This window comes from Chanodichthys erythropterus, chromosome 19 (assembly GCF_024489055.1).
Source record: "Chanodichthys erythropterus isolate Z2021 chromosome 19, ASM2448905v1, whole genome shotgun sequence".
In the NCBI taxonomy this organism is placed as follows: domain Eukaryota; kingdom Metazoa; phylum Chordata; class Actinopteri; order Cypriniformes; family Xenocyprididae; genus Chanodichthys; species Chanodichthys erythropterus.
Genome location: NC_090239.1, coordinates 8,883,778 through 9,026,456, shown reverse-complemented (window position 1 = coordinate 9,026,456; position 142,679 = coordinate 8,883,778). Strand labels below are relative to the sequence as shown.

The 142,679-nt window shown below is 37.1% G+C and overlaps 4 protein-coding genes across 17 annotated transcripts; 2 read left to right on the top strand and 2 right to left on the bottom strand.

The window, feature by feature from the left end:
• Positions 1 to 17,023: 17,023 nt before the first annotated feature.
• sec24c (SEC24 homolog C, COPII coat complex component) lies at positions 17,024 to 40,349 on the bottom strand. 4 transcript variants are annotated; one of them, XM_067368679.1, is made up of 25 exons: positions 40,193 to 40,349; positions 36,624 to 36,814; positions 36,288 to 36,374; positions 35,434 to 35,551; positions 32,709 to 32,878; positions 31,859 to 32,608; positions 31,503 to 31,645; positions 28,598 to 28,709; positions 28,323 to 28,450; positions 28,091 to 28,229; positions 27,883 to 27,998; positions 27,676 to 27,800; positions 27,362 to 27,553; positions 26,648 to 26,741; positions 26,266 to 26,382; positions 25,935 to 26,105; positions 25,721 to 25,817; positions 24,857 to 25,002; positions 24,570 to 24,708; positions 24,002 to 24,120; positions 22,990 to 23,040; positions 21,258 to 21,437; positions 20,986 to 21,177; positions 20,682 to 20,771; positions 17,024 to 19,094 (listed from the first exon to the last, which is right to left on the bottom strand). In XM_067368679.1, the coding sequence occupies exons 1-25, from the start codon at positions 40,195 to 40,197 to the stop codon at positions 18,954 to 18,956; spliced, it is 3,813 nt and encodes a 1,270-aa protein (XP_067224780.1). In that variant the 5' UTR covers positions 40,198 to 40,349; the 3' UTR covers positions 17,024 to 18,953. The 4 variants fall into 4 exon arrangements, with proteins under 4 accessions (XP_067224780.1, XP_067224782.1, XP_067224783.1 ...); XM_067368681.1 differs by lacking the exon at positions 22,990 to 23,040 and having other exon boundaries at positions 17,026 to 19,094; XM_067368682.1 differs by lacking the exon at positions 36,288 to 36,374 and having other exon boundaries at positions 17,026 to 19,094.
• Positions 40,350 to 40,721: 372 nt separating this feature from the next.
• chmp6b (charged multivesicular body protein 6b) lies at positions 40,722 to 43,976 on the top strand. Its single transcript, XM_067368726.1, has 8 exons — positions 40,722 to 40,940; positions 41,270 to 41,379; positions 41,487 to 41,574; positions 41,688 to 41,774; positions 41,865 to 41,930; positions 42,661 to 42,741; positions 42,829 to 42,898; positions 42,993 to 43,976. Exons 1-8 carry the CDS (start codon positions 40,878 to 40,880, stop codon positions 43,046 to 43,048), a joined length of 621 nt encoding a protein of 206 aa, XP_067224827.1. The 5' UTR covers positions 40,722 to 40,877; the 3' UTR covers positions 43,049 to 43,976.
• A 6,342-nt stretch (positions 43,977 to 50,318) lies between these two features.
• On the top strand, positions 50,319 to 105,336 carry baiap2b (BAR/IMD domain containing adaptor protein 2b). Of its 5 annotated transcripts, none has more exons than XM_067368715.1 (14): positions 50,319 to 50,558; positions 65,023 to 65,098; positions 69,169 to 69,255; positions 81,170 to 81,231; positions 81,774 to 81,845; positions 83,295 to 83,432; positions 89,569 to 89,721; positions 93,391 to 93,621; positions 93,997 to 94,192; positions 95,369 to 95,570; positions 95,716 to 95,784; positions 96,305 to 96,467; positions 97,335 to 97,372; positions 105,210 to 105,336. In XM_067368715.1, the coding sequence occupies exons 1-14, from the start codon at positions 50,487 to 50,489 to the stop codon at positions 105,334 to 105,336; spliced, it is 1,686 nt and encodes a 561-aa protein (XP_067224816.1). In that variant the 5' UTR covers positions 50,319 to 50,486. The 5 variants fall into 5 exon arrangements, with proteins under 5 accessions (XP_067224816.1, XP_067224813.1, XP_067224812.1 ...); XM_067368712.1 differs by lacking the exon at positions 105,210 to 105,336 and adding an exon at positions 99,020 to 101,315 and having other exon boundaries at positions 95,372 to 95,570; XM_067368711.1 differs by lacking the exon at positions 105,210 to 105,336 and adding an exon at positions 99,020 to 101,271.
• Positions 105,337 to 110,127: 4,791 nt separating this feature from the next.
• aatkb (apoptosis-associated tyrosine kinase b) lies at positions 110,128 to 141,902 on the bottom strand. 7 transcript variants are annotated; one of them, XM_067368672.1, is made up of 13 exons: positions 141,776 to 141,902; positions 132,214 to 132,355; positions 122,326 to 122,405; positions 121,465 to 121,583; positions 120,833 to 120,920; positions 119,868 to 120,001; positions 119,187 to 119,271; positions 118,930 to 119,051; positions 118,315 to 118,464; positions 113,621 to 117,119; positions 113,391 to 113,535; positions 113,087 to 113,296; positions 110,128 to 111,909 (listed from the first exon to the last, which is right to left on the bottom strand). In XM_067368672.1, exons 1-13 carry the CDS (start codon positions 141,818 to 141,820, stop codon positions 111,839 to 111,841), a joined length of 4,890 nt encoding a protein of 1,629 aa, XP_067224773.1. In that variant the 5' UTR covers positions 141,821 to 141,902; the 3' UTR covers positions 110,128 to 111,838. The 7 variants fall into 7 exon arrangements, with proteins under 7 accessions (XP_067224773.1, XP_067224776.1, XP_067224774.1 ...); XM_067368675.1 differs by lacking the exon at positions 141,776 to 141,902 and adding an exon at positions 135,051 to 135,286; XM_067368673.1 differs by lacking the exon at positions 141,776 to 141,902 and adding an exon at positions 133,127 to 133,207.
• Between the last annotated feature and the right edge of the window lie 777 nt (positions 141,903 to 142,679).

Here is a 142,679-nt window from a genome sequence, read left to right as displayed (position 1 = left end):
GTTCAATCAAATTAACTTTTATGAGTATTTAGAACTTTCTTTTTCAATTCAAATGTATGAATACAAAATTGAAACCTGCCAGTTCTGCTTTTTAAACTTTGAATTTCTTAACTTAAAAAAAAAAAAATGATGTAACCTTAAAGGTGCCCTAGAACTTTTTAAAAAAAAAGATGTAATATAAGTCTAAGGTGTCCCCTGAATGTGTCTGTGAAGTTTCAGCTCAAAATACCCCATATATTTTTTTTATACATTTTTTTTTATCTGCCTATGAGCCTAAATGAGCCGATTCAGGGCTACTGGCCCTTTAATTCCCGTGCTCCACGCCCCCGGAGCTCGCGCTTGCCTTGAACAGTGCATAAACAAAGTATACACTGCTAATATAACCCTCAAATGGATCTTTACAAAGTGTTTGTCATGTATGCGTCGGATTATGTGAGTATTGTATACTGTTATATTGTTTACATTGATTCTGTATGAATTTGAGGCTGTGATCCGTGGCTAACGGCTAATGCTACACTGTTGGAGAGATTTATAAAGAATGAAGTTGTGTTTATGAATTATACAGACTGCAAGTGTTTAAAAAATGAAAATAGCGACGGCTCTTGTCTCCGTGAATACAGTAAGAAACGATGGTAACATTAACCACATTTAACAGTACATTAGCAACATGCTAACAAAACATTTAGAAAGACAGTTTACAAATATCACTAAAAATATCATGTTATCATGAATCATGTCAGTTATTATTGCTCCGTCTACCATTTTTCGCTATTCTTGCTTGCTTACCTAGTCTGATGATTCAGCTGTGACGTTTTGCCCTTGTCTAATGCCTTTCATAGTGTTGGGAACATGGGCTGGCATATGCAAATATTGGGGGCGTACACCCCGACTGTTACGTAACAGTCAGTGTTATGTTGAGATTCGCCTGTTCCTTGGAGGTCTTTTAAACAAATGAGATTTATATAAGAAGGAGGAAACAATGGAGTTTGAGACTCACTGTATGTCATTTCCATGTACTGAACTCCATGTTATTTGACTATTTCAAGATAAATTCAATTTTTCATTCGAGGGCACCTTTAAAAGTTTCAATAAAAAAAATTTGGTTACACTTTAATTTACAGTGCCGTAGTTACATTGTAATTACTCAAATAAGTACTGAGTACTAATAATTAACATGTACTTACTATAGAGGTACAGTTAGGGTTAGGGTTTGGTTTAGGGTTGGTTACTTGTAATTATGCATAATTTCCTGTTATTACTATAATAATTACATGTAGTAATGTGCAGCACTGTAAAATAAAGTGTTACCAAATCTTTTGAATGGTACTATATTTGCATGATCGGACATTAAATTATACAGATTTCAGAAAGACTGCATTGTCAAACAGTAGCCTACAATGTATAAACAGATATTTAGCTATTCATTAACATTATTTTTCCTACCCGAGCAGCCAGGTGACATCAGCTGAATAGGAAAGTTATTTTAGAGGTCGATCAAATTACCTTTGTTATCTGCAATAACATAGAATGATGAATCGTTCAAAAATACAGAGTGGGAATATGTATTAGGAAAGTAAAGTCAATCATTTTGATTTGTGTTGACTTTAAGTGCTCTTTAAAGTCAACGTTACTCATCTTCCTGTTAGGAGGCATTTGAAGCAACCTGTGTGTGTACTGTATGTAGGCTACAGTATATGTTTGTGCAAATGAATGGAAATTTGAAAGGCTAACAGCATGTTTTTTTAAGTAGATTGAAGCAGCCCGTGCAAATGAGTGGAACAGTCATGTTGGCAGATGTTTTGACTGTACATATGAATAATGCATGAAGACATAAACAGTGATGTACACTTAACTGTAGCCCAGGCATCCTCATTACTCATTGTGTGCGTGTTTGTGATTTTTGCATGAGTGCAGACAGAGAGAGGTCACAGGCGGCACAAAGAAAGTCGTTTGTGTTATCTGTTGTGTGTGTGAGCTGCGTGGGTCGCTGCATTGCTCTGAGAGGGGCTGCAGTACTGATGGTACATGACAGTTCAAATTTCTTCCTTACACCCACAGAGAAACCAAAGAGACGTTCCCCTTCTCTCTGCACATCTATTGCAAATTATAATATATGATACATGAACAAATACACAATATTAGCTACACAAATGAGTTTCATCATTTTTTTTTCTTTCATTGTTCAGTCAAACTTGAAAACGAATCATATCAGTTAGTCAGGCTGAATAATCTTGTGAAACATCTAGATTTGATAGATCGATTATTCAGCCAGCACAACTTTTGAAAACTTTTAATTTAAACCAGGAAATAAAATGAACATTTTAGAATTAAAAAAAAAAAGTATGCCATCAATATAGTATCTAAATTTAGTATTTATCTGTCTTTTTGTCCGCACTGTACATATAGGCTACACCAAATGAAACTCACTAACTGGGCGAAGGCTGCAGCACACAATGTGTTCTCTCACATCAGCTCTTCCACGCTGTAATCCTGCGGTCTAATCAGACTCTGAAGTGCTCTGGAGATCAGACGCAGTCAGCACATCTTCTCTCCGCTGCTTCACTGAGGAATTTAGAGGAAAATCCAGTGGGTTGAACAACTGAGCATCCTGTTAATACCCATATCTACCTTTAAATCAGAACTCTACTAACAGGAGAAATTAAACAGGTCACATCATAATCCTTTTTTTTTTCTTTCTTTTTTTCACCTGGAAGCCATTAACAACAGTCATAAACGTTTTCCACCCTCTTTCTGGCTCTCAGAATTAAACAGGCTGTTTTAAATTACTGTACATTTAAAGGGTTACTTCACCCAAAAATAAAAATAATGTCATTAATTACTCCCCCTCATGTCGTTCCAAAAATTTCATGAAAAAAAAATCTTAATTTGTGTTCCGAAGATGAATGAAGGTTGTTTTTGTTTTTTTTGGGTGAACTAACCCTTTAAAGTCAAGCTGAGGTGACATTCACAACACATTTTACATCTGTAATGTGGTGTGTCTTAACGTGACTGAATTTATAGTGTGATCTGGATGGACCTTTGTTATGTTCATTAGGAACTGCTTGGATCAAACATTTTATTTTTGTTCATTAATTTATTTTCAGTGTGCACTGATGATCATAATTAGAACATGAATGTGTCTATTTTACACACCAAGCCGAAGGTCGGCCGTCGGGCAGTTTTTGTTCGTCGACTAACTAAGTTTTCTCAGTGTGTTCCGCACCGTCAGCTGAAGTTGGTCCGCGTTGGCTTTTTTTCGGCCGATTCGAAATGTTGAATCGGTGTCGGAGCTCGTCGGTCCGTCGGGCTATCTGATCATTCTGCTGTTTCGGAAAGGCACTTCATCTCACGCAGGCGCAGAACTGACGTGCTACTTGGCCGTCGGCTGTCTAGCGTTGGTTTAGTGTGTCAGGCCAACTTTGGAACCAGACGCTGCCGACGTGAGCCAACCCCGTCAAGTCTGCTTTCGTCACCACTTGTTCATTAGCATCGGCTTGGTGTGTTCCGTGCTTAAAGGTGCTATAGAAGATGTTTTGTTTTATACATTTTTGCAATATTACTTGAAACTGTCTTTACTAACTGATAAAAGACTATTTTTTAGGCGTACTGAAAGGAATAATATTAATATACATCATCTGTGCACGAGGTAGGGCCTTAAAAACATCAGCCAATCGTTTGTGTGATCATCGCATAAACGATTGGCCCTCTGGCTTGTCAATCACTGCCATTACGTTCCTTGTGAGAGACGTGCGCGCTCCAGTAACTTTCCACACTCCACAGGCGCCGCATGCAATGTTTTTGTCAGGAGTAACAACTGCAGATTATGATTTACCTGCGGTGAAGCCGACAAAATTAATTCACTAACACGCCCCACGAATGCCGGTGGTAAACACTCGTGTTCTAATACTCGTGTATGAGTTTTGGGAGGCGTTCCCTCGAAATGAGCTGTGAAAGAGGGGGGGTTGTTCTTACGCATGCGCTCATTTCAAAAACTCAGTAACGGTCTTTGGTTTCTCAGTCGTCGAAAACATCCTCTGTAGCACCTTTAAAGGTGCCATCGAATTGAAAATTGAATTTACCTCGGCATAGTTGAATAACAAGAGTTCAGTACATGGAAATGACATACAGTGAGTCTCAAACACCATGGTTCCTTCTTCTTATGTAAATCTCATTTGTTTAAAAGACCTACGAAGAACAGGCGAATCTCAACATAACACCGACTGTTACGTAACAGTCGGGATCATTAATATGTATGACCCCAATATTTGCATATGCCAGCTCATGTTCAAGGCATTACACAAGGGCAGCCAGTATAAACGTCTGGATGTGCACAGCTGAATCATCAGACTAAGTAAGCAAGCAAGAACAATAGCGAAAAATGGCAGATGGAGCGATAATAACTGACATGATCCATGATATCATGATATTGTTAGTGATATTTGTAAATTGTCTTTCTAAATGTTTCGTTAACATGTTGCTAATGTACTGTTAAATGTGGTTAAAGTTACCATCGTTTCTTACTGTATTCACGGAGACAAGAGCCGTCGTTATTTTCATTATTAAACACTTGCAGTCTGTATAATGCATAAACACAACTTCATTCTTATAAATCTGTCCAACAGTGTGTAATGTTAGCTTTAGCCACGGAGCACAATCAAACTCATTCAGAATCAAATGTAAACATCCAAATAAATACTATGCACAGGAATCGATGCATGCATGCAGCATGAATGACGAACACTTTGTAAAGATCCATTTTGAGGGTTATATTAGCTGTGTGAACTTTGTTTATGCAACGATAGAGTCGAGAGCTCGGGGGTGGGGGAGCGTGAGATTTAAAGGGGCCGCACACTGAATTGGTGCATATATAATTATGGCTCAAAATAGGCAGTTAAAATCTATGGGGTATTTTGAGCTAAAACTTCACAGACACGTTCAGGGGACACCTTAGACTTATATTACATCTTGTTAAAACTGGTTCTAGGGCACCTTTAAGAAAGAAAATATGGTCAGTTTGGATTTTCATGTTGACTTTGAAGACATTTGTGGATCAGCTCTGACTTACAGTTATATATAGCCTACCCATCCAAATATCTGTGTATCGTCTTTGGTTATTCTGAATTATTAAGTAATTATTATTAATTATGAATCTACTTCACCCATATCATTTTAAGACTTTCTGATTATTTTATGAGTTTTTCTTTACCAAATTGTTTCCGGGTCAAATAAAGGTTGCTGGGTCAATGTCTTAATGTGTTCATCCATCTAGCTTCAAATAGAGAGATTTCTTAATCAAGATTTCAGAGTCACTTTTGCAGAATGATTTCAAATCTTTCTGGACTGAGGAAGAATTTTTGGATTCTAATAGTTTTATAAAAGAGTATGTGTGCATAATGCATACCATTCAAAAGTTTGGGGTCAGAGGTTTTTTGTGGTTGTTGTTTTGTTTGTTTTTTGATAGACATTACAAAAAATACTGTTTTTCTCTCTTTATTCATCAAAGAATCCTGAAAAATGATCTGTTTCCACAATTTTTTTCAATATTGATAATACAAATATGTTTCTTGAGCACAAAATCAGCATATTAGAATGATTTCTGAAGGATCATGTGACACTGAAGAGTCCCAGTGAATAGCGGACTTAATTTAGCTATGGTTATACCACAAAAAACAACAGAACAAAACAACCCAAGGAACAGAGAAACAGGAAAGTCACCTTGACTAACGGTGTGAAGTCGACTCCTCGTCAACTCTGATATGACAGACTGTGAAACAGACAGACTATTAGAGAGTCAGAATAGACTGACAGAAAGACACATTATACCGATCAACACATGGAACAAAACCACATTTTTTTAATGTTTGCACCCCTGGTGAGAGGGAGATACAGACACAACATGAAGCTATCCTACAGCTCTCATCTATGCCGTACATCACCAGATGTCAATAGATGAATGACTCAGGTGGAGCTTGTGTTTGTTCTGGGGGAAGGTGGTTGGTGATCTCAGGAATAACCATCTGGATCAATGACAACACACATGATACTATCATAGGAGGCATGGAATATTAAAACAGTGATTCACAACCTTTCTGTCCCCTAAACCCCATCATAAGGGTTAAATAATCCCTTCACTGACTTTAAACCTGCTTCTTCTAACTCATATTATACTTGACACCATTTAGCCTTATTATTATTATTATTAACCAAAAATTTATTCATTTTTACAATGATTCAATGCTGTGGGCGAAAAACTTACTCACCAAGAAGGTTTCTCCATCTTGAGCTTGTTTGTCTTTCACAACTTATTCCAACTTCATTAACTTGGATATTGGTTTCTGTTTTGAATGACATATGATGTGAGAAGAATATGAAAATGCATTACATTCTTGTGAAGAAAGAAGCGAGTAAGATGAATAAAGAGCACATCAGTGTCATTAATAATACCATAATGTTTAAAATTAAAATCTATACGACTTTTTTGTATTATTGAAAGAAGTCTCTTATACGTATCAAGGCTGGTGAGCCATTTATTTAATCAAAAAATACAGTAAAACAGTAATATTGTGAAATATTATTATTTAAAACCACTGTTTTCTATGAATATATTTAAAATGTAATTCATTCCTATGATGGCTAAGCCGAATTTTCATCATCATCGCTCTAGTCTTCAGTGTCACATGATCCTTCAGAAATCATTCTAATATGCTGATTTTGTGCTCAAGAAAGATTTTTTAATTTGTCGATGTTGAAAACAGCTGCTTAATATTTTTGTGAAAACCGTAATACATGTTTTTCAGGATTCTTTTATGAATAGATAAGATAAAAGGACAGCATTTATCTGAAATAGAAATATTTTTTTAACATATATTTACTGTCACTTTTAATTACTTGGATGTGTTCTAGGTAAATCAAATGATTAATTTCTTTCAAAAAAATAAAAAAATAAAAAACCGCTGACTGTAGACTTTTGAAAGGCAGTGTATGTATATGTGTGTGTCATTCACACAAATTGACACAATGAATTTACACATTATTGGCCTTATAACACTTGCTTTCACAACTCCACAGTTTTACAAACCCCATTTCAAACAGTTTTATTGATCTGTTGTGTTTTTTTTATTTAATTTTGCCCTAGACATATTTTGTTTGACTTTAAAAAACTTATATTTCCTTTATTGAAACCAATTTTGTTAAGTGTCCTCTTTATGTTGTGACTCTGAGCCGGGTCATAACATAAATTGGGGGCTCGTCCGGGATTTGGACTCAGGACCTCTCTCAATTTTACAAAAGATTTTTGAAGACCTGAATGTGTTAGCTACAAAAAATAATAAGATTGATCACAACTATTTTTTTTAGCTACTTAAAGTTAGATGTTACTGTCTAAATTTCCATAATACATTGTAAAAACCAGTGATCCCTATACAGTGACATTGTATTTTTTTTTAACAGCAAGGATGCATGAAATATACTAGAAGGATAATGGTCCAGAAGATTTTTATATATTGTTCTGTCATATTGCACAAGTAACGTCTTTTTATATCAAAGAGTCCAGTCAGGTTACGCAGTAAAGCGTGAAACTGTGAGGCATGACTGTTTGGTGCCCTCGATGGGGTGCCTCTGAGAGCAAAGCGAGCATCCGGAGTGGCAGCGCGAACGGGCTGATGACAATGTGGGTCAAGCCCGAGCACGTCTGCTCTAGGGTAGAGACGTCCCTTTATTAGCTGACTCCGGATTAGTTCCCTGTTTTCACTTCCACTTTGTGGCTTATTGCACTCACTGCATCAGGACTGATCTGAGGTCAGGCGGAGACAGCACTGGGAGGTGCACTCCAGGGTTCTCCTTGGCAAGTCCTCAGCGGGGGCTGAATGCAGTGATAGACGAGCCAAGGGATCGAGGGAGTGCAGAGGAGTACAGCATCCCTTCCTTGCTTTTTTCTCTTCTCTCTATCTCTGTTAGCAAAAACTCCTGCTATCTATACCGCGCTTCTTTGACCTCAATGGATTAGAATGCACACACCTACAATGCCTCAGCAGCAAACTGCATGTCTGTATTGTTTTTGCTGTTTCACTTCGTTCCCAAGTTGAAATAAGCAGGTAAACTGCCATTAACAAAATTAAATACAATTGCTGTTTTCAAACAGGTTTCCAGACCACACCTCCCACATGTCATTGGTCAACAAACAGATAGTCCCACCCTGAAATAGCAACAGTGAGCTAATGGCTGTGTCAATGACTTCACACAATACAGACAGCAAGTAGGTATCAAACATGCTTTCAAGATGCCTAAACATCATAAATCTACAGTATAGGCCCATATATATATTGTATAGGTTACTTACAAATTGTATTTGGTTACTGATTCCAAAATAAATGACAGAAGTTGTTACACATAATTAGACATAATGGGCCATGTAATAGGCTATACGGATAACGTCTTGCACTGGCATTCCAAAGAAATTAATATGAGAATTAATTCAAGAAAAAGTGAAGGTATTCTAAAGATTAAAATACAGAAGTACCAGTGCATACCGGCCCACTTTGAGCACTGATTCTTTGTTATCAACAACAGGAAGTGCATTAAATATTCCATTACATCAGGGTTTCCCAGACTGGGGTTTGTGATGGAACTGCAGGGGGTTCGTTAGCTTAATGAAAAGCTGTTAAGTAATTAAATCATAAAAATGTAAAATTAAAATAAATAATTTTAAAATAAAAACAATTATATAAAATAGGCTAAAAACTTACTAAAAAAGATGTTATTATATGTTATTATATTATATATTATGTCATGCATGTCATGTGACCATTAACCAATATCAGAGAACCATGAATTTTTATAATTTATTAATGTTATTATTATTGACTTAATTTTATTTCTGACCTAACTTATTAATCTCACAGTGTACGTCAAGAAAATATATTAGGTCAAAGAGGTTCAGCTGACAAAAAAAAAAAAATTGGGGAATCCCTGCATTGCATGTAAATATAAAATTACATGAATTTGTACATTTTAATGTGTTTGTAAGACAGAAATACATGATTAAATGACTCAATGAGTGATAATTCAATTAATAATTGTGTTTTATCAGAGGTTGATTAGATATGCAATGTTACGATGTTGAGAAAACACTTCTTAAAAGTGAAATGATCTGTAAATGTGTATGTAAATGTAGGCTTTTTAGAAAGGAAATTTTAAAAGAAGTAGTAGGGAATTATGATTATTTTTTCTGCCATTGTGAAAATAACATGTAATTAATTAAAAAGTAACTGTAGTCTGATTATGAGTATTTAAAACATAATATAATCTAATAACAAGTACTTAATTTTTGGAATCTGATTATGTAATCCAGATTACATATAATCAGTTACTTCAATTAGGTGGCTTTTATTTAATTATATGGTGTTGGACAGTGGGGGCCTTCGAATATAAAAAAATTCCAAAACACTGCAATAGAGCATTCAAAGTTTTCATTCTCTGATTTGAAATTAAAATAGATGTGGAACTATAAATTTTGGCTTACTTTGGAGTTTGGATTCAGGGCTGTGAAAAGCAACGGCTCACACACATTCATGCGCACAAATGCATGCATATGCACAGCTGTGACCCATATAGCTGACAGGTGATGATGCTCGGGTAGGCAGGTGGTCATCCTGGTGGGTGGGGAAAACTGTCCTGACAGACAGACACACGGACACATGCAGATGGCTCAAGAACTCTGCCTTCATTCTGTCTCCTTAAGAAGAATCTTAAAGTTCATCTGCAGGTCTTAATCAGGACACACAGACCTGATGCTTCCGTGTGATTGCTCAGATATTTGAATGTGTTATGACAGAAACGGGCTACATGAGGACAGAACAGGAGATTGTGTGTTACTATCCTCAGCACACACTGACACCAGCAGCAACACCTGCTGGACAAAGTGTGGAAATTATTCCTTACAGGCAGAAAATGTTTGTTTTATTTTTAAGGCATAGACTATATATATTCATACACTGTCTCTGCTTTTATGGCCAGTCTTTGAAATTTGTTTTGTAGCATTTTTGTTATTTTCTCCTAGGGATAAACGGCCTACATTGTTGTATTAAAAACATTTTAAAATAAATTTAAATATAAAAGCATTATTATTATTATTATTATTATTATTATTATTATTTTGCATTTTGTCCTTTTTATACAAAAAAAAAAAAAAAAAGACTTGCACGTGTGTTAATTCAACTTTTTAAACACATTTAAAATTAAAATGTTTTAGATTTTATCTAGGCATAGATTCTCAATCTTAAAATACAAAATTCAATAATATAATATAATATAATAAATATAATATAATATAATAAATGTATTAATTATATTATATTAAATGTATTATATTATATTATATTATATTTTATATTAATTATATTATATTATATTATATTATATTATATTATATTATATTATATTATATTATATTATATTATATTATATTATATTATTTTATTTTATTTTATTTTATTTTATTTTATTTTATTTATACAAACCCGATTCCAAAAAAGTTGGGACACTGTGAAAATTGTGAATAAAAAAGGAATGCAATAATTTACAAATCTCATAAACTTATATTTTATTCACAATTGAATATAGATAACATATCAAATGTCTAAAGTGAGACATTTTGAAATGTCATGCCAAATATTGGCTCATTTTGGATTTCATGAGAGCTACACATTCCAAAAAAGTTGGGACAGGTAGCAATAAGAGGCCGGAAAAGTTAAATGTACATATAAGGAACAGCTGGAGGACCAATTTGCAACTTATTAGGTCAATTGGCAACATGATTGGGTATAAAAAGATCCTCTCAGAGTGACAGTGTCTCTCAGAAGTCAAGATGGGAAGAGGATCACCAATTCCCCCAATGCTGCGGCGAAAAATAGTGGAGCAATATCAGAAAGGAGTTTCTCAGAGAAAAAATGCAAAGAGTTTGAAGTTATCATCATCTACAGTGCATAATATCATCCAAAGATTCACAGAATCTGGAACAATCTCTGTGCGTAAGAGTCAAGGCCGGAAAACCATACTGGATGCCCATGATCTTCAGGCCCTTAGACGGCACTGCATCACATACAGGAATGCTACTGTAATGGAAATCACAACATGGGCTCAGGAATACTTCCAGAAAACATTGTCGGTGAACACAATCCACCGTGCCATTCGCTGTTGCCGGCTAAAACTCTATAGGTCAAAAAAGAAGCCATATCTAAACATGATCCAGAAGCGCTCATTTAAAATGGACTGTGGCAAAGTGGAAAGCTGTTCTGTGGTCAGACGAATCAAAATTTGAAGTTCTTTTTGGAAAACTGGGACGCCATGTCATCCGGACTAAAGAGGACAAGGACAACCCAAGTTGTTATGAGCGCTCAGTTCAGAAGCCTGCATCTCTGATGGTATGGGGTTGCATGAGTGCGTGTGGCATGGGCAGCTTACACATCTGGAAAGGCACCATCAATGCTGAAAGGTATATCCAAGTTCTAGAACAACATATGCTCCCATCCAGACGTCGTCTCTTTTTTCAACATGACAATGCCAGACCACATACTGCATCAATTACAACATCATGGCTGCGTAGAAGAAGGATCCGGGTACTGAAATGGCCAGCCTGCAGTCCAGATCTTTCACCCATAGAAAACATTTGGCGCATCATAAAGAGGAAGATGTTGAGCAACTAGAAGCCTGTATTAGACAAGAATGGGACAACATTCCTTTTCCTAAACTTGAGCAACTTGTCTCCTCAGTCCCCAAACGTTTGCAGACTGTTATAAAAAGAAGAAGGGATGCCACACAGTGGTAAACATGGCCTTGTCCCAACTTTTTTGAGATGTGTGGATGCCATGAAATTTAACATCAACTTATTTTTCCCTTTAAATGATACATTTTCTCAGTTTAAACATTTGATATGTCATCTATGTTGTATTCTGAATAAAATATTGAAATTTGAAAATTCCACATCATTGCATTCTGTTTTTATTCACAATTTGTAGAGTGTCCCAATTTTTTGGGAATTGGGTTTGTATAATGTGTATATATATATATATATATATATATATATATATATATATATAAATTTATTTCTTAAAAAGCTGTCATTGTTATTGAATTTTATTTTAAAAATGTAAGTTCCACCAAAGAATGGCATTAAACAATACATAATTGTGTTCTGTTGTTAAAAAAAAAAAAGATATATAATTTTAATATTTAGGGTTGTAAATAGGCTTCATATTGAAAACAGATGAAGAAATGTTGAGTGACTTGGTTGCAGATAGCTGAGATAATACACCCCTCACACAGTCCTTTCAGCAGGCTGGCTAAACAGCAGTCCCACGGGAGAGGGGCTAATCACTTCTGCCTCGGACTCAGAGAGGCAGGGTTCAAAGCAGAACGTGAGGAGTGAGTGTGTGTGAGAGGGAGAGAGGAAGGTGGCAGGGGCCTTGTTAATGCTAAACGTCTGATGTGGGTTGCAATTGATCTCACTGCAGGTGTCAAAGGCCTGATTTGCTGCACACAAACAGGGAAGTCTCCATGAGCCACAGTCTCCACGGGTTCACTCTCCATGATGTCACAGAGCCAGCAGAAGTCTAATTGGACAGCACTGGTAAGCTCCAACTTTCAAAATATTTATTGCATAACACTGCATATATTTTGTGATTTTTCAGGACAGATTTTAGTGACATCTGTTTAGCAATAGGGATATTTTTTAAGTGGTATTCCAAGAAAATGTAATAACATAAATAACAATGTAAGCCTCTTATTTTATCTTATTTAAGTCTTATTTAGTGAACTTCAATATAATAAACATTAGGTCATTTTCATAATCAGTATGATGGTTATAAAGCCTTGTTCTGCCTTCTCTAATAATACTTCTGTCTCACTGGGAAAGGCAGATTTTGATTTATTAAACCGGAAGTTCAAGAAAGTTTTTTAATGAACAAAACCGACAGCAGAGAGACTGACGTTTCCACTTCATATCACTTGATGAAATCACTTGATGAGTGCAGATTTCTGTCCTGTGTTGATGTATTTAATGAAATACTTTAATTAATATATAATTTGAATGATGACACAAGCTAGCTATACAATGATTGTATCTTTATCAAGCTGACAACATCATCAGCTTCTCTTTCCACAACAAACACAGTACCAGCAGCCAAAGTATAAATAATGTTAAAAAGTCAAAGAGTCAAACTGCACTAAAGCAATACTGACCACCATGATGGTGACTGAAATTAAGTCAATCTGGACTGTGTTTCTCAAAAGCATCCTAAGTCTAAGTTGATTTTAGAGACCATTGGTAGCAATTGTTCTATAATCAACTTAGGCTTACAATGCTTTTGGGAAACGCAGCCCTGTTTAGTCAAAAGTGAAGCTGGTAATGCGCAACTGCATGTACTAAACCATTCAACAACAACAACAACAAAAAATCAATCATAATCTTTCATGTCTTTACATAAATAGCATACATTTGTAAGTATTTCAGCCCAACCACAGGCTCTACTCTTCAGCACAATGGTAACCCCATTACTCACCATCTTTGAAAATTGACTATCTTTGAAATATCTTAAAAGAACAAAGGAATAAAACTGACCGTCTTTGAAATCTCATAACAAAACAAAAGTGACTGTCGAGATCTCATAACCGAACAAATCTAACAACAACAACAACAACAACAAACATAGTGTCATTGAAATCTCGCAACGGAAAAAAAAACAAGTGACATTAAAATATCATTAGGAAACAAAACCAAGTTGCAATAAAATCTCATAAAGAACAAAACATACCATATTGAGATCTCCTAAATGAACAAAACTGACTGACAATGAAAACCGACTGTCAATGAAATTTCGAAAAGGAACAAAACTGACCATCATTGAGATCTCGTGACCGAACAAAAACCAGCCGTCACTGAAATCTCATTACCAAATAAAACAGACCGTCATTGAAATCTCGTAAGGGAACAAAACTGGCCATCATTGAAATCTCATAACAAAACAAAACCGACTGTCTTTAAAATCTCATAACTGACACTGAAAAAAACCCATCATTGAGGTCTGGTAACGAAACAAAACCGACTGTCTTTGAAATCTCGTAAATGAACAAAGCAACAAAACCGACAATTTTTGAAATCTCATAAAACAAAACCAACTGTCTTTGAAATCTCATAACAAAACTAAACCGACTGACACTGAAAACCGACCATCATTGAAATCTAATAACAAAACAAAACTGACTGTCTTTGAAATCTTGTAAAAGAACAAAGGAACAAATCTAACCATTTTTGAAATCTCATAACAAAACAAAACCGACTGATACTGAAAACTGACCGTCATTGAGATCTCGTAACCATACAAAAAAACCAACCACCAACCAACGACTGTCTTTGAAATCTTGTAAGGAACAATGGAACAAAACCTACAGTCATTGAGATCTCGTAAAGAAATAAAAACAACCATCATTGAACTCTCGTAACGAAGCAAAACTGACCATCTTTGAAATCTTGTAATGAAATAAAAAACAACCATCATCAAGATCTCATGATAGAACAAAATGGACCATCATTAAAACCTCATAAAGGATCAAAATCGATCGTCACTAAAAAAATGTAACGGAACAAAACCAATCAGAAGATTTAAAAAAAAACCAAAAAACATAGAAATTATTTTGAGATGACACACAAAGACATCAAGAATCAGCACATGACTCTCAACAATGGTGACAATCAAAAGTTTAATGCCGCAATGCATGCTGGGAACAATAGTATAAAACCCAGCATGCATCTCTACATGAATAAATTATGCAGCTGAAATGTCTTATTAATATCTTTAATTCTAACTATTTGCTTTTATTTTTGTTGTGGTTTTGTTGTCTTTTAGTAGCTTTTTGTTATGTCCAGAGTTGATCTGATTGTCTCGATATTTTGTTGTCACCATTGTTGAGATTCATATGCTGATTTTTCATATCTGTGTTTGTCACTGTAGTTTTTTTTTTTTTTAAATCTTCTGACTGATTTCTGCAATACAGTGTGTTCTCATATTGCAGTAAAACAGGGTTTGTAGTTCAAATTTGTTAATGGGACAACACAATTATTACATTCAAATGACATCAGTGATTCAGGCTATTTCACAATGATTATAAAACCATCAACAGCTAAAAATCCTTGTCTGATTCCATTTCATCTTTCGTTGCTACTGCAAATGAGTTTGACAGACACACTGTCACAGCAGCTAGAAAAGATGAACATATAAGAGTTAAGAGCCCAACACATGGAAACACCAATCCCCATTATGGTGACTTCAAATGAAACAAACATGAGCATTAAACTTCTGTTAATTTTTAATAAGAACGTCTGTAGATGAATGACTATCTATCAGAATAGTCAATCTGGGATGCGTTTCCCAAAGCGTACTATGGTCGTAAGATCCGTCATTACCAATAAAGTTCAATGGGACTTACAACCATAGTTAACTAACGATGCTTAAACGTTCGGGAAACGCACCCCGGTTAGTAATATGTGAAGCTGTAATGCTGTTTGTGGAGTTGTTTAATCCTCTGCTGAGATCTTGAGAGATTTAATGTCTTTTATCTTCATTTGATTTCATTTAAGGCTGTGGCTGAAGTCAGTTGTAGTCTCTTTTTTTTCTTTTCTATTCTTTCCTTCAGTGATTCTGCTTGTTAATAGGCTTGTTAATGCTAAGATGATTCTATAAATAACATATAAAGATTTTGTGGCTCAGATAAGGTCCAGTTCTAGTTTATTTCTTTGCTCTTGGCTGACATGTAGCATGGCCTGCTTGTGGCTCAGATCTGGCAAACAGGAGCGGTCCACCCAAGTACCTTCATTCCATGCCACGTGGCCCAGATCATCATACCACGCATGGCAGATGTAGGCCGGATCTGAGCCGGCACAAAGTTGCTATCTGGGTGAGCAGATATCTCTTCTAATTTTAATTAAAGTCCATGAGAAAGAGTGAGTGAACGAGAGAGACACTATTTGTTAATAGACTGCAGCTGCTGGTGGACAGATTACTGTTTATTAAAAAGCAATAAAGGCTCACATCCAATAAACTATGACAATATGTTTAAGTATTATCAAATGTCAAACCAAAGTACAATTAAAATTTCTAGATAGAAGCAAACAAAGATTAACAAAATAATGTACACTACCGTTCAAAAATGTGAAAGAAGTCTCTAATGCTCACCAAAGCTGCATTTATTTGATCAAAAACAGTAATATTGTGAAATACTAACATTTTAAATGTAAATTATTCCAGGGAGTGACAGCAAAGCTGTTAGTATCACATGATCCTTCAGAAATCATTCTAATGAGCAGATTTGGTGCTCAAGAAACATTTATTATTATGATCAATTTTGAAAACAGTTGTGCTCCTTAATATTCTTGTGAAAACTGTGATAGATTTTTCTCATGATTCTTTGGCTCAAAAATAACAGCATTTATTTAAAGCAGAAATCCTTTGTAACATTATAAATGTCTTTAGTAACACTTTTGATCGATTTTAGTGCCTGCTTGCTTAATAAAATAATACATTTCTTTCTCTTGACCTCAAACTTTTGTCTGTAGGTGGCGGTTGACTGTAAAAGTTGCCGCTACGATGCTAAAAACACTCTGAACAAGAACTGTGATGAAGTTAATAAACACACCTTTAATGCAACCACCACATCATTTCCTCTTAAGTCTGGCTCATTCCGTTACATAATGGCGCTTAGTTTTTTTTTTTCTTCTGATGCTCTGAACATGGCATGTGCTTTGAGCCAAGATTAAGATCAGAGGTCACGACACACAAGATCAACCTCATTCGAAACAAACATATAAAAATTAGGCCAGGATGTTAAACTCTTACTTGAAATTTCAATGTTAATTTCTGCAACATTTGGCCATCTAATTGTAATCCAAATCCTGTTAAGAGACTGAATTAATTTTGTAAGGGCAGGAGTCAATCAATTAATTTATAGTTATTTATTTGCAGTCAGGAGGCATAGATGCAACAAGACAGACATAGAGGAGTCTATGGCCAACATAAACACTTATGGGTTAGAGACAAACACAAAAACCAAATTTAAAAAAAAAAAAAAGGGGGGGAAGGGGGGTGAACAAAGGCTGATCCCTCCGTTCCAAAGAGAACCTCACTAGGATAACACCTCCAATAAACACACACACACACACACCTCTATATAAAAGAGCTCTGTAATATTGGATAGAGATAAAGATATATTTCAGAAAGTCTTTGAAAGGACTAAGATTACTAAGACTAAGATAAGGGCTTGTATAAGATTTCAGTGCACTGACAAGAAAATAATCATTCAAAAGAGTCATTCTTCAGCTCACCCAAACATCATATGCAGTTCACTTAAAGATTCAACAAAGCACACTAGCTTGACATCATTTTTAAAATGTGATTTTTTAATTCTGTACATGTAATAAATGTGATGACAAGGTATTCAGTGTTGATTGCTTTTAAGGTCACAATTCTGCATGTGCTTGACGTCGTTCGCTTGGAAAAAGCGGTTAGAAATGGTCAGTTTCTAATGAGTCCCGCACTCCACTCTCAGCACAGGCTTCCATTGCACAGATTAATATCCTAGAGCAGAGACTCCACCTGTTCAAAACCATAAACCTTCACACAGATTTAGAACATAATATTAAATCATAACTGATACATGATGATCAAGCACATGTAATATACAGGTTACTAACAGACCATACAGTAAAGAAAAAAAAAAAATAAAAAAAAAAGATTTTAAAAGGAAACTCAATGACTGCCAGAATGCTTCCATAATATATGCCCAATTACTGAACCATCTGAAGGGCCTTGAAAACTCCCATCCCCCCCACCGAGAGGCTCATCTGAAATTCAACTCCCTGTCCGGGCATCCGTAGGGATCCATATTCCTCATCAGGATGCAGAAATGACACTAACGTATCAGTTTTAGGCGTATCTGCTTCTTATGGAGGATGAGGGTGATGGCAAGGAGAAAATAAGCATACAGATAATATTCGCTCAGGCTCTTGAACAGCTTTCCCTCTTTCTTTTAAAGATAAGTTGATGCATAGACTTTTGTTACAATTGTTTTATCAGAGTAAAAGACATTTTGAATGATTAACAGCATACTTCACACTCCCACAGAGTATTAGGTTTATCGCACACATTAAAAAGGTGAAAATTACAAAAATTAGACAAGATAAACAGAATAACGGATGAAAAATGAAAGACAGGATCAGTAAGGCCAAGGTTGAGAGAGATAAATGAAAAGGGAAACAGAACTTACGCAGAAAAAAATAATTGGGTAGACATGAATCTAACTTGTTCTAAAACATCTTTTAATTCATATTGGAATAAGATGAGGGATTTCATTTCACTGTATTCCGAGTATTTCTAAATTAATTTCTTGATTAATGCGGTTATTCTCCTGTCCCTCTGTACCTAGAGGCCATTAATCAGTGCTAGTGTTTCTCACAGAACACCCAGTACAATCAACATCGAAGTTCACAGTCAAACACACTCTAAAACCAGGTAGCTGTTCTGAAGATGTTCGTTTAACAAAGCAGTTTAATCTCTAACTGAGGCATCACAACCTGATCCCAGATCAGCTGGAGATGTAACAACAGCATATCTCCTTCCCTATCACACACGCGCACACAGAGTCTTATGAGCCTGCCATCAAAAGAGGAGGAGGAGAAGGTCGGGTCAAAACTCCCACCACTAAAAACCAAAAGAACACCGTAATCTGACCAAGCAACATTTCCTTTACAAGGTGGCTTCTTCCTCAAGAGTCAGGGTGGATGAGATTATACTTGAGGAAGAGAAGATGATGGGCAAAGGGGTTTTATTATGTTAAATAAAAAGTTAAAGCGCTTCTGAGTACAGAGCCAAGGGAGGAGGAAGAGGAGGAGGGTGGACCCGATGCTTCTAGCTCAGGAGCTGACGAATCTCCTTGTGCATGTGACACAGGAAGTCCACGTAAGAGGCCCCACCATTGTTGCTCTTATCCTCCACCAGGAAGTGCTTGAAGATCAGCTCCAGCTTATCTTCCTGTTTCACCACCATGAGCTGAAAGACAACAAATATCCTGTAAGTAATGTTATGGAGGAAAGAACATAGTAGCAGTTCCTACTACAAAGTAGCAAAATTACAAACAAATTATAATATAAAGTAAAACAAAACCAATTAGAAAAAATAAATAAATGTCAAAACAACAACAACAACAATTACTATTCTCCAGAACCCACCCATTAAAATAAATGGTAACACTTAAGTTTAGGGTCCAATTCTCACTATTAACTAGTTGCTTATTATCATGCAAATTACTAGTATATTGGCTGTTTATTAGTACTTATAAAACACATATTAATGCCTTATTCTGCATGACCATATTATCCCTCATTCTTACCCAATACATAAACTTAACTACCTTACTAACTATTAATAAGCAGTAATTAGGAGTTCATCGAGGCAAAAGTCGTAGTTAATAGTTAGTTAATAGCAGTGTTGGGGGTAACGCATTACTAGTTACTTGAAAAAAGTAATCTGATTATGTAACTCAAGTTACTTGTAAAGTAACATTACTTTTAAATTTACAAAAAGTTAATTTTTCCCCATTTATTGTCTAACAGCTTTCCTGACCCCATGTTGAATGAAATTGTAAGTGCAGAGGCATTTTGTGTAAACATGGCGGTTACTGTAGTTTTAGACTAAATGTGGGCATTTACTCATCTCAATTGCACAAAAACAGATTCAGTATTCATTAAAATTAATAAAACAGTGAAATCTCAGAATATTGTGCAAACTTGCAATAATTAAATATATTAAACAAATACGCTTTATGTATTTAATCTCACTTTATTAACCAATGTCTTTGCTGTTGACCTTTGATGATCAAATTCAACCATACTAATAAGCAAAAATGACTTTAGATAAACATCACATTTGTGATTAGCCTGAAGATTATTCATTCACTTTTGGTATGAAAGGGCCTTTACATTTGCCAAAAAACAGAACTTTTTTGCTGTTATTAAAAAAACAAGCAAGCAAGCCCAGCCAAGGTGAGGAAAAAGTAATGTAACGCATTTCTTTCCATAAAAAGTAACTAAGTAATGCAATTATTTACTTTGTTTAGGTAGTAAAGTAATATTGTAATGCATTACTTTTAAAAGTAGCTTTCCTCAACATTGGTTATTCCCTGTGGCTATGTGGTCCAGAAAGAGTCAGATTAATGTCATGGACAGTGTGAATGCAAGCTAGGTTCTTTTTCCATGCTTAGTTCCTTTTTTTTTGGTCCAAATATGGTTCTCAAGGTCTCAAGTGTAAAAACACCCTATAATCATGAGTGACCCTTGCACCCCCAGTAGTGAAGAATAATCACAGATGAACATTAATCTAGACTGAAAACTACTCCCTTTTCCCCCTTAGTCAAGGTCATGCATAATTCCTGGATTATCTTGCCTTCATATTCCTCATGATCATCTCATTTTGCTAATAATTATATTGTACTGAAGTAAAAAATAAAACAAAAAACAACAACAACAACAAAAAAAAAAAAAAAACACAAAGCTTTCAGAGAAGTAAAAAATCTTTTCAGCTGTCCGAATCACAAAAATCTGCAAAAGCATAAAATATCAAGCCCTGTGACGTATTTACCTTCATGTATCGTGAGCGCTGTGCCCTGACGGACTCGATAATCTCCCTCAGTCTCTTTGAAAAAGGATTATCCAAAGCCGGCAGAGAGGTCTAAACCAGCAAAACACACAAAAATTGCCAATGTTCACATAATCTCATAAAATTTAGCATGCAAAAATAGTTCAAGTATCTTGGGTAAAGATTCATGTGTGCTTATAAGGTGGAGCTATAAAACTGCTTCTGAATGAGGTAAAAACCAATTGATTTATGGACAATATGCATGAATTTTATTTTATTTTAAAAATAGCATTATAAAGGGTCATACCATGCTGGGGTCTATCTGGCTGAAGGCAGGTGTGCCAAAGATGTTCTGAAGCAGCTCCTGCTGGGCATTGACCCCCACCCAAAGGAAAATGTTCAGTCCATTCTCTAACAGGTACACTCCTCCCCTAGACAGTCTCTCCTCCGAGTCTCTCACTGCCACAGGCAGAGACATGCTCTCAACATCCAGCTGTTGCTGTAGAGAAACCGGGAATGTAACTATCACAGCTCAATTACAATATCAAATGGGGTGATATTATGGTGTTTGTCTCTCACCAGCGGAAGCAACCGAGGGTAGAAAAACACATGGCTCTCAGCCACATCCATAGCGCTGACCAGCTGTCTCAGGTAGGCACGGTCATCCAGGGAGACGTCCGCCCCGGGCTGCAGAATGTCACTCTTCAACACACAGTTCAGATACACGGGCAGCAGCTTCATACATTCTGGTAAAATCAACTGCACACAGACAAATAGATAAGAAAATATCAATACAATGTAGGATAACAGAATTACTGATATATGGGCTGTCAATAGGTTAACATTTTTAATCGCATACTTATCTTGAAATGAAGCATACATCATTTATCTTGTTTAAAAGATTTATTTTGTCATCATTTGCTATATCCAGAAAAGTAACCTATCAGATAGAAAGGTGATTCTCACAAAACTATTTTCTGCAAGCTTTTTTTTCCAAAGGTAAATTTAGATGTCTTTCCAAAAAGGACACTAAATTATATAAGGAGTCCATATAATTCATAGATTTATGCATACCAAAGCACCCAGGGAAAAAAAAAACAGAAAAATAAACTGTACAGTATGTATACAGTGCAACAACAGAGCTTCTTTACATTTTAGACAAGTCAAGTTGTGATACCAAACAGGACCACATGGAGATGTCCAAAAAACAAACAAACCAAACAAAAAAAAAACTAAACCAACCACCTTGACCTGACTGCATATAACTACTAGTACACGGATACATTCAGAATTACTAAACAAAGCAACATACACATGACAGATAAAAACATGTGTAAAAACAATGTACTGAATGCACTGAAATGTGTATAAATACAATGTGTGATCAGTGCATCGAGAGAGCACATACACGGTTTGTTTGTGCATCAATATAATGGACTTGTGCATGCTTACATTTACGACTTTTGTACGTCGCCGCAATCGTCTTTACCTTGATTACAATCCGCATCCATCAAAACTTTACTAGCGAGACACTGGTTTGCTTTATGTAGCTGAGAAACAAAGTTTGCGTATGATCTGGCCATACAGCGGTGGGATGTTTTGACAATCTGTTCAGTCTATATTTCACGCAGCACAGTGCGTGAGGGCTCGAGTTCCTCAGAATGAATAATTCACTGAAAACTGGCCTTGAGTCACCGTTATCGCTGCCATTTTTGATATAATAAGCCTGCTTTTCTTTACTGTTTTAGACTGATTGTTTAAACATTTGGAAAATTATGATTTATAAATTATTTGATCACTTTTGCATGCCATTGCTATCAGAGCCCTTCCCCTAAAAGGAGCCTCAAACATTAGCAAAACAACACGTAAAGAGGGTCGCACAGTAAAAGAATTGCCGTGCAGCACAACAACTTTAAAATTCCAGCACATTGTTTTCTATGATTGTACGAACACTGGCGGCGCCCAACTATGACTCCGGATGTTCAAAATCATTCCATTTTCCATTAAAATACAACGATTTAGGACGAGTATATGTGCGTACGGACTTCACTCTAGGAGCTTGTGTATTTATCAGTAACAGGTATGTTTTTATGGCTTAAATAAATATGCTTCATAGAGAAATAATATAATCGCACTTTCTCTCACTTTCTCGATGTTTTTACAAATACCTTAATTCAAACTCACTGACACCACTTTGTTCATTCTTGAAGTTAACGTTTGCCTATATTTTGATCAGATTCTGTTTTAAACTCCCGCCTTGAAGTTGAGAACGCGAGTACAGAAAGACGCCACCAGTGTGCGATAAACCTGCCTGTGAGATGTCCGCAGCACTGCGCTTCCCGTCTGCTGTGCTGCCAGAGCCCTAGGAGACAATTAAGAGGCTACTTTTTCCAACCTGTTCTCATAAATGCCGCATGTCCAAGACATTTGGACAAAAAGCACCCTAGTGTCTTTATAATTACATGCAGGTAATTACAAGAGAAGTTTTATTTCTACCTTATTTTATTTAAATGGTATCAGAAATAGATTTAAGAATAAATGTATTTAAATCTAAGCTGTGTCTTAATCTGGTAATATTGCTGATATGATAATCTGGTATAGTTCTGATATTTTTGTTTTGTTATTTATTTTATTTATTTTGTTTTGGTGCTCAAGAAACATTTCTTATTAATATCATTGTCATTATCGACAGTTCTGCTTCTTTAATATTTTTTTTTTCAGGATTCTTTCATGAATAGAAAGATCAAAAGAACAACATTTATTTGAAAAAATCTTTACTGTCACTTTTTGATCAATTTAATGCATCCTTGGCGAATAAAAATAAATAAATAAATAAATAAAAATAAATAAATAATAATAATAATATCTTACTGACCCCAAAGTAGCAGTGTACAATACTATTCAAAGGTTTGGGGTCTATTTAACGACGCATCCTGGAAAAACGTATATGGTTAAAAAAGGTATTAAGCAGCACAGCTCTTTTTTAACATTGATAATAATAATATAGGTTTCTTGAGCAGCAAATCAGCATATAAGAATGATTTCTGAAGGCTCATGTGACACTGAAGACTGGAGTAATGGTGTTGAAAATTGCTTTGCCATCACAGCAATAAATTACATTTTTAAATAAATTCAAATAGAAAACTTGTTTTCAATTGTAATAATATTTCACAAAATTACTGTTTTACTGTACTTCTGATCCAATACATGCAGCCTCTGTGAACATAAGAGACTTCTTTCAAAAACAAAAAATCTTAACAACCCCAAACTTTTGAATGGTTCATTTTTCATTGTAGCACTTGTGGGTGGGTTTCTATAGTTACCTGCCCTGCTGACGATGGACTGGCACAATTCTTGCGGTAACAGGCTAAGATCTGTGCACACTGATTCACCAGGCTATCACGTACATTCTTGGTAGGACTGCTGAGTACACTCCGATATGCTGCAAACACATATAACAATATATTCTTAAAACTCAAATCAGATGGTCTCAGAACACAATAAAAAAGGGATCTTTAAGACTTAAGAAAATGACATATTATGATTAACGCAAAATGCGTAGGTGTTGAGAACCTGCTGAACAGGTAGGTGTTTATGGTTATGACAATTAAACATGACAATTTATTAATGACTTGACTTTGCAGCCTAGTTTTATTAAAGGAGGTAGGTAGACTGGGAAGGGAGCTTTCCCGCTTTAAAATAAATAAATAAATAAATAAATAAATAAATAAATAAATAAATAAATAAAATGAAAATCAAATAGAACAAAATAAAATAAAATCTTAAATTTGTATAGCAGTGGTAATAAATACATCATATAATACTAAAGCAGGAAGCAGTGAGGTGGTGTTGATCCAACTGGCGTGAGAGGATGTTTGTGGTTTCACTCACCATATTTGGCGAAGAAGTTGATGATTGTGTCAGTCTCACAGTTCCTGTACAGGTCTGCCAGCTGAGAGCAGCAGTTCACTGCCATGTTATGGATCCGAAGCCGTCGCTGACCATTGCAGGTGGTGTACAGAACAGCACACTGAAGGGAGAGTGGAGTAAGAAAAAAAAAGAAGAGAAAGATACAGACAAAATGGTCAGTACAGTTGAGGTGATCAAATGTTGAGCTGACTGAATTCAGTGTAGCTGACACTTCACATATGTGTGCAAGACTAGACACACACACACACCTGCATTAGAGCTCCAGTTTCCTCACTGAGCTTGTCGTCATGTCTGAACTCCACGGTAACGGTCTTGTCACAGTCTAGTCCTGCCAGCTCTACATCTGTGGTGTTACTCATGTAGAAGGAACCAAAGAAGTCGGTCGCCCGGATACCTGCCACAGCACCGCACACAAGTTCAACTCTACTTTTATGCCAGTGCTTTCAATCAATGGTATAATGAATAAACAGGAAGTGGACAAAGGTCACATGGCTTTATATCTTGTGTAATATCAAAAAAGGAACCACAGAACAGTGATACAAACCAAATCATAAAATTATACATTTAAATTTGGTATTTTTTGGGGGGCTATTTTAAATAAATCTGTCACAGTTTGAATGTGGCCCTTTTGGCTTCAGAATCTGAGCACCTCTGTCATAATGAGAGATGACTTACACTACCGTTCAAAAGTTTGAAGTGCTGAGATGGTAATAAGAAATGTTTCTTGAGCACCAAATCAGCATATTAGAATGTTTTCTGAATGATTGTGTGACATTAATGCTGCTGAAAATTCAGCTCTGACATCACATGAACAAATTACAAGTTAAAATATATTAAAATAGAAAATTATTTTAAATTATATTTCAAAACATACTGTTTTTACTGTATTTCTGATCAAATAAATGCTACATTGTAAGTGTTAGAAACTTTTTTTTTTTTTAATCACACTGACCCCAATGTGTGCGCATGCATATATATATATATATATTATATATTATATATACACACACACACACACACATACATTGTGGTAGGTAAATGGCAGGATGAAGAAAGCCAAACCAAAAAACCCAATAACATTCAAAATCTGGCGTACAGAGCCGTATATTCACCTGTGCTGGTGCGGACCCTCATCACAGCATCAAAGCCCACCTGCTTCTGCACATCTCTCCTCAGGTCATTGAGGAAACGCTCCTGGTCAGTCGAAGCCTGAAACAAACCACAGTGTGTATAATCATAATGCATGTTGTTATTGGTTAAGGGAATTTTTCTGATCTGCTCATGTATGGTAAAGATGACTGAATGAGTGGTATAGTTCTCTCTTACTTGAAAGTAGGTGTATTTGTAGATGGATCCGCCTGTTGAAGTGGGGACCACCCCTAACGTTGCTACATCAACATACTGGTTGGGAAAGAGGAAAAGGTCCACACAGCAACCCTGCGCAACACACTCCTTGGCTAAGGTGTTGTAAAAACTAACTTGTGGCTGGAATAATGACTGCAAAAGAAATAGGAGGAACTTCAGGATGTGTCGAATAGAGAGGGTCTTCCTAAAATGTCCTTAATAAATACTACACTAAAAAAAACTCCTGTTATAATGTTCCCATTGTAGTGAATGTAATAAGCAGTAGAGATTTGAGAGGAAAAGGTCATGGTACCTTCTCTTTATCAGTGCCCACTAGTTTCTTATCCTCCCTGTTCTTCAGTTTGCCTGGAGCCTCAGCGATAGGAAGAGATGAGTGGAAAACAAAGAGCTTTCCAGCACAGTCTGCAGCCTAGATAAAAAAACAGAAGTGTCATTATAAATGAACATTTCCACTCAGGGTGGACATAAAATACTCAAGCCAAAACACAAACAAAACAAACAAACAAAAAAATTCTTCCATGAATAACACTACACTTTTCAGATATGCTCGAAAAGGTACAACAAGGCTGACATATTTTTGAATCACAATGAGTTGTGGGAATCATTTACATTCATATGATGATGTACACTCACTGAGGACTATGAAATTGTACTAATGCAATAAGATCACATACCTTGAGTGCTTCCAGCCCAGCCTGAATAACAGGCCCAAATACAGTCTCAGTTTCCCGCGTGTCAGCAAACATCTCAGGAATCTGATCCAACAAACTGGGTGCAACAAATATTTTTATAATCAATGCACTTTGATGGTCAAAAATTCAGGTTTCCAAGCCTTTAATGTGCAAAAAGTATTTCCTTTTTTTTGAAAGAAACTGATTCTTTTATTTAGCAAGGATGCATTAAATTGATCACAAGTGACAGTAAAGACAAATTTTACAAACTATTTTTATTAAAAAAAAAAAAAAAGTTGCAATTTTTATTTTAACTTTCTATTCTTCAAAGAATCCTGAAAAAAATGTATCATAGTTTCCACAAAAATATTAAGCAGCACGTTTTCAACACTGATAATAATAATAATAATAATAATAATAATAATAACAAGAAGAAGAAGTAGAAGAAATGTTTTTTGATCACCAAATCAGAATCGTGAGACTGAAAGCCAGAGTAATGGCTGATAAAATTCAGCTTTGCCATCATAGGAATAAATTACATTTAAAAATATATCAAAACAGAAAAGTTATTTTAAATTGCAGTATCATTACATAATATTACCGTTTTTACTGTATGTTGATCAAATAAATGCAGCCTTTGTGAGCACAAGATGTCTTTCAAAAATATCTTACCAACACCAAAATTTTGAATGGTAGTGAACAAAAACCAAAGCCTACCTCTCAATAACCACCCTGGACTCTGAGACATTGACCAGAAATCCATCCAGTAGGGGCACAAACATGTCAGCCACATCTGACACAACCATCATCTGTGGCTGGGCAAGGGAGGCCTTCACGTTATAGAAATGAAGCACTTTATTGTAGGTGACAAAGCCAACTCGAATGTTTGATTCCACATCAGGATTCTGTCTGCAGGAACAATAAATAGGCAATGTCAAAATCATACTATTATTTGTACATGCAAAAACACTTTGAACAGATTTCTGTAGTTGTTCCTGATGGTTCAAACTGCTTCTTGTTTCAACTCTCACCTGGGCAAGTAATCCAACAATGTCTTCAGCTCCTGGCATACGATTCCTACCATGCCATTCTTCACAGCATTGTAGGACACGTCAATCAGGAAGATGAAGGCTGGCGGTTGAGGAAACTTGTTGTTCTGTCAATAAATAATATGTAAATTAGCAATCTCACATGTATCAGCACAGATTGTAGTGGCATGATTGGAACTTATACTGTACCTTACAGTAGTCCACAGTAGCCATAAACTCATAACTGCCCATCGAGAGCTCCGGTCGGTCGTAGCAGTCCACCCTCTTCCCTGTGTGATCCAGATGCTGGAAGTAATGGGGAGGCACTAGAAGAGTAAAAGGAGAACAAAAATGAAAACATTAAATGTTGATTAGGATGAATTCAACATGATAGACGTGTTACTGGAGCATGACTAACCCTCGGTGACACAGCTGCAGAAGCCACACTGGAAACGACGGCCACCTTCGATAAACTGCATGAACGGGCACATATAGGCCTTACAGCGATTACAGCGGATAGGACCACTTTCTCCATGATCTACAAGATATGGCGGTGTCTGCCAGTAAAAAGGAATGACGTCATTACCTACAGGCCCTTTTGCAATCATTTTAAAGGCAAACAACAACATTCAGAGAATGTGGCATTTTACCTCATCTGGAGGCAGAGTGGCCAGAGGTTTAATGACAGCAGCCAGGGGCACCTGGGACTGTTTGGCCATGTCGGAATTGCAGGGCACGTTGTAGGCTGTACAACGGATGTAGCGTGGACTCGCATTTCCTATACAGAGATGAATATAACACATATTTAATTAAGACCCGTAACATCATGGAATAAAGCCTACTTATGCTAAAAAAAATGTATGCATTATAAAGAATTTAGTAAGCATATTAGAGCTAGTTTTCCATTCCAATTCTCTATTCTTACCTTGATCTCTAACTTGGAATTTGGTGGTGACAAGAGGTGGGGCTTGACCTCTGACCCCTGTTGTAAAAGGTTCACTTCCCTTGTTTGCTTTGTCATCCTCAATAACCTGAATCTGAGAGAACAAACACCAGCCTAAGAAAAAGTGCCACACCTTTATTCATGAACAAACAACACACCCTGACCTTTCACCTGATAAACCTCTTTATGCCCATATAAATCTAATCCAAACAGGATCTGCAAGTTTAAATGTTTAGCACCACATTTGATCATCTAAACCAGATTAAAGGAATATTCAAGGTTGAATAAGTTATGCTTCGGCAACTGTACCCGATACATGCTCTCTCCATGAGTTTGGCTCTAATATTACTGAACAGTCATTTTTGAAGTCACATTTTTTTATTGTTAAATGCCAGAAATAAGGTTTGTGGTTAACACAAGCCCACTTATGGAGAGTAAAAGTTGTTTTTATTAGTTATTTTATGATGGGGAAAAAAGTGTAAGAAACAAACTTTTATTGGTCACAGAGCTTCTTTTCTGCAATAACTCAAAAGCCAAAAGGAAAAGATTTTTGATCTGAGTAACTTCCGGGCTGGCCAACAAAATTATGTCAAACCTGCTGCTCTATTACTGCCCTCTTGTCATCCCACAGATACCATCGATAGACCCTGAGTAGCATCTTACCCAGAATATTCCTTTAAATGATGGGTCATAATGTTTACATTAGAGACAGCCTTTTAAACCATAAATAAGAACATGCCAGTCATGCACACACTGTCACTATATAGCATGCAGGAGTGTTGATAGGAATGGTTTTGGGTGGGTACCAATGACTGCTCTAAACATTATAAAATATAAGTCAATTATCCACATCATTCAAAGAATTTATTGATTTAAATGGATAGTCATTATTTACTCCCTCTCATGTCATTACAAACCTGTATGACTTTCATTCTTCTGTGGAAAACAAAAGACTACATTTTGAAGAAAGTTGGGAACAAAACCATTGACATCAATAGTATGGACAGAAAAAAAAAAAAAAGGAATTTCTCAAAATATCTTTTTATATTGCTCAGAAGAAAGTAAGTCATAGTTTTGGAACAATATGAAGGCAATTAAATGATGACCACTCTCATTTTTGGGTGAACTATTGCTTTAAGTTCATGTTATACAGATGTTATAGAGGTGTGTTCATCTTGATAAGTAAGCTGGTCTGGTGCACTGAGCTACTGTCAGCACCATAATAAGAACAGAGAATTAAATATTCATCTAGATAGAGTCACTGGCATCCCTATGAGTAAGGAACAGAGAAACTGGGATACAGTATAACAACACAGAACAGCATAGAGACACGAGGCACTTACTGGACTGGGGATTGCGTCTGGGTCTATTCTATGTCTTGTTTTCTGCACAGGCGGCATGTCAGAGGCTTGCTTTACATTTTAACAATTTAGTCAGCAAATTATAAGAGAGGAGAGGGATAGAGAGAGAAGCCAAAACAAAAGAAAAAGAGAGAGAGAGAGCAGAGAAGATAAACAGAAGTGTAACCACAGTTACAGTTCCTCTGTTTTTTCCAAGCCTAGAATTACTGATGATTAATCACACTGTTTAGCAGGCAGTATAAGAGGCATGTGTGCAGTTATTGCAAGGCGGCACGAGCAGAATTTTCAAGCCTTGTAAAATCTACGAATCTGGATGTTATTGTTACTTATAGCCGCCATAGTGCATGCACATCAGACACAGGAGACTCCAGAGCGAAGCCTTTCTTAACACAAGCACATCACACACCTATATACATAGATATTCTTTTACATACCAAGGGCATGTCTGTGTGTATATGAGTAAGTGAGTGAGTGAGTGAGTGTGCATCCAAGTGCATTAGTACTGAAAATGATGGCTCAATATATTAAAAACCAAGGCTCTAAACCGGTTCAAGGAACAAAACGAAAATCGGAAACAAACAGAATTTTAACAGGAACATAAACAAAAATGGAAATTAAATCAAGTACAATCTTTCTGAACAGAAACGCTCAAATTGACATTAACTGGTTATCGTTGTTTTATTGTTGTGTTTAATATTTTAATTTGGCAGTAAAGGAATCATAAATTCAAAAAGTAATGAGTGAAATACCCGCACTCAGTCATCATAGGTAAGATGCAAATGGCAATGCGCTTGCACATATAAGGCCAATACGTGAAACTTAATTAACAGATTAACAAAGTGAAACAAAAACACAGTGCTGAGTATCGGTTAATTTTTGTAATGCACTCCATGAACAAGTTCAAGGAAACCGAGATGGCAGAAAGTGGCATCCTGTTTGTTTTCTCTATTTTACAAGGGTACGCAAATAAAAGTAGACCCTTAACAGTTTCGAATTATGTATTTTCTGTATGACCATAAATGGAGTATTTTAAGTTGCTTCCACTGTTAAGGAAAAAATTCAAGTGATTACGCAGGCGCCTCACACACACGCAACATATTGTAGCATTACTAACTTGACATCTCAGCGTGTTCATTATTAAAATAAAATTGTTGACCAAACATATAAAAAGTTACACTGCTCAATTTAAATAGTCCGTAGTACAATCTGTGCCATTCAGCGTGACCACCGCCCAACTGTGTTATGCCAAGCACATTTTTGCATGTCAAGGATGATGTTTTACGACGTTATTGGATACCAGATCAAGACTCTCTCTGTGTTATTTGAGTGAAGAAAATGCTGTACTATTATTAAATGAAATAAATAAATGTTTATATTTATATATATCTCCCTATTTTGTCTAATCAAACTGTTTGAAACAATGTTACAGAAGGAATACATGAATACCCTGTTAAAAACACATTTGAAGTATTAACACAGTGGATGTGTGGTGGACAGTGATTTTGTGTTATTTGTGCTGTTCATACCGGGCTTGGAATAGAATCAGGATCAAGCCTCTTCGGGGCAGGTGGTGCTGGGGCAGGTGCAGCAGGTTGCGCTCCATAATTTGGCTGCCCAGAATACGGTCCTGAATAGCCAGGCTGAGGACCTCTGACCTGCCCGAAAGCACCTGTTAGGGAATAAAATATATCATAGGCAAATTGATTGACAAAAATCAAAGTCTTGTGAATTAATTAGGGTTGTTAAAGGGTTAGTTCACCCAAAAATAAAAATTTGTACTTGTTCCAAACCTGTATAGCTTCCTTAAATACACTGACATGCAACTGTCACAGATGATTACCGAAAACTTTAATAGTTTTTAGCTAGCAACACTGATGCGCACCGTTTTGCTGAGGAGGATATCCCTGCATTCCTGGCTGTGGTGGTGGCCCTGACAGGGAAGCACTGGTAGGACTAGGTGGCATGCCATGTTGTGAAGGGGGTACATGATTAGCCTGTGACATTGGAGGCCCTTGCGATGCCATTGGAGGCCCTTGCGTTGTCATTGGAGGCCCCTGCGATGCCATTGGAGGCCCCTGCATTCCAGCAAGGGGAGGCCTTGGTTGTGCGCCAACTTGTGGTGGAAACCCAGAAGCGTTTGGAGGTGGACCTGAGTGATAAGGTGAGGGTTGGGAAACTGGTGGTTGGGGTGGCATGACCCCTGGGAACTGAGATGGAGTCGAGGTGGGTGGTGGTCCTCCAGGGAAAGAGGAGGGCTGGGAGGTGGGAAGCAGAGGTCTTTGGAAAGAGGGCTGTGTTGGAGGAAGTGGGCCTCCATATGACTGGGTGGGACCCTGAGGCGGGGCTGTGGAAAAAGGAGGCTGAGAGACAGGCGGAACTTGAGGGAAGGACTGTTGAGAAACAGGTGGTGGGGCTTGGGGCTGAGTGGGGCCAGTGGAGGAGAAAGGTGGGACAGCATTTGGGAAAGGCTGCTGGGCAGGAGGTGGAGCTCCATAGTAGGACTGAGGGGGAGCCTGAGCCATAGCTTCAGTAGGCAGAGGCTGTGTGGGAGCAGTGGAGGTGAGTGGAAAAGTGGGAGGAGCTGCAGGTGTGTAGGCAGCGGAGATAGGAGCCTGGGATACAGAGGGAGGGGCTAGAAAATAGAAAGAACAAATTGTTGATCACAGCAATGCTCTAGATCCTTTTATGATGTTTAAGTTAAAAAAAAAAAAAAAAAAAAAAAAGTTATTTACCATAGCCTGGGCCTGCAGGGGATGGTGCAGTGGAGCCAACCTGCATGCTGGCCATCTGACTGGTCATCTGCTGCATGCTGACAGGTGGAGCTCCAAACTGCTGGCCGTACGGGGGCTGAGGACCAGAGAGATTCACCGCAGCTGGAGTGTAAGGTTGAGACACTGGAGGCCTGAACAAGCAATTAAAGTAAGATCAAAGTAAGACCAATGCAAGACAAGACAATGCAGAGAAACTAGGGATGCACCGATATGATTTTTTTGGGGCCGATACAGATTTTAACAAACAATTATTGGCCGATACCGATATTTGTCACTTACATATGAAATGAACAGTGCTTTTTAGGTAGGTTTAATAGTTTTCAGTTACAGAAATAAAGTAAACAAATTTAAAATGACACTGCATATTAGGGCTGTAACGATATGCGATATGAAATCGGAATCGCGATACGCAGGTCCACGAACCTGTATCGCGATTTGAGAAGGCAGAATCGCGACACACCCCTTCCAACTCCCAGAGTTATCCTTCCTGTCCAGATCCAATGCTACCACATTTTTAAATTACTATAAGTATTAGGGGTGTAACGATTTATCGTAGATGGTGTGTCTCAATCAGCTCTAGTTCAGTAAGTGTTTCGGGCACACATTGAATCTTGCAAGCAGGTTTAAACGTTTCTCATGTCAGTCTCTTGCATGGTCGCGTGAGAAAAGTCGTGGCTTTCTTTCACTGCAGTGCACAGCAACAGCTGTGCTCACAGAAAAGCAAAAGATGCTTGTGATGCTTTGCTTTAAGTTCTGTGGCGCCGTTCACATATTGCGTCTTTTCCGCGTGCAAGTCAGTTATTATTTTCAAATGTAGCCGCGCGGCAGGCGCGCTCATAATGGGATCAACGCGGTCGCGACGCGCATGCAATTCTCAACTTCTCAGAATGCCGCAAGCGCACCGCAGGTCGTGTGACAAGAATCAACCGATCAGCTATGGCCTTTCCGTAACAAAACATCAAAAGCTCAGCCGAACAGCTGATCATAGCTGTACATGGTGGTTTTTATATCTTATCTCCATCAATATATCTCGTAGTAAAACTAATGCAAGGGCTAGAAATCATTTATCCTTTGCAGAAACATCCTCTGATCCTCTTGGAGAGCCCAGTTCAAGGTTGCATAGCAACGACCGACGCCACGGGAGCGCAAGCGCTTTGGAAAGAAGGAGAAGCGGCGCGGCTGCGCCTTCCACGCGTTTTTAGACGCGATATGTGAACGGCCCCTATTCATAATTCTAACTGTGTGTTCACACCGCCGGCGGCGAGAGCGTCAAAGTGACGCTAGTCATTCATTTTCAATGAGAGCCGGCGGCGAGCTCCGGCGAGAGCGGCGCGTCTTGGACGGTGAGAGCGGCGAGGAGAGTTGAAATCAGGTTAACTTTATGGTAATGAGCTATGACGCGGTTCGGCGGCAACCAATTAGAATGTAGAGGTCCTCGCTTGAGAGGCTTCCGATTGGTTGACGCGACTTGTCACTTTGGCTCTGCTTTGACCCTCCTGTCGGCGGCGGTTTGAACGAACGGTACAGCGTTGTTGGCAGGGCGGCCAAGGCGAATGTTGACGCTCTCGCCGCTGGCGGTGTGAACGCACGGTAAGTTCATGTTAAATTAAAAAAAAAAAATTTAGTGACAGACAGCCCTATTCAACTGTTAATTTTAATACAGAAGGTTTTTATTAAAATTTGTTAATTTTTTTTTAATAAATCTTGTTTGAATTTCATTTTTATTTTGTTCAAAATATCGTGATACGTATCGTATCGTGAACTCCGTATCGAGATACGTATCGTATCGTGACCTGAGCGTATCGTTACACCCCTACTGCATATCCTTCATATGTATAAATTATATACATATTAATCATTCTTTATTGTAACACAGTTTATTGTGATTAATCTTCTAATTTGTTTTTATACACTTTAATATTTCTTGTAAGTTTAAATATGTATTAGATCTGCACTATCTCCGAGAGAGAGAGAGAGAGAGAGAGAGAGAGAGAGAGAGAGAGAGAGAGAGAGAGAGAGAGAGAGAGAGAGAGAGAGAGAGAGAGAGAGAGAGAGAGAGAGAGAGAGAGAGAGAGAGAGAGAGAGAGAGAGAGAGAGAGAGAGAGAGAGAGAGAGAGAGAGAGAGAGAGAGAGAGATTTTATGCACACTTATTGTGCTCTGTATTGTTTAGCTTTTGTGGTGATTTTATTCGAGTGAAAACAGACGCAATAAACTTAATAAAACATTAGTAAAGTTTTGGTCATCATTCTGATGGGGTCCGGTACACTTATGAAAGTCACGAAAGATTTTTAGTCAAGAATAATGTGCGATCTTTTGTTATTTGATTAGCATTAAAGCACAGACAGCAGCGCTGTCTACGATTGTGAAGGCGCGGAGCTGTATAATGTCTTTTACATAGAGTTAATTTATGAACCATCGGTTTGTTATATCGGCCTTTTTCCTACTATAACCGATATGCCGATGGTTGTCAATTGTGCAAAATTGGGCGATACATCGGTGCATCCCTAAGAGAAACCATGAAAAAATAACTCAATTTGCATTCATTAAGCATTGAAGGGAGATTATTAATAACCCATTTTTTAATGTCAGCAACAAAACTGAAGAGGTAACACAAGACAAATATAAATCGATAAGAGGGAAAGAGTGAAGGAACATGGTTATGTGCTGATATGTCAGGTCACTGACCTCTGTGGTGGAGCACCCATTGGAGGTGGTCCATTTTGTGTTTCTCCTTGCCCAAACTGAGAATAGTTCTGGGCACCTGAGACAGGTGGTGCCCCTGAGGTGGGGGGTCCTCTCATACCTTTAGGAGGACAGACAATAAATAATTAAACAGTTTATCGTTCAAACTTTTATGATTATCTGTTAGCAACAAAAGGCATTTAATGTTAGCAAATTAGCAGCCTAGAATATAGAGTTTGATTTTACACTTTAGTCCTTTTTCTTTCTCTCTCTCTCTTTCTTGTGACATTATTGTAAAGAATAAATAGCTGTAAAAATGCAGGACCTAGACTAAGCAGGAGGGGCAGGAAAAAAATTATTATAGGCCAGAAGTGGGCCGAGTTTTTTCAGACTATTATTTTTAAAGATCAACCTAATCCATGTATTATGTTGCAGTTGATTACACTATCACCAGCCAAATGTGTGCAAACTGATTTTGCTTAGACTCAAAGCCAATTTTTTACTTGCATTTGGTACCAGTGTCAGTTTTGGACCCTGTATACAAGCATTACAAATATACAAAAGCAGTCAAATAACTCTTGATTTTTATAAGGGAAAGTATGTTCGCTCAATCAACAAAACAGGATGCTTAACATACTAATGTTCAAAATAACATGAGACTGTTGTAAAAAGAGAAAATTAGTGGGAAAAAAGTGATGTAAACATCAACAGGCAGGCAGAATGACTCTTTCCATGGCAGAGTTTTTACTGCATCCTGCTGTTTCCATTGCCACAGGAGAAGCAGGGGCCAGCCATCCTGCACAGATCGCAGGGAATAGAGAAAAGGACAGGCTGCTAAGCAGAATTAAACCAGTTACCTAGGTCAAGAGGAGAGGAGGAGGACAGGTCAGAGACTAAGTTTGTTGCGAGAGTCTTAGAGGGAAAGCTTGCATAAGGAGAATATCCTGCAATACAAGAAAGAGAGAGAAGTAAAAAAATGGGAATGAAATGTGAAAACAGGAGACAGGTAAAAAGAGGAGGCTGGGAGGGAGAAATCAGACTGTCACTTTCTTCTTCGTTTGTTTGGCACTCTGAACAAGCACAGCTGACAGATGATACATCTAAGAGATTGAACTTAAGGCCCTATTAAATGATAACCTGTCATAAACATTTTCTGAATCATTCACAATCATTTTGTACTTTCACCCCCTTACCTTGCGGTGGACCTTGTTGGTAGGCAGAACCTGGCCCGTTGTAAGGTGCGTACTGAGCTGGATATCCCGATGGCACATGGCCGCCACCATAGCCAGGCTGGGGGTAGCCCTGATACCCAGGCTGAGGCTGCCCATAAGGAGAGGCCATGTGAGGTTGCTGGTTGACATTCATTCTCAGTTCATCCCTAACTCTGAAGACAGGGCAGAAAACGGGAAAAAAAGATAAGAAAGTGAGTGAGTAAATCTATATTTATGAGGTACTGCTGTGAGAAGTACTTAAGAGGTCTTGTTAGTCGCTCTGATGCTTTCAGGGGTCTAAAGACATGTGCGACTGGACTGCTGGCACAGCAAAACTCCCGACTAATCATTTAAGCTCAGACCAATGCAGCAAATGTTGACATAAAAAAGAAATTTGCCAGAAAAGCTCTTTCGCTCTTCAAGCCAGAAAAGCTTTGAGATTTCTAAAAGCAAGCAACACAAGGAAGTTGATGAGCAAACAAATAAATGGAGCATTTCACTTTAATTTTAAGCATCAGAATCAAAATTATTCATTTATGATGGCAAAACCCATTTCAGCATAGACCCTTGTTTAAAGTGAAATATGATTTATTCAGTATTCGATAGGGAAAATGTACACCTCGTCTATTGTATTATACGGTCAAATCATGAAGGAATTAATGAAGGCCCTTAAATATAAAGATTCACAACTCTTATCTTGCATAATGTGTGATTTCTTAATGAAAATGTTAAAACAGGATTTGAATTATCCAAAGAGAATTGACTGGATCATGTAAAATGGGTATTGCAGATCAGAATGGAGCCAGATGTGAATAAAAGCTTGCAGTGGATAATGGAGGACTACGTGGAGGTGGAGGTCAAGTTCATCCTGAAGATGATTTCAACATCATTAATTTTATTAATGTTAACGAGAAAAAAACCACAGCATTAATGACTGGCAAGAGTTTAGAAAGGTTTAGAAAAGTAGCCTGAATTGTTCAAATAGTTATTTGGATATTAGTTAGCATTAAACGGTTAGTTCACCCGAAAATGAAAATTATGTCATTAATGACTCACCCTCATGTCGTTCCAAACCCGTAAGACCTCCGTTCATCTTCGGAACACAGTTTAAAATATTTTCAGTCTGAGGGAGACGCACGCTGTATTCAAGCAATTCTACATTGTTTGTATTTTGGTATTGCTATATTTTTTAAAATGGTGCATAAGTGTGCATGTCGCGGATGTCCTAATCGCCAAAAACAACCACGGCGACGTAAAAGTGCATTACCAACGCAGACAGATGAAAGGATTCAATGGAATCAATTCAATGGAATCAATTCAATGGAAAGGATTCCGGAAGAGAAGACAATGCTGAATAAAGTTTTTGTTATTTTTGGACCAAAATGTATTTTTGATGCTTCAACAAATTCTAACTAACCCACTGATGTCACATGGACTACTTTGATGATGTTTTTATTACCTTTCTGGACATGGACAGTATACCGTACATACATTTTCAATGGAGGGACAGAAAGCTCTCAGACTAAATCTAAAATATCTTAAACTGTGTTTAAGAAGAAGATGAACGGAGGTCTTACGGGTTTGGAACAACATGAGGGTGAGTCATTAATGACATAATTTTCATTTTTGGGTGAACTAACCCTTTAACTAACAGCTCACATGGCCTAGTAAGTAAAGCCAGTCAAATAAGAAAAAAATGTTTCAGAACTGAACAAGATATTTCATTGTGATTAATAAAATTGTTTTAGAATAAACAAATAAATGAAAGAAAATGCATTTAAAAATTTAATTTCACGTCAACTTTAAACTATGCCAGGAAAACCTTGAAGTGAACCTTGATCATTTTAAACCTCTATATTAGGCATAATAATACTTTTTAATAAGACTAATGATGATGACGATACTCAACAAAAACATTACCTATATTCAAATAAAGCACACCCTAATAGCATTCACAGAGCATAGCAGACTTCTGACGGCAATGCGTTCCACACCCATCCCAAACATCTGAGACAAACTCACTAGTCCACAATCTAAAAGTTTACTGGAGTAAGTCCTGAAGCTGCTTATATAATAGTGTTTAATAGTGTCTCCCACATATCAATTTCACAAACAGAAACGCAAGCAGATTGGAGTGGACTCAAATGACAAAATTAGTGCCAGTACACTTGCTTTCTTAATAGCAGATGTTACGATGACTTCAAAATGCATATAGAAAGTAGAATCAACAGCTTTTATGAAATATCTAGATCTAAATTATAGACTTCAAAGCACCTTCTATAAAAATACCATTCCTCTGGTTTATAGCATGTAACAGCTGAGAGGCTTTAGCACAACAGCCTTGAATAATGTTGAATAATTCAAGGCAACGGATACCGTAATAGTATACAGTAACCCATGTGTGAGGACTTTCAAAGATAAACACGCTCAATTTCCATCTATCTGTCTGAAATGAATTGACAACCCTGCTGCATGACCTGAATATACTCAGGAGGAGTTGTGTACAAGATCACAACAAGTGACAACAACATTACGTAAAGGGAAACCAGCAGACATGGAAATTCAGGTTTGAGACTCAAACTCGAGTCGCAAGTCTCTTGACCCAAGCAACTGGTTTCATGACCTAAGGCTTAAAGAAACTGATGATCAAACAAGCAAGCTGCTTCTAAAAATTTGAAGAAAGAGATATAGTTGTCAATAAAGGGGCGTGGTCTATAGTAAAATATAAACATGTACATTTCTCAGGTACCCATTAACTTACTATGGGGAACACTAAACGAAATTTCCTTTTTAATGGGTATTCACAAAAAACTTGCATAAAAAGGTGTTTAGTTTAAGTGAACATTGCTTTCTTGACAACTTAAAGAAAAGAAAATGATGTATTTCACTTTGCGTCAGAGACGCGAACGTGTCTGGAAACCAGTGCCGTGCTTTCACTTTCATACACACAAATTTGGAAAATATAAGAAATAGAGGAGGGACATGAGCATGTTACACAAATAAGAAAAAAAAAAAAAAACTAAAAATACATTAATATCATAATATAAAGAGACTCTAAGCAGAAAGAAATGTCAAACAAGTTGAGAAACAAAATCATAACATACAAGTCAAACAGATGCTTTACAGCACCAACACGTGAGTTATTAAAAAGTGAATAACATACTATTAAACTGGGCCATTAAGTTACATTACACAAGTTAAGCTTTAATAAATAACTGCATTTTAAAATCACTCATTTGCGTGTGAGGACATTAAATCCACTCACTCTCTCACCTCTTGCTAAGCTAATTTGGGATGTTTATCGTTGCTGGTTATTAAAACACAATCAGGAAATGACCCACTGGGTCTGCCAACACGTATCTCACCTCAATAAACCCTTATATCGCATGAATTACAGGAAAATGTGTCACTTTAATGTATTAAATATAAACAAAACTCATAAATGACTCGACGCTGCGGCTCGCGCTGAATGTGCTAAGCTAAGCTAGCAGTGACAGGGACATAAATAACCAAATAAAAGAACAAATATCTAGCGCAATCTGACAGCTCACCTCATAAACAGCTTGATGAGTTAACGAACGAGTCGTCGGGACGCCGTTCCGGTTCTAAACGCCGGTAAACGCGATAAGGCTGCCGTTCTTTCACGGAAAGAGAGCAGAGAGACAGACGTTTAATCCCTTCCTCACGCGCACCGGAAGAATTGAGGCTATATGCCACGTCCACATCCGGTCATGATGAAGAAGTAGTTGATGATGTTGGAGGACATTTAACGTTCACTTTTTGTACAAATACAAATGTAGCATATAAGAAGTCTTTTTACAGAATTATCAGTAGCTTGATTGCTAGCTGACCTAAAAGATATGGCTCAGTGAATTAGTCTATGGCATACTTTTATTTTGCACTGTAATTACTAAATCTAAACAGTAAAGATATGTGGGGCATTTGTAGTACTGAGCAAACCTAAAGGCCGTGGGAACACCTTTAATAAAATGTAAAAAAAATTAAAGTAATAATAATAATATTATTAATAAAACAAGTGATTGCAATAGGGCTTTTATTTTGAACTTGAAGTACATAACTTCCGGTAGGCAGGGTTGCTGTTTTCTTCCACACAGCTCAGACTTCATGTTGATGTTATGGACTGACAAATATACGAGGCCTGTGGAATTACCATTTTCTAAATCTTAGAAACACCACCCCTGTCTGGACAGATAGTGGCGGGGATGCGTCATCGACATGGGAAATCTTTTCGGGAAAAAGAAAGCAACTCGTGTGACCGAGCATGACAGAGCTGTGCTGGTGTGTTAGTGCTAACTGGCTAATAATTCAGATGAGAGAAGTTAATATATATTTAATATTATATATAAATATATATATATTATATAAAATATTTTTATTATATTATATAATATATTTTATACATATATATTATATATAAAATGGTGGGTTTCACTGTATCACCACCAAGGATCCGTGTTGATGCTGACTGACAACTGGACCCCAAAATGAAAGTGCAGTTTATGTTGTATTAACATGTATAGAAAACGGCTCTGCTATAGAATCATTACTGTATCTTGTCTCTTTCGCTTTCACTGAATTTTTCTATATTATTATGTGTCTGTGAGCAGCAACTGAAGCAACAGAGAGATAAACTGAAGCAGTATCAGAAGAGGATAACACTTCAGGTGGAGAAAGAGCGACAGCTGGCCAAACAGTTATTGAAAGATGGAAAGAAAGAGTGAGTGTGATCATGTCTCTCCTCGTGTTACTTGTAGAACTAGGATGTCTAGTTTTCTGAAACGAGCCGAATTTCCCTTAAAATATATTTTGTGATTGTTTATTCAGGAAAGCACTCCTACTCCTTAAGAAGAAACGTTACCAGGATCAGTTACTGGAGAAAACAGAAAATCAGATAAGCAACCTGGAGCGGATGGTAAATAAAGCAATGTTATGATGACATGTGTTAACATGGTTTTTCTGTATTCTTTTTTTGCTTGTCTGCCATAATTCATGCATATCTCAATCAGACCTATTTTTGTTTTACAGGTTCAAGATATTGAATTTGCACAAATAGAGATGAAAGTCATTGAAGGACTAAAAGTTGGCAATGATTGCCTGAAGAAAATGCATGAGGTATGTAGTGAGAATTAATGTTATTCTTGGTCATGCTCAGTACAATGTACTGGTGAATTTAGCTCTGTTGTTTTCTTTTTCTCTAACCAGATGCTGTCCATAGAGGAAGTGGAGAGGATCATGGATGAAACACAAGATGCCATTGAGTATCAGAAGGTACATTTTACTTTTCATGAATTAACTTGTAAGACTAGTCTAAGCAGTTTATAGGCCACAGTAAAATTTATAAGACCCTTTATGGGAATACATTCAGATATACAGTGGGGTCCAAAGAGAAAAATGCTTCCCTTATGCATGTTTTCATTACTAATTGTAATTATACTGTCAGCATAACAATTTGAGTAGAAAACTGAATTGAAAAATGAATGCAATGTATTTGGAACGTCTGTCTATCTGTTCAAAGATATGTCACACATTTATTAATTTGTACATTTCATTTGTGACCTATTAATAATGTTATTTCTTCAGTTCACATAAAAACTTTTTACATTTACATTTTTTGAAATTTTAACACTTAGATGAAAAAGTCTCCTACTGTGGGGATGTCAGTTGGCTTTGTAAATTTTTTACATTATTAGATTTATCTTCAGATTGTTGTGCAACATAATGATCTTTAACTGATCGTTATTTGAACACATGCCAGAGAAATATTTCGACTGACATCCACTTTTTCAAAATGAAAAAAAAAAAAAAGTCTAAAGATGAGCAGCTATTAAAAAGGCTATAATGATCCATTCTACTCTGCACCACATGTGCTACATCCTCAAATCTAGAAGAACTGAGAGGCAGCCGGATGTCTCGTGTGCTTGTTGCTGTTTAAATCTCCTGTGCATGATGTAGAAGTGTTTTTTCTCATTCCTGGTTGTCTGTGTGTGTGTGTCCGCAGCAAATTGATGATATGCTGGCGGGATCTCTGACCCAGGAGGATGAGGAGTCTGTGCTAGCAGAGCTGGAGGCCATCACTCAGGTGTGTACACTCTTACAGCCTTTGTTACTGATGTTGTGTCAGCTGATGTGTTTTCATCTACCTTATACATTTCCTGTGTGTGCTCAGGGAGATGCTGACCTTGAACTTCCTGAGGTGCCTGAAGAAGAACTGCCAGAGGTTCCAGAGCAAGAGCCAGGTCTGTGTTTTCTTCTCTGTTGTTTCTGTAGTAAATACTACGCATACAGTGCACAGTATGCAAATGCTTAGAAAATATTTTTGTGATGTTTCAGTGCGGGAGAAAGAGAGGGCGAAAAAGAAACCAGAGCGAGAGATGGTGGCAGTGTAAATACAGATCTGTCCACTTGCCATCTGTCGTACCTCCATGTCTGCTCTCAAGCTGTCCCACTGGAGACCCCAAGGGCTCATCCCAAACAAAACTCTGGGGAGTGATTGACAGTCCTCCCCCTCACACATGTTGATAACCCTACATCAATGCCATTTTTTAAATTGTATATACACAGTATACTGTATCCCATTTAGTTTAGTAAGATGACTCTTAACAGTGCCTGGTCTTTCTAATCACCCTATGGTTTTGTCTAATCTTTCAATTATATATCAAAGGCATATCATGTCTAAGCCTGTTGCTTTTAATGCATGCTTCACTGTTATTATAGCAGTCACTGTTAAAAAAAAAAGATTCCCAAACTTTAGTACGTCATGAATTTTCACAAAGAACATAAAACTGAAGCGTTTCCATTATGAGCATAAACTTGTACAAACTTTTCACTGTGCCGTAAGATGTCATTAAAAACTACAACTATGACAAGCCTGGCTTCAAAAGTAGTAAAAAAATACAGCATAATACAGCAGAAATGACAAAACCACTTCTGTTTAGAAACATTGCATTATGCTGTACACACAGTGTTTTAGTATACATGCATTAGATACAAGGACATGATGTATACAAGCAAAACTAATCCTTTTTGTTTATATCTAACACTGAATTATTTTAACTCGAGTCTTTTTAGGTTTTATCTCATTTTCCCTTGTTAGCACTACTATTACTGTACTTTGAATTCACTGTTCATTAAGTACTTTAGTTTATAGTCTGTCTCTTTTTGTAATTCTACAACAATAAATTTTATGTAATCATTTTTCATCACTGTTGTGCCTGCAGGAAAAGGCATGTATATGTAGCAGCCACTAGGTAGCAGTATAATGCAAGCTATGTTTGATAAATTTGGCAGTTTGGCAGAAACGTGGCTTGCTTTTACTGCAGGGAGTTATCATGCATTTGCCCAAAGATATATCTTATAGATATATCTTAATTACAGAAATATAAATACACAAATGAGTCTTCTTATATATACTACCACTTAAAATTTTGGGGGTGGTAAGATTTTTTTTTATTTTTATGTTTTTGAAAGAAGTCTCTTTAAGTTCACCAAGGCTGCATTTATTTGATAAAAAATATGGTAAAACAGTAGAAATATAAAATATTATTACAATTTAAAATAACTGGTTTCTGTTTCAATATATTTTAAAATAGGATTTATTCGTGTGATGGCAAAGCTGAATTTTCAAAAGCCATAACTCTTGAAATCAATTTTTAAATTGATCAATTTAATGCTTTTAATCAATTGAATGCTTCCTTGCTAAATAAAAGTTTGTTTCTTTAAAAAAACAAAACAAATAAAAACTAAAACTTACTGAGCCCAATGGCAGTAGTGTATGGTAGTGTACAGTATATCTACATTATATACACACATTCAGTATAATAACTAGACAGATCAAATAGAGATCAAATGTTGAAATTTCCAGCATCTCAGATTTTTCTTCTGAGAAAATGACTTCAATAAATCTCAACAACGTCTCAAACTCAGATCAGATTTGCTAAGGTAAAGAACTGGGCAGAGTTTCCCAAAAGCATCGTAAGCTTAAGTTGATCGTAGCTCCATTGCCACCAATGGAGCTATGATCAACTTAGGCTTACGATGCTTTTGGGAAACTCTGTCCTGTTTATTTTCAGTTCAAATAAAAAAACATAATTTAAATTGACATCAAATGCATTTCATGTATTCAAGGTTACAGCCTGTTTCACTAGAGTGCAGATTTTCTTGAGTAAGCCTAAGTTAGACCATTGTTTAAAGGGTATTGACCTAAAAACAAGTACCTGTATTGCTTTGTTGGAAGTCCATTGTCTGGAACCAGGCAGTTGGATCTGTGTGGGGCTGCTCTTATCTTTCCTGACACAAATCACTATGGAAGTGGGCGGCTGCCCCGTGAGTCTGAATGGCTCCACCAGAGCTCAGTGTGAAGCAGTTTCATACCGGGTTTAAAGACAGAAACTGGGTTTCATAGAAACAAAAAAAGATATACATAAAATGAGTTATAGGACACCACATAATTTTAAATCCTTCCCTTTTTTACTTTAAAGTCTATATTCAAATATGGAACAGCTTCATTTCATCTTAATTAAATTACATTGGCCTTTTCTCATCCCACATTTAGTTTCCTTTAATCACACATAAGAGATGCTGGTTTTAGGTGTCTTTATTGATCTCTGTTTTGCTTTGTTGCTTTTTATTTACCCTCTTGATAGGTCCACTAGATAAGACTTCCACTGTGATGTGAAATCAATCGATGTGGCCTCTAGACGGAAGCATCTCTAATGTTATGCGCATTTCCCATGAACCTCCATGAGCTGTGTATGTGCGACTAACTGAAAAAGAAACAAAAGAAAGGAAATTGTCCATTGTATCAGATTGAATTTCTTGACCTTTGCAATCAAGAAGCACACACCATTAAATGCAGTTTACTCTCTTGCTTGACCTTTAAAACAGGGAAACACTAGAGCTCAGTCCGGCTCTTCGGGATCTACCTTCCTGCAGAGATCAGCTCCAATTGTAATCAACACAATCTAACTAATCAAGGTGTTGGAGTTCTTTTGAAAATTACATGCAGGTGCACTACAACACAGTTTGAACTACAATTTGAATGTTTTTTCCGTCAGAACAGCTGTAAAAGGTGTTGTCATGGCCAATAATTGAGTGAGGTCACGTTTACATGCAAATCATTTTCTGATTAAGGTCCAAATCTTGTACTCTAAAATCCTATTGGAATACTCATGCATGCATGTAATTGTGAATAAACTAAAAATGCACATCTTTTCCTATACAATACACAGTTTTGGGGAAAGTTACTTTTAAAAGTAATGCATTACAAGTAATGCATAATCTGTGTTTGCATTTTACTGTTTTTATTCATTTTAAGGAATACTGAATCTGTTTTTGTGCAAGTAAGATGAGTAACTGCATTTTCACATTTAGTCTAGAACTACAATAACCATCATGTTTACACAGTGCACACAACACCTCTTCACCTTACATCTGATTTCTTTCTCTGTGGACAGGAGAGGTTTCAGCCAATAAATGGGAAAAAAAGTACTTATTTGAAAAAGTAACTCTGATATTTTGTTGTAAATTTAGAAGTAATGCTTTACTAGTTACTTGAAAAAAAAATCTGAATACATAACTCACGTTACTTGTAATGTGTTACCCCCATGGCAGTACATGATCGTTTGTGCCATTTATTACACTGCAATTTGGTTATTTATTTATTTATTTTTCAGAGAGTTCAGAAAGGAGTTCTCACACAATAGTAGAAAATTTCATTATTTATAGTAGAAAAAAACATTATAAAGGCCAAAAAGAAATTTTCTATTATGTGTGCAAGCTCTTTTCCTTGTTGAACTTTGATGTTTTTGAGATTACGCACCAAAGTAATTTTTTTTATCTATGAATTCAGTATTTGGCAAGGACATTTTATGACTTTTTGGCTGTTTTTGGTTATTTTGAAAGCAAATTTAAAACAACTAATTAATTATCATTCACATCCTTATTGATAACACATAATGTGATTAGTTGCAGAATGTAGAACATGATACTTGAAAAAATTTAAAGTAAAGAAAAACACAATTTTTTGCTTAAAAAGTGTTTCTTTAATAGCTTTTTAAATTCATTTATAAATAAATGTTCATCAAATATTTTAAATATTGTGTTTACATGACCCAAAATTCTAAATAATGCAGCCACATAACTGTTGTTTTATTTGGGTTAACAGAACCAAAATATTAGCTTAAAGGTTTAGTACACCCAAAAATTTAATTCTGTCATTAATTACTCACCCTCATTTCATTCCAAACCCGCAAGATGTTGACTACTTTAACAATGTCTTTACTACTTTTCTGGATCTTGAATGTGGTAATTACATTGCTTTCTATGGGGGATAAAAAAAAAAACCCTCTTGGATTTCATTGAAAATATCTTAATTTGTGTTCCAAAAATGAAAGAAACTCTTATAGGTATGGAACGACATAAGGGTGAGTATTTAATGACAGAAATTTCATTTTTTGGTGAACTAATCTGGTCATAGCAAATATCTTAAAAGACAATAAATGAGAAGAACACAAAAACTTGAACTAAATTGAGCTGAATAATCTGTTTAGTGGTCAATCAATGTGTGTTTTTCAAGGGTAGAGTCTTAAATGATCACAACAGGTGCTCTCAATCCTGATTATGAGGTTGTATTCTTGGTTTGTGTAGTTTTAGTTCTCCATTAGTACAGAGAGGGAGAGTGAAGCAGGGAAAAACTGTGCGTTGGTGGTGTGGGCAGAAGCTGAGAGATCCATAAAGGAATCCCTGCCTACATCACACGCACAGACCCACGCATGAATTGCGCAGTGCCCACTACTGAAGGCTACTCATCTCATCTGATCCTCCTCCAGTCCTTGGGTGATATTTGTACTGAGTGATGTAGTCATGATGCTTCATTCTGGGAATACAACTATAGGCTAAAGCAAATGTTTCTCAAAACAGAAAAAATCATTATCTAACCTCCAAATTAGAGATCTATTTCTAATTTTTACACAGAAATCCATGATTAAATGTCTCTAATAGCTTGTTTATAAAATAATCCACAACAATTTTCTAACTGACATTTTAACATTGCCTCGTTTCAATTTAAATTTATTTGTATGAAGTTGTTCACGATATGTATGGTTTCAAAGATCCAAAAAATCATACTTTCGCGTGATAATGAATCTTTTAAGCGAACAAAATGTTCAAATTCATTTCCATGAGTAGTAAAAGGTGTGTTCGACTTGAAACGGCACTGCACAGACCGATTGGTGTATAACATCAAAGACAAAGTACCGTGAGAGACGAGATTTCTATTTGTTTTCGAATCGCTCTTGCGGTTTTTAATATCATATGCCGATCGGTTTGAGCAGTGCCACCATAATTACGAGATTTTAAATTGTAAAAATGTTCACGTCCTCGCAGATCTCGTAATTACAACTTGTAAGATGGGAATTTTCTGAGAACTCCTACTTGTACCACGTGACCGCTGTACCACCTGACCACTGTCATTTAGCCCTTGATAGTGTTGCCATTGAAACACATAATTCCCAAGCATGAACGCATCATATCTTATTCGTTAGTGAGGATTAATTGACCCTTTGCCGGAGTTTGATTGACAAGCGATCTAACCAATCATAATGCCGAATCCGCCATTTTGTCCTACAAAGCAGTCAGGAGTCAGAAGATTAACCAGAGATTGTATATAATGGGGAGATAAGATGGTCTGTATCTCTTACCATTGGAGAAAGCGTAATGGCTAACTTAATCACGTGTGGCAACTCTCAGCCTATCATGTAATGGCAGTGACATCAGTCGCAACATTCCCTAATCTGCCTTCTCTTAAAAAAATACATTTTTATCAAGTTAAAATCTACATATAGTTCCCAACGAAAGTATTGTTTAGTGTAAAACATTCTGAAGATTGGCAAACAGGCAGTCCATTAATTAAATGATTAGCTATTTCCCCACAAAAGGTGTTTAATCAGCATAGTGAAGCCTCTCATCCATTGACTTCCATTCAAAAAACAGCCTCCAGTCTCATTCCCTGCGTACCGTGGGGGGCGGAGCGTTAGCTTTAGCCGTTACACTTTTTTGGCTAAAGGTTGGCTTTGGATTAATCTTGGTGTACTTGAACTTGAAAAATGATGTGTACTGACATCTTTCGGCGTTTGAAATGACATTCCTTCTCATGTTCATTCATGTTTATTTGATGCTATATATAGTAGGAAGATGATCGGTTCACAAACTGCTTGAGCTGAGGCGCTACAGCAATCTGTCACGACACATTAAAGGGTTAGTTCACACAAAAATTAAAATTTTGTCATTTATTACTCACCCTCATGCCGTTTCACACCCGTAAGACCTTCGTTAATCTTCGGAACACAAATTAAGATATTTTAGTTGAAATCCGATGGCTCTGTGAGGCCTCCATAGGGAACAATGACACTTCTTCTCTCAAGATCCATAAAGGTACTAAAAACATATTTAAATCAGTTCATGTGAGTACAGTGGTTCAATATTAATATTATAAAGCGACAAGAATATTTTTGGAGCGCCACAAAAAAAAAATTACGACTTATTTAGTGATGGCCGATTTCAAAACACTGCTTCAGGAAGCATCGGAGCACAAATGAATCAGTGTATCGAATCAGCTGTTCGGAGCGCCAAAGTCACGTGATTTCAGCCGTTGGCAGTTTGACACGCGATCTGAATCACGATTCGATTTTTTTTTTGGCGCTCCAAAAATATTCTCGTCGCTTTATAATATTAATAACTGTACTCATATGAACCGATTTAAATATGTTTTTAGTACCTTTATGGATCTTGAGAGAGGAAGTGTCATTTCTCCCTATGGAGGCCTCACGGAGCCATCGGATTTCAACTAGAATAGGCTATCTTAATTTGCGTTCCGAAGATTAACGAAGGTTTTACGGGTGTGGAAAGCCATGAGGGTAAGTGATAAATGACAGAATTTTCATTTTTGGGTGAACTAACCCTTTAAAGAGCCACAAAACTGTTTTTATTGTTCTAATTTCTTTAAAAATGACACAATTTGCTGACCGTTCGTCAGGTGAGTCAACAAGGACAATTATTAATAAAAATTACACAATTTAAATAACGTAAAAACGTCATTGTATACACTATAAAATATATTTTATTTATATTTACATTATTTATTAATAGATTTTGGCTATTATTGATTATAGTTTCTATATCTTGATATAGCTTTAAAGTCGTGCCCACCTGTTTACAAAAAGAAAGAAAATTATACATTATACGTTTTAAAACGCTTTCATTCACTCCTTCAAGTGGACTATGTAACGTTAATGTAGGGAATGTAAAGGGGGCGATTTTGAGCACAGCTTAGTTTCAGTACATGGTATCCCAAGGAAGGACAGACTGTTCCTGACACCTCAGCGCAACGACGCGCCAAACATAAACGCTGCAATTATGATAACAGTCTACACTGTATAATGCAAGCATGTGGTAATAAATATTCTCACATCTGCAGCTCTTTCACTGTCTTTTCACAGTCACATGAACGCTTCTGTTATAACCAAGAAAGCTCTTCCGTCGCGTCGCGCCGCGCCGCGCCGCTTGCTCGCAGCGAAGGAGGTGAAGAGGAGAGGCGGAGTCCGTCCGAATATCAAGCGCAGTTCCAGTGACGAGGATAAACGCGTACGGTGGATTCCCGCCACTCCGGCGGCTGCGCGTGGGCATCAGTGAGAGAGTTCCATATAAAAGCTCCCGCATCCTCTTCAGCCTCTGACACTCTCTGTTTGAATGATACAGTGTCTCCTCTTCCTCCTCCTCCTGTGTTTTCTCGGAAACATTTTCCTGCAGTAAAAAATAAAATTCTCGTCTATGGTTCTGACTCAAGCTTCCAAAATGTCCCGGACCGATGAGGTGCACCGTATAACGGAGAATGTCTACAAGGTGAGTTTCACTGTAATTATTGTAGCTATAGACAGACTTATATAGTTTGTATTTATTCTGCATTGATTGTATTTTATATATTCTCTGTCAGATTTATTTATTCATATTGCAAACTTAATATAAAATGTAAATGTAAAGGTGTTCTCGTTTAAAGTTGCTTGCTGATGAATAACTTGCTTAAAGGGACAGTTCACCCAAAAATTAACATAGTCATCATTTACTCACCCTCATGTTGTTACAAACCTGTCACTTTCTTTTCTGGGACCCAAATAGAGATTGTGAGGGACTGACAGCCTCAGTCACTAATCACTTATTGCATCTTTTACAATGAAATTGAATGCGAGACTAGATTATGAAAGAAATCATATTTTACAGTGAACTGTCCCTTTAAATGATAGAGACTAGTCTCATGTAATTAAAGGCAGAAATAGCTGGTTTCAGTGTAGAACCAGTTTAGCCAAATACTTGAACCTGTCATCTCATTTGTAACACACTGGGAGACATGTGAGTTTCGGGTGCCTAAAGTCTGATTTCATCACTTGCATGTGAAGAAGAGCATAAAGACGTTTTAAGAGTTTGCTTTTGTGCATTTTCTCTAGTTTTGTGGTTCTTTCATGTTTGGAATTTGTGAAAAGCATAATATGTAAATGTGTGCCCTGTTTGGATTTGTTTTGCTCTAAATGAGTTCTCGGTTTGTAATGTGGTATGAAACTGATTGTGTAAAACAGATGGAACATATCTGAGTCCCAACAGGAAAGAGTGACTAACACACTTCCATGGATCCCCACGGCATGCACGTACAAATGTACATTTCTTTTCTCTGCCAGATTTTCCCTCGTGGAGCTCACGTCTGTTGTAGTGTACCTCTTTGAAACCACCTGACTCACCAAACTAAACCTTGGTGGCTGCTGAGGCTGACCCAGTGAAGCGTGTTAGTCCAATCCTGCAGACATCTGTTAAGGGACTTTAATGTTTAGGCTGTTAATTCCAACCCATGGAGCTAATATCCTTGGCTAGAGAAAGAAAGGACACTATTATTACTTGGACAGGGATGGCGATTACCCTGCAGGGATGGCGTTTTTCTGAGCTTTTAACTTCTCTTTGGGTTCAGAGAGTATTTTTGCCTGAAACCATGTTAGCAAATGCACCTTTTTTAATGCCAATATTTTAATTTGATATGTGAAAATGAGACATCACGGCATATGCAGTGCATTTCGACCATGCATATAGGTTGACAAACAGCATTCACATTAAAGATTCACATTAAATAATACTATATATCAGCACTATATATAATACTATATACTATTATGTTGGATAATAATACTAGATGAGTAAAGCTTGTAACAAACATCGATAGCAATAGGTTTAGATTAACTATGTGTGTCACTGCTTTATATGTTGTATAATTTTCATATTAGATAATATCATGTTTACAAAATGCATTTTTAGTGCTCTCTTGGATGTCAGTATGACTTTTTTGGCATTTATTGTTACCTCTGGTAGGATATGTATGGTTGTTTTCATTGCAAGGGTGTGATTAGTCACATGTGCATGTATGTTTATGAGGAAATGATAACCTGCATTTGACAAGAAAGCATACAGTATGTGAACAAACAGGAAAGCTGCTCTAACTTGGAAAGGCTCATGTGAAGTTGAAGTCAAAATGAGGTCATGATAATATCTCGGGTCCTAAAGGAGGAAGTTATTTCTCTTGTACTGTAAGTCTTACTTATGGAGATACATTTTCTTGAGCTTGGAAAAGTTGTGTAACCGGCCAAAAGAAAAGCTTTAGTTTAATAACTGGACGTTTCTTGACCACATAATCCTCCTTCAGGATTATTTTGCATGCATTAGTATTATCTTCTTGTCGAAGGCAGAAGTTTCAGAGTATTTACAGTGAGACCATCTCCAGTGTTTTTATTATGACCTTTAATGAAAATTTCGACATTTTCCTGCTGGATTGTACTTGATTGATTGTTTCAGGATTAACTAAAGACATCAAGCTTACATTACCAATGTTCTCTCATAGATAGGGTGATTTTAAGCAGGATGAAATCATAATTTATAGAATTGACTATTTCAAAAAACCAAAGTACTCCAGCTCCAAGAATAATGACACTGTTGCTATCATTAATTCTATATCCTGTATAGCGTATGTTTTATTAAGTGTATGAGTGGTGAGAAGTGGGAACTCAAGTCACGACCAATGCTACCTTTAGATTTGAGCATTGAGGTTGTTTTGTCCTTTCAGACTTTAAGTGGGAGAATATTCAGTTCTCATTGGGTCTTTAGGCTCTGCGATTTGTATAATTATGGGTATTGTGAGGCCTCAGTGGGGTTCTCTATTATAAGAAATAAAGATACAGCGGATGCAGTGGAGCAGGAAACTGCACTCACAGATAGAAGAACAAAGTAGTGGGCCATTTGACATCATCAGGCATCATCTTTCACATCAGTGATTCTCAACTGGCGGGTCGTGATCCAGAATTGGGTCGCTGGACTGTTTTTATGGCAGACAGCATGGGAAAACCTTGTTAAATGCAAATCATAAGATGCAATGTAACATGTTATCTTATTAATATTTTGTTGTTGACATCAAATGTTGAGAGTCCATTAAAACTCTATAGTATTTTCTAGTAAAACATTTTTCAGTTTCAGCCAAATGGTTTTGAAGGACTGAAACCATTGACCGAAACTATGATGTTTAATTAGTGCTTTCCAGATGAAGCGCTTTGACAGTGTGTGTACTGTGCACACAAAGTGGATAAGGTAAACGTAAGGTACAACAGGTATCATGTTAATGTGTGGACGCTCTTCACTGTGACTGAAAATGATAGAGTGGCAATATGTAAGATTTGTTTGGCTGAAATATTGAGAGTCCGCTCATTGCTGAAGAACTTTATCACCTGAGAACATGACACCCTGAACAAGTTCAGTTGCCCAATTAACCAAATTTAATTACCCTAACGGTTTTTCATTTCAATTTTTAGTAAACAATTTTGGTTTACATTTTGGTGCATCACTAGTATTTTGATACAAGTTCATCTGCCGCTTAGTAGAAGTTGTAAAATTAGACAGATGCCGAAATGGACGGGTACTTCCTTTATTCTCGATTCCTCTAACCATCTTCTGAAATTCTAGTCCAAGTGAACCTGCATTTTAATGGTTAACTTGAGCTAGAATACTAGAATAGACATAGTATGTGCTGACTGCAATGTATTTTGATTGCAATGAAATATTGGACATTTTCAATTGTCCTGTTCAGCTTATGTCATGTTTATAATTTAGCTTGATGTTGTTGGGCCTATTAAATTTTTATACGATAAACAATTTTGCTAATGTGATAGGTTGCTACTTGATGTCCGAAGCAAATCTAGTTGAGAAACACTGTTTTAGAGTCATGTGACTGCATGGCTGCTTTGTCTTTTTAATGCCTTTTTTAACTTGTTACATTTTTCTACACTGATTTTGGGGGAGGAATCTGTGAAATTGATTATGAATGTGCTAAAATGTTTTGAATGGAGATGTACTACACTATTATGTGTAAAAAATAAGATCAAACTGTTTAATAAACACAGAAGGTACAAAGCTTGTGAAGAACTTCAGTCCTGCCAATTTTGTGGAAATCTGCAAATCTTTCAATGGAGTTCTGAGGGCACAGATTCCATGTAACATGTCTCATGTAAAACTGGACCTGATGGCAATTCTTAGTCCAACTTCATTTGTATTTTGGGAGCATGTTGATATGTATGTTTGTGTGTACGCCGGGCAGCTGCTTAGTAATCTCACAGGACCCTGGGAGCTCGAAACCACCCGTCTGCACTTTCGAGTGACTCAGCCTGCATCTGCCAGTGTGTGTGGGCAGTGTCTCACGGGCCAATGGATTATGTGTGTCAGTACGTGCATGTGCCTCTGTCTGTGTGTGTGTGTGTGTGTGTGTGTGTGTGTGTGTGTGTGGGTAGTGTCTCGCAGACCGAACGGTCTGATCGTGTGAATGTGCCTCTGCCAAAGCGTAGGGGTTGTGTGTGAGTTCAACTTTGTGTGTGCCCACGGTGAGTAGGACAGTCAGACCTCAAAGACATTGTCATCTGTTGGAGACTGGTTCTTTCGTACCACGCTGCAATGCCCACACCCTGACCACATGTCCATGCCTGAACTGGCCTCGTGCTGGGTAGATGTAGGTATCAGGCTGCATTGTATGTTTTTAAGAGGAATGCTGTCTTTCCCAACAGATGGCGGAGTTATGGGAAGTCAAAGAGTTATTCTGTTAGAATTTAATTTACTTATATTTTAGTCATAATTTAAACCACATGTGTCAAACTCCGCTCCTGGAAAGCCACTCTCCAGCAGCTTTAACCAGCTCCAAAACACCTGACTGGAAATTTTGAGTCATCCTAAAGACCTTAATTAGCTGGTTTAGGTGTGTTTAATTAGGGTTGGAGCTAAACTCTGCAGGACAGTGGCCCTTCAGGACCTGAGTTTGACACCCCTGATTTAAACTCGCTGTCCTCTTGGGGTCATGCAATTAATGAGAGTGGTGCTGAATAGGCGAGAGACTAGTACAGCTAGTAAAACCATCAAAGATTACCTTTAAATCACATTTACAAAACAAAACAGTGCTTATATCCACCCAAACAGTCCCTTTGTTTGATGGATCTGTACCTCATTCCAAAATCAACATTATCTGCGTTTGTGTGTTTGTTTTGGGTTCAGGTTTGGGTTCTCAATGAAATGAAGTGGATCGTCAGGGCGGAGCGGGGATTTCTTTATAGGCTTGCTATGAGTTTTGGGTGAGGTTTTGGGTTTTCTCTCTCTTTTGATTACCCATTTCGTATGCATAGCAATTAGAAAAGCACAGTATGTGTCGCCTTGGCATTATATACCAAGTCTTATCTTACTTCAAGTCATCTGGTAAGCTTTAAAAGAATATAGATGTCATTAAAAATCTGTCCTAAATATTATTTTTTTGTTTGTTTTTGTGCTGTAAGCTGTCAGATCGAAGACAGATGGTAGCGTAACAGCATGTTGGACGAAAGCTGTTGGACTGTGTTTTTGCATTTGTGTTTTTTGACTGTCTGTGATACCTCTGAATTCAGGATTCTTTGTTGAGACAAGTAGATCACAAAAGCTTCCGTAAAGGGCAAAGCTTATGACTTTATGCAGAAACCTGGTACTTACAGATGGCTGCATTATGAGTGTGCTGCCTTCCTTCATTATGCCATGTTTTATTGATTAATATATGTCCCGCTTTCTGGACTCTTGGCTGAAGCGGAACAGCACAGTGACCTGTGTTGTTGCTTTTCTACATTGAAAATATGTTTTCACAGTGTATTAGATGTGAATGTGTTGGGTTTCTGGTAAATAGACATACATTTGTTAATAAGGAATTGTCATTTCAACAAATATTAGTTCTAAAAATATGTGTTCATTTAAATTCAACAGTTTTTTTGTTCTTATCAATACATTGATTGTATAATATATAAGGATATAATTATAAAATAAGTCATGAGTCATGCTGTGCTCTTTGTTTGATTGACTCGCGCATTTGCAGCGGTCTTACATGCGGACCTGTCATTTAGCAATTACTGCCATCTAGTTTATGTAAAAATGAAACGCTTTAGTCTAATTCCGTGTATAGGCTTAGTCAGTGCTCTAATGTAACATGGGATTGTATTTTTGTCGGTGTGGTGTTATGGTTAAAGCTAGGGGTTAGTAGTAACCAGATTAAATAGTTTTATGTGTGCATCCAGATGGAGAGAGAGACTGCACTGTTATCTCTGTGTAATTTGTAGGTGAGAGTCTGGCCAGCTGTTTGAATGAAGCCTGGCCAGTAATGATGAAAGAGTGAATGAGAAAAAGAAGAGGAAAGATTTTATTTTGCCAGCAGCACACCATCAGATTATCCTCATAGGCACAAAATGTTTTTGTACTTTCATATAAAAATCGCACAGATACACTCCTGGAGCTCTAAACAGAGACATCTGTGTGCTCTAATGAATTCTTTTATAATCATCTAGACTTTAATAGTCTGAATGATTATAAAGGAATTCATTAAAACAACAAGCAGCTTGATGATGAGAACCACTTCAGAATGATTTATCGATGGAAAATATCTGCAAAGAAACTATATTAGCATAACTAGATTTTTACATTTTCTGAAGAAAATTATTGGTTGTCTATGCAAACTGGTTTCTTACTTAGAGTCCACTCCCATGTCTATTATATTTTGGTCCTTAGACACATCACTTTAATCACAGGGCTGTGATATCTGTGTCTCAAACCCAAAGTTGATCTGCTTATGTGGCAATATTTTGGCTCTGTCCCCCTCATTCCACTCCATGGGTTAATGTGGTCCTTTGGCTGCCATGATGGAGGTTATTATGATTGAAGAGGAGTCTGTTTCTGTCATGCCTGTTATGAATAAACAGCAGGGCAAAAATACTACTGTCATGCCTGCCAGGGAGAGTGGTTTGAGTGGGTACCAGATTAAGGATGGAGGATGGAATTGGCAAGGAATGAGAGGAACCTATTACAATATCCTTAATGCACAAATGTGTAAGGTTACAGTGAAGATGTTCTATATTTGTCTTGATCATTCTGAAAATTGCAAGTTTAAATTGTCAATAAATGTCTGGGAATATTCATCACATTTCACACAAATCAAAAGAAAAATATATATATTTTATATACTATTGCTTCCAATTCTAGGTAGCCTACTGTAATACGAAAAAAAATGCTGAATAGTATAAAATATTATAGAGTAATTATTGTTATATCTTATTGATACATATCTCACAATTTAAAAAAACAAAACATAATTGACCTAAAATGGGCTTTCTGTTATTCATGCAAAATATAATTTGGTGTCTTTAACAGTCAGAGAGGGCAAGAGAAGGAGATACAATAGAATGAGAGACATTCTTCGAAGGTGAAAGGATGGGAAACAATTAGATGCATATGTGTGTTTGAGACAGGAGGAGATAATAGGGAAATGGTGGAATCTTTGCAGTGACATTTCATCCCAGATCTCATGGGAGGGTACCGTACACCAGCAGGAAGACGAAACCGTGTATGTGTGCATAAACCCCCCCACACACAGCCCCATTATATACATTCATTATACACAGGCACATGTACCAGCACATGCATCTCAGCCATTTTCATCATTGTCTCCTAGCATTAACATTGAATTTGCGATTCACTCATTTCTCATCGGCATTTCTGTGAATGGATTAAGGTGTTGGAAAGGAGGGGGACACAGTGTTCCATCAGTCAAAGGTAATGAGCTCTAGCTGCAGAAACTCCCCCTCCTGCTGCGATCAGATGGTATGATCCAAACGTGCGGGGAATAGGAATGCACTGTAGCAGAGAGTAATGCGGGGGAATTCCGACACAACCATATATGGGCACGGAAGTCATTCTCTCTCCATCTCACCTCTCCAAGCTCACTCTGAAGTGGGATGCACACGCAGTGCTGATGTTCACGGTGAACTCGCACAGGCACACATACACCCACACACGTACACAGACAGGGGCTCATCTGAAATGGAAATTGGTAAGATGAGCGCCAGGGCGGCTTGTAGGAGTGAGACAGCTGTAACTAAATGGCATGCAGCATCCGCAGTGGACACAGAAAGATCTTTGCCCATGTGGGAAGCTGGAGGCAGTCTCTGCAGAGTACCCACATCCCATATCAGGGCCTAATACTCTTGCTGTTAGTGTTGTAGTGTAATAAAATGGTAAAACTGATCTGAAATCAGTGTTGTCTTGAAGCTAGGAAAGTGTGTGTGCAGCCACGGAGAGTCTGATAGTTTTTACTTGATTTCATGAGTTCGCCTGCCCATTCAGACTGAATGGTTAATGGTAAAACAAACTTGGCTTGCTGTCCTCGAAGGAGGCTCGAACCCGAGGCTCGGCTCGAGCTCCGAGTTAAACCCCCCCCTATAACAGAGGGAGAATAAGAGAAATAGAGGAGGAGATGGGGAGGAGGAGGGATGCTGGAAGAATTGTCGCTGGGATGACGCAGTGACTGCTGCTTGTATGCGCTCGTAATGATTGACAGGACTGAATGTTTAGGCTCCTCCCGAACCTACGTTTGGAACTACATTAAACATAAAGTCATATGTTCAATACCAATTCTTTAAAGTCACTATGAAACAGATCTTTTCTTCAGTATTGTAACATACATTCGAATGAATTAGATTATCTAAAAAGAAAAAACTTTGACTTGGTTCTATGCATCTGTTGTTGATTGGATGGAAGAGCGGCTGAATGTCCGCTTGCAGTTGATTGTTAGAAATGGGTAAAATTTAAGTGGACTAAAAGATTGGAGAAGTCTGGCATACATCACCACAGAGAAGTCTGTTGTTTCACTGGAAGATTGAGTTGTGACATTATGATTGAGAATTATGAGGTCAAAAAAAAGAAACATTTTATTTACAGTGAAGTCATTAACATGCATTATCTTGTTACAGAATGATATATGTATACTGTACATATACACAAACACACACATGTTAGGTTTTTGTGAATTGTGGGGACTTTCCATAGGCCGCAGTGCATTTTATACTGTACAAACCGTACTTTCTATCCCCCTACCCTACCCCTAACCCTAAACCCTTCCATCACAGGAAACTGCACACCTTTATTTTCTCACAAAAACATCATTTAGTATTTTTATTAATTAGTGTCAGATAAAATAATTTGGAGATCAAGTATTTTAAGAAGATCTTTCAGGTTGAGCGATGTAGCACAGAAAAGCAGGTATACCTGGGTACCAATGACTAGACAGACACATAAAGTGCAGTTCAATCATGGCACACAGTTTATTGTCCAGAGTTGCATTATATAATTAGAATATAAGAAGTGAAACTAGCAGTTCAGTGACTGAAGTACATAAAAGGAATATAAGGTCACTCGTGAGGCCTGCATCTCTTACAGAGAAAGATCACATGATGAAAAGAGACGGCACAAGGATGTTTCTAGAATCTCACAATTAGTTTACATTGTGGGGACCGGTGGCTGGTCCCCACAATGTAGGTGAACTCAGGTTTATATTACATCCAGGGGACATTTGGTCCCCACAATGTAATATAAACAAACTCTCTCTCACACACACACACACACACACACACACACACACACACACACACACACACACACACACACACACACACACACACACACACACATATATGCATACCATAGTTGTTACTAGATAATCTTACAATATGTAAATTACAGGGTTTCGGGGTGCAAGTGGTCTTTGTGAACAATTAAGTGAGAGCATCTAGTTGGAAAAATGCACACTTAAAGCCTGGGTCACCTTGAGCTTGTAGTTATTTAGCAAGTGAAACTACCCTGCCCATATTAAGTTTGCTGTTCTCTAAATACTTGGAGAATAATTGCATAAAGTTGCAAATTTGTGTCTTTGGAATTATAGTGGCCCCAATAATTTTAAGCCACACTTAAAAATGTATGAACGTCATGCAGTGACATTTATGCACTGTGATGTAAGTGTCCAAATACTTTTTGAGGCCAACTGTGTATCATTCTAATTAGTGTAATAATTTTAGTATTTATTTTTAGTTTATTTCCAGCATTGATTAATGGACAGTGTAATGCAATGCTTTGAACAGAAGGTTAGCCATTTAAAATCAACCCTGACATTTGGGTTCAAAAACCTACTCAGACACACTGATTAATATACATCATCATTATCCATTTCGCTACTCAATTGTCCTGAGGCCATAGGACTCAAGAGCGTTACATAACGCTGAACAGCAGGAAGCTTTTGCCAGACTGCAACTCACATCAGTGGCCACACGGCTGCTTTAAACATGTTTTACTGTGTATGTTGAAGACATAAAGATGAAAACGGGCACTTGTGCAGTGCACCCACCTCACACTGTAGCATAGATTGTTATAGGACCGACACACACACCCACACACCCACACATAGAGACACAAGAGTTGATTACATTCATCAATCTGCTCTAAGCTGTCTGAGACTGCAGCTGCATTAGCTTCACATCACAGATTTGTGTTGTAGCAGGTTTATATACCACATAAGATGTTGATATAAGGGTGTATTTGTGGTAAATGAGGCATGTTTACAACCTTGCTAGTTCAACAAATACTAACCGGGACTCTTTCATATTCTCAAAGGCACCTTATGCTTTAGTTGGTTTATCAAGGCATTCTCGGGGTAAAGTTAAAAGTTGCAACAGAATTGATGCACTGAACATTTTTTTGGCACAAATGCTGTACATTTCTGCTGATGTGGTTGGATATCTGTTAATGGACTGTGGAGATAGTGCTTCATTTGATCCTCTGCACTATTTTACAAAAAAGGGAAAATTATGCATTTTCTCCAGTGAGCGTCTGTGTTATCTAATAAAACCATTCATATCTAGTTCTGTAATTTATACTGTAATATATGTCTATCTGTTTATACTGTAATATATGTCTATCTAATGAAATGATTCATATCTAGTTATGTACTTTATACTGTAATATATGCACACCTTAATTTCAGGAGGGAGCATACAATTCCCCTCAGCAGTTTTTGAACTGGCAGTCCAGCTGATAGAATATGCATCAATATAAAATCTTGCTCATTAGTTAAGACTATTAATTACATCCTAATGAACATGTCTGTAATGAAGTGCTGAAAAATTACATGGTAATCTGTGTTTAGTGTCTGACAGAGGCGCACCAAGAAGAAAATGACATCTAATCGGGGGTTTGGTTGCTCTCGTTCATGCTTGTTAAACATAGATTGATTGCTGTGGGACTAATCAAGGAAAAAGAGTTTTCCCAGCGGAGTGTTTTTAATGCTTTTAATGATTAGATGTTGGGTGGACATCAGCTTGGCACTGGTTCATGTATAATAATGAATTCTCTAGGATGGAGCTCTGTGGAAAATATTGAGGAGATGAAAAGCAGTTTGGTTAAATTTATTGGCTTGGTCCACATAGAATGGACGAGATTTTAAGGTTTGCAATGCAATGCATTCTTGACATTTACACTCTTTTTATTGCTTTATGTGTAACCATAGCACTTAAATTGGACATATATTATACTGATATCATAAATGGATTATAAAATGTGCAGAAATAAATTATAGACTTCTCACCATTATGTAAACTTGACATGCAAAAGCTTCACCTTGGTCCTTGCATGAATACCATTCACCCATTTCACCTCATGCATATGATCATGCACGATCATCTCACAGGAATGTGGTGCAGTGAGATCCATCACACTATGATTGTGTAATTCCTTCCTTGATGAAAACATGCCAGCTGTGCTTGCTTTGCATCCAACCATGAATCTCTTTTGTTGGTGTTTGTTTGTAGGTCTGTGTTTCCTTGTTCCTTTATAAAGACTTTATAATGAAGATTACTACCCCTGGACAGACTCCGCTGTATGACTGTATGCAGCAGATGATGAATTACATAAGAAATAATTGTGAGTTGAGATGTTAGATAAGACGTGACAGTGAGAGAAAGATAAGGAGGTTTATGAATGATTCACTTGCGGTTGATTTAGTTGCCTTGTCTGTTTCTTGCTCTCTTTTTAACTTTGTTATTTAGCTGTTTGTGCAAGTTTGGCATATTTGCAAAATTTGAACTAAAACATTTATTTGAAAGAATATTTACACAAAATTTCATTGAAAAATGGCAAATGTGAAATTCTGTTAATTGGCCTAGTGGGCATAGAGATTTGCCAATGCCTGTTATCTAAAGTGCTAAAGTAGCCTGTTTAGATACAATGTCCTTTTAGTAGTTTGCAAAAAATGTTATTAATTGCATGTTCTCAGAGTTTTGTCCATTTATAAAGGCTTCTGAATCACAGTTTTCTCTGCAGCAACACACTTACAGGAAAAAAAAAACATTCTGTCTTTGTCCTCATTTTCACTGGAAACCTGCTTTCATTGTAACTGGATCACAGGGTGGGGGGATTTGGGATATTCCCAAGAAATCATGTTACTGTCGACCTTAATTGAGCACATAAACAACTTCACTCCAATTCTGGAGACTTTCATTCACATAGCTTCATTCTCTCTCTGTAGCTGCCACAGTATTTGTGTTGCACAATGCTTTATTTCTGTTTTTTTGTACATCCTCTGTTCTTCTTGGCTAGATTCTGTCTCCTGGTATACTATTTTTGAACCCCTTTTCTGTCTCTTTATATGCCGCCCTATTATTTTTGAAGCTGCGATAAAGCCTGTAAAAACAGGAACAACGTGACATTGGGGAAAACGTGCTCAGAACAAATTCATCAAGTTGAGATTTTACTTTGAATGGAGCTTTTTAAAAAAAAGGATGAAGTCTCCTCAGTTTGAGGAGTTTCAATAGAAAATGAATAGATTTTAAAGGGCAACTCTTAATGTTGGATTAGGTGAGTCAGGCTGTGGGTAGATCTCCACATATTCCCACAATCCTGTGCTCACCAGCAACAAAGGAACGGCAAATCCCAGCTGGCATGATGCCCTCCAAGTCCCACTAATGAGAGTGTTCTGTAAGGTGGGGGCGTGAGAGCTCTGACTCTTTCTCTCTCTACAGCCATCGTTCTTGGTATCTGTAGATGCACTGCATCTTCATATCCACATTTATCACCAATAGACAGACAGTTTATTGTAATATGGAGTTAAGAATTAAAAGTTAACCTGTTCAATTATCAGCATCCTTAAATATGTGACCTCCCATTATGCCCAGTACACAATGTACGATTTTGGACTGTCCCAGAAGAAAGATGACCAATTGTGGTTTCTGTGGTTGTGGCTCCTAAACGGTGGTCCTACGTCATACAGTAGCTATGTTTCCATCACATTTTGGAGTATCACATCAGAAACGAGTGATGGAAACGAAAATCCCTTAATTCACAGAAAAGTTATGCTCGCTTGAGTTAGGCCTAATGTGAATAAAACATATTTGCTGAATAAATTCTGTTGTTGCAAACATTAAGCCCACGTGACTAATCGGCTGTTTCCACTGATGGTGTTAAAACAGACATATACATTCATGGTTGATTCTGTTATGATGCTTTAATTCTGGATGTACTAGAACTCGTATATGTGTGTGTGCAATGCATTTTCCCTTTGGGGCTTGCCGTAGATAGGCAAGGGTCGTGCTGCTCACTTTTGTACTGGAGTGTTGCAGGTTTTTCAGGGTTGTCCTCATCTCACATGTGTGTGACACTTAATAAAGTTGAGAAGTGTTCAGATGACTCTTATTTATTGTTTTCTTATAGGCCCTGTCCACATGAACACAGGTATTTTCAAAACCACAGCTTTTTCTATGCAGTTTGGCCATTCGTCCACACGCAAACGCAGTTTCCGAGCCACTGAAACTAAACTTTTTTGAAAACTCCTGCCAGGGATTTTCAGAAACTCTGGTTGGATTGTTGTCGTGTAGATGGTGAAACTGGAGATTTTGGCTTGTGATGTCAGAACTGGAACCAGTATTAACCTTTTTTCCTGGCTTCTGATTGTCCAACATGGCTTTATGCTTAGAGTTATATTGCCATCTGTTGGTTTGGCATGCTCTTGACAGCGCTTCATAGCGCATTTATGCATTTTCATGTGGATGCAGTTTTTTTAAACGGAGGAAAAACTCTGTTTATGAAAATACCCGTGTATGTGCGAACTAGGCCTTATTCATAAGTGTTTAGGTGAACCTTTCATGAATGCTCGGACTCACAGTGTTTTATTTAGGCTACTGTTGGTTAGTAGGCTACCAATACCACCGTCATCCACGCTAACAATTTGATGGAAATGCATCTAATTCACATTATTATTTTTTTTCCTTTTTTTGTGAACTTTGAAAAGATTCGCTTCACGTTTGGATGGAAACCCAGCTAGTGAGAGAGGTTCAAATACAGCACAGTCTTGCGACCAAAGACAGCCTGCAATTTTCTGACAGTTTCAGAAATTTAGTATGATCATCTCACAGTGTGTTTGCTGCTATGACTATGTCTACTGACTAGCCAATAAAAATGCATCATGAAATGGTGTATTGATCAATGCGGCATGTCACTAAAACTTAAAACTATTAAAGCTCCATTTGGAAAATTGGCATGGCAAGCCTCTTTTCCCTAGCTATGACCACATGCATATTCTCCTCTTTTGCTTCCTTTTTTTTTCAGCACACATAAAAAAACACAATTGCCAAAGTGTGATTAATTTTCTTAAATTTTTTACCACTAGCATGCTGATGATGTTTTATTCTTCTATACTAACTTGTAGTGTACGATTCAATAGTTGTAATCATTGTATAGTTTACATACATGTCCTTCAGTGTGATTTGTAATGATCTTATAGGATTGTCGAAATTGCACACTCTGTAGCAGGCATAAAACTTCTTGCATTTTTCCCACTGATGTTCTTGGTAGTGGTGAGTATGCCTGTTAAACTGTTACTGTTGTGCTGACTAAAGCTGTGCTATTTCTGTTGCAGTCCATCATGGAGCAGTTCAACCCTTGCTTGAGGAACTTTGTTGCCATGGGGAAGACTTACGAGAAGGCCCTCTCCAGTGAGTACATCAGCGGCTTGTTCATTATCACTCTTGCAGGCAAGAGTCAACTATTCAGGCTATTGTTTCATTGGTCTGCTTTGATGAAATTCATGCTCTGCTCCTTGACACTCCTTGGTTGCATACATATTCACGACTAAAATAAAAACTCAAATCAAATTCTTGTATAGAAATCTAGTAAAATGTTTTTTAAATGTTTGTTGAATGTTTGTTAAGAATTAATGTTTTTGTTTGTGGGGCGGAAGGCTTCCTGTTCCTTCGTACTGATGATGTCATAGAATGTTACATGTCCAAATCCATCTGCACCCTGAAACCCCCTAAACATCCATCTGGTTCATGCATGTAGTATCTCCAGAGCTGTCACATACATGTAACCAATGACACTCAATGATGTATTTCTGTTATATGTGCGGACCTCTGTGTGTGTTGTTGACTGGACAAGGACGTAGGCGTTTCAGGGCAAAAAATATGCACTGGGAGGAAGGGAGAGTAAAATGGAACAGAGAACAGGCATAAATAGGCCAGAGAGAGCTCTGGGAGCAGACACAGTCCCGCAGAGGGAGCGAAAAGGGAACAGGGAAGATGTATATTCAGGACAAGAATGGTACGTCATTGCAAGGAGAAAGAAATATGGTGAAAACGACTATAGGTAGCACAAGTATTTGGTGTTCAATGCAACACTTAAATGCTATTTTCTGCATTGCCTCTTTCTTTTACAATGCTTTATGCTGAGAATAATAATTTACTAACATTGTCTCATTTTTATCTTCTAACACTCTTGAAAAACAGCTTTTTATGACAAACCTTAACCAGGTGCGATGCAACAAGATGACAAGCAGTTTGTCTGTCTATACTGAACACGAAAATCAAACTTGCGACCTAATTAATCACAAAACACAGCCAATTACAACAGTTTCTGCTGTTTGTGCACTCTCTTGCACTCGCAGCACAATTTAGCAATAAGAACACAAACCTTGTATTTTCATGCTTTTTCTGTTTGTTATTTATTTAATATCTAATATAATATCTGACTCTAAACTTGCACAGTCTCTCCTCATCCATGTTTGATGTTTAATATGTAGTCAGGAAGATTTTGATGTGGGTGAGGCTACATGGCTTGTTGCAGAAGAGAGAAGAGAGAAAAAAACAACCGGCAGACAAAATCTGGTGTCACTCATTGCGATCGTGGCTGGTTAGAAAATTCAGAATAATATGAAAGAGATAGCCTAACTTTTAAATTACTTGTCCCTTTTATCACGTCGCTTCTGGTTAGAACACATTGTTAGGGAGATTTAAACAGATTGCTAAACCCAGAGGATTTGCATTAAAATCAGGTAAATAATGGTGCCACATTGTCTAATCTCAGGGTATAATGTGTACAGAGTTCCTGTGTTCAGTTTAGGCCCACGGGAAGGACAGAAGCTTCAGGACAAATCCCTGCAGAGTTTTAGCACTGTGCCAAGTACTGCAGAAAACCAATCATTTCACTCACCATTCCGGAGTCCATCTGATATTTTATGAGGCAGAAAATACAAGAAAAAGACCAATGCTCTGGAGGGTAGACCACGAAAGTGTGTGTATGTGTGCGAGAGTGTGAAGTCTGAGAGACAAAGTTAAAAATAGACCCAACTAGAGTGAGATTTGTGCTTCCATCTTTGTAGATCAGCCTGGGCTGTAGCTACGGAAGTTCGCAGAATCCATCATGGGAATTTGCCGGAGTTGTAAATATGCCAGGTCTTGCAGGCAGCAGAGTGGAAACCCTCTAATGACTAGTGCAGATGGTGGCCACTGGGCATTTGCAAGTTTTTGGGTTGCTTGGCAAATGCAAGTAACCAATGATGAAACTAATAGACTGTTTGAAGATAATGAAATATCTTAGTACAAAAAAGAAACATTGGCTGCAAATGTTCAACAGTGGCTTGCAGACAAGGAGATTTTGGAGGTCCATTTGCACACCCTAAAGTAGATGATTGTTTTGAGATGTCTTGTGCATAAGCAGCTGTTTAGCCTAAAGTATCTCCCTCCTTTGCCTGTTCCTTGGAAGTGTTGGAGGACTCTTAGAAATAAAGGATTTAAAAAGGGTTAGGAGGTTAGAAAATTAATTAGAAAAAGAAAAATTAGTGACCAAAGCATGTCCAAAGCAAAATTAATGACCTTAACATCTGTATTCGATGGAGACTTGTGTCTGCACTAAGCAGGAGAATATCACATATATACTTGCAATGTGATAACTGGGTATAGATTGGGCTTTTCTGTGGTTTTTAACTTTGGATTGTCTCTTGTGGCTGATCAGTGTTTCCTCAGAGATGGCTGGAGAGACTTTCTGTCCTATTTTTCAGACCTCTGTAATCCTCTTTCCTTCTGCTGCCTCTCTCAATTCTTTACCCCCCACCACTCAGCCTAACCGCTGGAGCACCAAAGCCCCCAGATTTCCCCCTCTAATCCCTCACAACCAGGACGCACCTTCTCCTGAGCCTGGGATTTGCGCGGACACTAGCATATAAGTCTATACATTCATATGTGACTAGGTTGCCATTGGTGTAGTCTAACCACCTCCACCCAAACACTCCTTCCGCAGTGAATTGGGATGGTCATACAGCATATTTAAGTTGATATGAGTGTCAACAAGTCTGTTTTAAACAGACCAACAAGTACGGTCTGTTTAAAATGTCAGAAAACAGAAAGAGACGTTAGATCTTACAACACAAGTGCATATCCTGAGCATTAATGACAAATCTCTCATTGTGTAAAATGTGCGGTCAATACTGCCGCTTCCTACACAGAGTATGCACGATTGCAAATTCGAAAGTAAAATTGAAAAGCAAGCACCCCCAACCCTTGTGTTTTCACCATATTGTTAAATGTACCAGGGTGTTGATTGTTCACTCTAAAAAATGCTGGGTTAAAAACAACCCAAGTTGGGTTAAATATGGACAAACCCAGTGATTGGGTTGTTTTAACCCAGTGGTTGGGTTAAATGTTTGACCCAACCTGCTGGGTAGTTTTATTTAACTCAACTATTGCTTAAAATGAGCCCAAAATATGTTGGAAATTAAAAATCAGACACATAATTACTAGAGGCAACAATAATATCAAAAGGTGAACATTTATTAAAAAGCAATTTAATACATGTTTATTACTTAATTATTATTAATTAAACATATTAATAAATGTTAATTTCCAACCTATTTTGGGTTCATTTTAAGTGATCAATAAAGTAATTTTTAAACATTAGTTGAGTTAAATAAATCTACCCAGCAGGTTGGGTTTAAGATTCAGCCCAACAGCTGGGTCAAAACAACCCAATCGCTGGGTTTGTCCATTTTTAACCCAACTTGGGTTGTTTTTAACCCAGCATTTTTTAGAGTGTTCTTTTATTGAAAATTAGACATGACCTATGCTCCTATATTGGATGCACTTCTATCCCTTACAGCCTTTTACATTTGCATCAAATTAAATATGCTGTGTCGATTTGTATGATTCTTACTTGATTTTTAAATTATGGAGTCTATCAACTGAAGTCAAGGCAGAACTTGGCTTATTCTACTGCTACACATGCTAACCTTCGCTAACCACTTGCTCGGTACCTTCTGGTTCTAAATTTCACTGTGCTCCAAGACACTTTGTGCTTCTTGGCCCTTTCCCGACTCGCTAAACTGCCATGATCCTCTGGCTCCGATTGAGCCTGATTCAGAGCCAGCCCTTCTCTTCCTTGGTGATGCAGAAGAGGCACAGCTGTCCCTGTGGTGGGACCTCACACAGAATGAGTGATTGCTTTCGATAATGCGCTATCTGATGTGAATGTTCAGTTTTGGAGGGTATCAAACTTTTTTGTTTGTTTTTTATTTTAAAGTAATGGTACTTTTGCTATTCATTGCTCACCAATCACAAGCTCCACCCCCACCTCCCCAGTTCTCTGGCCAAGACATCATAGAACATATAGAGCTTAAAGCTTTCCCATCCACCACTCCTGTTTTCATAGATGCTGCACCTGTGGGTTGAGGGAAGCTTCGGGTTAGCAAGTTAGCACAACCCCGATTCTTATGTCCCCAATGCTTCCATGTTTCCAGGTGTGACATTTGCAGCAAAAGGCTACTTCGACGCACTGGTGCGGATGGGAGAGCTGGCCAGCGAGAGTCACGGCTCTAAGGATCTTGGTGAGTTATAGACTGTAGCTGCAGTGCCCCCTGTGGTTGGGAGGGGAATTGCAAAAGAGAATACCTTATGGTTTCAGTGTGAATGGCTTTGGATGTATGAGAACGTAGTACAGCATATCTAAGAGTGTATCTTTGGACATAACAAACATGTACAAATGTACACACTCTGCAGATTCATTCATTTGCTCATTGGTGTTTGGTTTAGATTATGTTCATACTATCCTGTTGTCTTATTTCTGTGTCTCTATGAATGATCATCCAACTGTAACAATTAAGATTTAGATTTAGGGAGTCATGGTTAGATTATAAAACCATTCTTGATGCATCTCAACTTTTTATGAAGAGTCTAAGTGTGCATTTCTTTTGCAGAAAAATATGAAAATCTAGTTACCTGCTGTGCCCTCTCATGATCTTAAACTTTGCCATTCGGCTGTGCATGAGAACAAACCATCTTTTTTTCAATTGTGATTTATGTAAATGCATTAATGGTACCTTTAAACCATATCAAAACGTTTGTGTAATTTTTTTCTCAGCATGCCACTTCAGATGGCATCTTTCCCATCTTTGCTAGGTAAAGTCATGTTCTTGAAATATTTCAGTTTAGTGTAAGTTATTGCACATCACATGATACCTTTTTATTATCTATAATATTTTGTCTTGCATATGTTTTTCCCATTTAATCAATTTAAAATGAATGTAAATTTTGAATTCACTATGAAGCTTTGTGCATTAAGAAGGCTTCTGTGAATCATTTGGTTTTGCTCCAGCCCTTATATGAATTATGCCCTACAAATGATTGCGCAACATGAAAAATTTAATATGCCAACCCTTTCTGAGATGACATTCAGAGAACATATCTGAAGTCACAGCACAAGTATGTTTTTCTTTCCTCAGTAATGTTGCTGTCCATTCATTATTTACAAGTGACTGTGCCTTGTAGCTAGCAGTGACTAACTGTGCAGTAAACACCATAGCAACCAATGGATGCACCAAATATCAGAACATACAAATAAATCTTATGGCATTTACCTTTATATGAAGTGTTGTTCTATTCTATTGGTATCTTGCTGAAAAGTGCATTTTAGACCTGTAAGTCTGAATATCATTTGATTTATATCAGGTTAGACTAAGATTTTCTTATCTCCAATGGGAAATTTATTGACCAGAGTGTGGGTTTGAACCTCACTGCTCAACTTCAAACAAACAAGCCTTGTTGTCCAATTGTGTGTCCAGTGCATCACTCTGGGTAGAGTTGGAGTCTGATTACATGGACTTCAGTGGAATGTGAGACTCTCAATAGGATTGGCTGTTGAATCTGCTGCATAATCTGTCATTCTTCAAGACGATGCTAAAAGCACATCAGAATCATGGCAGCAAATATGAGTAGAAGTTTTATTTTAGAAGAGGACTGGAGGAGAGAGGCTTACAGAGGGGACATGAAAGCTGGTTATAATTCCATTATTTATCTCAGAAACATTTTTCTGAGCATTCACATTTTCATTTCACTGCTGGTGTCTCATTGAATAAATTTTTCAATGGAGATCACGATCCTAGCTCTAATTTGATCAGTAAGAGGCTATTATTTGAATGAATTCAGCTTCATCTCATCCTGAGATTAGTTACCTGATTTACAACATTCTCAGTATCTAAACAGTATAGCCAGGCGGAGCTGGAGACCTTATAAGATTATATTTTAGGCTGTAGGAGAGCTATTTCTAGAGTGCTGCTGTCTCAGCATTGTTAAAAAGCAGCAATATCTGTGAATGAAAAAGTTTAATGAGAAAAGTTTTATGAGAATGTAAGTCTAGAGACTTTCATCACTGGAGACTTTCATCACTAGACAAATTACATCACGTCTGTGTTTGTTTTATACCTTCATGTCATATGCAAGTGTGTACATCACCATTACCATGCAGCTTTTAATACGAATAGAGTAACATATTGTAAACATAACATATCACGAACCTATATAAATGTTGGTACAACCCTAAATTTTAAAGTGTCTAATCAACAGTGCTTCACACCTGTTTGCAGTTTGTTGCATGTGTCTGTGTTCTTGTCTTACATTTCTTGAGACTAATAATAGGTGCCATAGAGTCTTTCCCTTTACATGTTATTCCAGAGCATACCAGATGCATGTCATAACCACAAACATACCTGTTCCTTTGTCTGGTTGTTGTCTGAGTGAGTACTATGATTGATTTCCATGAGCGAGACAAAGAAGTGTGTGTGAGTGACAGGTTATCAAGTCTGTTCTGTAAGTATATGTTGAATGTCAGTGTTATTTAGGTGCCAGAGGCTTTGAAAGAGCCTGCAAGAGGGCATCGGCATGAAGTGGAAACTTTTATCCAATTTGGCCACAGGCAGAATGAGTCTGTTATGAATTTTTACCCATTCAGACATATGTGTGGGTTAGGGTGCGTGCATTTAAGCACGTGGGAGCCATAGCATCAGCCATGTGGACCCAACCGATTGCTGCATGCCTAAATAAATCTCTTAAGTGAGGTCTTAGCCCTTTGTTAATAATTGAAACAGACTTATTTCTGCATTTAGTATAATTGTATGCAATAAGGAAGGCAGTTCTGGAGATGGGAAGCTTCACTGATCGTCATGAAACCTTAAAATCAGTCACACAATCTCAGTGAAACATTTTTGCCCATCATAGTCAGCTTCAAGATGTTCCTGTCTTCATGTACTTGTTAGCATGTCTCTGAGATGGAATGGAGGGCTTTTAAAGGATGTTGCACAACAGTGGCCGCATTAATAATGTAAGACAAGGCGTAATGGGTAGCACAGTTCACATGCCTGAGGTGTGTGTGCACTTGTTGTCCCCCATGTTATATTATTGCTTATGGATGTCGACTCCAACAACCTAGATGATTAGTGCAGTTGACTAGTTTATGTATGTAGAACAAGTTTGTTTGTTTATTCGAATTTATATTATATATATTTATTTTGTATTTATTTTAATATTTTTATCTTTATATATTTTTGATTTTTTTTAAAATATATTTAACCTCTCAGAAAAGGTGTCCTTAAATGAAACAACACTGCATCGCCCACCATTAGTGTTGTGTTTTTAAGACACTGTGGCAAGTAAAAAAAAGAAAAGAAAAGAAAAAAAAAAATCTTGTGCGCTGCTCTGTTGCACAGTTTTTAAATGCAAAAAATACATCTTACACTGTAAGAAATGCAATCAGGGTCAGAAAAACTTAAAGGGTTAGTGGTAATAACGTTGCAGTCTATCGGAGGTCAAAAAATTCACATATTTCATCAAAAATATTTGTGTTCCGAAGATGAATGTAGGTCTTACGGGTGTGGAATGACATTAGGGTGAGTAATAAATGACAGAATTGACATTTTTGGGTGAACTAACCCTTTAAAACCAGCCCAGTTATACAGAATTTCCTTAAAAGGATGCTTAACTCAAAAATGAAAATTCTATCATTTTCTTGTTCACTTGCCATTTTTGGGCATGTGACTAAAAGCACAAATTTTCATATTTTGGTGAAATATCCTTTTAAGAGGTCGACTAGTCAGTCATGCAACCCACCCACTAGTTGATTTACAAAATATATATAATGATGTCAGGCTTAAATCCTATCAGTCTAGTTAGAAAATTGAATGAGCGGAAGTAATCAAAATCTATGAAATTCCTTTATATCACTGCAAGAGCTTTGTTACTCTTGATGGTGGATTTGATTAAGTGCCGTTATCTTCCTCTTCATAGCATCCTCAACTCTGAATAACTCGCGATCTCTCACTGTGAAGAGAGATGCACGTTGATTCTTCAATGCAGCACTTGTGCGTATCGCATCACCCACCGCCCGCAGTCAGCCCACGCACTGATGCAGGAACCCAGCCGGCCCAAGGAGAGAGAGGGAGCCATGAGCTAAAAATAGATGAAACACTTGCCTTAACAGGAGAAGTTCCGCTAGAGAGAGAATGAGAGAGCAACAGTAATGTGAATGCGGCCCGTGCTGTGGATTTAGAGTCCCAGAATGCCTCCTTGGTGATGTCAGTGTTTCCAAAAACAGCTTCCCCTGTCTGACTCTTCAATGCTGCACGAGTGTGTGGAATACTAAACAGCTTCCTGTTCCCCCTGCCCAAATATGGGTATCAGTCGTCATGGATGTGAGATACCAGCAGGTTGTTGTCTTCTCACATTTGTAGTTTTAGCTTTGGTAGTTTCCATCAAATTACCACCATTTATTCTGATAATTAGTCTAAATCCTGGATATTCTCGCTCGAGCACAAATGTTTGCAGAAAGGCAACGGTGTTCTCTGACTAAACATGATTAATTACGTCTGCAAGCATCTTGCTCTCGTTGTAGTCACAAAATAACTCTGGGGTGTTTGAATAATTAATGCTGGCAAATCCTGGTGCAAACTGAAATGCTCCAGCAACACATCCGGTCTCGTTTTTGATAAGCTATTTAAATAAATCCTTCAAAATATGCCTCACAGATCAGATTTCCTGTCCAAACATTGAGCATTTGTATGTTTAGCTTCTTTGCTACTGTGGCACACTACAATGAATGTTATTTTTCATGTCTGGAGAATGGCCCGAAGGCTAAATACCTCATTAAATGAATTTAGAGTGAAGATAAATTGGACACATCTTAAAACCATTAGCCTTTTCTACTGAATAAAGTAATAAAATAATTTTAGCCAGAGAAGAAGGAATAAAAGCACTTCTTTAAAACGTTTATGAGACTGATTTATATATATAACATTAAAAAAGAGTTTAAATTTAAATTTTTATTTAGTTATTTAAATTCTACACTACAGTTTGTGGTCAGTATTATTATTATTATTATTTTTTTTTTTAGAAAATGATTCAAAATATATATTATATTTTTCTTTTGCAGCAAGTCAATATATTACAATGATTTCCGAAGGATCATGTGACACTGAAGACTGCAGTATTGATGCTTAAAATTCAACTGTCATCACAGGAATAAATTACATTTTAAAATATATTAAAATAGAGTTATTTAAAATTGCAATATTACAGTATTTCACAATGTTACAGTATTTTTTACAGTATTTCTGATCAAATAAATGCAGCCTTGGTGAGCATATAAGACTTTTTTTCAAAAACATTAAAACCGACCCCAAACTTTTGAACAGCAGTGTACTGTATATTTATTTTTGATGTTTTTCGTATTTGTAACCTCGTTGCCTCATTAATTGGAGCACTGCGTATCACACATGTTTTTTGGTTAACCAGAATAGGTCAACATGTTCTTACCTGCAGAATATACAATAAAAAATGTATAGAATAGCATAAACTGAAAACAAATAAAAAGAAAATAAACATTCAACAACACATTTAAGAACCGTGGAAATATTTTTCTGTATAGATATACACAGCTGTCTCTCTCTCTCGGATCTCAAACCTTCAATTCCTGCTCACCACAGGAAGAGTTGAAATAGCACTTTATTATGTGATTGACTCTTGTCTGATGTTGGGAGCGCAGCAGCAGGTTGGCACAGACAAAGTTTCATTTTCACTCCAAGTAGGTGGGATTTGTAGTGTCATAGCATGGTTTGAGCTTTTCCTTACCACACTGAAAGCCATTGTCTCACCCTCTGGATATCTCTCCCTCCACACACAAACAAGCACACTTACAAAAAAAGGCAAATGGCTCAAACACCTCTGAGGAATGAATCACAGAGCTGATAATTGCTGCTACAGATGCCATTGCAAACAGAAGAGTCGCTTGGCAATGGATCCACTGCAGAGCACCTTTTTGGAGAACATTCTTTTTAAGAGCATTTCATCCTCTCACTGGTAGACAAATTAATGAGTTGTGCTTTAGAGAAGAATTTGCTCCTGAATATTAATGAATGTATGTTTTTTACCTACCTAGTTATGAGCTACCCACCTAGACCCATGTAGGAAGGCAGCACACTTGCCTTCTGAAATATATATTTTTTTTGCCAAAACGCATGTGCATTGCATCCCAGAATAAATTGTGGCAAGCCTCAAAATGAATAAATATTTGAAGAAGAAAAAAATATTTTACTCAAAATTTGGGTGTGCTTTGTATTTTAACACTCATTAGAGTATCTTTTTGTTAGCTTAAGCAACATTCTAATGCCTAACTCAATTGGAATTTGTTGTCTTCAGTGCACTACAGTTGCTGCCAATGTAGAGCATTCTAAATCATTTACTTATGAGGTTCCATTTTACTTAGAAGGTAGACGCTTGTGTAGATAATAGTAATGCAGCTCACTAGGTTAGGGAATAGAGATATTTCAAAATTAATAGCCTACTCATAAGCTATTGCTTCAAATTATTCATTATTTAGCCACCTGTAGGTCTAAATAAAGTTCAATAGTCATGGACAATGATAACAATACTATTTGATCAAATGAATTTGGCTGCCCAGCACATCCAACCCACAGCCCCCCTCCCTGAATCTGTTCTGCTGCAGAAATCAATCTCCATTATGACCTCATCAGCTGCTCTCTAATAGTTATGTGTACAGTCCTGTGCCACAAAGTAATGACCGCAAAATAATTATTAAGGCCTTGGGGCTTCAAACTAAATGAGGCATCAACGCATTTCATTTTGGGTCACTGAGTTTTACAGCTTCAGATATGACTGGATGGACGCATATGGATCAGTTTTACTGTTTTGTTTGTTCTGCATATAGATATATAGCCATATGTGTGAGCTTATTGGAAAGAAACTGTAGGTTTACATCATTTTTAATGATAAAAGTTCTATAGCAAGTGTTTTCCAGCATATTGGAGAATTCAGCAGGGGAGACTTTGGTCCAAAGGCACTAAAGTTTTTCTCATCTATCTGTATGCTGTATAATCCCCACAATATTGATGTTTATTACTTCTACCAAGGTCACAGAAAGCATGAAATAATTTGAGAACAACAAGAGATGGAGAGGGAGAATTGAGTTAGCTTAATAAGAGACAGGACAACAGAAGAATGGAAAAAGAAAAAGATGATGAGATTGTAGGTTTTCTAGCACTTTTTTCACTTGCTCTCTCTTTCTCTGATGAAAGTACATTATGAGTCTCATCTTCCCCTTGAAAGGTTAGGATGACCCAGTGAGACTCTACAGTGTCATGCTGCTGTTGTGCTGTGCCAACCATGCTATAAAAAGCCACTTTTCACAAGCAATCAAGTTTTTTGTGGAAGAAAAAAGAAATAGTAGGCACAAATTAAGAATTCATTCCCATAACTTTGTTTCCTTGTTTTAGTTAAATCATGGTCACATTGTACTAATTCGTTCCCTCGCTTTAGTTAAATTACAAGGAAACAAATTAAGTCATGGGAACCAGTAGCCTGGTAATACCAGACTCTGCTACTTCACTTTGCTTCGTAGACAGAGTCTGGAATGGCATAATAGAGAAGTGTTTTCTCTCTCGCTAGGGGGCACTTGTCTAAAGTTTAAAATAATTGGTTACCCGTAAGCCAATCTGATACGTTTAGTTATGACGTATATTATGCGCCTGTACAGCCGCATCGAAGCACAGACATCATGCATCGAACTCAACATCACCTCCATTTAAAATGTTTATCAAACACTCTTCTTGTTCTGGCTTCTGTTTGAAAAAGAGTTGAATGTTCTCCATAACAGAGCGAATTGCATCCCGTGTCTCGTTTCCCATTTCCAGGGTCGTTTCGGTTTTCGATTTATCTAACCTACAATGTAAAAGTCAGTGCTTAGCATCTACGTCACGGCTCTCAGCCCGCCCTCTGTTCATTGATTGGCCCGGCTGTTTCCAGACCGGTGGCAAACAGAAAGCTCTGACGCTGTATCAGACTGAGTACAGAAGCGAAATGAAATTGAGCGGAAGTAGGAAGTCTGACGTAGTCAGGCTAGGGAACCAGAGATGTTCACAAGTCTTTCATTTTGAGTCCGAGTCAAGTCTGGAGTCTTTTGTCTCGAGTCTGAGTTGAGTCTCATGTCATTAAAAAAAATAAAAATTGTGTTTTTTTTGTAATGAAGGTTCTAAGATGTAAGGGATAATGTACATCCAGCTTGTTACAATGCACAAAACAATCGCCCTGGCAACACGACCAGTAATTTTCAATACAGTCGCTAAGTGGACGCGTGATGGCGCCACTGTGTCATGGTTTGTTATACAGCAGCTTGTTATAAAGCGCAGTGATTTGACGACAGTCATTATCAGAAAATGTCAAACCTCAGAATGGTTAAGTCAATAGAAAACTGTACACATTCTGATTGCGATACGTTTAAATATGAGCTTTAAGTAATAAATGGATTAGCATCTCTCTCTCTCATGGACACACATTAAGAGAGAGAAGCTGCATATGCTAAGATTGATAAAATGTAGTTCTAGGTTTAAAGTTTAGAGGTTTTTTTTTGTTGTTGTTCATATTTTACCAGGCTGGTGATCCAAAGGAGCCATGCAGCGACACCACAGTATAATAGGTAGCTGTGTGAGTTAATGTGACTAACCTTTGTGGATGCAATGTCTCATAAAATTTGATGTTGTTCCGGTGTCTTTATTTGTTTTCCCACATTCTCTACATCTAGCCAATCTGACATGTTAATAAACCCAAATGTGAGAACATATGGCATGGTGGCTTCCGTCATGTTTCGTGAAACTCTTATGACATTTCGGAGTTTACGCGCAATACACAGACATACATAATCAAATTCTATGACAAAGGTCCGATCTGAGTCAAGTCTGAAGTCTATTAAAATGTGACTCAAGTCTGAGTCAGTTACTCGAGTGCCCATCTTTGGTGGGAACAAATTCTTAATTCGTGGCCATGATACAGTATCTTGTCCCCCCTCCCCCAGCATGTTATGTGCAGGGCTCCGTAGAAAAGTATAATTTTACGAAAATAAAAAGGGTTTGTGAAAGGCGTTTCATGTTGACTTTACTTGTGCACCGCAAATCAAAAATCATTCTCATTTTAAGCTCTTTATCTTTTTTGTATTTATTCCTTACTAAGTCCTCAGTGCTTTATTTAAAATCATTTACTGATAATTGATGTTTTCGTCAAACAAGCCAAAATGTTTTTAGTGGTTCATTTTTTTAGGGTGCTGACTAGATGCCCCAGTGTTTCTTTAGACTGTACCCTAATTGATTCGGCCCTTTAAGAGTGGACAACAATATGTTTAAGTCTTTCAAAGCTGCAGATGTTGTGATCCGTGCTGATTACTGGTAAGCGGCTTAGAGCCCTGCCGAGCACGGCTGAATTGCAGCAGAGAGATCGGGGATGGGAAGGATGAGGACGGGGAGTGGTGTCAGACCATTGTGCTGACTTAGACAGGAAATGAGAGTGTGTCGACCTACAGACGAGATTTGGACTGTGGACAACAGGGTGAGGCTAGGGCATGGTCAGCAGTAGAGGGTCTCCGGTACACATACACTTTTATACGGACCTGATAGATACCCATAGGAAAGAAAAATCACAGATTACATTTAATATCTCAGTTATCTTTCCTAGACAGCCTTGAGAAAAACACCTTAGTGTTCTCACGTGGACCAACAGCGGACCGATCTCGTCGCACAGCATCTGAAATGCTGTCATTCTGTAATGCCTGAGCAAAGTCTGTCGTTAAAGTGGCTCTGTATAATTCCCTCCCAGAAGCACCTCACACGTTTGTGTTCACAAACACCAGGCATCCAACATGACAGCGTTTATTGGGTTTCATCTGCACGCTCTGAGGTGCAAATAATTTATGTACGAAAATTGTTTTATACAGTCCATTTTTCATAGTGATATTTAGCGCCAGTTTATCAGGAAGTGGCGATTTTGTTCTATTCGACTCAATGGATGGAAACAGTGCTTTATTCGCAAATGTTTTATGCAATATTTATGCAATACACAACTTTAGATGTAAACATAATGGCTATTCTCCTTTGGTACCTTAGAAAGTGTCACATTCACGCCCTTTACTGCTAATCTTTTCGTCATTCTACCACAAACTGACTAAATTTGGATACAGCAAGATCAGCATATTTATATGTATTTGCATATCCACCCTTATTAATCTCTCAGTTTCGATGGACATTACTGGTTGGATAGCCTCTGCTGACCTTGAACTGAAACGACTGTATAAAACGGACTGTCCCTCTATTTCTCAGAAGGCAGGGCTTAAGAGGAAGGCTTGATTAGATATGTACTGCAGGCTGGTGCAGTTGTCCTGTGTCCGGCTTGACGGATTCAAAGACAGGCAGGGTCACGCTTTATGAAACGCACTGTGTGGCTCAGTAGCTCAGATTTATGAGGGATGTGCACGGATTGTATTGAAAGTATTTAATATCTAGTGATATGGAAAATAACAGGCAGCACAATTTGAGGTATCATTCATAGCACCAACAATGCGGGATAAGTTGCCTCCACATTTACACCCCTATACATGAAGACTTGCGTCCATTACCAGTTCAGGAGGTAGAGAGACATCATGCCCATTGGATGTCATGCGAGTGCATGAACGTGAACGTCTGTCATTGTTCTTTTACTGCTGAAAAGTTGTGTGTGTAAATGCCTTGTCTTTTCAAAATGTCCGCGGCTGATGCTGCCCTCTATGTTGCATACTGTGTGTGCGTTTTTAGTTATTTTATTTCATTATTTTATTAAGCCAGTTCAAACCTGGTTAGAGTTAACGCAGAGTCAGACAAGAGTATGTTGGATGGATGGAAGAAAGATGTCTCAGCACTCTACAATCATTTCTGTCCCTGTGAAAGTGTGCAGTGCTAATGTAATGAATGGAAGTTTTGTTTTAGGGCTGCTTTGACTAAGTAATATGATTTGAGATTACCTACAGTGATGCCACCAGCCACTTTGAGCCTTCAAAGACTTCAAAAACACTTGCATACTTTTATGGCCTTTGTGATTTAATGCTTTAATTTTTCACTGTGGTGTTCTGGATTGGATGTAGGAAACCCTGCTTTGAAATTGTGTCCATCAGACTAGGGCAGCCCTCTGGCCTGTGTTATTTATGCATTTAGCGTTTGGGGAGGTTTGTCTCATTCACTCTGGCTAGCTCTCACTCTTTCTCACTGTCTTAAGGTCTTCTGTACTTTTGTTCCTGCTCAAACTAGGTCTTTTGTTCCTTTTTTTTTTACAATGCATTGCCTAATCAGAAGAGGCAGCATGTAGGTATCCCGACACTGCACAACACAACACACACGCCTCAAATGGCTGCATGATTCACCTCTTCTCTCTTTATTTGTCCTGTTCTTTTGATTTTCTTCTTTTCTCTCTCTCTTGTACAACAGAATGATACATTGATTTGAGAAAATTGTGTGCTAACAACATCTTTTCTATCATTTTTTTTTTTTGTTCAGTCTTTTCATGTTTATTAAACATGCACTCGCAATATGCTTTTACTGTTTCCCATGAATAATTTTGTTTTATTTTGCTTGTTATGCATCGTCATGGAAAAATATATTTCAGTAATATTATTTTTTCAGTGTGTTTCATTTGTTTTTTTTTTATTAAACAATTTGGTTTAATATTTTGTGGTGTTTTTTGTTTGAGTTATCGTGTTTATCAGATTCTTTCTTGCACCTATAGCTTGACTGTCGGCAGGGCCGGCGCCAAGGGGGGACATTCGCAGGCCATGCCCCCTCCCCCTCCTCCCCGCTGAACTCAAGTAAATTTGAAAGCAAAAGCGAAAAGCGAGCACGCATTGGAAGGCAATTACAAATGTGTGATTTCGCCTGCCGCTACCCCCTCCACAGAAATATAAATGCCCCCCCAGATTTATGTGCCCTGGCGCCGGCTCTGACTGTCGGCTCACCTTGTTCATAATTTTTCTCTCTACCTCCTTTTTCTCTTCCCTGCACCCTTGTCTAACTGCATGGTTTCTGATATCAAGTGCAAAAGCATTATAATGACAATTTCATCTATTTCCTCTGCCTATCTTTCCCTCCCTTTCTCTCTCTCTCTCTCAAGGGGATGTGCTGTTTCAGATGGCAGAGGTTCACAGACAGATTCAAATGCAGCTAGAGGACATGGTGAGTATCATTAATGTGATGAAGATCGTATTGCCTCATAGGCTCACATTTTCTCATTACATTTTCTCGCAACATGGCTGAGACAATCAGGTTGTATCTAAGAGGCCCCATTAGCCTCAAGGGTAGGGAAATGGAAGGGAGTGGCGTCTCAAAATGTCACATCGACTCAGACACTTCCGTATATACATGGAGGACAATAGTCCATGGTCGCATGCGTAAACACACTAACTTAGACAGAACACAGACTTTCCTGTGCTGTGTGACACAGCTGCAGATGTTAAACAAACCATATCTGAGTCCTTCTGAACATGATAACAGGGCAGAAAAAGGAGTAAACGTCTGTAGCAAGAGTTATTGATAGGATATCAGTTTTGGTTCTGTAAGGCTATTTTGTCTAGTGTTAATGACTGAGTTTGGTGTGTGAAATGTGTAATTAAATGCAGAATCCTTGTTTGTCAAATGAGAGGAATATTGCTGGTTTGTTGTAATGTAGAGTGAGCGTGTATATAATATAAACTGTGTTTGTCCAATGTAAATTTCAGCTGAAATCTTTCCACAATGAACTACTCACAGAACTGGAGAAAAAAGTGGAATTGGATGTTCGCTACTTAAACGTAAGTATATATGCATACACAAAAACGTACTTATGGTACGGTAACATTAAGCAAATGTTTCCCAAATTTTGTGGGCAAAAAAGATGACGCAAAAGTCACTTTTAATCTAAACAGATTTCTGTTGGCCAATGTGAGCAACTTGAACCAGTTGTGAAATCTGTGTTTAACTTTCACCTTCACATGAAATTCCTAAACACAATAATTGGATTTCACTCACAAAAATTTGCAGAACAAATATATTTCATCAAAATATTTATGCTTTATTGAAAATATGACACATGCCATATGCCTAATTCAGAAATTTAGCTAGGAAAAAATGAATATTTATGACATTTGATACTCATGATAAAAGAGTGCCTTAAACTCTCTTTTTATATCATTTTTGCAAGTTGAATTTCATAAAGGCACATCATGTTCACTTTTTTCCAAATTCATAACTTGTATTTGAGATCCTCTTTCTAACTCAGTCAAGCTAAGCGCTGTCTTTCTGTCTCGTTTCTTTATTTAATAGTTTTAAAACACTAGTCTCTTCCAATAGCATAACTAGATTCATTCTCCATTTTACCTAATTGGCCTTATCCACCCCCCAATAACATCTCGTTTAAAAGCAATAACTGAGTTTTCTGCATGTATTAAAAGCGAGAATATTACCAACATTAAGACAAACATCTTCTAAAAGGCTTGTCTTCTCGCCTGTATGAGGAAAAGTAATTTTTTTTGTACTTGAGAGAAATCTGTTTATATGTATGAAAGATCAGCAGAGCATCTGAAACGAGGCTTTCAGCAACACGGATTGAGAAGTTTTCTAACAGGCTTGTTTGTAAATGCATTAGACTGACCCTCAGCTTCTTGGCAAGAAATCAAAGGCCCATTTATTCGGTCACTCATTTCCAGAATTGACAGAAATAATTAACTATGCTCCCATGCTCTTCTCTTCCACACATAGCAAGGATGAAAAATAAAACTGCATTAGGCTCAGTCAAATGTAGCAGAAGGCTTTGGCAGTGAAAACTGGGGGAAACAAAGAAGCTCGGTCTGAAACACAATGAATCCATGAAGCAGCGAGCTCTGGGAAGACACTTTGAGGACAATAAAAGACCTTATTGGGCTGACTCAGCCAAGTTCCCATTAGTAAAGCGACCTTCAGGTCTTTTCGATTCTGGTTTCAGTTCAGTTAAGCATTGTTAAAAAACAATTGACTCACTATGGGCATGCTAAACATTTATTTTAAGCTTTAAACCTCAGGATGTCCTGAGAATAAAGTTATCAAGAATACTACGAAAGAGCCCCATCTCATTCCATTCTAGTTGGCATTCATCCACTTGAGGTCTTTCTGGAATGGATGCTTGATATAGATATTTGAAAAGCGACCATTAATTTCCTCGTCTTGTCCATTTGGATATTCTTAGCTGCTGATTGTGATGAGAGCTGTGTTATTTCGTCTGGCAGGCAGCTCTGAAGAAATATCAGATGGAACACAAAAGTAAAGGAGAGAGTCTGGAGAAGTGCCAGGCCGAACTGAAGAAACTACGCAGGAAGAGTCAGGGCAGCAAGAACCCCACCAAATATGGAGACAAGGAGATGCAGGTGAGTCAGCTCTGCTCTTCAAATTTCAACAACGATAATTACTTTTAAGTAGTTACATTTTGGTGGAATAATTACGCCCAAGAATGAATATTCTATCAACATTCACCCTCATGTCATTCCAAACCCATATGATCTTCTTTTTTGTAACAAAAATGGAGATGTTTTGAAGAATGTTTTTCCAAAGTAAGTCCCCATTTATTATAATTGCATGGATAAGAGTTTCCAGTACATTCTTCATGTTTTCTCCTTTTGGTTTCATGGAAGAAAGTTATACAGATTTGGAACAACATGAGTAAATGAGAAGAAAATTTATTTTTTGATTAATTATTTCTTTAAAATGTCCCTCAATTACAGAAATCAATAAATCAATTCAAGTCTGAAATAATTAATGTCCCCTCTCTCTGAGTTTGGCAGTAGATTGGAATATTCCAGAATTTAGGCATTGAATTTGTTTCTGATGTGTGTGCAATCCGTGATATCCAGCTGGGATGGAATATCGTGGGAATTCTATAAATCCCTCTATAAATAATCTTCATAAATCGACCTCTTTCTCTCTTCAAAGTTTGAATATACAACTTTAAACACACTTGAGAGGATATAAGAATTTAAACATGCTCATGATCACGTTTTTACATTGGCAATTTATTCTATTTTTTCCAACATATTTTTGTTTTGTTACAATTATAATATATTTATTATAAATATTTGTCAGTTGCTTTGAAATATTCATTAAAAATAACCATGTCGGCGGCGAATTTTGCACAGTTATTTTTTCAGAATGTATTAAAATCTTAACAAGGCTGTTTTTTTTTCACACGTTTTGGATCCACAGGGTTTATAAATGTTATCATTATTTTCTTTAATAAATAAAGGTGTATTTTTCCTTTTTTGATATGTTGTTGCTCTTTCCATGCTTCTGCTTTGCACTGAATCAGACAATAAGCTGTGAAAACAGAAAAAAATAGTCAGTTTTAGTCTCGTTGGCTCTTTAGGTGTTAAAGAAAATCCCACTCCGTTTGGCTGAAGTCCTTCCATACAATATTGTACTAGTTTTGTGTGGGTTTCATTGTGTGTGGAGTCCTTGTGCTTTTGTTCACCGAGGCCTCGTTGTACGGGGGTTGAATTGTCGGGGACGCTGTTTGTTTTGAACGTACGCCTCTCACTACCGTCGTCACCAGGTGCGAGGTCAGGGGGAAGTGGGAGTGTTATGTTGTAGACTGACCTGGGATCAGTTCATGCCATTAGCTGTAGGTGTGCTCCTCATAGAGGTGTGGGAACACGCTGTTGTGTAAAATGCTGTGGGCTCTGTTTGCTTGTTAAACACTCTCCACAGGTGTGTATAAGATAAAACACAGAAAGAAGGAAGATGAGTGGGTTGTTTAAGTGAAAACAATGAAAGCAACTTCCTGAGTCTAACAAAAGCTGTAGGAAGATCATAGTAAACCAAATAGGTGATTTGTTTTTCTATAACAGGGTTGAGCAACATTCATAATTTAATAATTAGTTTCCTTTGAGTGTTTATGAGTGTAAAATTGAAATAAATTGGCAACACCCAACATAAAATTGAATCCAAATTTAAAATAGAATGACAGGAATATATATAATACATTTGTGTAGAAAAATGCAGTATTTATTATTGAAATGTACATTTTGTTATCGGATATCAGTTATCGGAATTTATTTTTGGGCCATCCATAGACCTCAACAGATACAGTGCCAAGCAGAAACAGAGGCTCTACATATTTTCTTGACCAGTGATCAAAGGCCAAAAGTTTGATGTGTATGCAGCTCTGAAGTGAGAAGTGCATTTAGAAAACAGATGGAAATCACATTCTGATTGTTAGTTTAGCTTGTGCCTCACAGCTCTGAGTGGCAGAGGGCTTCAGGGGAGGGGAAAAATCGATATTTGGAGTTGTAAGTCAAAACGTCTCTGGCCTTGGTCCATAAACCAGACGCTTCCCAGGATTTTTTTTTTCCTTTTTTGCAGTTTACTATTTGTGAAAGCTGAGATTTACCCCTGAGAAAACACTGTGTGTGTGTAAACCCTTCCCATGGTTCCCTACATGTGGCAGCTCTCTCGTGATATTTCTTAAATGTCCAATGAATATGATATTTTTTTCTGTAATAGCTTTTGTCAATTATTTAGAGGTGTGTGTGTGTGTTCATTCTACTTAGCAGCTCAGTATGAACCATAGATGAATTTTACATGTGGGGCTCATGGTCCCTGCTGTGCGTCATGCTGTGGAGAGTCTGGCTTCAGTGCTGCAAAACACACTACACCAAGCTGTAGTGAATATCTTTCAAACACTTGATGACATGAACTTACAGTGGTACCATATTGGCAATTTGCTGATATTAGTTTTTTTTTTATAAATATAATTATTCATATATTGACCAGTGTTGGATATTTAATTGTGCATGCTTATTGCCCCTATTTTTCATTTAGATTAAGTGAGCATTAGATGACAGAAAATGTAAAAGTTAATCTTTACAAATACCAATTATTTTTAAAATGTAATCTTTGTAATCTCAAATCAATATCCATTTTCAAACGCTACATTATAATATTGTGATGCGTCAATTCACATGTATTTTTTTAGTTATTTATTTAGACAAAATCTAATTTTAATATTCCATTATTATGCCAATAATCTCTATTTGCCCCAAAAATGTTAATATATATTTGTCTATCACTAGTTAATATTTTCAGGAATAAAATCAGCTGTTGTAATTGTAATTTTAAGTTTGTAATTTTTCACACTAGTTAAAACATAATAGAATGTTTTGTTTTATATAAGAAAAAATGCTGTTTCAATTTCCTCTCTGATTACTAGAGAGAAACGCAGGTCTATTCCAGTTCCCCCGCAGAACTGGTGCCAATATTAATACCGTGACTAATCTAATGCACTCATTTCTCTCTTTTTGTTTCCTTGAGGAATCATATTAATGCACTGCAAACGTATCCTGCATTCATATTCAGTACGTGTTAAAACGAGGCCACACGGAGGGCAGGCAGATTGATTTGAACTGCAGTGTCACTTATGATTTCAGGATGCAGTAGTGTAGGATATAGACCCACATTACACCATCTTTGTGCATATTTGTGTGTACATTTCTATTCCCCTTGGGTACCAAACTAAAGGCACATAGTGCAGTATTATTCATCTGAATATGATTTCTGAACCCATTTACCCCGACCCCACCGCAATGAGACATATACTGCCCAGCATACAAACACACCATGACAGTGCAGTAGTACAGTACCTGTGTAAACCTGTTGAATGCAGTGTTTTTATCCTGACAGCTATTTAAAAAGTGTTTACTGTTGCTTAGTAGAGAACTATCACGTCAGCTACTTCACAAGTAAGTCTTAACATCATGCTGATCACACTGCCTGTCTATTACCTGAATCACTATAGGACATTGTAAATATACTGTAGATGTTGAATTTTTTGCCATTCTCCTGTACTTTTAATGTCTGATGGTGAAAATATAGTAAACATATTTTGGTTGTTTTAAATAAATCATGGGTGAACATATTGCCTCAGGCTGTATTGCAGTAAAAATCTATCAAAGCTGACATAAAAAAAACACTACATTTTACTTAATCAATAGATAAATTAAAGCAAATTACTGCCAGCATTTGCTACTGAAACCCTTTTGTGTGTAGAACTAACTAGAACTAACACCTTTGCCTGGTGACAGCATATTTTTGTTCTCTTATGTTGCAACGGCCTTGCGCTGTTTCTACCTCTACAGTTGTGTAAGTGTACTTGCTGCACCTCAAGGTTTAATCTTAGCCTGTGACTTGTACATGAACTGTACATGTAAATGTACTCTTCGTGACTCAGACAGCTGAAAGAACATTTAATAGGAGCAGAAAAGGGGTCTTGACCATGGGTCATTAAATACAAAGAAGATCCTGCAGTATAGTGCTGTCATTATCCAGACAGAAAAAGACATACGTCATATCTGATCCATTAGCGCAAACACATGCAGTCTACATGCAGATGTGGACTACGACAATCATCTTAAATTACTGTTGCCCACATATACAGCTATGTTAGTAGCTTATGTACCATTCAAAGGTTTGGGGTTGGTAAGATTTTTTTAAAAAAGTTTTACAATTTAATTTATTCATGTGATTGCAAAGCTAAATATTCAGCAGCCATTACACCAGCCTGAACCTTCAGAAATCATACTTATTTGATGCTCAAGAAACATTATCAATGTTGACAACAGTTGTGCTGCTTAATATATTTGTGGAAAGCGAGACATTTTTTAAGGATTCTTAAAGATTCATTCTATGTCCAAAAGAACATTTATTTAAAATAAAAATCTCGAGTGTAAATGTCAATGAACACGTAGACCAGGCGCTCGACACAAACACACGCGACAAAAGTGTACAATGAGTGAATGAACACTCAAACTGTGACCTCACAACAAGAGACAAAACATGGAGCATGAGTGTGTCCGAACCCCAACACTGAACTGCCAAAGTGCCGGGATCCGAACAACATGCTTCGCGCATACAACATCACATGCGGACATGAGCATACGGCTTGAGCAAACTCGAAACCGCACACCCACACAAAGACAAGATGGTCGGAGTGTCAGGACTCTGTCACCAAATTAAGAATAAACCAGACCAAAGTAACAGAACCCTGACAGTATATGCTAGTTTGTCTACAAAAAAAAATGAATTTTGAGTTTCTCTTTAAAGGTTTTTACACTTGAATCCCAAAAGGGAGGGAAATGCCTTAAAAAATTTTGCCAAGTATGTTGTTTCTATTTTGGTAAAATCCTGGAAAGAGCAGAGAATATTTGAGGAGAAGTGTAACCACCATGCTTTGCCCTCAGCATTTTCTTTTCAGTCACCTAGAATATTTTGCTGAGTAATTCCCACTTCACTTTAAATAAAGTTATGTCAGAAGAAAAAGTCTTTCAAGCTTGATAAAGTGATGTGACTGACACTTTAAGTTGATGCTGTGTGCAGAAATATTCTGCGCTCAGCTGTTTTTGTGTGCTGAGCATATTACCTGTCAACGGTGTGACCAAACTCCCACTCATGATCAGAGAGAATCCTGGAAATGGTACATTTACATCGTGTGTTTTAGCCTTCAGGCTGATTACATGTACACTAGCTTGACAACTCAGTACCTGCTTTTATGTTTGACACTATAACATCTGTTTCTCAGTCAAAGCTGATGTGTTTTTTTTAGTGTCTCTCTTTAGCATTTATGTTTTTTCCTCTTTTGCCTCTCACTTTCTTTCCCACATGAGTTTAATGCACATCTATCTGATGTGCATTTGAAGAGTATCATAGTAACTAAACCTACAAAACTGTTTTGGTGCTGGTTGGATGTGTACCAAATGAGTTTTAAACTCTGGATGAGGCATTGCTTTATTCATTTCAGTTGTGCAAGTCACTAAACTCATGACATGTCAAAGATTGAGAGTCTGGGTGAACATATTGTACTCATATTGTATTCATACATCACTATGAATCCATGACATGATTTCACAAGATGCAATGACCTTTTCTAACTTTAGACTAATAATAGACTTGCAAACAGTGATTCCAGCCATTTTCATTAACACTTGGTGGGAAGGAATCAGCATAACTCACTGTGATATCACGATGCCTACACAGGTTGAGGAACCTCATGAAAGGTGTCATCTGTGTGTGTGTTTGTGTGTGTGTGTGTGTGTGTGTGCTTGGATCACATCCAGTTCCTGCAAGGCATATGTCCTTGTTAGATGATGTTTTGGCTGTAGTGTGATCTCTACCGATCAGCCTTGGTCATTTCTATGTTATTATACTGGACTCTTAGGTTAATGTTATGATTATTTTATGTAACCATTGCTAAAATATATTTTATTTTATTGAATGCTTAAGAATGAACATGATCTTCTTTGCTACTTGGATTCAATCGGCCGGCTGAATAAGCCCTCACCAGCTTTGTGTGCTATGGACCATTGAGCTTTAGCATTAACAGCAAGCCTACATGGTTGTCATTTGAAATATGTGGTTTCTCCTAGCATGCCGTTCATTACATCAGTCTGAGTCAAACTTGGGCATTGTTTGCCTTTTTTTTTTTTTTGTCTGCTTCATGCCACCTTACCTGTCCCCCAGTACGTCGAGACCATCAGCAGCAAACAAAATGAGCTGGATAACTACATCGCTGAGAGCTACAAGAACGCCCTGTCTGAAGAGAGACGGAGGTATTGCTTCCTTGTTGACCGTCAATGTGCAGTGGCCAAATCGAGCACCACCTACCACAACAAGGTGAGAATCCATATCATGCTGAAGAAAATTTGGGTTGCAGAAACACTGAAATTCAATTTAAGTAAAAACAATTGTACTATGCATGCATTTTAGCCATTATTTGCACATTATAATGTTAAAGACAACATTAAATGCAATTTACAACACATTAAGCTTCCGCAATGTGACATATTTTCAGTGAAGCTGAATAATTTGTAAGACTAATTTGATTTGATCCATATTTGGTTGAATCATTTATTTAGTTAAACTAATATTATTACTTAATATTATTGATAAAGCCTCATTTATGGCAACTTGGCCTTGGTTACATTAGCAGTTATGAAAATTATTCCATTTGATCAAATATTCTGGAAAAACTTTACATAACAAAAAACATTTACGAACGTATGTATGTTCAATTTTGATTTCATGTTGTCTTTAACCTTTCAGTCATGTAATGTCAACATTAAAGTAGATCATATATACTATAAATTAAGTATCCATTTTGCCAAGTAAATTATATACTTGGACAACTCCACGCATTTTGTGTTCAGTTGTTTCTGCTCCCAAGTCTCATTTATTCAGTCATTCATTGCATTTCATTGCTGATCATTCCACCATGCTTGCTAGAGAATGTGCTTGAATGTATATTGGGGAAAGTTCTTAATTTGGGTCACTAATGCCAGTACTGTTAAATTGTGTTTACAATTCAATATGATTTATAATCAAGACTACATTTGATTGCTTATCAATCATATCGAGATTTAATCAAGGTGGTGCCACCCACATCAAACACAATTACGCCGTGAAGGATGATTATTTTTTTTAGGACATTACATTCACACTGATCAAAAATAGAGTAGAGAATGAGTGATATCTGGTGGATTCACCAGCATGCAGAAGAACACCAGTCATTCCCGCGTAAGCGAGCTTCACTCCTCTACTGTGACGCCCACGCTTCAGAGTTGGTGATAGACAGAGCGTTGGGAGCAACGATGGCAAGAGAAGAAGAAGAAAAAGGGAGGGCCAGGCAGAGAGTGGCCCACTTTTACAAGAACAAACTGTTCAGATGATAATCACTGTTTTCATGGATGTGTAGGAAGACTCTTTCTCTGCAGGCAAATGGAGAAATATGTAAAACAAAGAGACATTACTTCACAGGGTAAAATTGTATTGGAGTCTATTCAGCATAATGCTGGCCATATCTCACCTTCTTTATGAACTACTTTTGTGAGAACAGTAAGAACAAAGTGATGTAAACTAAACTGACCATCTGCCAGAGTTCGTCATGGTCGAATCTTAACACTGTCGCCCACGCCAGTCACGCAATAGCAACGGTACTTGATACTTACTCACTCGTCTGCAACTGAGGGCAGAAGGAACAAAGAGAGTATAAAGAGTCTCTCTCACACTCAGATGAGAAGAGATTTTACCACTGGGAAGAAAATTGAAAAGAGATCTCTTAAACATGTAATAAAATCTTTACATTTGAAGGATTCTAATTTCTTGGTAACTAATGGGTAGTTAGTAGTGGTCTCTGAATTGCGGTTGTGTGAAAAGGCAGCAAGATTTAACATATTCTTTTATCCAAAGTGACTTACAGTATACTTATTGCAGGGTTAGTCCCTTTGGAGCAACTTGGAATCAAGTGCCTTACTCTTTGAGGGGTTTGAGCTTTATAGCCAATACGCCACATGGTGATCAATAACCAGAGTTCACCCAAAAATTAAAATGACATTGTCCCTCCAAACCTGTATGACCTGTATTTATTTATTTATTTTTACAATGGAGCACAAAAGGAGATGTTTTGCAGAATAATTTATAATTTTTTTATATGTATTTCAAGTCTTCTAAGGCCTTACAATACATTTGTATGAAGAAGAGGCTGGAAGTTAAATGGTTCTCATACAGCAAGACTTTACGGAAATAATAGTTCAGGATATTATTATTAGTCTGCATTTGTGTTCCACTAAAGAAGGTAAGTCATGTAGGTTTGGAACGGCATGTGAGTAAGTGTGTGTAAGTGATGACCGAAATTTCATTTTTAGGTGAACTAGCCCTTTTAAAACATATTGAAACCTCAAACACTTCAACTTGGCAATAGTTTAATGATCTGTGACTCCTGAATCTTTTGACTATATACAATATGTCATGCCACTCTATCTGTCATGCCAACACAAATTTTAAAAATGATGTGCATGGGTAAATTGACTTCTGGTAAGTTCTGCCAATTGTTTCCAGTGCAATGAAACCATTGCTAGTGTTTTGGCTTTCATGGACCCAATGAGGTCGTGACAGAGTCTGCAGGTGCTGGGCAGGCAGGCGGGTGATAATTGCTTTGGGTGGGGTGGTATGAGGTTGTGACTTAGAAAAGGGCCAAGGGGGATCAGTAAATGCGATACTGACCTGTGCTGGCCCAACAGAGACTGCAGAGGTATTATGAGCACAGAGTGAAGGAGAATAAGAACAAAGATTAAATGAAAGGTTCATGTTAAAAGGCTATAAAAGCTGGATTCAAGGACATTTTTTTAAAGTAAGTAGCGATTTAGAAGACCTTTCACCTAGTGCAATGTGTAGTATATTTATCACACTTATGTTAAAGGGATAGTTCACCCAAAAATCTAGCCTTAGCGTCAGTTCTGGCTGGTCACGTCACTCAAGCTTGTTAGTAAATGGGGGGCGTGATTTTGAATCCTCAAAAAATGCATGCATCCATCATAAAAATAATCCATACGGCTCTAGGGTGTTAATAGAGGACTTCTGAAGTGAAGTTATACATATTTAAAACTTTATTAGCTATAATAACTAGCTTCTGGCAGATGCACGCATCGATTTGCGGCGGAAGATGACGAATGCGGAAGCACAGACGATAGAGCAAAACAAAATGGAGCCCATAAATGTATTAGACATATTGAGCAGAGCAATCACTTAAATAAAAGTATATACAATTGAAAAATGAAATTAGTATTTAAGTACAATTATTTGGCCCGAACTAGTACAACTTTTTATGATCATCAAACCAAAATTTATACTGGTTTGAAACGACATGAGGGTGAATAAATAACAACAATTTTCATTTTTGGGTGAACTATCCCTTTAAATAAAAATCACATCAAATTGTTGATTAGCTCTTCATTTGACACATCTTTCTCAAATGTGGGTCTTCAGAGTTTTAAATAAGCATCCATGCACTGCTCAAGCAGATGATCTGAATTATAGAAAAGAGTCCAAAGATAAAATTGCACATCTTGTGCTCTACATTCAGAGGTCTCTAGGCGTTCCCCATCTCTCTCTTTTACATCTACTGGTCGTAGCGCTCAGCCAGGCTCACTGCCTGTGCACAGGGCAGAGTAATGAGGCTATTTCAGGCTTCAACCTACAGGGAGGGGAGGTTGTCAGGATAGAGAGGGATGTCTTAGAGCTTCAGAGGAACGGGAGGTGAGGAGGGATCACTTTATCACACTTTATCGTATTCCCTCTCTCTATCAGTCCATCAGTTGAAGAGCTCACCCCTGAAACCTCAGCTGTGCACGAACTGAAGTTTATTTTCACATAGAGAGCCTGTTTTTGGTCTGTTATCCATGATTTACCCTCATGGGTTTTCTGGACTAATCTAAATTGTTCTCTCGCAGGTGTGTAAAGCTTGTGTCACTCATGCTGGGTGCTAATACTTGTTTATTTGTTTTTTAGGGCAGAGACTTGCTAACGCAGAAGATCCCATTGTGGCAACAAGCATGTGCCGACCCCAATAAACTCCCAGAGCGGGCGATGCTTCTGGCCCAGCAGATGGGCTCAGGAGCAGCGGGGACGCTGGGACACCACACCTCTAAATCTAACCTGATCATCTCAGACCCCATCCCTGGGGCCAAGCCGCTTCCTGTGCCACCTGAGCTGGCAGCTCTCATGGGGAGCCAACAGTCGGTGAGTTAGAAACCCAGTTTGACAAAAAAACAACAACAATGTGAGCCAGAAAATAAAAAAAGTCTCAACTGCAGCTAGAGAATTTGTAAATGGTTGCATTAATGATGTGTATAATTAAGTCCTGAGGGTGTTTGGGGGTGTGAGAACCACTCACGGCCAAATGAAAGAGAAAGATGGATATAAAGTCATTAAAATGCTGTTTGATAATGACCACGATGCTGTGAAAAGAATAATCTGAAACCTGCTGGCGCTTACAACTTTTAGTTTACAGTTTATTTTCACAGAGGCACATCTGGTGCAAGGAGTTACTGTATAGTGGAAGTAAAGTGTTTGTTTGTACACATATAAACTAGGTGTCTTAATTATTCCTTACAGAGGATGATGGGAGCAGATAGTTTGCCCATTGTGAATGGCTCAGGGGTCCATGGAGGAGAAGATTACCAACACTGGATGGATACCAGAGCAGCACACGAGAAATCGTCCCTGCAGTCTCACAGACACAGTGGAGAGACCTTCTCCAATACCCTACCTGTCCGCAAGGTTGCTCCTGTAAAGCCCAAAAACACTCTGGGTAAGTTCAGGAACTTCATTTCAGCAATGCAACAAGCAAAACATCTCCCATTGCATCTAACTCTCTGCACTCTCAGAAAAAAGGGTACAAAAGCTGTCACTGGGGTGGTATCTTTTCAAAAGGTACACTTTTGTACCTCATTTACCCCTGAAGGGTGCATATTAGTACCTTAAAGGAACATAATATTACCTAAAGTGTACATATTAGTAACTAAACGGTACATACTAGTACATTTTCAAAGGGTACTGGTCCAGAATTTGTACCTTTTTTTTGAGAGTGTGATAACATATGGAAGTTTTCAATGCTGTTTATTCAATACCCAACTTCTCTATATAAATTAATTTTGACCTGGCACCTGCATTTATAGCTGTGTCAGTGTCGGCACACCTGTGCATTTTTCTTTCTCCTTGAGAAAGTAGTGAGTGGACAATAACAGGGCAAACACTGCTGGAAATGAAAACAGGGCAGAACTGCTGGGAATAGAGGACAGCTTTAAAAATGGATAGAAAATAGGTGAAGGGTATAGCTTCTCTTTGAAGAAAGCGGCGGAAACGAGCACTCTTAATGAGTGTTGTACATGACCTTTAGGTGCAATTTTAAATATATTCCTAAACCTACTGAGCTTGTTTACTGCCTACTAAAGCAATGATACTAACTGAAACAAAATCTCGGAAGTGACCGATTTGAGAGGAGAAACTCAAATAGTGCCTCTCAACGCAGCAAGCATTTGACAACACAAATATTCTAAACACAAAAATACAACAAATATATGCTCAAATATTAGGTACAATACAATGATTAGAGAGTCGGACTTCGAGTCAGGAAATGTAAGTGGGGGGAGTGAATGAACAGCAGTCTCTTCCACTCTCATTACCCACAATTGAGGTGCCCTTGAGCAAGGCACCTAACCCCCTAACCCCCAGGTGCCACAGCAAAAATGCCCACTGCTCCGGGTGTGTGTTCACAGTGCGTGTGTGTGTTCAATACTCACTGCTGTGTGTATGCCCTTGAAATGCAGAACACAAATTCCAAGTATGGGACACTATGCTTAGCTACAAGTCACTTTCACTTTGAATAAAATGTACATTTATTTATAAACTGACATTTCTCATGCATAATTAATCATTTAAAAAAATAATTAATTTCTCAGTCTGAATGTCTGAACTCTGACCCCAGCAGAGACACAGACCCTGCCCAGGTCAAGCTCGATGGCAGCCGGGCTGGAGAGAAATGGCCGGACACGCGTTCAGGCCCTCTTCTCCCATGCTGCCGGGGACAACAGCACTCTCCTCAGCTTTATGGAAGGAGACATCATCACACTGTTGGTGCCTGAAGCCCGAGACGGCTGGCATTACGGTGAAAACGAGAAGAACAGAATGTAAGTATCTTATGCTTAACATCACATTAAAAGTTGCTCATGCATAGAGCGGCTGTAGAGAAAAACATTTTTGATGATGAGTTTTAAAGTGAATTGATGAACCCGAAAATCTGCTTCAAATGCCATGTTGTATGTGTCTTATCAGGAGAGGCTGGTTCCCGTTTTCTTACACCCGCGTGATTCCCGAACCTGACAGCAATAAACTCCACGTCAGGTGAGTCTGTCGCAATATTAATGAGTTTACAAAAGCCCTTTCAATGTCTAAATGCCATGTAATATTGTGCTGGCTCAACCTATGAAGAGAACTACAGTCATGAGCATGTGCATAAAAGATGCAAACATTGACATGACGAATCAAAATTGACCTTTATTCACATTATGCACATTCAGTGTTTGATCAGTGCATGTTATTCCAAGAAAAAAAAAATTCTTCGTAACCTTTAATCAAAATGTAATATTTTGCTCTTCCTCTGAAATGACTTTCCTTTTCACTGACGTCTCTTGGATAATGTTATCCATTGTTTAGACATTATTTAGTTATTATTTTAGCAAATGTGCATTCATTTTGGCTACATTCTATTCTTTTCTCAATCCAGTCAATTCCAAAAGGATAAAAGTCCTGGACTACATTTCTCAGTTCAATATTCTGTTTTATTAAAAAATGTCACATTATAGACAAATAAATGCAAATGGCAAAGCATGTTGACTTGAATGGTGTCTATATGTGTTTGTAGTTTGCAGCAAAGCAGGAGCAGCAGTACAGGAAATCTTCTGGAGAGAGAGATGGCATTGCCAACACCTGATTACGGCATGCCCACACGCTTCCTTGCCCAGCAGCAGAGCACATCACACAGCCGACAGAGACCGTACAGCGTGGCGGTGCCAGGACTCTCACAAGTAAGCTATGCACACACACACACACACACCCTGTCTATTCTCAATCTTACATCCAGCACACACAGATTAAACTTGACAGATGTATTAGTATAGATCATTATAGTATTAACATTCTATAAAAATGTTAATAGTACTGTAGTATTAATCACCTGTCGTAGACATTTATCAGACATGCTGAAATATAGCAGTGCGACAGTTTGATTAGAGCAGCCCAATCTCCAGCTAACCGCATAGAGGACGTTCCAGGACATTACCCTGAACCTTCCAGGACATTACCCTGAAGGAAGCTAGCATGTTGCATGTAAAAACAGACAAAATCTTATGATTTGGCATTTAAAACAATATTTATTTTTGAGAAATATTTGCATGAAACGTCTGTTTTTGTACTAAACTTTACTGAAATATAAAGTATCCACTTGCAATGGCATTACAGACTTTCAGTATATGAATAAGCATGCAAATACTTCTGGGTATAGCATCAAAACGCATCACAATCTCATACACAAGGGTACGGAGGAGCGTCTTTTGTAATGGTTTCAGAAGTAGGGCTTTGTTGTGTAACAAAGCCAGCAACAACCCCAGGGTCCCCTCCTTAGTGCATTCAATATTTTATTGTCATGCTTGTAGAAAAAAAAAAAAATAGACAGTTGTGACTGTTGTGTCTTCTGGAGTCACTGCCCAATTGCTCATTGCTTCTGTTCAGGATGCACTCAATGACCCTCTTTTTTATTCCCTGTTACAATGGAGATGCTTAGCTTTAGTATCATCAATACTGCAGTTCATAAGTGTTATGTGTTCTTCTACTGCCATCTACTGGACATTTGAGGAAAAGTAACTTACTTAAAGATGTTTTCTCTTCCTTCACAGCAACGGCTTGAGGAGTACGAGTCTCGATTCCAAACAAGGTAAGACAAAGTTTTCACTTACTCATACACACTCTGAACAGTGACACAATATATATATTTTTTTTAATTAAAATAGCATTTTAGTTTGTCTATAAGTTCTTTCTTTGTTTCCTATTATTTGAATTATTCCTCTATGGTTTTGTTTGAATTAAAAATGTTGCATAAATATTCTAAATCCATGGCGATTATGGCAAGCAAAAAAGTCTTGTTTGCTTGACCTGCAGCAGGAGCAGACGAACATAGCTGACGTTTCTGAAGGTCTAGCCCAAACATAAGGTGGGCGGGTGACCAAACAGGGCACCTAAACCCATATTGAACAAGGGAGAAACCTCTGATTGTTTAAATGGGTTTCATAAACCTCACAATATAGTCAATCATTTATGGTCATTTCCCATAGATGTACTCTCAAACATAGTATAGCCATTATTTACCAATTTAAGTTAACTTTTTTAAGCACTTTGTGTGACATAAATATAAATTTTGGGTCATCTATGGGGAAAGCAGACCATTCCCAGCTTTTATTCCAAATTCCTTAGCATCCCAAATTTTGATGTAGGTAGAGATTACATTTTTCAAATTGTTTAATTTTTCCACTTATGTTTCCATCCCATTCTTGCTTTTGCTGTCCATGTGTGTCTGTCTTAATTAGTCTTTAAGTGTCTTTTGTTCCAACTTTTAATTTCTGTAGGGAAATTCTCTTGAGAAGTATATTTGAAAACTGTAGTTCACTTTACACCTTGCTATACACACCATTTAGATTTGACTCCCATGATGCATTTGAAACAATGGGCTCCATTTTCACAATACAAGTGTATATATCTGTCTTAAAGTTTTTTCTGACTCTGATTAGTACATGATTAAATTGTTTTCATTTAACTTCTGAACACACACACACACACACACACACACACACACACACACACACACACACACACACACACACACACACACACACACACACACACACGTGTCTTGCAGGAAATGCAGCCCATCATTGTAACCTGCTTTAATAGAGATTAGTATTAAATTAGTAACATTGAAGGGATAGTTCACCCACAAATTAAAATTCGGTCATCATTTACTCACCCTCACATTATTACAAAGGACTTTCTTCCTTCCTTGAAACACCAGAAATAAATGGAGATCTGAGCTTTTCAGCTTCAAAAAGCACCATAAACGTAGTCTAAATGACTCATTTCCTGTATTTGAAAGTCTCCTGAAGCCATACAATAGCTTTGTATAAAGAACACACTAACATTTAAATCTTTATTCCCTGATAATCTTGACATTGTAATAAGAGAAGCACAAGAACGAATCATTCTTTTGATTCCAATCTTTTCTGTGAATTGGTACACAAAACCAAGTGCATTAATTCATGAATCAGACTCATTCGTTTCTTGAGTTCAAGTATAGTGAATGATTCATATAGACTGATTTTATGGTGCATCTATTCCAGATGAGCTCAGTCCCCGTTCATTTTAGAACAAACTAATAAAGTCACACAAGTTTGGAACATGTGAGTAAATGATGACAGTTTTCATTTATGGGTGAACTATTCCTTGAACATTAGTGCTTTATGCTCTCTGTGCTTCAATGTGTCTGTGTCCAAAGCCAGCCTGGCAGCATCTCCCTCTGTTTGTTCCACAGTGCGGAGGTCAAATTGATTTCGACAGTGTGAGAGGACAGACAGACAGACACACAGACACCACCCTCCCCTCCGTCCACACTCACTTCCCTGTCTTCCTTTATCTCCCAACAATCCTTCCCCCTTCACTCCACCCTCAGAGGAAGAGGATCTAGATCCACCCTTCCCTCCTTCTCTTTCCCTTATTTTATCCAAGTTGGAGGCAGCCTAATGGAACCGGAATGCTGAATATTCCATGTTGACCTTCCTCATCATATGTTCCTATCATGAGGATATTGAACTTATTTTAATAAACATGTTAAATTGTCTATATGTATCTCTTGCCTGTCTTTCATGCATGTACATGTCAGCAATGTATAAACTAAGTGCGTCACTTTTGCCATCTAAGGGTCTGCTACGGATTTAGCATAATTTTACTGACTTTTTCTTTTGTGGAACACAAAAAGGCTTATAGTATCTAAGCTGATTTTTTCCTTATAATGAAAGTGGATGGCGACCAAAGCTATCTAGCAAGATTTTGTGTTTCTGTGATTGTCTGTTCCTCACACAAAGCTAGATGGCTGGATGGCTTCACTTTTTTTGTCATTTGGAGCTTGACTGGTACCGATCCACTTTCACTTTATGGAAGAGAGAAGCTCAGAAATCTAAATTTTGTTTGTGTTCCATGCAAGAAAGAAATGTTGTATGGGCTTGGAACGACATGAGGGCAAGTAAATGAATTACATTTTTTGTTGAACAAAAATGTTTTTTTAAAATGAAACTGGTGTGGCAATATGTTTGAATCTATTGTTTGTAACAATAACGAGTTTATCCAAGTACAAACGAATGTTAATAATGAAACAAAGATGAGGATTTAAGAAAAAATACATTTATATTCAGGTGTTTTTGAATTATTCATTTGGATTGTACAACTGAATGAATATGATGTAATTATTAAACAGCTTTAAGTGTTTTTCCATCTTATATTGCTGATGTAAAGGGCCTCCTTGATCTCATATCTCATCTGGAGAGCCTTCAATAAAGTATCTGTTTTCTAAATGCGTCAAGTGTTGATTAGAGCAGGACATGTGGAATTAATGTACAGTACATACTTGACTTTTACAGTGTCTCAAGTGAAGATTGTTGAATTCTGAAAGCCTTGAAGCTGAATTGGAACAAATTCTTTAAAAAATATAAGTATTGTTGTTTCTGGAATTCAGGGTTCATGCATGAAAGAAAAGACAACTGGTACCTACATTTCCTTGTCCCTTCACCAACCACAAGTGATGCAATAAGCTGTGAGAACTGTATGGTAGTGATTTCACCACAGATAAGGGGTATAACCCCCTTAACATGGTAAATCACTGTAATGCAAGGCATAGAGTGGCTCATTGCTCATTTAAAAAAAAAAAAAAAAAAAAGCAGAAAGGAAGAAAACCATAGAGTTTTAGTATAGGTTGTTTACAGTTGCCAAGCAACATCTCAACTTTATTAATGTAGATAAAGTTCAATCAGATTTTAGAGTCGGAACTGTCTTTTTTCATCCATATTACTGATGTGCCAAGTCTTAATATAATCCATGTGATTCAGTGCCTTGTACATAGTATATTTGTAAATAGCATAACTTTAATCAAACACTGAATTGTAATCATGAATATTTCTAATTATTTTCTTTTGACATGGATGCATTTATTTTCTTTGGGTCAACAAGATCCCTGTACAGCTTTTTAATTCAAAACATATGTAAACACTAGCAATAATCAAATTTGATACCATCTTTTTTTGTTTGTTTGTTTTTCAGTAACAATTTACACATTCTTATATGCTTATAATACACTTACACACCACTTGTGTGAGTTTTATAGCCTTTTTCACAGGAGTGAAAGCTGAAGTCTTTTAGTTCCAGTGTTGTAATGAAAGGGAACTGATTAAATGCTTTGAAATTGCCTTTTTATAGAAACAAAATGATGATTAAGCTATAAAAGAGGTGATAGTTTTGATGTTTCTCTGATGTGATAGAAACACTACAGTGCTTGTCTATTAGTCAGCAAACAGTAATTGTTTAAAGGTGCACTGCTTTACATTTTCTCTGTATTGTACTTGAAATGCCAATATATCGTTGTACATGAAGGTGATGCACAATTAAATAAAATGCACCTTAAGCAAAGTCCAGACTGCACAATCACTTTCCCTTAAAGGTTTTCTCATGTTTTCCTGCACTACATATTCTACCAGGTGCTTTGTGTCTGTCTCTCCTCCTGTAGTTGTTTTTTTTTTTATTTTTCTTTTGCTTTCTGTTTGTCTATTTTTGTGTGTAACTAAACCAACGTCTTGCTGTAGCTCTGCCAACACTCTCCATCTCTGTTTTGATGAATTTAGAGACAAAAGCAGTAAGGTGTCAAGGACTGGAAGCCATTGCCAGTGTTTCTTCTTTCTGCACTAAAGTAAAGGCCATGGTACAGCCGCCACGCTGAGAGATCTGAGATCTGACCACCTCTGTCATGTTATTTGTCGTTTTTTTCTGGAATGCCCACGTTTGGATGTAAAAGGAGAGAAATTACAATAACTGTACAGAAAAGTGTATATATGCACTCAAATATGCATGTATTTTGGGCGACACTAGAACTGTGTAACGTTGCTAAATGATCATGTGACTTTCTACTCTTGAGAAGATGAATAAACATTTCTTCAGATTTAAGCAGTGTAGATTTGTTTTAATCCCCTTCTCGTCATAATTGGGTTTCCTTCTTAATTACATGTTAAGATGTCTTTAGTCTTGCCATGAGACTATCAACAGAATAAGAGATTTTAGTCTGTTTGTCTCTAAATTGATCTGAAATTGTCATCTTATGATAGCTGATTAAGTATTTCAGTCATCACCACCTTAAAGAGTTAGTTCACCCAAAAATGAAAATTTTGTCATTTATTACTTACCCTCATGCCGTTTCACACCCGTAAGACCTTCGTTAATCTTCAGAACACAAATTAAGATATTTTAGTTTGCTCCGTGAGGACTGCATGGAGCAATGACACTTCCTCTCTCAAGATCCATTAATGTACTAAAAACATATTTAAATCGGTTAATGTGAGTACAGTGGTTCAATATTAATATTATAAAGCGACGAGAATATTTTTGGAGCGCCAAAAAAAAAAAAAAAAAACGACTTATGATGGCCGATTTCAAAACACAGCTTCAGAAGCATTGGCACATAAATGAATCAGTGTGTCGAATCATGATTCAGACGCGTGTCAAACTGCCAACGGTTGAAATCACGTGACTTTGGCGCTCCGAACAGCAGATTCGATCCACAGATTCACTGTGCTCCGATGCTTCCTGAAGCAGTGTTTTGAAATCGGCCATCACTAAATAGGCTAAGTCATTATTTTGTTTTTTTTTGGCGCTCCAAAATATTCTTGTCGCTTTATAATATTAATATTAAACAACTGTACTGAAAATGAACTGATATAAATATGTTTTTAGTACCTTTATGGATCTTGACAGAGGAAGTGTCATTGCTCCCTATGGAGCAATTTAATTTGTGTTCTGAAGATTAACGAAGGTCTTACGGGTGTGGAACGGTATGAGGGTAAGTAATAAATGACAGAATTTTCATTTTTGGGTGAACTAACCCTTTAATAACTTACCTGTGCAGTTTCTGGTGATTGTCAGTACTCAGACTGGAGACTCTGCCAATCTGAAGTGTAACACTATTAGTCGGCATTATTAATAATCTGCAACTCAGCTTTCACTGTGCTCACACTCATTAAACATGGTCAGGTTTGCAAATGTCCCCTAACCCGGAAAAAAAACATATGTTTTGAATTATATTTCAATCAAATCTCAGGTAAAATGTTCATATAACATGCTAACATATATAGTATGTATATCTGCACAGCATTAGGCAGGGGAGTTTTAAAACAGTTTCACAATTCTGATTCATTTGTTACGTATGAAGAAAAAATATTGGCAAATGATAAACTAAATTGAATAAAAACCTTTGCAAAAGGTGTTTTAATTACTTTTCACAGTAACAATAATTTCATTACAGAGCTGACTAACCTGCCATTGACTGAATTTTCCGTCAATCCATGTTTTCACTGTTATACGGCATGGGGTGCTATTATGCATCTTCTGAAAGAGTACAGTATCTCCGGATCAAAACAGAGACGAGGAAGAAGCAGAAACAAGCGATAGATGCATTGCTTACACACATGTAAGCTAACGTGATTTTCAAACATTTAACAGAATGTAAATCAAAACTGCCTACTGTTACTGAATGAATTCAGTAATGATTTTTTAATGAACCCGATCAGGACGAAAAATGTTTTCTTAGCTTTTTGTTCAAAATGTTGCTTTCTTAAATGAAACTTACCTATATTAAAAAAACAAAACCACTCTGGGGGCCATGAAAGTTTTGTGAAGATGAAAAAAAAAAAAAAATGCTGGTGCTGGCTGGTAACTTAAAGAGTTAATAACAAATAATAAAAAAGATCAAAAAGCATTTTAAAAACTATTAGATATCATAACTGTGACAATCTGCTTAACTTATGTCCAGTTCACTGTAAAAAGTTGCTCTCGTTTGATATGTTCATTTTCTGAGGGTTAAGCACTTTTTATAATGCTATAAAATAATAATTTGTAATGTTTCAGGCTCTATTTTGTAGTTTACGGAAGAAGATTGGGGCCAAGCTATAATAAAAAAAATAAAACCATCTCGAGATTAAAGTTGTTAAATTTCCAGAAAAAACTCATTAAATTTCAAGAAAAAAGTCGAGATAAACTGTTGAGAATAAACTCATTAAATTATGAGAATAAAGTCATTAAATTACGAGAAAAAAGTCGTTAAATTATGAGAACAAATTCGTAATTTAATTTTAATTTTTTTTCTCATAATTTAATGACTTTATTCTCAACATTTTATCTCTACTTTTTTCTCAAAATTTAACGAGTTTTTAACGACTTTTTTTCTCCTAATTTAGTGACTTTATTCTCAACATTTTATATCGACTTTTTTCTTGAAATTTACAAGTTTTTTTCTCGTAATTTAACGAGTTTATTCTCAACATTTTATCTTGACTTTTTTCTCAAAATTTAACGAGTTTTTAACGACTTTTTTTCTCGTAATTTAATGACTTTATTCTCAACATTTTATATCGACTTTTTTCTCGAAATTTAACGAGTTTTTTTCTCGTAATTTAACGAGTTTATTCTCAACATTTTATCTCGACTTTTTTCTTGAAATTTAACAAGTTTTTTCTCGAAAATTTAACAATTTTAATCTCGAGATGGTTTTATTTTTTTATTATTGCTTGGCCCTAATCCTTTTCCATATTAGTTTCAATGAAAGAGTCTGCTGAATTTTTTAGAAAAACAATTAAATAAACATTAATAGTAGCCTATAGTTTCTTTCATTAAAGGTAAATAGTCAAATTTCTAGCATGTTCTTGTTTTTTTTCAGTGTGGTTCCTGAATATGAACGCTTTTGAGTGAGTAAACTATACAACTATAGTATGATTTTTGATGTATAGGGGAAAAAGTTAAAAGAAGATTGCATGCTTATGACACCACTTAATAAAGTGACCCCACAAAGTATTTGAACGCTTAAAATATCTAAATGTCATTGCATTAAATAATATATGAAAACAAGTAGTATACCTTATATTTATAATTAGAATAACAATTTGTCAGCCATTAAGTACTTTTGGGGTCTCTGTATTCACCGCTGGTTTAAGTGTTTCCATCCACAGCATGTTGAAGGTTATGACTGGGCCTGATTTTACTTCAGCTTCAAGTTTCTTTCCTCCCCAGTCCATTTGATAAAGCTCCAGCTTTCTAAAGAATTCAATTTATACATACAATTTCATATCTGAATGCAATATATAATGTGATCATTTCCTGACACGACTATTAATATAGTCACTCTGAAATGAATCTTTTAAGCAGCCACTGATGCGTAAATGACTCAGGGAAGAGAAACTGAACTTGAATTATAATCAGCATATCAGATTTTATGGCATGCATAATCTCGATTTTTTTTCTTCTTCATTTCCTTCCATTTTCACTCAATCAAATATAGAGCTTCAATCATTCTTTTTAAATTCATGCTGCATGTTTTATTGTCCAAGATGTTTGGTTTAAAAAAACAAAACGTTTAAGCATGCTTTTGGCACATCTGTCCTTTATATAATGCTATGGTTTGTATGTTTTTTTAGAGTGACGGACCCTCTCCAATTCACCACATTTGCGCTCACATCTCACCAAAGACAAGGCAATTCCATCAGCAAGCAGAAACCCAAACTCATCATAACTGAAGACCTTGGATCTCGACTTCATCATTAGGACACTTTTTTGCAGCTACTGTACAGAACCTTATCTTACATCCACGATCCACAGTCTGAACAACAGAACGCGCTCTGAGCTTCTCTTCGCAGTATTGTCATAATATGGATCATATAGATCATCATGTTGATTTCCATCTATGACTGGAAGAATCCATCACTCGATATTTAAACATGTAAATGTATTTAGTAAGACCTTTTTTACTTTTAGAAGACCTCTAGATAGGTCTGTTTGGTCCGTTGAAGAAATCTGCTCAAATGGCCAGATAACATATATAGTATGGTATGTAGTATGATCTTTTCTCTCATACAACACATTTTCTGCCCTCTTGCCACCGTACCACACTTGTCTCCTGCACTTTGAATCATTTAAAATAAGGTGCAGCCTCAATAAAGTGATTCAAGTAACAGAAATTCATTTAATATCACATATTTTATATGATATAATACAAACTTCCAACATTCAGTGTTTATGAACACTGTACAGCAGTTATGTGTGTTATATGTATATTATGTAAATATTATGTGAGAATGGAAAATTAAGAGATAACCTATGATTTTTTTTTTTTTTTTTTTTTTTTTTTTTGTATTTCACTGAATTCATTTTATCCTGCATTTAGATATTCAAATTTCAGAATTAAAATTTTTAGATGCATTTTCTCCCATTTTCTTTCATATCTAACAATGTGCACAAATAGTAGGCTATCTGTATACAATCAAATAAAGCAGCTGGTTGTATAAAAGTGAGGGTTACCGGTGTATTTATTTTATTTATCCTGTTAAAACATTATCATTGTGTGAAATATGTCTTAAAGGGGTCATGACTTTTTTTTATTATTACTTTAATAGCCTATGTTCCTTTAGGTTCACTTATAAAAAAAGTATGCACAAACTCAAAAAAAAAAAAATTGTGTAGAAAAACGTTTATTTTCAACCCTCATTCTGACCCTCTGTCTGAAATGATCCGTTTTTAAGTGGCGGCTCCTTTAAGGCTTGTCAGTAAATGTAAAAGTTGTCTAGTAACATTCCCAGAACGTTCAGAGACGGTCACGATGTGGAGTTCTTTTAAGGTTTGAGGAACGTTATTTGGTGAACCTTCAGGGAACATTCAGGATGTTCTGGGAATGTTTAGGGGACTATTACTATTGGACATTCTGTTAACTTCCCAAATGTCCTCTTTGTAACGTTCTCGGGCGACCATAAAAAAAACAAAATAGAACGTCCCCCTAAACTCATATCGGGAACGTTATTAAATGACCAACAGAAGCCCGTGTGGGAACATTCTGTTAATGTCCCAAATGTCCTCTTTGTAACGTTCTTATGTGACCATAAAATTAACCAAATTGGAACGTCCCCCTAAAGTCATATAAGGAACCTTGAACTGCAGCACTTTCATTAACAAAAGAGGACGTTATGTCCCAAATGTTCTGTAAAATTTCAGAATTTTCATCACTTTTAGAGAACTTTTAAGCAAAGTTGCGTATGGTCACGAAAACGTCACCTTCTATGTGGGTGTTTTATAGAAAATAATAGAGATAAGCATTTACTTTACATGGGCTTTTGAGTCTTGATAGTTTAACATTAGATTTTTTCTGGCTGCTTTAACTGTGCAAAAAATGCAAGAGAGCATCTGATCAGATGAATTGGGTTGTTTAGTGCTGGTGATTCACTGATCATCTCCAGATTCTAAACTATGGGTGTATTAATTGTTAGATTTGCATTAATTAATGATTTCTTTTGTTTTTTAAATTCATTACACAGACATCATGAATCAGCGTATGATCCTCAACAATGGTGACAATAAACAGAAATCTTTAGTAGTTTGTTTTGTGCCCCCCCCCCCCCCCCCAACCCCACCCCCGTCTGAGTCCTGTCCCCCCAAAAAAATATAATTAAAAACCACTCTAAATATTCTATATAAATGATATATACTTAAAATAATTGTGTAAGAAGTAAAGCAATACAAACGCAAACAGGCGTTTTAAGTTTAGAAACATTTTGAGTCACCCCTTCCTTGCCTCACAGTGGTTTGGTCCACCGCGCACGTCACACTTGTGTGTATATAAGTCTGGCGGCGCCGGCGATAGAGATGAGAACAATTCTACAGCATAGAGTTCAACAGATAGTAACGTTTGTTGAGAGGAGTTCCAGTAAGTAGGCTGTCAAGGCTATTTTAATTCAAAAACGTTGGATGTAGTGGTTGTTTTTGCTTTATTTTTGCTGACGACACTGAGTAATTAGTCATAAAAAAAGAGAGAGAGAGAAAAAAAGATAACATGATTTTTTTTCCCGTGAGTCCGCTATTTTAGCAATTATAATGTTACCTAGCTTGTTTACAATAGCTTGTTGGATAAGTCACCCACACCAACAACAATTGTGATAAGAACCAAAGAGAAACATTGAGCATAATGGCAGTCTACATGCTACACTAATAATAGTTAAGGTTTTCTTCTGTGTAATATTACATATATCCTTTTATAGGTAAAATTTTTACTATTATTTGTGGTCCCCTTCTAAAATTGCTCTTGAGAAATTTTATGTTTATTGTTTATTGCTGCAGTAACTGTGTAGTTGCTGATGCAGTGATACAGCAGTACATTAGCTCATGCATGTGCTGTTGTCAGCTTATGACTTACTGAAAGAGATTTGCATTTTAAAGAAAAGGTTTCATATTAATCCAGGAATTAAATAATTACCTTTTAAAGTGCTTTTTTTTTTTTTTTTTTTTTTTTGTAAGACATTTAAGAAAAATAGTTTTTGTTTGAACAGCCACTTTTGTTAGTCAATCTAGCTCTACTTTTCAATTCAATTTTTTGACAAAGGCAGCAGGGACGTTCTGAGAACATTTCCAAATAAAGTATGGTTCCCTAAACGTTCAGAGAACGTCCTGAATGTTCCCTGAAGCTCCACCAAATAACGTCCCCCAAACCCTTAAAAGAACTCCACATCGTGACTGTCTCTGAACGTTCTGGGAACGTTACTAGACAACATCCTTAACACCAGTGGGGACGTTCTGAGAATGTTCTGGGAACGTAAAATTTCTAGCAGGGTCCTTTGGCAGGGACTTTAGACATCATCATGACAAACAGGACATTTGAACAGCTTTTCTCATGAAAAAGTGGAGAAGTATTCATACACAGCGCATAATCAGCGAGCATGTTTTTAAATAAAGTTGTTAGGAAGTGTGAGGAAGCTTAATGGTGACGTTGATCCGCGACGGTGTGCTGTAGTCCGTTTATAGCCTGTTAGCTTTTTATATCTGACTTTATTTAGGCTTCAAAAATGTATTTGTTGTGTTAACTTGTAAAGATTATCTTGATAGACAAAACGTGTAAGTGTCATAACCCTTTGTTAAAACCCTTTGTTTTTTTGTTTTTTTGCGCAATTTTCCAAAAGTCTATGGGAAAAATGCATAGGTTTTCGATCGAGGTAACCCGTGCGCCGCTAATTTCTGGGTTAGCCCACAAAAACACGTCATCTCTGAGGTACTCTATCGGTGCGGAGGGATATATCGCCCTCCGAAAAGCACTTCGGAGTGAAAATAATCACGGCCGCCATATTGAAGGGTCGTTCCAAACCGAAGTGCTCAAAACTGGCCACTTCAAAGGGCCCTTCGGAATGAAGGATTTCGAAGGGTAGCCTACAGCTGATGGACACTGATGGAAGTTGTTTGGCTTCACAGAATGGGCACAGGAGGTTAGGAATTTGATTTTACCTATTTAGTATGTATAGTAGTTTTCTATACTACTGTAATATTTAAACGAGTTAGCTTTAGTACATTATTATGCTCAAAACAACATTGTACTTCAACAAAAATACTTTACAGCTCCTTTTATCAAATGTTTAAAATACATACAATATACAATATGGTGCGATAAACCTAAAATAAATAAACTAATGTAAACAAAGGGCACAGCTTGCACAGTCTACTCCTCTTTGATTGTCTCGTTAAGATGACGCTGAAATGCGTAGCAAAAGAAGAGTTTTTTTGACCCCTACACTCTTCATCCCTTCGAAGCTCTCACTCTGGAGGGTAAACCCTTTGAAGGGATTAGGGCATAGGGATGAGCCCTTCCAAATGGAACGCAGGGTATAGGAAAGAACTCTTTGATATACCCTGCGTTCCATTCTGGAGTGAGAGCTTCAAAGGGATGAAGGGTGTAGGGTGATAAATGAGACTGATAAAAGGAGCTGTAAAGTATTTTTGTTGAAGTACAATGTCATTTTGACCATAATAATGTACCAAATATAACTTGTTTATATATTACAGTTGTATAGAAAAATACTTTACATACTAAATAGGTAAAATCGACCTCCTATACCCATTCTGTGATGCCAAACAACTTCCCTGTGCAAAGGATCATGGGGGCCCGAAGTGTCCATCGGTTGTAGGCTACCCTTCAAAATCCTTCATTCTGAAGGGCCCTTTGAAGTGGCCAGTTTTGAGCACTTCGGTTTGGAACGACCCTTCAATATGGCGGCCGTGATTATTTTCACTCCGAAGTGCCCTTCGGAGGGCGATATATCCTGTTTGGAACGCACCGAAAGTCTTTGGTATCAGCCATTAAAGAGATTGAATAGCAGTGGGCGGGGGCCTGTGGTGCAATGATGTAAAACTATTCTTGCTCTGGAGGCAGTCATATGCAAAAGTATTTGCATGTGTGACTTCACAAAGTTCTAAATAGAACCTTTTCTTCTTAGAGTGTATTTATTAAGACAAAATAAATACATTTGCAAGACAGTCGTCAAACAGAATAGTTTTTTATTTTTTTCACTAAGTTTGACACATTTGAGGAACAGACTTACAACCACTCTCGCTTAACATTATACTGCAATTTAAAACCATCGTACAGGCAAATATCGCAGGAAAAAAATCAGTGAATCTGCCGCTCTGAATCAGAATGACATACGGGACACCAATCCAGCTTGTGCCACATCATGTGATACATTTCTTTGGCAGAAAACACGTATTTTTCCTTGTCCTTTACCTCCTGAGATCTTTCAGTAGTTTAAAATTGTTGAATCAAATACAAAAATAGTACAGACTGTTGTCTAGTTCAATCTAAGCTAGACAGTTACATAGAATAAGCGCCTTCACGGGCAAACAAACAGAACATATCGAGAGTAGCGAATTGAGATTTAACACACAGAAGTGTGCAGGTAGCATCGAGTCCCTCCGCACTGTACACTGTTCTCAGTCACATCTGCAGGCTCGTCCTCCTTGATCACGTCCGATGTGTTGTTTCCCAACCATATCAGAGAAAAAGTCACAAGATCATGTCCATTTTGTTCAGCAGTTTAAATTGTCCCTACTGGTCAATTTCTAAAGTCCAACATCTAGTTTAGCATGACAGTCCGTTAAGCGTTGCAGCTTGCAATGCAAAAAAAGCATTTATCTGTTCTTCAAAGTTCAAGGAAATATAAAACATGTGTTGGCTAATAAATAACACTCTTTATATATATTATTAACACCCTGATCATAATACAACCCGGCTTCAATCCTCAAAAGATAGCAGGCATGTACAGCATCATTTTAATAGGGTGAATACAGGTAAAGTGCAACACTTTCTGATCATTTCTAATCACGTTTGTCTTTTTTTAATAATATGATTCAAACGGCAACATGATGATTTAGCATAAGTGTTCCTCTCCACCAGTAGTCACCCTAAATACATCATTAAATGCACGTTCATTGAAATCCCCCATTACATAATGTTGTCAATTATATATTGTTTGATATTTATTTTTGAGTATTATGAAGATTTTCTAATTGTCTACTCTTAATAATTTAAAAGGGTAATCATCACTTTTATATATTATTTCATGGATTTAGCTGCAGATATTCAAAGTCAAACTCAAGGGAACGTGATTCCTGCTATGAACAGCAAAAACCATTTCATTTGCCTCATGTGCAAATTGATTTAAATTGAAGCACTGGAAAATAAGTAAATAAACATGATCCAGAACACTAAGCAAATTATGAAGAAAGAGATTTGATAATAAAAATCCAAGTATGATTATTAATAAAATCATAAAAGTGGGTTCAGAATGCCATGTCACCATTACACAATGCTACTCTCAGGCAGGTGACAAACACAAGGCAGCTATGTGTCGTGAACTTCATTTTAGTCGTAAAAACACTTAAATATCCTCTCCTTTCTAAAACTCCTCCTTTGCTAGACAAACAACACTGCATTGATATTTCACAGTAAAAATCAGTTCGGTTTAATTTTGTTACATTTCGCTAAGATGGTCTCATTCAGTGTTTGATGCAGTGATACCTTTAGCGTCTTTTTTCAACACTTTCCAAAAATACAGTATCTGATGTTGTAAACAGTCACAGTCAGTTTTCAGTAGGTCCATATGAACTAAGCAGATCCGTCCAAACTCTCTTTTTATTTATAATATGCCAAATTTTAGTTTGTGATTCTTAATATGTTTAGTCACTTCCACAGGTTTTTCCTTCTGGGCCCAAAAGGGCTTCTCTGAAGTGTTTGCTGACATTAAGAGGCACTGTCACTGAGAGAATCCGACACTTCCAAAGAGATCCAAACCACCTTCTTACTGAGGTCTCCTTGATCAAAAAAAAAAAAAAAGGGAAAAAAAAAAGGGTCTTGTCAGTGCAGCTCACTGTTGGCAGTAGTATGATGATTCACTCTCTTTCCCCGTCTTCACTGCTCCCTTTAAAATAGAGTAAAAGCACATATTTACATTAGCTTTATATTAAGTAATAATAATAATGTATACGTTTTAATTGTATATTGTATATAAACATTTTAATTTAGCTTCCATTAATGATAAAAATGTAAGGTTGAAAATATCCAAAGATATTTTAAAGGTGCCGTAGAACGTGTTTTCAAAAGATGTCATATAAGTCTAAGGTGTCCCCTGAATGTGTCTGTGAAGTTTCAGCTCAAAATACCCCATAGATTTTTTTTTAATAAATTTTTTAACTGCCTATTTTGGGGCATCATTAACTATGCGGCGATTCAGGCTGCGGCCCCTTTAAATTCTCGTGCTCCCTGCCCCCGAGCTCGAGACAGCCTTAAACAGCATAAACAAAGTTCACACAGCTAATATAACCCTTAAAATGGATCTTTACAAAGTGTTCTTCATGCAGCATGTCTAATCGCGTAAGTATAGTATTTATTTGGATGTTTACATTTGATTCTGAATTAGTTTGATAGTGCTCTGGCTAAAGCTAACATTACACACTGTTGGAGAGATTTATAAAGAATGAAGTTGTGTTTATGCATTGTACAGACTGCAAGTGTTTAAAAAATTAAAATAACGACAGTCTTGTCTCCGTCTCTCTTTCCTTCTACACTTTCTTTCTCTCTCTCTCTCTCTCTCTCTCTCTCTCTCTCTTTCTATCCCTCAGGTAACATTTAACATATTAATGGTATAAGTTCGTATCATCTCATACATCTATTTTGTAACTATTTTAAGTGTAACCCTTTCAATTACAAATGGTGTACTAACTAGTTTTGATTTGGTATTAACATTAATGTGCTCCCTAATGCAATACAATATCGTCACACTATAGCAATGCTCTCCCACATATTTTGCTATTGTAATTGCGCTTATTTCTGTCATTGGTATAAGTAGCAGTGGTTTGGAATTGACGAGAAATGTACAGTTTTCTACCATCTTGCTGATAACGTTTCTTTAGTCATTCGGCAACCCTGCTGCCTGAACCACTGTAGGTGAACCACCCTTACAAAAACACTGCTTCAAACATGCTGTCTCACCTCCTGCAGAATCCATATCTGAATCTGACACATGTGTAATGGAGAAACGTGACACATTGGATGCAGAAACGGTAAAACGGGAGACTTGTGCCGCAGGTTTAGTGCTGCTGGTCAGTAGGCTCGGCTTTGCAGTGATGTCCGGAGGAGACCCCTTGGAAGATGTGGGAAGGGGCAGCAATGGGAAATCATCTTCCCATTCAAACCCTGCACCTAAGATCAAAGACAAAGCAGGATGGTAGATACCTGATGATAGATACTTAAATGTTTTGTGCAGCAAAAAGCAAAAGGAAAAAAAGACTCTTACTCTCTTCTGAGATGTTTCCATCAGAAGAGTCATCAGAGGCATTGACTTTTTCCTGCTGGTTTTGCACTTTACTCTTTGCACTCGGTTTACTTGACTCTCCACCCAAGGGAAAACTGTGATCTGCCAGCTCTCTAGTTGGGCTTTCCTGGAGGCGTTGACATACAATTTTATGATTAAACTTCAAAAGTACTCCAATGTGATTTAATATATGATATCTGGACAATAAATACCTGGTCAAACAGAAAGACGGTGACATCATCGAAGAAGGACACCACCTTCTTTTTGCTTTCCATTTCGTCAGACAGTGAATCACTGAGCAGCGTTGGCATCTTAAGTAGGCTTCTGAGTTTGTGCGAATCACTGCAGTCACTCACAATAATAGGAACGGTTAAGATCTCGTCCTCGCTTTCTTCGCTCTGCTCCTGGATGCTGTATGTGCGCAGCTCCTCATCGGACTCATCACTGTCTTCAGAGTCGCCATCTTCCTCATCTGCCTCCTCTCCATCTGTGGGAGATACCCGACCTTCTAGTGGAGGGGGAGGAGAGCCAGAACGTATGGAGCTTCTTTTACATCCTCCTTCTTTACAGTCCTTACTCCTGGATTCCAGCCCCTCATGAGTAATGGAACTGTTCCTTTCTGCTGTTTCCTTCTGAGATGCTAATTCCTCTTCAGACAAAATAGTATAGCTCACATCTTTGACTATGGCCTCTTCATTCTCATCAATGAGGACCTCTGAAATGGACTCAGTTTTGGTCTTTGCAATGTCGTCCTCAGAAGTTACTTGGTCAAGAGGCAGACTATCTTCAGTGCCAACTTGTGTGAAAGATTCCTCTTGCTTTACATCGGGACCAAGCAAAGCATTTGAATCTGATACTTCAGATTCAGGTGGTGCAAGTTCTGCAGAAAGATCTGAATTTACACAAAGATTTTCATCATCATCAAAATGATCATTTATGGCAGACACTTCATTATCAGGAGGTGAGATAGACACACTAAAAACTGTGACGCAAGCAGACACACCTTCATCTATCTTTGATGGAATGTTTGAGGTGGCATCATCAGCCTTTTCAGGAGATTTTTCACAGTCCTTTGGAAACTTTTCATCTCCATCTGTCTCCTTCAGTAAAGAAAGTAGCTCCTCTTTATCTATAATTTCCTCTGGTCCATCATTCTGTTCTTCAAGTTCATTGATGTCCTCTTCGCTTTCCTTATCTTTCCCTGCATCATAGTCAGAGAAGTAGGCTGAATCTCTGTATGGAGTTTTATCACTCAGTGCTTTCAGCTCTCCATCATTGCTCTCAGATGTTGTTAAGGTCATTACAGTATTAACATTGTCCTCTAGCTTCTCTTCCTCTGCCCTTTCAATCTCCTGTTCTTCACTGACAAAGTTAGTCCCAGATGTTACCTTTCCCAAGGGCTGGATAAAAGCCTTGGAATCTTGTAGCTCATGGGGTTCCTTTAGGACAAACTCTGGAGATTCATTGTTTTCGGTGTCATAACCACTGTCCACAGTCTTGGGAGAGCTTGATGGATGGATGGAGGCAGGGCTGAGTGTCTCACTAGAACATGCTGTAGAAGGTATGTCAATAGAGTCCATGGAGTCTGGGGTACCGACCTGCTTTTGTAATGACTTAAATGTTGGATTGGCATAGTCAACAGTTTCTGATTCTACTGTGAATTCACTAAAAATCCCTGAGGTTACATCAGTGATGTCATCATCGCTGCAGTCATCAATCTCTACCAGGCTGATACTAGAGCATCCACGGTCCATACTGCTGTCTGCTGTCTTACTCAACTCTGACTCTGGCTCTGATATGGGTAACTCTGATGGGGATTTTTCCAACTGTGAAGGGATGGCAATAATTTCAGTTTTAGGATCTGCTGGAGATGCATCTTGATGCAAAGCTTTTTCTTGTTTCAAGTTTGTTTCCCCTACCGCAATATCCACATATTGCTCTGAAATGTCAAACTGTTTGGCTCCTTCCCTTGATGACTCTATTTTGGAGACTATATGTCCAGCAGATAAAGGCGTTTGGCCTAGATGTTGGTCTTTTTGGGGCAATGTCATTGTTTTCCCTGGAATACAGTCAATCATGAAGCAGTTCCTCACAAGTGTTCCTGTTAGAGGGTCTACAAAATGAGAACTGCTCAAAGCTTGACAACACGGTACAGGATATACTTCAGCCTCTCTGGGTTCATGGCACATATGGATATACGAGTTGCACTCAGGTGAAGGGTTTGAAGCTATGTGTCTTCCATGCACCAAGCAAGTGGTGCTTTTGACCGTTGTCTCTAAGTAGTCAATAGGTTTAGCCATATGGTACGGCAGGGTCTGCTCTTCTGGCCACGCATCTTCAATGTCTGTCATTGGCATAGTGTAGTGGAAGTCTGCATATGAATCCTGGAGACAAGACCCCTGCCTCTGACGCAAAGTCCTTGCTTTTGTATTTACTGGATTGCTGGTGGACCAGCTTCTTCCTCGTCTCTCCACAAAGATGTCTTCCTCTTCATCGGAGTCGCTGTCATCTCGTCCTACAAATATAGCACCACCTGACGCCATGTCAATACAAACTGAGTGGCTACCTGGCATAGTTTTCCTTAAGGAGCCCATCATATCATAGTATCCTCCTGTAACATTCTTACCTATAATAGAGCCTTGAATGTTCTCCAAGTAAGGATCAACATAGCCTTGTGGAGGACTTCCCAGTGATGGTGAGATGCCTAAAGGTTCCTCCAGTTCCCCAAGTGCCTGTCTCAGGCTTCGAGACCCCCAGCTCTCTTGTGGAGGCTCTGTTGGGTCTCTTATCAGGTAGTGCTCCATGACCTTAGGAGGTGATGGTTCATAGTAGTAACCTCCATCCCTGTCTTTGTATGAGACATAGTGACCAGACTCCCATGCCCTAAGGGGGCTACCATGTCCCAAAAGAGGCTCCATAGTTAGAGACATTGAAGGACTGGTATCGGAATCATAGGCACTGCTTTTATGGACATCTGCTGACCAGTAAATGTCTGGTTTAACTTCAGGGGGACAGTTCATACACTCCCTAGAGTCTCCACTACCTGTTAGAAAGCTTCCATTGCTCCCCCCGAATTCTGGGCTGTAAGCACACATGGTGAAGTTCATATCAATATTGCTTTGTATTGGCTCCTCAATGCGGATATAGTACTCATTACTCACTGATGGACTATGAGCACTCAGGACTGGTACCACAGCAGGGGTATGTAGTTGTTTGGGCTCATAATATGAAGGAGATACCCCTAGGGCGAGTCCTTCAACAGCACAGCCCCCCACTATTCCGCCTGGAGGGTAGTAGACCTCCTGACAGTGGGGATTGCTTTGACCCAAAGTGCCTGTTGTGGATGAGGAATGGTAGTGCTGTTCAGCCTGTGCTTGCTCCCACTTGTACTCAAAGTTGAGGCCATGGCTTGTTTCAGTAACTGTTAAGATGTCATCTCCAGATTCTGAATGGTAGCCGTCTCCAGTGGGGAACTGCTCCAGTAGGGGGAAAGAGGAAGTTGTGGATGAGAGGGGCATGTTGATTGCAAGTGCACCAGCTCCCTGGAGGTTAGCATGGCTTGTGTTTGGTCTCATGGAGTTCCAGCGTCTCTCGAAGTCTTCCTCTGCCTCACTGGCTCCTTTGGCACAAAGATAACTAAGCAGCAGATGAACTTCTTCTGCATTGGGCCTCTGGTCAGGCTGAAGCCAACAGAACTGCATTACTTCATACCTGGTGAAACAGAAACACAAACACTTTTAGAGCAAACACTTCTAAAAGTACACTGTAAAAATGACTTCTTAACCTTTTGAGCGGTACGGTCCCACATATTGGATTTTTATTTCAGTGCCCCTGGGCGTACGGGACCACATATGGGATTTCGAACGTTCAGTGACGTCACATAACTGCCAGATTCAAACTGTGCTTTTGCGCTCTGGCTACAAGACGGACGCGCGCAGCTCTTGTCATATATCACAGCTATGCAGTGTTTTCAGGCACATAATGTTTATTTTAAGGTTTCAGACATTTAAATATGCATAAGCACCATTAAAACAATACATTAAGCGTTTATAATTTACACATTGATGTCCGACATCAGTGGAAGCAGCAATAACAAATATAATTTGGCGACATTTACTCATATCAGACACACATAATGGGCCTAAGTAACTATAAAGTTTACTCTATTATTCTTCCAGTTCACCAGCCACTTACTTGCATATATTTTGGAAGAAAATGATGAATTAACCTGCTGTAAATCCGACTGACAGGACTCTTGTGAACTGCAGCGCAAACTAAGATGGCGGCGCCCATCTCGCATTATAGATCAAGATAAAGATCATTTATAAAGGTTTTAAAACGACAAAGCACACTCACTTACACATATTTGAGAATCGGAATATCAGATAGTTGATGACATGGTAAGCAATTTTGCGAATATTTTAAATAAAAAAGGAAAAACTAAATAATAGCGATCCATCTGTCATACAGTGTTATTGTTGCTGCATTCAGCGCTCATGACACGCAAGACACGTCGCTATGGAAACATTAAAGGCAAACGTTCTAAAATAACGGTCGCCTTAAAAAAACTCACTCTGGGGGGATAGTTAGAATATTTTAAACTCACGATCGAAAGGGTTAATGAGCTTCTAGGTCTTTTCATCTATTTTTAAAAGTAAAAATAAACCTAAAAATCCTTTAAAAAAAAAAAAAAGGAAAAAAGATGCATTTACAAAAATGACAAAATGCATTTTTAATGCATTTTTTTTCTAAAAAGATAAAAATAAAATAGTTTTAAGAGCAAGGACTCCAAAAGAAAGGGTGAAAATTTAAAGGCTCTAGTGAAGTGAAAATTCAGGGCTCTAACTCTAGGTAATGGTTAATGAAATGAGTAAGAAGAGCAACATAAAGTTTATTAGACACCCACCAGCGATCAGCAAGAGGGTACTTAAGAAGTGGCTTGGGCAGCTTCAATTGTTGGTCCTTCACAGCATAGCTGAGAACCTGTCGGTCTGAATAATGGCGGTATGGCTGATTCCCCAATTCAAACAGCTCCCAGATGGTTACGCCAAGAGACCTATTTACAGAGAGAAAGTAAAACGTATTCTGGTAACTAATAGCAATTAATTGAAATGAAAATAACCCCAAGATTTACTCATCCTCAAGCCATTCTAGGTGTATATGACTTTCTTCTTTCTGATCAACAATCTGAGTTATATTAATAAATATCCTGATGCATCCAGGCTTTATAATTGCAGTATAATATAAAGCCTGGATGCGTCAGGATATTTATTAATATAACTCCGATTGTGTTCATCAGAAAGACAAAAGTCATATACACCTAGGATGGCTTGAGAGGATGAGTAAATCTTGGGGTAATTTTCATTTTAAAGTGAAATAATCCTTTAAGAGGTTGTGCGTTCTTTTTAAACAGCCTAATTGCAAAACACAGGCCTAAATTCAACATTATATTTCTGTTATACTTCCTTCATGCTGAATGAAAAATGTGTTATTTGTTGTAGCCTTGTGTAAAGGTACTGACCAGATGTTGCTTTCCTTGGTTTGGTCGACCACCAGCAAGTTACCATGAACCTCATCCACCAGTTCAGGGGCAATCCAGCGTAAAGGAATCCAGGTCTGGTCTGATGTCACAAAGTAGTCATCCTGGGAATGAACAGATATGAAGAGTGAAAAAGCAAAAAAACAACTTTGAAAAGTAAATTAATGTAATATAAAACTATTTATATTATGTTTAAAAAACTGTATAGATTAAAAATGTATAGATTTACGTGTACATACCTTGTACTTGTTGTGCGATAGTCCATAGTCTCCAATCTTGACATTTACGTCTGATGTTAGCAGGCAATTTCTTAAAGCCAGATCACTGCAGAAAATCAGAGCAACATAAATAATTAAACACATGGTGAGCACCTTCTGAAAATAGAAAATGGCCTAAATGTTTTCATACTGATAAGCTAGCTCAAAGATAACTGGATGTTATTTACACAATTGGAATCATGCATAAAATGAACAGTACAGTTACAAAGAATGACAGATGCAGTGCTAGAAATAGCCATCATTTTACTTGCATTGTGATGTTACTTTCCAAAAATAACTCTCTTGTCTTCAGGAATCTGTTCAAAGTTTCCTGGCAAGGAAATGCTGAAGTTGCTTGAAGATGTGTGGTGACCCCCGGCAACAAAATCACTGATGCTGGAGTGGAGTAAAAACACTCAGGCAGCATCAGGAGATTGTTGCAAGGAGAAACCATGAAACAGGAAGCAGGGAAAACAGATATTCACACTCATTAGCTTCATACTCCTAATTCTAAATCTAATCGCAGTCTCCAAATAGTTTATTTGAGAATGATAATGAACATGATAACTATTAAACTTCCTAAAATTAAAGGATTCAAAGGTTCTCTTTGCAAATTAAAATAGAATTTCGTACATTAAAGTATATATGAAAGCATAGGCTGACCTATGGGTGAAGTTGTTTTTGTGAAGGTGAAGCAGGCCTGAAGTGATCTCACATGCCATTCTCTGAAGCAGTAAGGGGTCAGGGGTCATGGAATCCGCTGCCCGGCAGCTGCGCAGGTAGCCTTTAACATCACCCTGTCATCATGGGAAACATAAAACAAATGCTTAAAAACCAAATCAGTATGCATAATCTTCAAAAGAGTGTGCTGTCAGCTTGATTTGCCTCAGCTAACCACTGGGGGGCGGTATATAACAAGACATTACAGGCAGCAACATTTGATGTTGTTGCTAAGGGTTGATCTGTTTTTAAATAAAATGATGTAGCACATGTGACCTGGGTAGGCAATGGTAGTTTGCTTACTGGCCCAATTCTATAAAGACTCTATGGTATTCTGGTCTCTAGATATATTTTTTTCACCTGTTTTATCATCCACCAGGCATAAATCATCTGGTTACCTACAAACAGTGTTACTTTTAAAAGTAATGCATTACAATATTGAGTTACTCCCTAAAAAGCAACTAATTCTGTTACTTAGTTACTTTTTATGGAAAGTAATGTATTGCGTTTCTTTTTCTCTTTTGGGCTGGCTTGTTTGTTTGTTTGTTTGTTAAAAAAAAAAAAAGTTTAATTTTTGGCAAATGTAAAAGCCCTTTCATAACAAAAGTGAAATGAAAAAGCTTCAGGCTGAAGGAAATGCAAAGCCAGTCAATAAATGGGGAAACACAGTAATTTTCGTTACTTCTTTAAAAAAGTAACTCAGATATTTTGTTGTAAATTTAAAACTAATGCATTACATTACTAGTTACTTGAAAAATGTAATCTGATTATCTAATTCACATGTAAAATACAGTCCTTTCCCTCAAATATGCAAGCAAGCCAAAATTTAACATTTAAGGTCAGAGGTTTTAGAGAAGAAAAACTGAAAAATGACAAAATAAATATAAAAACAATGCTATTAGACTAACCAGTGGGCAGAACTCCATGACCACTAAGTAGGGTGTGACCTCTGTGCACTGAGCGAGGCATTGAACTAGAGCTGGATGCTGGAGAGACCTGCAGAAAGAGGTTTTTTTCACTACAGTCATTCTCCACATTGATTTTAAAGAGATATGAATATTCTGTCATCATTTACTCACCTTTATGTTGCTCCAAACCTGTGTTACTTTTGTAGAACCCAAAAGAATAATTTTGAAAAATGAATCTGTTTGTTTGCTCTGTTTTTTTCTCTCCATACAGTGAAAGTCAGTGGGGTCGGTGTTGTTTTGGAACCCCTTGACTTTGATTTTATGGGACAATCCTCTTCAAAATATATTACTTTGTGTTCAGAAGAAGAATACAGGTTTTAAACAGCATGAAGGTAAGTAAATGATGACAGAATATTTAATTTTGAGTGAACTATCCATTTAATTTCCTAAATTTTGTTCATGACAAATGACTCATTTTAGCAGACATTACAGTATATTTTTATAAGGACAGTCACCCAGGAAGAATTTGAACCTATAACTTATATCAATTAACAAACCTCATTATTATTAATTCTTGCAAAAGAGATTAAATAAAAGATATAAGTGAAATGTACAACGCATGATTTGCTTACCGGTATGGCCGAGCCTCTTCCAGGAAATGCATCTGGTCCTGCACACTGGCACTGGCCTTCAGTTCCTTCACCACCGCCTGGGTACTGCTGAGACCAGAGTGAACCTCCCCCAACAATACCTGCGAACGACACCCCACAGACACACATATACACAAACACACAAGGGAAAGACAACAGAAACAAACATACAGGTATGAACAGAGGGGAAATGGACAACACACACAATTATGGACAGGGTGACACAGATAAACACAAAAAGATGTGCACAAGAAGGAAATGGGCACACAGGAAGGAAGGAAGGAAGGAAGGAAATCAAAGACAGATATTCCACACAAACAAATGCAAAAAGATTTAAATCAAGTCCAGGAATCATGCGAAAAGTTGCTCAAAAGGAAATGCAGAAAGACGAAACAACACAAAACCAGATGAGACATCGGTAAACATGCAGCCACAGAGACACAGACATACAGATGGACATACCCATTCAATGGAAAGTTGGGGTAATTGGGGTAGTGTGTGTGTATGTTTATGTATGTGTGTTACAAAAAGACAAAGAAGTAGAGAGAAAGAGAAAAGAATGAGAATGAAAGAGGCACAATAAAATATTAAAGTGCTTCTGTAATTCACTGCTACACAGAAATTCTCGCAGGGAACAGTCAAGACACAAGTCCTACATCAAAGCTTGAGTATTACTGAGACACTGCAAAGGTAAGGCAGCATAAAAGATATTTTTACATCCTCGGGACTAAATTACAGAGCTAAACCTTTGATCCGTAGCAGTACACACGCTTAGGGCATCCATGTCTGCGAGGTGCGCGTTCAAAACAAATATACAATGAACAAAAGACCAACTAGACTTACCTTGCCAAACCAGCCATGTCCAATCTCTTTTATGTAAAGCAAACTGTGGCGGCCAAGATCTGTGGATCTCAGGAGCTGGACTGAACAGAGACAGAACAAGATATTAATTGGCAACTGGAACAGAGGCATTTAAAAACCAATGAAATCTAGAAAGGTTTATGATTTAAAAAAGAAAAAGAAAAATGACATAACACAAATAAGAAATACTTCTATAGTGCAGACGATCAGATGTTCTTGCTTCTATTCTATTGCTGGAGAAGATGATCATCAGGATGATCATATGTTGACAATATAATTTGAAATGAAAAAATGTATTAAATTAGAGAAAAGCAGAACAGCAGCATTTCTCTCAAACTTTTGGACCCCTATTGCATCTAATACATATCAGATCCATTGCATTGTCAAATTAGCAAATGTATAAAAACAAAACTGATAAAGAAAATACAAAAAAAAAAAACAACAACAACTAAATAAAATACAAACAAAAAACTTGATATGAATAATGATGAGAAATTAGCAATAAACATTATTTCAACTGTTCCAGCATAACACACCCTTATTGCACAAATAAGTGCATTAAGTGAAGTCTCATCAAGATTTTCCTCCAGCAAAAAAAAAAAATCATCCTCCAAATATCCTCTCCAAATGGCAGTGAGCAATCTTCTGAACAAGAGTGAGGTTAAACGGCGCAAAATCAAATTCTAGAGTCTGTCTGAAGAGTTGAAAATCTCGCTGGGATCTATCAAACTGCTTGAAAGCCATTTTTTTTCTGAAATGCAGAAGGCAGAGAAGGCAGGGAATGGATGAAGACTGCTGCAGTAGGGATAGATTTGACCAGTGATTTTCTGTAGCGTTCAACCTCCCGTCTGACAGATCCTTGCATATCTCTATCATCTCAAAAAGCCATAACAGTCCCTTTCTCTCTTTCTCTCATCTCATCGTGCCCACAAACAGACAGTTTATTGTAAGGGTGCATGACATACTGTCTCACTCCCTGTCCTCTTTTTATGCAGCAGCCATATTTTACGCCCATGTGGTGTTGTAGAGGCTGTTCATTCAGCCTGCCCCCTCTCTGAGAGCCCTCGCTGGGGAGAATTGGGCTCTTTGTCATGCCGGCGGTGCTGCTTGGTACCACTGAGAGGATGGAAACACTAACACTATTATTCCTGAGGTTTCTAGTCTAAGTCTGCGAAAAGCGAGAATGTGAAAATGGCCGGTAAACAAATCAGAATGTTTTGATGTGGGTGCGGGATACGAAATATTATATTACAATGGGGTACTTAAGATATAGTTACAAATTGCATGGATTGCAATTAAGTGAAATTCATTTATAAATCAAATCAATGTGTATATCCATCATTAGCAGCACAAAGCCAAACTGAAAGAACACTTTCTGATATTATACAAGTGTTGTTATTGTTAAGTGAATAATTTTTGTCATTGAAATACAGCTGAAATAAAATACATATGTGGCCCTGGACCACAAAACCAGTCGTAAGTTGCACGGGTATATTTGTAGCAATAGCCAACAATACATTGTATGGGTCAAAATTATCAATTTTTCTTTTATGCCAAAAATCATTAGGATATTAAGTAAAAATCATGTTCCATGAAGATATTTTGTAAATTTCCTAATGGAAATATATCAAAAATGTATTTTTGTGAGTGGATATGCATTGCTAAGAATTTTAAAGGCGATTTTCTCGATATTTCGATTTCTTTGCAAAACCTCAGATTCCAGATTTTCAAATAGTTATATCTCGGGCCAAATATTGTCCTATCCAAACCATACATCAATGGAAATCTTATTTAAAGCTTATAAATAAAAAATAAAAAATGACCCTTATGACTTTTGTGGTTTTGTGGTCCAGGGTCACATACATTAGATTAAAACTTTAATCTTTAAAAAATTCAATGAAAATTAGAAATGATGCCTAGGCAACTAACTGAAATAAATAAGTTTAATTTAAAATGACTAAAACTGAAATAAAAATAAATTAAAGCTATATAACTAATATTTTTAAACTGATGTGCAAATGACTAAAATTAAACTAAAATTCAAAATATGAAAATGAAAGCTAATTCAAAATATGAACACATACTATAATAGTATTCAAATAGTGCTAAAATGTATTTTTGTTTGAGCTTTTAGCTGTATTTTGGAACAGAACTATTGCAATTCTTAAGTCAATCTAGTTTTATACAAAGAGATTTGTCATTTACAGGAGTGACAACCAAATTCACTTTCAAAAATATGGTCACATTCATTGCTTACAACAAAATTTCATTACATCTCCCCACGTAGAAGGCAACGCTCTCTGGACCTTGTGCAACATTCCTAAAAGTTCTCTAAAGGTGACGAAAATTCAGAACTTTTACAGAACATTAGAGACGTTCCTAAAACATCCTCTTTTGGTAAAGAAAGTGCTGCAGTTCAAGGTTCCTTATATGACTCTAGGTGGACGTTATAGTTTGGTTATTTTAAGGTCAAAAAAGAATGTTACAAAGAGGACATTTGGGACATTAAAGGAACACTCCACTTTTTTTGAAAATAGGTTCATTTTCCAACTCCCCTAGAGTTAAACAGTTGAGTTTTACCATTTTCGAATCCATTCAGCCGATCTCCGGGTCTGACGGTACCACTTTTAGCATAGCTTAGCATAGTTCATTGAATCTGATTAGACCGTTAGCATCGCGCTTAAAAATGACCAAAGAGTTTCGATATTTTTCCTATTTAAAACTTGACTCTTCTGTAGTTAAATCGTGTACTAAGACCGACAGAAAATAAAAAGTTGTGATTTTCTAGGCTGATATGGCTAGAAACTATACTCTCATTCCGGCGTAATAATCAAGGAACTTTGCTGCTGTTCCATGGCTGCAGCAGTGCAATGATATTACGCAGCGCCCGTGAGCCCCTGCTTGCACAGGGAACGTGCCTTGCAACCATGGAGACGTTTGTGAGAGACGCTGCGTAATATCATTGCACTGCTGGGGAGAGTTGGAAAATGAACCTATTTTCAAAAAAAGTGGAGTGTTCCTTTAACTCTGTTGGTCATTTAATAACTTTCCCGATTCTATTTTGGTAATTTTATGGTCATGCAAGAACGTTACAAAGAGGACATTTGAGAAGTTATCAGAACGTCCAATAGTAATAGTCCCCTAAACATTCCCAGAACGTCCTGAATATTCCTTGAAGGTCCACCAACCCTTAAAAAAACTCCACATCGTGACCGTCTCTGAACATTCTGGGAACGTTACTAGGTGACAGGTTACCCTGCTAGAAATTTTACATTCCCAGAACATTCTCAGAATGTCCCCACTGTGTTAAGGATGTTGTCTAGTAACGTTCCCAGTACATTTAGAGACGGTCACGATGTGGAGTTCTTTTTTTATTTATTTATTTATTTTTTATGTGGAGTTCTTTTCAGGTTTGGGGAACGTTATTAGGTGGACCTTCAGGATACATTCAGGACATTCTGGGAATGTTTAGAGGACTATTACTATAGGACGTTCTGTTAACTTCCCAAATGTCCTCTTTGTAACGTTGTCACGCGACCATAAAATGACCAAAACGGAATGTCCCCCTAAACTCATATCGGGAACGTTATTAAATGACCAACAGAAGCCCGTGTGGGAACATTCTGTTAATGTCCCAAATGTCCTCTTTGTAACATTCTTATGTGTCCATAAAATTAACCAAACTGTAACGTCCCCCTAAAGTCATATAAGGAACCTTGAACTGCAGCACTTTTCATTACTATAAGAGGATGTTTTAGGAACGACCCGAATGTTCTGTAAAGGTTCAGAATTTTCGTCACTTTTAGAGAACTTTTAGGCAAAGTTGCATATGGTCACGAGAACGTCGCCTTGGGTGTTTTATAGAAAATAATAAAGTTTGAAGTCACCGTTATGGAGGTGAGCGTTTGCTTTAGATGGGCTCTTGAGTCTTGATATTTTAACATTAGATTTTCTCTGGCTGTTTTACCTGTGTTTTCAAAACACATTTGTTATGACAAAAATTGCTATCAGCTATCAACATTCAGCTATCAGTGAATAATATGATGAAGCAACAATGAACAACCAAATCAATTTAATAAGATTTTTTTTATCCTCCAAAATTTTTTTGTAACAAATGTGCTTTAAAAACACACTGTGACAATAACTGGAGAAATATCAAAGTCAATCCATCAAGGGTCAGGAGCCCAACTAAAGCAAGCGCTTACCTCCGTAATGGTGACATTTATAAATTTTGATAAAACATCAACACCTCATTGAGAAGATCTGAATGAAAGAAATAAATTCAGAGTGGTTTGTAATAAGTGAAGATTCTGAGATCTAGAGAGATCTGTTAGTGTTTAATGTTCTGTTTCTGTTATCTGAGTTTTGTGAGGTTACCATTGTGCTGGAGAGTAGATCCTGTGCTTCAATCAGTGATGATCCAGAAACACTGATGTAATACAGCACATTGCTTTATTTAAAGGCAGTAACTGTGTAGTTGCTGATGCAGTGATACAGTAGTTACATTATCTTGTGCATGTGCTGTTGTCAGCTAATGATTTACTGCAAGAGATTTGTTTTTGAAAGAAAAGGTTTCATAATAAGACATAAGAAAAAATGGTTTAGCATTAGTTTTCAATTCAATTTTTTGACAAGGGCAGCAGGGACGTTTTGAGAACATTTCAAAATAAAATATGGTTCCCTAAATGTTCAGAGAACGTCCTGAAAGTTTTGTGAAGGTCCGCCAAATAACGTCCCCCAAATCTTAAAAGAACTCCACATCGTGACCGTCTGCGAACGTACTGGGAATGTTCCTAGACAATGTCCTTAACACCAGTGGGGACATTCTGGGAATGTTCTGGGAACGTAACATTTCTAGCGGGTCCAAACTGAATAACAATTTCCAGATGATAATACATCTTCTAGTCTCTACTTGCCAGCTACAATGATACAAAACACAGCTGGGTTTTTCAGCAGGTTAGTGTTTAGCTGTGTCCGAAATCACTCACTTGTTGACACATTCACGAATCAAAATATAGTGCAAGGCAGTTAAGTCCACTCTTTGGGGAAGAATGTGGATGCTGCTATACACTGTGGATGCTGGAGCTGTCGCAGAAACAGCTTTGCCACATGTAGCTACTGTTATCTTACATGTAACTTACTTGTAAAACTCAAGTTCAAACTCTCCCGCTTCCACTCTAGCTCGTTTTTCAAAAGGAATTGCTACATTTAAAACGCATCAATACATTTATTTAAAAACAATCTATACATTTATTTAAAATGCATCGATACATTTATTAAGAAAAACAATCTACATTTACTCAAAAAGAATCGCTACATTTCTGAAAAGAATCACTACATTTTCGAAAAGAATCGTTACATTTTCAAAAAGAATCACTACATTTTTCGAAAAGAATCACTACATTTTGGAAAATAGTGATTCAGCAAGTGTACATCAAATTTATTCTTGAAAACAGAGTGCATTGTGGGTATAAAGGAGTGATCAAATGTACTGTAGGGACTGAAGTGGCTGATAGGGAGTGGTCTTGGAAACAGCTTTATACCCTTATGAAAATTAACCATGGTTTTACTACAAATAAAACAAAAAAAACATGATGTAACCACAAATTAATCATGGTTTTGCAAAACTAACCAGAGTTTAACCACAGTATTTTGTGTGGTTATACAAATGGTAACCAATCAACCAAAAACCACTACATTTACTACACTTTTACTATAATAAAACCATGATTAAATTTTGTAAGAGCAGTTTAGTCAAAAGGCCAAATATAATCAAAACAGAGCTGAACAGAAAAACACTGAAGTCTGCCAAAAGTATGACAACAAGGTGTCAACAAAAATCACATCACGTATCAGGATTTGCTGGATGTGTATTTGAATACATGAATGACTTGACTTGGCTTGCTCATTACCACAGTGTTGGTCAGTGACAGTGACACGCTGGCCAGATGGCTGATGGGAATGCAATCGTTAGGAAAATAATGATGAGAAATCATTCCACTCTATCCAAATAGTATTATCATACATTATCAAACACGGAGAAATGTGTTTACTGCTGCTGCGCACGTCATGCTTTATTTGTCCCTCTAGTCTATTTTTCCCAGCAATGCAAATTAGTATGAATAATATTTGTGTGATGTAGTTTAATAAAGTGAGTGTGATAAAGAGGGTGTGTGCGCATGTTATATATGAAATGATGTGGTTTTTAAAGCATTCGCTAGCTCAGAGGTAGATGTGTGTGTGTTAGGGTGTGTTTATGAGCACAGCTGTGTTGGGGTGGATACTGCACACCAGAGTGCAATACATGATCCCTTTGGCTGAAACCTCTCAAATCAGATGATAAACACTACAATTAGCTTCTTCATTTGTCTAACTGACTTCCCATGAGAAGAAAGACACGTCTGGTTACAGACAGATGCATCTATCTGTGTCACAGTGACTGAGACCTGCACTTCCTGGCAGGAGGTTTGTATATCTTACCTCAACCTCATCCTTAAGAAGTGACATCATCCCAGCCACGCCTGAAACCAGGCCGTTTATGACATTTTTACAGATAGGCCCTGTAGACTATACCATAAAGGAAACCTTAGTGGGATTTTTACTTCGATGAATTAGCATTTTATCTGTCAGGTGGCAAAATACTGCATCTATTATTCACTTATCGCGTAAATGAAATGGCACATCGGAGGGTTCTAGTTCTGTGAGCTACAGTAGATCTGGATAACCACAACCTCTTAACCTCTGACCTTCGCTAATCGCACCACATGTTAGCATCACGGTCAGACTATAATAAATTGAGTTGTTGTTATGGGAAAGAGGGAGAGAGATGGATTGGAATGTACACATCGTCTCTCAGATTCCTCAGATTCCAGGGCACATTTATGTAGGCTGGCTGAGGCGGCATTATGCAACAGGCAGATGTTTGTGCTGGTCAAGACTGAATAAGAGAGAGAAAGCCGAAAAACAAAGACAAAAAAATAAAAATGCTGGAATGAAGAATTGTTTGGATGTTAAAACAATTTGCTAGAGGGGTCAGAAAAATAAACTTAATTAACAAAATGTTCTATGTAAACAAGCCTTAATCTTTAAGGATGTTTTTTTTGTGAAAAAAAGACACAATGTAGATCAATACTGAGAATCTGCACCAGTGAAGAGCACAAACTCTGCAAATTCTGACCCAGTCTGTCTCTCTTCAATGTATTTGGCTCCCGCCAGCCTTGTGGTCTAAGGAGTAATCCATAGATTACAGTTCAGAGAGACAGAGAAAAGAAAGAAGGCCATATGAGAACAAAGCAAACCAGAATTATTCTTTGTGGTTCAGAGTTGTGCATTATTTGAATTGAAAATGCCTTTAACCCTTTAAAACCGAATGTGTCCAACCAAGCTGTATTCATGTTACCATAACTCTTGAACCGTTTGCACCATCGTAATAATTCAGACAGTAGACAACATGGGCTTTTTGGCAAAATAAGGGTTATTACGTTAATTTCGTGCCTTCTGTCAGCAAATGGCAGCCGCTTTCGGGGAGAGTGGGTGGAAGGAGGATTTGAACGGAGAGATATGGAGCACGGCAGTTTAGGTAGTTTTGGATCGCATAAATAATAGAAGAAACAAACAAAAACATGGCTAAGGAGGAGTACACAGTCAATTGGGATGATTTTTTAAAAGAATTGGGAGGCGGCTAAGTGAGACTCGCATTGTGCATCTGTATAATGTGTCCGTGCGGTAAATTTATGCGGTAAATTTACCCTTAATGAAAACTATGCACCCAAGTGTCACAAAATGACTTGTATATACGTAATATAGTTGAATTTTCAAGTTTGAAGTGTTAGATTCTTTCGATCATCATTTTTCTCTTTTTTTTTTCTAAATAAAAATCAGAATATTTATTTATTTATTTATTTTCATCTATTTAAATTTTATTTACAAACTCACCATATACATTAATGGTCAATAACTGTAATTTATTGAAAGCCAGTTGTTTTCTGAAAAAAAAAAAAAAAAATGACACCTTGCACTTGAAGATTGCACATTTTTAGAGAATTTTATAATAATAAAAAAAAAAACATAATATGTGAAAACGGGCTATTTTAGCTTTAGGTTCTAAAGGGTTAAAATTCCAATTCAGTGTCTAAATTTTAACTGAATTTGAATTGAGGTGGAAAACGGGATGAAATTTAAATTTGAATGTAAGAAAATCAAATTAAAATGAATTGAAAGATTCAAGATTCATATCACTGTAATTTTCAAATAGAAAAGCAAGTTTAAAAAGCCAAAGACAGACAGACACACTGAAGACCAGCCCAGGAATAAACTACATTTTAAAATATTTATGTGTTATTGTAATAATATTACAGGTTTTACTGTATTTTTGTATATTCAAATACATGCAGCTTTGGTGAACATCTTTCAAAGTGAGATTTCTTTCAAAAAGATTAAAAAATCTTACTAATACCGAACATTTGAACAGTATTGTAGATTTGTTTGAAATGTCACCTACACTCTTAAAAATAAGGGGTTTTCTTTAAAACTGCAGTGATCTAAAGACAGCTTAAAAAACACGGTTTGAAATTGCTGGTGTTTCTTACGTCACAAATGATCTTGTAACCAATCGCGTCAACGTGCCAGCGGGATTTAGCATATCATTAACTATGACCGCTCTGAAGCAGGAAGGTCTCAAGAGAAGCCAGGTTATCCAGGTATATTTTTCTGTTGATATGACAAATCAGGCAGATTTAGCAGTATATCAGGTCTATGATGTACAGTAGATTACAATGTTATGATGAATCGCCTTTCACCACTGATATTCGGAGTTATTCAAAGTGTTTCTAAAGATACTGATTTTTAGAAGGAAGCTGTCTGACTCTGAGATGGTGAAGGGGAACGTGGTTTGTGTGACATTAGAAATTATTATCAGCTGTTTGATAACGTAGTCAAGCAAAAGGCTAATCATATTAATAACCGTTATGTGTCCGACATTGTAAAAAGCGGTACAATTGTGAAGTGTTACCTCAGTAAGTTGACCGAGCTCGTGCGAGTGAGTGGAGGCGGGGCTAATTAGCATATTCATAGATCCGCGTATACTAAATGAAGCAAGGGTGAATGGTTACATTCAAGTTATTTTAAGACATGAAGAATTTGTTTTCACAAGAAAAACGTTTTGGTGGTTCTTTTTGGTGATCAAAGATGAGTTTTACGGGATACAATTATTGACTACAGGGGGACTTTAAAAGAATGATTTTTTCTTAGTTTAAAGAACCTTTTTCCAATATAAAGAATCGTTTGTGCATTTGAAAGGTTCAGTGGATGTCAAAGTTTCTTCATGGAATCATAAAGTGAACAGAAATTTGTGTTTAGTTTGTATATTTTATCATACTTATTAAACTAACTTAAACTGGAAAATTCCTCATCATGTCATTTCCATTCAAATTCCAATTCAGCTTCCTGTAGGGTGTGGACAATTTAATTCAAATTCACACTCATGCATTGTAACCATGGCCATCAGCATAGAACAGCTGGCCCTGCTTCTGAAGGTCCAGAGCAAGGGAGGGTTGTGGGACAGTGTCCATCCCAGAAGGGAAGAGAGGAGGCAGCAACAGGGCGTTGGTTTCTTCTGGATTTTACACTGGAGAACTTGTGGGTTGGAAGTGAATCCAAACACATTACCAATGTCCTTGGGAACAAAAAAACTCAGTCCAGAGAATGTGAAACCCGTTTGGGAGTTGCATAAGCGGGGTCAGAGCGGATTCAGGACTGGGAGGCAATCCTCAACAAGCCCAATCAGCTTCTTAAGTGCTATCACATCTGGTCCTGCTCATATAGAAAGCTTCTTTTTCAATAATCAAATGATACAGTGTGACAACGACTCACCTGATCGGCCAGGTTGCTTGGCGACGGGCAGCGAGACCTCGGTGAGAGGCAGGATGTAGACGTCGGGACCGGTGTGAGATGCAGGCGATGCCGGCGTGGACATGTCCGCTGGGTATTCCTCTCCCTCTGCATTCTCAAACTCCTATGGAAGCAATGAAAAAAACACAAAGGTCAGAGGTTAAGGTAGCACTTGACCTGAGTGGGTGAATGTAATAAAGAAACGTCCAGGTTATTCTTCACCCCTAAGTCAAAAAGACAAAAATAGTACATTATATTTTGCATAAAGAAAATGAACCCAGGTTTTAGAGCCATTGAGATTTTTGCAGTATTTTCATGATAATTAAGAACAATTTCCCTCCAAAATGAGTAAAAAAAAAAACAAAATGTTTTCTTCCTCATGTTTTGTTTTTAGAAGCGATCCCAATAGTCAAATTATGTTGCTCAGCTCAATTACCGCTTTGTGGGAAGGATTCAAGGACCCTTTGTTTGTGTTTATGTGTGTGTGTGGTCCTGGTAAACCCTACGTTATGGGGACAAAATGTCCCCACAAAGATGGCAATATCTGAAATCCTTGTCCTTGTGGGGACATTTTTTTGGTCCCAATGAGGAAAACAAACCAAAGCAAATAAACCATTCTAAATTATGTTTTTTGAAAATGTAAGAGCAGAACATTTTCTGTGATGGGTATTTTTAGGGGAAGGAGTTTGTATAGTATAAAAATCATTATGTCTATGGAATGTCCCCATAAAACCTAAATGTGTGTATGTGTGTGTGTGTGTTTTGAGACTTGATGTACAAGAATAAACCAGCAGAAAGATCTTTTGAGAAGAAACATCCATGGCTACTTTAATTGAGGAGCGTTTAACCTGATTATTTTAATAAAATGAATAGAAAAAGAGCATTTAATGCTTACTGGAACAAATGTCAATTTATTAAACAGTCCATTAAAGAGCATGTCACCATAATCATATCAAATAATGAGCCATCAGTTTAATCTGAAGAGCTTCAAACTTCTCTGCTGTGTTCCAATGTGTTTTTCATCTCTTTATGAAAAGAGAAACTACAAAGAGAGATGAGACAGTGCTAAGAAAAGACAAGAAAAGACTTGGCAGGATCTGGAAATCGGAAATGCTCCTCCAGATGCAAGAAAATTTTCTGTGAACACGAGTACAGAGATACGGGTTCGAAGAAATGGAAAACTGTGACCTAGAGGGGTCACACACACTCAAAAGCACAAGCTAACAGATATATACACACAAACATTCCCCACAGTTCCCCAAGGGGCCCCATCGTCCACATCTTCACACGCCCCACACAGCTGCCATATGACCTGGCTCCTGGTCTGCCCAGCACATGGCAGTGCTACCGATACAGACAATGCTGGGATTCCCAATAGGGCACGCTGCAATTCTAACTAAAGGCCTTCAATAATTTGTTGTCTGAAACCACATTGCTAAGCTCAAGTCACAGGATAAACATTCCTGCCAGCTGAATCGCACTGCATTTTTTATCACATCAGGCTAATAATCAGAAACATCTGATTTAAGCAAGTACATTTATATTTCAAGAATACCTAATAATGTATTTAATATTTAGTTGGGGTGTAACGACACTCATGATTTGATACGCATCACGATACTGAAACACCGATTTATTTTAGATGAATATGTTTGCACTCTGTCACTGACTAGATATATTTAAAGTAATGTAGGCCACTTTTTACCGGTAACAGACATTTGGCATTATCAAGACCCACAAATATCCCCCCATTGCATTATTATACATTATATTCAACATTATATATAGTAGTTTAATGTAGTTCTGACACTAAAACTCTGTAAACTTGAATTTTTAATTTTCATTTTGGGTGAACTATACACAACACATATTGTCAGTGTCTCTATCCATGATACGATATTGTTGGATTTTTGTATTGCGATATTTTGTGACACTCCTAGTATTATTTTTCAGGGCAAGCCAAAACATCCATCCAAAAACAATGCATTCGGCAATCATCTTTGACTAAATATTTTTTTGGAAACGGCTTATAAACATCTCAGTAAAAACATACAAAAAAAAAAAAAAAAAATCTGGAGGACAATTAAGAAATGTTTCAAGATTCTTTTAACTAGATATACCACTTTAAGAGAAAACCAGCATTTGTGTAATTAGGCTTCTGATTCAAAGCCAATGTGGCAATTTCTCCATGTGACAACTAGCCCCGGTCTGCACAACATTTGCATTCTATGTGCACCAACATCAGTCAGCAATGCATGATCCCTATGGTATTGTATAAAACATGTTCACCCTAGTGAAAAATAAATATACTAAAATTTGAAATACACTTCTTTAATCTTAAGTATACTACAAATACATTTACATATTTATGTACTTCATATAAATACCCTGCAATTGTACTTTCTTTCAAGTAATCTTGCATTTAACAACTGATTTTATACAATGATCATACTATCCTAATAGTGATTTTAAAACACATTTTAGGCTTAATGTGAAGAAATGTGCATTGTGCAATAAAGAAATACTCCAAATAAAGTTTAATTATAATATTTATATCAGTAAGTCTCAATCGATATGCCAGTAATGGATTTGTAGTATACTTGGTATGAAAAAAATTTACTTTGGTTAAGGTTTTTTCAGTAGTGCAGATCACTCATCCGTATCTACTATTTAAAATAAGGTAAGTAACACTTTTAATTATATAATTAAACAACAATGTTAAATTTATATATATATTGTAGCATACACACAACTATTGTAATTAAAAAAACTTTCTGAAGAAAGTTCTATTCTGTAAGTGCATCGGTTTCAAATCTTACCTGCCCTTAATGCACGTGCTACATCTAACTGGTTGTGCTGAATCTTTAACTCTTCACTTCGACCCCGTGAACCTGCACCGCTGGGCACTTCACGGAGCACCTGTGAGGTGTCCACATGACCCCAGACGGATCCCTCACTGGACAGAACATTAGGAACCAGCCCATGCTGCTGCGCAACTGAAGAGTCCGGGTCTCGAGAATACATCATGATAACTCTCCAGAAAACATATAAATAAAAGGCAAATAGATCCTCCACTTGAGAGAGAGAGAGAGAATGCAGGGAGGGGCAGTTCCTGTGTTCTTCCCCTGAGTGTGGATGACCAGAGATTAATAATAGTGGAGACGCTTCCACAAAAATGTGAGGCTGAAAAAAAAAAAAAATCTAACAGGGAAAGGCTTTCACATTCTGTGCTTATGACATCACTCTTTTTTCTTCATCCTTCCTTCCTCGCGCTCATTCTTTCTCACATGTGCATGACAGGCCCTCGCTCCAGCCATCGGCGCATTGAGCATGCTCACGTGAATGCCTGCATTCACGGACAAACACATATTCAAAACATGTTCTATATGCATGTGCATCCATTTGCAAAGGTTAGATTTTGCACTTCTGCCTACTGTTTTACCAAACCATCTTTTTGATCAGAGTACATTACTGTTCAAAACGTTTTGAATACTTATATAAGACAAGGACATATTAAATTGATCGAAATTGACAGTTAAGACATTTATAATGATACAAAAGATTCGTATTTGAAATAAAAGCTGTTCTTTTGACATAAAAAAATGCTGGACAAAAATTGCAGTATCAAATATTAAGCAGCACAACTGCAACATTGATAATCAGAAATGTTTCTTGAGCAGCAAATCAGCATATTAGAATGATTTCTGAAGGATCATGTGACACTGAAGACTGGAGTAATGATGCTGAAAATTCAGCTTTGCCATCACAGGAATTAATTACATTTTAACCCCTTAGCTGTCAACACCCTTTCTGAGCAGAGACATGAAAATGCATAATCCAAACCTAAAAGGTTGTAATTCAAGAATGTTTTGGAATATAGAAGAAACATAAAAGAATGAAAAAGTTATGGAAGTTTATATTTACTGTAAATCAAATGTACTGTACTAAACATTTTTATATAAAATATGTATTTTATCAAATATTTTTTATTCAAAACCATATGTCTAAACAAGTTGTGTTCTAAATTTGAAGTTGATGTCACAAAAATTGAAGTTCCCATGAAATTTTGTTTAGGTGCTGTACCTAAACAATCCACCAGATGTCACCCGCATTCCATTTAATTTTTTTTTTTTTTTTTTTTTTTTTGATGCACTCACCTGTAACAAACTTTTACATTTCTTTCCAAATATCACTTCTATCACAAAACAGTTTTAAATATAAAGTAGTTAAAGGTGCCCTAGAATTAAAAATTGAATTTATTTTGGCATAGTTAAATAACAAGAGTTCAGTACATGGAAAAGACATATGCTAAGTTTCAAACTCCATTGTTTCCTCCTCCTTATATAAATCTCATTTGTTTAAAAGACCTCCGGAAAACAAGCGAATCTCAACATAACACTGACTGTTACGTAACAGGTGTACGCCCCCAATATTTGCATATGCCAGCCCATGTTCAAAGCATTAGACAAGGGCAGAACGTCTGGATGTGCACAGCTGAATCATCAGACTAGGTAAGCAAGCAAGGAAAACAACGAAAAATGGCAGATGGGGCAATAATAACTGACATGATCCATGATAACATGATATTTTTAGTGATATTTGTAAACTGTCTTTCTAAATGTTTCGTTAGCATGTTGCTAATGTACTGTTAAATGTGGTTAAAGTTACCATCGTTTATTACTGTATTCATGGAGACAAGAGCCGTCGCTATTTTCATTTTTAAACACTTGCAGTCTGTATAATTCATAAACACAACTTCATTCTTTATAAATCTCTCCAACAGTGTAGCATTAGCCGTTAGCCACGGATCACAGCCTCAAACTCATTCAGAATCAAATGTAAACATCCAAATAAATACAATACTCACATAATCCGACGCATGCATTCAGTATGCAAAACGAACACTTTGTAAAGATCCATTTTGAGGGTTATATTAGCTGTGTAAACTTTGTTTATGCTGTGATAGAGTCAAGAGCTCGGAAGGGGGCGGAGAGCGTGCGATTTAAAGGGGCCGCAACCTGAAATCGGCTCGTTTCTAATTGTGCCCCAAAATAGGCATTTAAAAAAATAATTTAAAAAAATCTATGGGGTATTTTGAGCTGAAACTTCACAGACACATTCAGGGGACACCTTAGACTTATATTATATCTTTTAAAAAAAAGTTCTAGGGCACCTTTAAAATAAAATTTGTAATATGAAACCTGATACTGCCCACCAGGGGAGGATCCCGCTAAAAGAATTTAGAGTACCGTTTCTATGGTAATTCAGAGTCCAAATTCAAAACGGTTTTCACAAGATGAATTCTGAGTTCATAATGCTTTTGAATGATTCCTAATTTATGATGATTACTAAATATTGTGATATGAAAAAAAAAAATGCGCTAAATAAAAAATGCTAAGCGTCACACCAACAGAACGGCAACAGTTAAGGAGTTTAAATACATTAAAATGTATAAGAGAAAACAGTTTAAAACATATATATATTTGGGTGTCAAACGATTAATCGCGATTAATCGCATACAAAATAAAAGTTTGAGTTTGCCTAATATATGTGTGAGTCAGTGGCGTAGCGTCTGGGCATGCAAGATATGCACGTGCATATGGGCCCGGGCGGATTAGGGGCCCGCTATTACGGGCTTAACCCCAAAGTATACTTCGGGCGTCTGCGCACCGTTCGCATCGCAAAATTTTCGTCATCAGGAGGGTTCGCGGACGTCCGCACTCCCCGTCCGCGTGCAGCCCAAGTTTTCTGTCACGCAGAACCCGTGTACATAAGTTCAGAAAAATTAAGTATAGTAGAAATAATGTTGTCAATAACTTGCTATAGCCTATCTATGGTAAATGTACTGAAAATCATTAAGAATCTGAATAAATGGACCATAAAATGGGCCATGCCATGTCTTAGCGATGATCTATTGTATTTGACCGGTATTTGCATTTCTGTCATTTTTAAAGTGTGTTTCTGAAACTTACGCATACAGTAATGTCAGTAGTACAGAATTTTAAATGAGTCTCATTGGTTTTCTGAAAAAAATGACTATGTCTGCACATTTTAAGATACTGCACAAGATGTGAATAAATGTAGCTCGTACTCTTGCTGAGGTGGATAGGCCTACTTTATATTCAACGAAATAAAATGCACATAAAATGTGATGGAAACAAATTTAGAGAAGAAACTTCTAGTAAATTTATTAGGAATAAAACATGCATTAAAAAAGTCTGTGACAGAATAATTCATTCATAACTGGAATAATCTTCGGACTCATCGCATCTGAAATGATGCTATGATCATTCTGAAATTCCAAAGTCGAATCGGTCGAATTCAGTCGTAGACTGTGTTGAAAAGCCGTTCTTTTATACATTTTTGAAATAGATCCGCAAAGTCAAAATGATGGAGGAGCGCATAGTAGGCCTATTGTAGTGCTGTTGTTTTAGAAATGTTTTTTTTTTTTTTTTTGTCTGCATGTTAGTGATGATATCTTATTCATATTAAAGTCTGCGAAGCCAAGGGGGGCTTGTAAATTTTTTTTTGCATGTGGGCTCGGGGCTGACTTGCTACGCCACTGGTGTGAGTACTGTGTGTAATTATTATGTATATATAAATACAAACACATTCATGTATATAACTGAGAAATATTTACAAGAATATGTATTTATTTATATTTTTATATAATGTATATTATATATAAATAAAAATATTTTGTACATAAATAACATTTCTCTTAAATATATACATTAATTTGTGTGTATTTATATATATATAAATATATATATATAAATATATATATATAAATATATATATATATATATATATATATATATATATATATATATATATATATATATATATATATATATATGTGTGTGTGTGTTTTACTGTTTCAAAAACGTTTAAAAAATCTTACTGACCCTAAACTTTTGAACAGTACCTTGGAATAGAATTGACAAATAAACAAAACTGCATAAAACTTAAGTACAGATTGACATCAATGAACAGAGATAACCACACTAAATCTGCACTTACATCAATAAAGGTGTGATTATCATTCATAAAATTAATTTTTAAGCATCTAATTTTGCAGTACCTGATAAAGTTACACTCTAAAAAATGCTGGGTTAAAAACAACCCAAGTTGGGTTGAAAATGGACAAACCCAGCAATTGGGTTGTTTTAACCCAGTGGTTGGGTTAAATGTTTGCCCAACGTGATGGGTAGTTTTATTTAACTCAATTGTTGTATTAAAATTACTGTATTGCTTGCTTAAAATGAACCCAAAATATGCTAGAAATTAACATTTATTAATATGTCTAATAAATGAGCATTTATTAATAAGATAATGAATAATAAACAATAAACATTTATTAAATTGCTTATTAATAAATGTGCACCTTTTGATTATTATTGTTGCCTCTAGTAATTATGTGTCTGATTTTTAATTTCTCACCTATTTTGGGTTCATTTTAAGCCAGCCATATAGTCATTTTTAATCAAAGTTGGGTTAAATAAAACTACCCAGCAGGTTGGGCAAACATTTAACCCAACCACTGGGTTAAAACAACCCACTTGTTTTTAACCAAACATTTTTTAGAGTGTACTAAACCACAAATGAGTACCTTGATGAGTTTTCATTAATGACCCTGCATATAGAGCACCCAACATATTAGCATAAAAACAAACTTGCACTTTATGTAAGCTCTGTATTACAGTCTCATCTCAACCTAACCAGCAAATTTTTTTTGCAGCGCTCACATATTGTGTAAGCGTGCGTGTGAAGCCTCGAGAATGCTAAAGGGGAATGAATCAATTACCTTCAGGCCTGTCAGACTTCCAACTCGTGTAGAAGAATGAAAGGGTATAAAGTAGAGACAGGAATTGTGTTAGCTAATAGACAGACAGAGAGAGGGAGAGAGAAGGAAGAGTGCATTTTCAGCAGCTGTTTAAGCGCTGAGCTGTAGCTCCACTGAGGGATTTTAATTACAAATATTTGGCCTTTACTGGAGACCATGTGCTTAGAAGCATGAAAGAGTTATCCTCTTCTCTCTCACATACTTACACGAGTCTCATTTCTCCTGTGCCTTGACCCACTTTAAAGTTGCTGCTGAAAAATGCACAGTACGCGCCGAGATCTATGGCCATATGCCGTTTGAAGGCCTCCGCTGCTCACTACAAAAACACATCTACAGGGAAGTGATTGTGTCCCTGCACTCTCTCTCTCTGCCTCGCTTCCTTTAACCTTATGAGACAGGACTAAGTGGTTTGCTCTGCAGAAATTGCTTTTCTCTGAAACCCTTGGACTTGTAACTTCAAAAAGGCAAGAGGACATGCATTGTGCTACTTGCTGATCAAAGCATTCCTACAGATTTGAAACAGGCTCAAAAAGTGATTCATGAATGATGCTTTTGACAATTTCATTCATAACTGCAGGATGGCAACAGGCCAAGAAACTGCAAAAGAGAGAGATGTTTTTGTGTTAATTCATTGCTGAAAAGACTGGAAAGTTTGATTAAAATCTCCCCGAGCCAGAAACCTTTCAATGACCGTGATTAAATCCGAATAGATGTGGCATTTATATCAGCGTTTTAACACTTGATTGTGATTGGTCAGTCATGGAATTCTACAATGGATTTTTTGTATGGCTAAATGATATAACTGATTCCTACATAGCTAGTTTCATGGCTCACATTTCACTCCATGCTCTCTTTCTCCTCATATAATAATTTCAAATCAAATTAATATTTCATGCTCATTTACTTACTTATTTGGTAAGTATAATAAATCTTTGCCTACAGGTCATGCATCACATTATTAATGCATATTATGTTTTACATATTCATAGACAGTAGCATAAGAAAGTCAGGGCATTTACTGTACAATATAGGATATTGTTGTTTTATCATTGTTAGTGCACTGCAGAAAAACCTATTCATAGTGAATATTGTTGGTTTTCCAGGAAAAATATTTAAAAATCTTTAAAACAAGATAAATTTAGCTGAGAAACAAAGCTACTTTTTATTAGAACCTTCTGTCTTTTTCTACATTTTTACAAACAATAAACATGAATAAATCTAGCTTGAAAAATATAAGATTTTTTTTATTATTTTAATTATTTTTAATATATATCTATATATAAATATATATAAATATATATATATATATATATATATATATATATATATATATATATATATATATATATATATATAAATTATATATATAAAAAAATCAAGTCTGTTTTTTATAAAAGATTTTTATATATAAAAAAATCAGACTTATAATATATATATAAGACTTTATATATTTATATATATATTTTGTTTTTGTTTTTTTGGCCAGGAAATCAAGAGAAAGATATGGTAGAGATTTGCATTGTGTGCTTTTTTCATTGGCCTGAGACTAACACAGTTTATTTTATTAGTTATTATTTTATTCTGATTGGGACTGACATTTACTGAGTCAGCTTACTTCAAAGATTGCGCCCTGTAAATCATGTTGGAACGTAAGAGCCAATGTTTTTAAAAAGAGACTGAAACGAAAGAGGGTCTCACCTTAAAGCCAATGTCACCTCGTTTACAGCAAAGACAAGCCAGCATGAGGAAGATGAAGGTAAAGAGTCCAGAGAAAGAGACAGCCACCACAGCCAGAGAGGACGACCAGGACAGCTCACTCAGTGGAGCGCCATCTGCAGGACAGATACAACATTAGACAAACTAACTAACTGCTAATATCACAATACAGGATGAGGGAGCTTGGATACAAGGTTTTTTTTTTGTTTTTTTTTTTAATGACCGATGCAACAACATAATGCAAAATGGTTATTGACAATAGGAAGTGTTTTTTCAACATCAAGAAAATATAATGCTATAAGTTTGTGTTTTTAGATGCTGTAACTGGTCACCATCACCTCTTTAACCAATCTTTTAATTTCAATAGTTGATTTGAAATGTGAATTTAAAACTGAAAGAATTTTTAAAACATACACATAATCTCTCAATTAATAAAAGGCCATAAAACTGCATGAACAATAATTATAATACAATATGAATGCTGATTAAAGTAGTTTTGAAATGGAATTTAGCATGTGACACTAGGACAATTTGAACTGGGTGGCCATTTCATAACTTTAACGCTAATAATTATTAATTATCAATTATACATTTAATGATAACATTAAAGCTGTAAAGTTTGTTTAAATAGTATGAAAAGGAAAATATAACTTTTTACTGATGGTTATTTTTAGAGTTGTCCTGGCTTATTGTATGTCCCAAGTCAAATTCAGTAGGTGCGCCCAAAAGAAAATGAAGAAAGTCATATACACCTAGGATGGCTTGAGGGTGAGTAAATCATGAGGTAATTTTCATTTTAAAGCGAACTAATCCTTTAAAACTGCATGATGGAATTGAGACAAATTGATCATTATTCTTTATCATAAAACCAGGTCAATATTAAGCC

Excerpts from the sequence above, each read along its gene's own strand:
- aatkb (XM_067368672.1), bottom strand. The coding sequence starts at position 141,820 with ATGCTGGCTTGTCTTTGCTGTAAACGAGGTGACATTGGCTTTAAG. Across the intron at positions 122,406-132,213 it reads CAAGCAACCTGGCCGATCAG|TCCAGCTCCTGAGATCCACA; the intron begins GTGAGTCGTTGT and ends GTCTCTGTTCAG. Across the intron at positions 119,052-119,186 it reads TATCGCACAACAAGTACAAG|GATGACTACTTTGTGACATC; the intron begins GTATGTACACGT and ends GTTCATTCCCAG.
- chmp6b (XM_067368726.1), top strand. The coding sequence starts at position 40,878 with ATGGGAAATCTTTTCGGGAAAAAGAAAGCAACTCGTGTGACCGAGCAT. Across the intron at positions 41,775-41,864 it reads GCCTGAAGAAAATGCATGAG|ATGCTGTCCATAGAGGAAGT; the intron begins GTATGTAGTGAG and ends TTCTCTAACCAG. Across the intron at positions 41,931-42,660 it reads ATGCCATTGAGTATCAGAAG|CAAATTGATGATATGCTGGC; the intron begins GTACATTTTACT and ends GTGTGTCCGCAG.
- sec24c (XM_067368679.1), bottom strand. Across the intron at positions 27,554-27,675 it reads TTGTTGGATTACTTGCCCAG|ACAGAATCCTGATGTGGAAT; the intron begins GTGAGAGTTGAA and ends TTGTTCCTGCAG. Across the intron at positions 19,095-20,681 it reads AGCGCTCACGATACATGAAG|CTCATGGTGGTGAAACAGGA; the intron begins GTAAATACGTCA and ends GTTGTCTTTCAG.
- baiap2b (XM_067368715.1), top strand. The coding sequence starts at position 50,487 with ATGGTTCTGACTCAAGCTTCCAAAATGTCCCGGACCGATGAGGTGCAC. Across the intron at positions 65,099-69,168 it reads TTACGAGAAGGCCCTCTCCA|GTGTGACATTTGCAGCAAAA; the intron begins GTGAGTACATCA and ends CCATGTTTCCAG. Across the intron at positions 95,785-96,304 it reads AGCAATAAACTCCACGTCAG|TTTGCAGCAAAGCAGGAGCA; the intron begins GTGAGTCTGTCG and ends ATGTGTTTGTAG.